The sequence below is a fragment of the Rhinoderma darwinii genome, chromosome 1 (assembly GCF_050947455.1).
Source record: "Rhinoderma darwinii isolate aRhiDar2 chromosome 1, aRhiDar2.hap1, whole genome shotgun sequence".
Taxonomy (NCBI): Eukaryota; Metazoa; Chordata; class Amphibia; order Anura; family Rhinodermatidae; genus Rhinoderma; species Rhinoderma darwinii.
In genome coordinates this window covers 662,170,220-662,299,908 of record NC_134687.1, presented here as the reverse complement: position 1 = coordinate 662,299,908, position 129,689 = coordinate 662,170,220, and the positions used below count along the sequence as shown (strand labels likewise).

Here is a 129,689-nt window from a genome sequence, read left to right as displayed (position 1 = left end):
ATCAGGATATATGTAATATGTGAGGAGTACATCAGGGTATATGTAATATGTGAGGAGTACATCAGGATATATGTAATATGTGAGGAGTACATCAGGATATATGTAATATGTGAGGAGTACATCAGGGTATATGTAATCTGTGAGGGGCACATCAGGGTATATATGATATGTGAGGAGTACATCAGGGTATATGTAATATGTGAGGAGTACATCAGGGTATATGTAATATGTGAGGAGTACATCAGGGTATATGTAATATGTGAGGAATACATCAGGATATATGTAATATGTGAGGAGTACATCAGGGTATATGTAATATGTGAGGAGTACATCAGGGTATATGTAATATGTGAGGAGTACATCAGGGTATATGTAATCTGTGCAGAGTACATCAGGATATATGTAATATGTGAGGAGTACATCAGGGTATATGTAACATATGAGGAGTACATCAGGGTATATGTAATATGTGAGGAGTACATCAGGGTATATGTAATATGTGAGGAGTACATCAGGGTATATGTAATATGTGTGGAGTACATCAGGATATATGTAATATGTGAGGAGTACATCAGGATATATGTAATATGTGAGGAGTACATCAGGGTATATGTAATGTGTGAGGAGTACATCAGGGTATATGTAATATGTGAGGAGTACATCAGGGTATATGTAATATGTGCGGAGTACATCAGGGTATATGTAATATGTGAGGAGTACATCAGGGTATATGTAATATGTGAGGAGTACATCAGGATATATGTAATATGTGAGGAGTACATCAGGGTATATGTAATATGTGAGGAGTACATCAGGGTATATGTAATATGTGAGGAGTACATCAGGATATATGTAATATGTGAGGAGTACATCAGGGTATATGTAATATGTGAGGAGTACATCAGGGTATATGTAATATGTGAGGAGTACATCAGGGTATATGTAATATGTGCGGAGTACATCAGTGTATATGTAATCTGTGAGGAGTACATCAGGATATATGTAATATGTGAGGAGTACATCAGGGTATATGTAATCTGTGAGGGGCACATCAGGGTATATATGATATGTGAGGAGTACATCAGGGTATATGTAATGTGTGAGGAGTACATCAGGGTATATGTAATATATGAGGAGTACATCAGGGTATATGTAATATGTGAGGAGTACATCAGGGTATATGTAATATGTGAGGAGTACATCAGGATATATGTAATATGTGAGGAGTACATCAGGATATATGTAATATGTGAGGAGTACATCAGGGTATATGTAATATGTGAGGAATACATCAGGGTATATGTAATATGTGAGGACATCAGGGTATATGTAATCTGTGAGGAGTACATCAGGGTATATGTAATATGTGAGGAGTACATCAGGGTATATGTAATATATGAGGAGTACATCAGGATATATGTAATATGTGAGGAGTACATCAGGGTATATGTAATATGTGAGGAGTACATCAGGATATATGTAATATGTGAGGAGTACATCAGGGTATATGTAATATGTGAGGAGTACATCAGGATATATGTAATATGTGTGGAGTACATCAGGATATATGTAATATGTGAGGAGTACATCAGGGTATATGTAATATGTGAGGAGTACATCAGGGTATATGTAATATGTGAGGAGTACATCAGGATATATGTAATATGTGAGGAGTACATCAGGGTATATGTAATATGTGAGGAGTACATCAGGGTATATGTAATATGTGAGGAGTACATCAGGGTATGTGTAATATGTGAGGAGTACATCAGGATATATGTAATATGTGAGGAGTACATCAGGGTATATATATAAGCTGTGCGGAGTACATCAGGATATATGTAATATGTGAGGAGTACATCAGGGTATATGTAATATGTGAGCAGTACATCAGGGTATATGTAATATGTGAGGAGTACATCAGGGTATATGTAATATGTGAGGAGTACATCAGGGTATATGTAATATGTGAGCAGTACATCAGGGTATATGTAATATGTGAGGAGTACATCAGGGTATATGTAATATGTGAGGAGTACATCAGTGTATATGTAATATGTGAGCAGTACATCAGGGTATATGTAATATGTGAGGAGTACATCAGGGTATATGTAACATGTGAGGAGTACATCAGGATATATGTAATATGTGAGGAGTACATCAGGGTATATGTAATATGTGAGCAGTACATCAGGGTATATGTAATATGTGAGGAGTACATCAGGATATATGTAATATGTGAGGAGTACATCAGGGTTTATGTAATATGTGAGGAGTACATCAGGATATATGTAATATGTGAGGAGTACATCAGGGTATATGTAATATGTGAGCAGTACATCAGGGTATATGTAATATGTGAGGAGTACATCTGGGTATATGTAATATGTGAGGAGTACATCAGGATATATGTAATATGTGAGGAGTACATCAGGGTATATGTAATATGTGAGGAGTACATCAGGATATATGTAATATGTGAGGAGTACATCAGGGTATATGTAATATGTGAGCAGTACATCAGGGTATATGTAATATGTGAGGAGTACATCAGGGTATATGTAACATGTGAGGAGTACATCAGGATATATGTAATATGTGAGGAGTACATCTGGGTATATGTAGTATGTGAGGAGTACATCAGGGTATATGTAATCTGTGAGGAGTACATCAGGGTATATGTAATATGTGAGGAGTACATCAGGATATATGTAATATGTGAGGAGTACATCTGGGTATATGTAATATGTGAGGAGTACATCAGGATATATGTAATATGTGAGGAGTACATCAGGGTATATGTAATATGTGAGGAGTACATCAGGATATATGTAATATGTGAGGAGTACATCAGGGTATATGTAATATGTGAGCAGTACATCAGGGTATATGTAATATGTGAGGAGTACATCAGGGTATATGTAACATGTGAGGAGTACATCAGGATATATGTAATATGTGAGGAGTACATCAGGGTATATGTAATATGTGAGGAGTATATCAGGGTATATGTAATATATGAGGAGTACATCAGGATAAATGTAATATGTGAGGAGTACATCAGGGTATATGTAATATGTGAGGAGTACATCAGGATATATGTAATATGTGAGGAGTACATCAGGGTATGTGTAATATGTGAGGAGTACATCAGGATATATGTAATATGTGAGGAGTACATCAGGGTATATGTAATATGTGAGGAGTATATCAGGGTATATGTAATATGTGAGGAGTACATCAGGGTATATGTAATATGTGAGGAGTACATCAGGATACGTGTAATATGTGAGGAGTACATCAGGATATATGTAATATGTGAGGAGTACATCAGGGTATGTGTAATATGTGAGGAGTACATCAGGATATATGTAATATGTGAGGAGTACATCAGGGTATATGTAATATATGAGGAGTACATCAGGATATATGTAATATGTGAGGAGTACATCAGGATATATGTAATATGTGAGGAGTACATCAGGATATATGTAATATGTGAGGAGTACATCAGGATATATGTAATATGTGAGGAGTACATCAGGATATATGTAATATGTGAGGAGTACATCAGGGTATATGTAATATGTGAGGAGTACATCAGGCTATATGTAATATGTGAGGAGTACATCAGGCTATATGTAATATGTGAGGAGTACATCAGGATATATGTAATCTGTGAGGAGTACATCAGGATATATGTAATATGTGAGGAGTACATCAGGATATATGTAATATGTGAGGAGTACATCAGGATATATGTAATATGTGAGGAGTACATCAGGGTATATGTAATATATGAGGAGTACATCAGGATATATGTAATATGTGAGGAGTACATCAGGATATATGTAATATGTGAGGAGTACATCAGGATATATGTAATATGTGAGGAGTACATCAGGGTATATGTAATATGTGAGGAGTACATCAGGATATATGTAATATGTGAGGAGTACATCAGGATATATGTAATATGTGAGGAGTACATCAGGGTATATGTAATATGTGAGGAGTACATCAGGATATATGTAATATGTGAGGAGTACATCAGGGTATATGTAATATGTGAGTTGTACATCAGGTTATATGTAATATGTGAGGAGTACATTAGGGTATATGTAATCTGTGAGGAGTACATCAGGGTATATGTAATATGTGAGGAGTACATCAGGATATATGTAATATGTGAGTTGTACATCAGGTTATATGTAATATGTGAGGAGTACATCAGGGTATATGTAATATGTGAGGAGTACATCAGGATATATGTAATATGTGAGGAGTACATCAGGGTATATGTAATATGTGAGGAGTACATCAGGGTATATGTAATATGTGAGGAGTACATCAGGATATATGTAATATGTGAGGAGTACATCAGGATATATGTAATATGTGAGGAATACATCAGGGTATATGTAATATGTGAGGAGCACATCAGGGTATATGTAATATGTGAGGAGTACATCAGGGTATATGTAATATGTGAGGAATACATCAGGGTATATGTAATATGTGAGGAGTACATCAGGGTATATGTAATATGTGAGGAGTACATCAGGATATATGTAATATGTGAGGAGTACATCAGGGTATATGTAATATGTGAGGAGTACATCAGGGTATATATGTAATATGTGAGGAGTACATCAGGATATATGTAATATGTGAGGAGTACATCAGGGTATATGTAATATGTGAGGAGTACATCAGGGTATATGTAATATGTGAGGAGTACATCAGGGTATATGTAATATGTGAGGAGTACATCAGGGTATATGTAATATGTGAGGAGTACATCAGGGTATATGCAATATGTGAGGAGTACATCAGGGTATATGTAATATGTGAGGAGTACATCAGGGTATATGTAATATGTGAGGAGTACATCAGGATATATGTAATATGTGAGGAGTACATCAGGGTATATGTAATATGTGAGGAGTACATCAGGGTATATGTAATATCTGAGGAGTACATCAGGGTATATGTAATATATGAGGAGTACATCAGGGTATATGTAATATGTGAGGAGTACATCAGGGTATATGTAATATGTGAGGAGTACATCAGGGTATATGTAATATATGAGGAGTACATCAGGGTATATGTAATATATGAGGAGTACATCAGGGTATATGTAATATGTGAGGAGTACATCAGGGTATATGTAATATGTGAGGAGTACATCAGGGTATATGTAATATGTGAGGAGTACATCAGGGTATATGTAATATGTGAGGAGTACATCAGGGTATATGTAATATGTGAGGAGTACATCAGGATATATGTAATATGTGAGGAGTACATCAGGAGATATGTAATATGTGAGGAGTACATCAGTGTATATGTAATATGTGAGGAGTACATCAGGGTATATGTAATATATGAGGAGTACATCAGGGTATATGTAATATGTGAGGAGTACATCAGGGTATATGTAATATGTGAGGAGTACATCAGGGTATATGTAATATGTGAGGAGTACATCAGGGTATATGTAATATATGAGGAGTACATCAGGGTATATGTAATATGTGTGGAGTACATCAGGGTATATGTAATATGTGAGGAGTACATCAGGGTATATGTAATATGTGAGGAGTACATCAGGGTATATGTAATATGTGTGGAGTACATCAGGGTATATGTAATATGTGAGGAGTACATCAGGGTATATGTAATATGTGAGGAGTACATCAGGGTATAGGTAATCTGTGAGGAGTACATCAGGGTACATGTAATCTGTGAGGAGTACATCAGGGTATATGTAATATGTGAGGAGTACATCAGGATATATGTTAGCTGTGAGGAGTACATCAGGGTATATGTAATGTGTGAGGAGTACATCAGGGTATATGTAATATGTGAGGAGTACATCAGGGTATATGTAATATGTGAGGAGTACATCAGGGTATATGTAATATGTGAGGAGTACATCAGGGTATATGTAATATGTGAGGAGTACATCAGGATATATGTAATATGTGTGAGGAGTACATCAGGGTATATGTAATATGTGAGGAGTACATCAGGGTATATGTAATATGTGAGGAGTACATCAGGGTATATGTAATATGTGAGGAGTACATCAGGGTATATGTAATATGTGAGGAGTACATCAGGGTATATGTAATATGTGAGGAGTACATCAGGGTATATGTAATATGTGAGGAGTACATCAGGATATATGTAATATGTGAGGAGTACATCAGGGTATATGTAATATGTGAGGAGTACATCAGGGTATATGTAATATGTGAGGAGTACATCAGGATATATGTAATATGTGTGAGGAGTACATCAGGGTATATGTAATCTGTGAGGAGTACATCAGGATATATGTAATATGTGAGGAGTACATCAGGGTATATGTAATATGTGAGGAGTACATCAGGATATATGTAATATGTGAGGAGTACATCAGGATATATGTAATATGTGAGGAGTACATCAGGGTATATATAAGGTGTGTGGAGTACATCAGGATATATGTAATATGTGAGGAGTACATCAGGGTATATGTAATATGTGAGGAGTACATCAGGATATATGTAATATGTGAGGAGTACATCAGGATATATGTAATATGTGAGGAGTACATCAGGGTATATATAAGGTGTGTGGAGTACATCAGGATATATGTAATATGTGAGGAGTACATCAGGGTATATGTAATATGTGAGGAGTATATCAGGATATATGTAATATGTGAGGAGTACATCAGGGTATATGTAATATGTGAGGAGTACATCAGGGCATATGTAATCTGTGAGGAGTACATCAGGGGTATATGTAATCTGTGAGGAGTACATCAGGGTATATGTAATATGTGAGGAGTACATCAGGGTATATGTAATCTGTGAGCAGTACATCAGGGTATATGTAATATGTGCGGAGTACATCAGGGTATATGTAATATGTGAGGAGTACATCAGGATATATGTAATATGTGAGGAGTACATCAGGATATATGTAATCTGTGAGGAGTACATCAGGATATATGTAATATGTGAGGAGTACATCAGGGTATATGTAATATGTGAGGAGTACATCAGGGTAGATGTAATACGTGAGGAGTACATCAGGGTATATGTAATATGTGCGGAGTACATCAGGGTATATGTAATATGTGAGGAGTACATCAGAGTATATGTAATATGTGAGGAGTACATCAGGGTATATGTAATATATGAGGAGTACATCAGGGTATATGTAATATATGAGGAGTACATCAGGGTATATACAAAAAAAAAAAAAAATTAGATTTCCCATTTTTTCTCTAAAGCAACAAAAAAACAAAATGATAAACTAAACTGGAATCTCGGCGATCAGAGAAGACGGAGGGGGAACCGGAAACAGAAGCTGTCCTGGTGGTGAAGGGGTTAACCTGCGGAGCGGATTATAAACACGCAGGATATCACATTTATACCGCGGATTCGCTGCGCATTTGTGGCGGCCAATCACAGGCCGGAGAGGTCACATGTCATTATAGGGGTCTCCTGGACACAGCCGGAAGAGCAGGGTGTGTTGCTATGGTAACGCTGGGGGAGGGGAGGATCGGCCTTGTTGTATTTCTGTAGTAGATATTCGGGAGGATTATACGTCCACCATTTGGGGTGAATATTCGGGATGATTTCCTTGCGTGTTGTGGGTCGTATTCGCTACGTGTGAACATTCCCTTAAACCGCACGGTGAACGACATGAACAAGAAACGTATAAAAGTCAGTGAATAAGTTGTATGTCCCGAATATTATGTCATTACAAAATACGACTGGTCCAACAAAACATCCGAAATAGCAACTTACCCCAAAGAGGCCGGCACTGGAGGGGTTACATCCCGGCTAGGAGTCCAGTGGGCGGGGTCACTCAATGATTGACAGCTCTCTGTATACACACTCATACAGGGGTGGCTGATAACAGAGAGAACACCAGACCAGCGCTGCTCTCTACCTCATACACGGCAATAGCTGAAGGACCTGTGGTGACGTCACCACCACGTGACAACGCAGGAGGGGCGGGGCTTATCAGAGTAGAGAGAGGCGAAGGATACGGAACCTGGGACGATGATCACGTGACTGCGGCATTAAAGGTAGGAGATTTGAAGTGGGAATAATGAGCGATGGACTGAGGATCTGTGAAGACGGATCACATGACATCAGGGGCGGATCTCTGTGAGGGAGCGGGGCTCCTGTGCTGTGCAAAGTTGATGATCACGTGACCTGAAGGGCGGAGTTCTATGCCCTCCCTCTCCGGTCACATGGTGGTGACGTCATCACAGGTCCTGTTGCCGTGTATGGGGTGGAGCAGCGCCGGGCGGGTGTACATGATTCCGGTCACCGCTGTTGTTTACTGTTCTCTTTGTTATCAGTCGGGAGATTTCCCATGATGCAGTAGTAAGGTAAGGTTACATGAGGTCATTTGTCCGGTTTTGGTGCGTTTTTGTCCAGCACAGTGCTGGTGATTATTATTATCGCTGTAAATATGAAATACAGGAGGTTTAACCCCTTGGTGACATCAGATCTATAGTATTATGTTGGACGTGCGCCGTCACACTAGAAGGAGCGGAGCCGGCACCGTACACGACTTCTGACCGCCGCCTGCAACCGCCAAGACCGGAGACAGCGCAATCCCGGCCGTGTAACCCCTCAGATGCCGTGATTAATAGCGACTGCGGCTTCTGATCAGTTAGAATAGCGGCTTCCTCTGTCCTCCGAAGAAAGTGCGCGATGCCGACCGGTCACCAGAGTAATACATTGTAAGAGGGTTTTATGTTTTGTTTTTTTTTTACAATAAATGATGTAAATATTAATAATCAGTAACGGAATCGCCGCATCCGTTATTATCCAAATTATTAACTATCAAGTTCTAACCGGCAGAAATAATTCACATGTGAACGTCGCTGTTTATGGTCCCCGCGATTCTCCAACATAGGGAATAAAAAGTCCCCAAAATGTCACCCACAAAATCTACATCTCACCCCACAAACCCCCCCCACACCGCGCAATCACCGGAAATATAACCCCCCCCACCCCACACCGCGCAATCACCGGAAATATAACCCCCCCCACACCGCGCAATCACCGGAAATATAAAACCCCCCACACCGCGCAATCACCGGAAATATAAAACCCCTCACACCGCGCAATCACCGGAAATATAAAACCCCCCACACCGCGCAATCACCGGAAATATAAAACCCGTCACACCGCGCAATCACCGGAAATATAAACCCCCCCACACCGCGCAATCACCGGAAATATAAAACCCCTCACACAGCGCAATCACCGGAACTATAAACCCCCCACACCGCGCAATCACCGGAAATATAAACCCCTCACACAGCGCAATCACCGGAACTATAAACCCCCCACACCGCGCAATCACCGGAAATATAAACCCCCCCCCCCCCACACCGCGCAATCACCGGAAATATAAAACCCCCCACACACCGCGCAATCACCGGAAATATAAACCCCCTCACACCGCGCAATCACCGGAAATATAAACCCCCCCACACCGCGCAATCACCGGAAATATAAAACCCCTCACACCGCGCAATCACCGGAAATATAAAACCCCTCACACCGCGCAATCACCGGAAATATAAACCCCCCACACCGCGCAATCACCGGAAATATAAACCCCTCACACCGCGCAATCACCGGAAATATAAACCCCTCACACCGCGCAATCACCGGAAATATAAACCCCCTCACACCGCGCAATCACCGGAAATATAAACCCCTCACACCGCGCAATCACCGGAAATATAAACCCCTCACACCGCGCAATCACCGGAAATATAAACCCCCCACACCGCGCAATCACCGGAAATATAAACCCCTCACACCGCGCAATCACCGGAAATATAAACCCCTCACACCGCGCAATCACCGGAAATATAAACCCCTCACACCGCGCAATCACCGGAAATATAAAACCCCCCACACACCGCGCAATCACCGGAAATATAACCCCCCCCACACCGCGCAATCACCGGAAATATAAAACCCCTCACACCGCGCAATCACCGGAAATATAACACCGCGCAATCACCGGAAATATAAACCCCTCACACCGCGCAATCACCGGAAATATAAAACCCCCCCACACCGCGCAATCACCGGAAATATAAAACCCCTCACACCGCGCAATCACCGGAAATATAAACCCCCCACACCGCGCAATCACCGGAAATATAAAACCCCCCACACACCGCGCAATCACCGGAAATATAAACCCCCTCACACCGCGCAATCACCGGAAATATAAACCCCCCCCCCCACACCGCGCAATCACCGGAAATATAAACCCCCCCCCCCACACCGCGCTATCACCGGAAATATAAAACCCCCCACACACCGCGCAATCACCGGAAATATAACCCCCCCCACACCGCGCAATCACCGGAAATATAAAACCCCCCACACCGCGCAATCACCGGAAATATAAAACCCCTCACACCGCGCAATCACCGGAAATATAAAACCCCCCCACACCGCGCAATCACCGGAAATATAAAACCCCCTCACACCGCGCAATCACCGGAAATATAAAACCCCCACACCGCGCAATCACCGGAAATATAAAACCCCTCACACCGCGCAATCACATGAAATATAAAACCCCTCACACCGCGCAATCACCGGAAATATAAAACCCCTTACACCGCGCAATCACTGGAAATATAAACCCCCCCCAACACCGCGCAATCACCGGAAATATAAAACCCCCACACCGCGCAATCACCGGAAATATAAACCCCCCCACACCGCGCAATCACCGGAAATATAAAACCCCTCACACAGCGCAATCACCGGAACTATAAACCCCCCACACCGCGCAATCACCGGAAATATAAAACCCCTCACACAGCGCAATCACCGGAACTATAAACCCCCCACACCGCGCAATCACCGGAAATATAAACCCCCCCCCCCCCACACCGCGCAATCACCGGAAATATAAAACCCCCCACACACCGCGCAATCACCGGAAATATAAACCCCCTCACACCGCGCAATCACCGGAAATATAAACCCCCCCACACCGCGCAATCACCGGAAATATAAAACCCCTCACACCGCGCAATCACCGGAAATATAAAACCCCTCACACCGCGCAATCACCGGAAATATAAAACCCCCCACACACCGCGCAATCACCGGAAATATAACCCCCCCCACACCGCGCAATCACCGGAAATATAAAACCCCTCACACCGCGCAATCACCGGAAATATAACACCGCGCAATCACCGGAAATATAAACCCCTCACACCGCGCAATCACCGGAAATATAAAACCCCCCCACACCGCGCAATCACCGGAAATATAAAACCCCTCACACCGCGCAATCACCGGAAATATAAACCCCCCACACCGCGCAATCACCGGAAATATAAAACCCCCCACACACCGCGCAATCACCGGAAATATAAACCCCCTCACACCGCGCAATCACCGGAAATATAAACCCCCCCCCCACACCGCGCAATCACCGGAAATATAAACCCCCCCCCCACACCGCGCTATCACCGGAAATATAAAACCCCCCACACACCGCGCAATCACCGGAAATATAACCCCCCCCACACCGCGCAATCACCGGAAATATAAAACCCCCCACACCGCGCAATCACCGGAAATATAAAACCCCTCACACCGCGCAATCACCGGAAATATAAAACCCCCCCACACCGCGCAATCACCGGAAATATAAAACCCCCTCACACCGCGCAATCACCGGAAATATAAAACCCCCACACCGCGCAATCACCGGAAATATAAAACCCCTCACACCGCGCAATCACATGAAATATAAAACCCCTCACACCGCGCAATCACCGGAAATATAAAACCCCTTACACCGCGCAATCACTGGAAATATAAACCCCCCCCAACACCGCGCAATCACCGGAAATATAAAACCCCCACACCGCGCAATCACCGGAAATATAACCCCCCCCCACACCGCGCAATCACCGGAAATATAAACCCCTTACACCGCGCAATCACCGGAAATATAAACCCCTCCCCAACACCGCGCAATCACCGGAAATATAAAACCCCTCACACCGCGCAATCACCGGAAATATAAACCCCCCACACCGCGCAATTACCGGAAATATAAAACCCCTCACACCGCGCAATCACCGGAAATATAAAACCCCCACACCGCGCAATCACAGGAAATATAAAACCCCCCCCCCCCCAACACAGCGCAATCACCGGAAATATAAAACCCCTCACACCACGCAATCACCGGAAATATAAAACCCCCTCACACCGCGCAATCACCGGAAATATAAAACCCCTCACACCGCACAATCACCGGAAATATAAACCCCTCACACCGCGCAATCACCGGAAATATAAACCCCCCACACCGCGCAATCACCGGAAATATAAACCCCTCACACCGCGCAATCACCGGAAATATAAACCCCTCACACCGCGCAATCACCGGAAATATAAACCCCTCACACCGCGCAATCACCGGAAATATAAACCCCTCACACCGCACAATCACCGGAAATATAAACCCCTCACACCGCGCAATCACCGGAAATATAAACCCCCTCACACACCGCGCAATCACCGGAAATATAAAACCCCCACACCGCGCAATCACCGGAAATATAAACCCCCCACACCGCGCAATCACCGGAAATATAAAACCCCTCACACCGCGCAATCACAGGAAATATAAAACCTCTCACACCGCGCAATCACCGGAAATATAAAACCCCCACACCGCGCAATCACCGGAAATATAAAACCCCTCACACCGCGCAATCACCGGAAATATAAACCCCTCACACCGCGCAATCACAGGAAATATAAAACCTCTCACACCGCGCAATCACCGGAAATATAAAACCCCCACACCGCGCAATCACCGGAAATATAAAACCCCTCACACCGCGCAATCACCGGAAATATAAACCCCTCACACCGCGCAATCACCGGAAATATAAAACCCCCTCACACCGCGCAATCACCGGAAATATAAACCCCTCCCCAACACCGCGCAATCACCGGAAATATAAACCCCCCACACCGCGCAATCACCGGAAATATAAACCCCCCACACCGCGCAATCACCGGAAATATAACCCCCTCACACCGCGCAATTACCGGAAATATAAAACCCCTCACACCGCGCAATCACCAGAAATATAAACCCCTCACACCGCGCAATCACCGGAAATATAAAACCCCCACACCGCGCAATCACAGGAAATATAAAACCCCCTCACACCGCGCAATCACCGGAAATATAAACCCCTCACACCGCGCAATCACCGGAAATATAAACCCCCTCACACACCGCGCAATCACCGGAAATATAAAACCCCCACACCGCGCAATCACCGGAAATATAAACCCCCCACACCGCGCAATCACCAGAAATATAAAACCCCTCACACCGCGCAATCACAGGAAATATAAAACCTCTCACACCGCGCAATCACCGGAAATATAAAACCCCCCACACCGCGCAATCACCGGAAATATAAAACCCCCACACCACGCAATCACCGGAAATATAAAACCCCCACACCGCGCAATCACCGGAAATATAAAACCCCTCACACCGCGCAATCACCGGAAATATAAAACCCCTCACACCGCGCAATCACCGGAAATATAAACCCCTCACACCGCGCAATCACCGGAAATATAAACCCCTCACACCGCGCAATCACCGGAAATATAAAACCCCTCACACCGCGCAATCACCGGAAATATAAAACCGCTCACACCGCGCAATCACCGGAAATATAACCCCCCCACACCGCGCAATCACCGGAAATATAAAACCGCTCACACCACGCAATCACCGGAAATATAACCCCCCCACGCCGCGCAATCACCGGAAATATAAAACCCCTCACACCGCGCAATCACCGGAAATATAAAACCCCTCACACCGCGCAATCACCGGAAATATAAACCCCCCACACCGCGCAATCACCGGAAATATAAACCCCTCACACCGGGCAATCCCCGGAAATATAAACCCCTCACACCGCGCAATCACCGGAAATATAAACCCCTCACACCGCGCAATCACCGGAAATATAAACCCCCTCACACCGCGCAATCCCCGGAAATATAAACCCCCCACACCGCGCAATCACCGGAAATATAAACCCCTCACACCGCGCAATCCCCGGAAATATAAACCCCTCACACCGCGCAATCCCCGGAAATATAAACCCCTCACACCGCGCAATCACCGGAAATATAAACCCCTCACACCGCGCAATCACCGGAAATATAAAACCCCCTCACACCGCGCAATCACCGGAAATATAAACCCCCTCACACCGCGCAATCACCGGAAATATAAACCACCCACACCGCGCAATCACCGGAAATATAAACCCCCCACACCGCGCAATCACCGGAAATATAAAACCCCTCACACCGCGCAATCACCGGAAATATAAACCCCCCCACACCGCGCAATCACCGGAAATATAAACCCCCTCACACCGCGCAATCACCGGAAATATAAACCCCTCACACCGCGCAATCACCGGAAATATAAAACCCCTCACACCGCGCAATCACCGGAAATATAAACCCCTCACACCGCGCAATCACCGGAAATATAAACCCCTCACACCGCGCAATCCCCGGAAATATAAACCCCTCACACCGCGCAATCCCCGGAAATATAAACCCCTCACACCGCGCCATCACCGGAAATATAAACCCCCCCACACCGCGCAATCACCGGAAATATAAACCCCCCCACACCGCGCAATCACCGGAAATATAAAACCCCTCACACCGCACAATCACCGGAAATATAAACCCCTCACACCGCGCAATCACCGGAAATATAAAACCCCTCACACCGCGCAATCACCGGAAATATAAACCCCCCCACACCGCGCAATCACCGGAAATATAAAACCCCTCACACCACGCAATCACCGGAAATATAAACCCCTCACACCGCGCAATCACCGGAAATATAAAACCCCTCACACCGCGCAATCACAGGAAATATAAACCCCTCACACCGCGCAATCACCGGAAATATAACCCCCCCACACCGCGCAATCACCGGAAATATAAACCCCCCCACACCGTGCAATCACCGGAAATATCAAACCCCTCACACCGTGCAATCACAGGAAATATAAACCCCCCCACACCGCGCAATCACCGGAAATATAAACCCCCCCACACCGCGCAATCACCGGAAATATAAACCCCCCCACACCGCGCAATCACCGGAAATATAAACCCCCCCCACACCGCGCAATCACCGGAAATATAAAACCCCTCACACCGCGCAATCACCGGAAATATAAACCCCTCCCCAACACCGCGCAATCACCGGAAATATAAACCCCTCCCCAACACCGCGCAATCACCGGAAATATAAACCCCTCACACCGCGCAATCACCGGAAATATAAACCCCTCACACCGCGCAATCACCGGAAATATAAAACCTTTCACAGCGCGCAATCACCGGAAATATAAACCCCCCCACACCGCGCAATCACCGGAAATATAAAACCCCTCACACCGCGCAATCACCGGAAATATAAACCCCTCACACCGCGCAATCACCGGAAATATAAAACCCCTCACACCGCGCAATCACCGGAAATATAAACCCCCTCACACCGCACAATCACCGGAAATATAAACCCCTCACACCGTGCAATCACCGGAAATATAAACCCCTCACACCGTGCAATCACCGGAAATATAAACCACCCCCCACACCGCGCAATCACCGGAAGTATAAACCCCCCACACCGCGCAATCACCGGAAATATAAACCCCTCACACCGCGCAATCACCGGAAATATAAACCCCTCACACCGCGCAATCACCGGAAATATAAACCCCCTCACACCGCGCAATCACCGGAAATATAAACCCCCCACACCGCGCAATCACCGGAAATATAAAACCCCTCACACCGCGCAATCACCGGAAATATAAACCCCCTCACACCGCGCAATCACCGGAAATATAAACCCCCCCCCCCCCACACCGCGCAATCACCGGAAATATAAAACCCCCCACACCGCGCAATCACCGGAAATATAAACCCCCCACACCACGCAATCACCGGAGATATAAAACCCCTCACACCGCGCAATCACCGGAAATATAAACCCCTCACACTGCGCAATCACCGGAAATATAAACCCCTCACACCGCGCAATCACCGGAAATATAAACCCCCCACACCGCGCAATCACCGGAAATATAAACCCCTCACACCGCGCAATCACCGGAAATATAAACCCCCTCACACCACGCAATCACCGGAAATATAAACCCTCCCCCACACCGCGCAATCACCGTAAATATAAACCCCCCACACCGGAAATATAAACCCCTCACACCGCGCAATCACCGGAAATATAAAACCCCCCCTCACACCGCGCAATCACCGGAGATATAAACCCCCCCCCACACCGCGCAATTACCGGAAATATAAAGCCCCTCACACCGCGCGGTCACCGGAAATATAAACCCCCTCACACCGCGCAATCACCGGAAATATAAAACCCCACACACCGCGCAATCACCGGAAATATAAACCCCTCACACCGCGCAATCACCGGAAATATAAAACCCCTCACATCGCGCAATCACCGGAAATATAAAACCCCTCACACCGCGCAATCACCGGAAATATAAAACCGCCCTCACACCGCGCAATCACCGGAAATATAAACCCCCCCACACCGCGCAATTACCGGAAATATAAACCCCCCCCCCCACACCGCGCAATCACCGGAAATATAAAACCCTCACACCGAGCAATCACCGGAAATATAAACCCCCCCCCACACCGCGCAATCACCGGAAATATAAACCCCCCCCCACACCGCGCAATCACCGGAAATATAAAATCCCTCACACCGCGCAATCACCGGAAATATAAACCCCCCACACCGCGCAATCACCGGAAATATAAACCCCTCACACCGCGCAATCACCGGACATATAAAACCCCTCACACCGCGCAATCACCGGAAACATAAAACCCCTCACACCACGCAATCACCGGAAATATAAACCCCCCCCCCCCCCACACCGCACAATCACCGGAAATATAAACCCCCCCACACCGCGCAATCACCGGAAATATAAACCCCTCACACCGCGCAATCACCGGAAATATTTAACCCTCACACCGCGCCATCACCGGAAATATAAAACCCCTCACACCGCGCAATCAACGGAAATATAAAACCCCTCACACCGGGCAATCACCGGAAATATAAAACCCCTCACACCGCGCCATCACCAGAAATATAAACCCCTCACACCGCACAATCACCGAAAATATAAACCCCTCACACCGCGCAATCACCGGAAATATAAACCCCTCACACCGCACAATCACCGGAAATATAAACCCCTCACACCGCGCAATCACAGGAAATATAAACCCCTCACACCGCGCAATCACCGGAAATATAAACCCCTCACACCGCGCAATCACCGGAAATATAAAACCCCTCACACCGCGCAATCACCGGAAATATAAACCCCCCCCCCTCACACTGCGCAATCACCGGAAATATAAAACCCCCCACACTGCGCAATCACCGGAAATATAAACCCCCCCCCCACACCGCACAATCACGCAAATATAAAACCCCCCACACCGCGCAATCACTGAAATATAAAACCCCCCACACCGCCCAATCACCGGAAATATAAAACCCCTCACACCGCGCAATCACCGGAAATATAAGCCCCCCACACCGCGCAATCACCGGAAATATAAAACCCCTCACACCGCGCAATCACCGGAAATATAAAACCCCTCACACCGCGCAATCACTGTAAATATAAACCCCCCCCCCCTCACACCGCACAATCACCGGGAATATAAAACCCCTCACACCGCGCAATCACCGGAAATATAAACCCCTCACACCGCGCAATCACCGGAAATATAAACCCCTCACACCGCGCAATCACCGGAAATATAAACCCCTCACACCGCGCAATCACCGGAAATATAAAACCCCTCATACCGCGCAATCACCGGAAATATAAAACCCCCCACACCGCGCAATCACCGGAAATATAAACCCCTCACACCGCGCAATCACCGGAAATATTTAACCCTCACACCGCTCCATCACCGGAAATATAAAACCCCTCACACCGCGCAATCACCGGAAATATAAAACCCCTCACACCGCGCAATCAACGGAAATATAAAACCCCTCACACCGGGCAATCACCGGAAATATAAAACCCCTCACACCGCGCCATCACCAGAAATATAAACCCCTCACACCGCGCAATCACCGGAAATATAAACCCCTCACACCGCGCAATCACCGGAAATATAAAACCCCCCACACCGCGCAATTACCAGAAATATAAACCCCTCACACCGCGCAATCACCGGAAATATAAAACCCCTCACACCGCGCAATCACCGGAAATATAAACCCCTCACACCGCGCAATCACCGGAAATATAAACCCCTCACACCGCGCAATCACCGGAAATATAAAACCCCTCACACCGCGCAATCACCGGAAATATAAACCCCCCCCCCCTCACACTGCGCAATCACCGGAAATATAAAACCCCCCACACTGCGCAATCACCGGAAATATAAACCCCCCCCCACACCGCACAATCACGCAAATATAAAACCCCCCACACCGCGCAATCACTGAAATATAAAACCCCCCACACCGCCCAATCACCGGAAATATAAAACCCTCACACCGCGCAATCACCGGAAATATAAGCCCCCCCACACCGCGCAATCACCGGGAATATAAAACCCCTCACACCGCGCAATCACCGGAAATATAAACCCCTCACACCGCGCAATCACCGGAAATATAAACCCCTCACACCGCGCAATCACCGGAAATATAAAACCCCCCACACCGCGCAATCACCGGAAATATAAACCCCTCACACTGCGCAATCACCGGAAATATAAACCCCTCACACTGCGCAATCACCTGAAATATAAAACCCTCACACCGCGCAATTACCGGAAATATAAAACCCCTCACACCGTGCAATCACCGGAAATATAAACCCCCCCCACATCGCGCAATCACCGGAAATATAAACCCCCCACACCGCGCAATCACCGGAAATATAAAATGTCTCACAATACGGCGACGCAGAACTGTTTTATTGTTTGAACAACTCAGTTTTTTCCTTGTAGAAGATAAATATATACATTTGGTGTCGTCTTAATCGTATTGACCCGGAGAATAAAGTAAACGAGTTATTTTTACCGCATGGTGAACGCCCACAATTGTTTTTTCTCTTTCCCAGTACATTATAGGGGACATCGGACAAGTGATGATCTCCACCGGATAGGTCATCAGTATATGATCTGTGGGGGTCTGACACCCGGACCCCGCACCGATCATCCGCTCCGGCTGCCTCCGGGCACCAGACGTCCATGCTGAAAGCAGATGCTCCGGTCATGGATATGTGGGAGATTAGGGCAGAGATGAATGGAGGGGACAGGTTATGGACTGGACATTACGTCTGGGTAGGTATCGGGAGATTAGGGCACAGATGTATGGAGGGGAAAGGGTGTTGACAGCGTTGCATGTCATTTTTAATATTTTTAACTTAATTTGTAGGTAATGGGTGGCCAGTGACCGCAGAGGTGGAATGAGGGGAGAGGTAGATTTACCCCTGCAGCAGAGGTGAGAATGGGTAGGAGGGTGCAATAGTGTTAGATGGAAAGCCACAGAGGGGGATGGGGGAGTCGTCTAGACGGTTGTAGATGATGAAGGTATATGTACTACCATTTATGTCTGCTCAAGGGTGAGGAAAGACTGACTTCTAGAGGGTTTATGAGGTGGAGGCAGCAAGAAGTGCGAAGCGCTTGGCTGCGCCATTTTAAATTAAGGTTTATCCAAATGCAGCGGACCTGTGAGACGGAGAAAAGTGTGGAGCCATTACCTGTGATTGATAGTTCTGGTAAGGGGGGTGAGTGAAATGGGGTAAATATGATTCAGTTTGCTCCATGTTGATCTTTAGGTAGCGGGAGGTGAAGGAGGAGATAACTGTTATACACTCTAGATAGCAGTTAGGGAACATCAAGACCAGAGCGGTAAATTTGACCAAAAGTTTAGATGGAGGAGACTAAGGGTCATAGGACACTTACAGACAGAGGGTGGGACGATGAGGTGGTGTGCTAGTGTTAGATATTAATGTATATTTGGTAAGGTATGAGGACATCCAGGAGAGGGCCAAGTCTATGATGTCTAGGGACTAGAGAATTTGTATCAGGAGGGTGTAGTCTACTGTGTCGTAGGTGGTGGACAGGTCTAGAAGGAGGAGCACAGAGTAATGTAGAAGGCGTAGGACAGGTCTAGAAGGAGGAGCACAGAGTAATGTAGAAGCAGAGGACAGGTCTAGAAAGAGGGGCACAGAGTAATGTAGAAGGAGGAGGACAGGTCTAGAAGGAGGAGCACCGAGTAGTGTAGAAGGAGGAGGACAGGTCTAGAAGGAGGAGCACAGAGTAATGTAGAAGGTGGAGGACAGCTCTAGAAGGAGGAGCACAGAGTAATGCAGAAGCAGAGGACGGGTCTAGAAGTAGGAGCACATAGTAATGTAGAAGCAGAGGACAGGTCTAGAAGGAGGAGCACAGAGTAATGTAGAAGGTGGAGGACCGGTCTAGAAGGAGGAGCACAGAGTAATGTAGAAGCACAGGACAGGTCTAGATGGAGGAGCACAGAGTAATGTAGAAGCACAGGACAGGTCTAGATGGAGGAGCACAGAGTAATGTAGAAGCAGAGGACAGGTCTAGAAGGAGGAGCACAGAGTAATGTAGAAGCAAAGGACAGGTCTAGAAGGAGGAGCACAGAGTAATGTATAAGGCGGAGGACAGGTCTAGAAGGAGGAGCACAGAGTAATGTAGAAGGTGGAGGACCGGTCTAGAAGGAGGAGCACAGAGTAATGTAGAAGGTGGAGGACAGGTCGAGTAGGAGCAGCACAGAGTAATGTAGAAGCAGAGGACAGGTCTAGAAGAAGATGCACAGAGTAATGTAGATGGTGGCGGACCGGTCTAGAAGGAGGAGCACAGAGTAATGTAGAAGGCAGAGGACCGGTCTAGAAGGAGGAGCATAGAGTAATGTAGAAGCAGAGGACAGGTCTAGTAGGAGAACAGAGTAATGTAGAAACATAGGACAGGTCTAGAAGGAGGAGCACAGAGTAATGTAGAAGCAGATGACCGGTCTAGAAGGAGGAGCATAGAGTAATGTAGAAGCACAGGACAGGTCTAGAAGGAGGAGCACAGAGTAATGTAGAAGCAGATGACCGGTCTAGAAGGAGGAGCACAGAGTAATGTAGAAGCCGAGGACAGGTCTAGAAGGAGGAGCACAGAGTAATGTAGAAGCACAGGACAGGTCTAGAAGGAGGAGCACAGAGTAATGTAGAAGCAGAGGACAGGTCTAGAAGGAAGAGCACAGAGTAATGTAGAAGCAGAGGACAGGTCTATAAGGAGGAGCACAGAGTAATGTAGAAGCAGAGGGCATGTCTAGAAGGAGGAGCACAGAATAATGTAGAAGCAGAGGACAGGTCTAGAAGGAAGAGCACAGAGTAATGTAGAAGCAGAGGACAGGTCTAGAAGGAGGAGCACAGAGTAATGTAGAAGCAGAGGACAGGTCTAGAAGGAGGAGCACAGAGTAAGGCCTCATGCACACGACCGTAAAAACTCCCGTTATTACGGGTCGTAATCACGACCCGTAATAACGGGCTCGTAGACTTCTATTGGCGACGGGTGCCTTCCCGTTTTCTCACGGGAAGGTGCCCGTGCCGTTGAAAAAGATAGAACATGTCCTATTTCAGGCCGTAATAACGGCACGGACAGTCCATAGAAGTCTATGGAGCTCTCGTAATAACGGGTGGCTACATGTGTGCACCCGTCATTACGGCAGCGTTGCTAAGCGACGTCAGTAAATAGTCACTGTCCAGGGAGCTGAAAGAGTTAACTGATCGGCAGTAACTCTTTCAGCACCCTGGACAGTGACTACCGATCAGTATAAACCTGTAAAAAATAAAAATAAAAGACGTTCATACTTACCGACAACTTCCTGCTTCCTCCAGTCCGGTCTCCCGCCCGTTGCCTTGGTGACGCGTCCCTCTCGACATCCGGCCCGACGTCCTGGATGACGTTTCAGGCCATGTGACCGCTGCAGCCAATCACAGGCTGCAGCGGTCACATGAACTGCCGCGTCATCCAGGGATGTCGGGCTGGATGTGAAGAGAGGGACGCGTCACCAAGACAACGGCCGGGTAAGTATGAATTTATTTAACTTTTATTACAGAAAAGGCTGTCCCTTCTCTCTATCCTGCACTGATAGAGAGAAGGGGCTGCCGATTAGTGCAGTGCTATTTTGCCGCCAAAAACGTGCTCGTAAATACGGGTGGAATACGTGTGACACCGGACCCATATTTACGAGCACGGGATCGTAAATACTGGTGCAAAACGGGTGGAATACGTGTGACACCGGACCCGTATTTACGCCAGTATTTACGGGTGGGAAAAAATACGGTCGTGTGCATGAGGCCTAATGTAGAAGCAGAGGACAGGTCTAGAAGGAGGAGCACAGAGTAATGTAGAAGCAGAGGACAGGTCTAGAAGGAGCAGCACAGAGTAATGTAGAAGCAGAGGACAGGTCTAGAAGGAGGAGCACAGAGTAATGTAGAAGTAGAGAACAGGTCTAGAAGGAGGAGCACAGAGTAATGTAGAAGCAGAGGACAGGTCTAGGAGGAGGAGCACAGAGTAATGTAGAAGCAGAGGACAGGTCTAGATGGAGGAGCACAGAGTAATGTAGAAGCAGAGGACAGGTCTAGAAGGAGGAGCACAGAGTAATGTAGAAGCAGAGGACAGGTCTAGAAGGAGGAGCACAGAGTAATGTAGAAGCACAGGACAGGTCTAGATGGAGGAGCACAGAGTAATGTAGAAGCAGAGGACAGGTCTAGAAGGAGGAGCGCAGAGGACAGGTCTAGAAGGAGGAGCACAGAGTAATGTAGAAGCAGAGGACAGGTCTAGAAGGAGGAGCACAGAGTAATGTAGAAGCACAGGACAGGTCTAGAAGGAGGAGCACAGAGTAATGTAGAAGCAGAGGACAGGTCTAGAAGGAAGAGCACAGAGTAATGTAGAAGCAGAGGACAGGTCTATAAGGAGGAGCACAGAGTAATGTAGAAGCAGAGGGCATGTCTAGAAGGAGGAGCACAGAATAATGTAGAAGCAGAGGACAGGTCTAGGAGGAGGAGCACAGAGTAATGTAGAAGCAGAGGACAGGTCTAGAAGGAGGAGCACAGAGTAATGTAGAAGCACAGGACAGGTCTAGAAGGAGGAGCACAGAATAATGTAGAAGCAGAGGACAGGTCTAGAAGGAGGAGCACAGAGTAATGTAGAAGCAGAGGACAGGTCTAGAAGGAGGAGCACAGAGTAATGTAGAAGCAGAGGACAGGTCTAGAAGGAGCAGCACAGAGTAATGTAGAAGCAGAGGACAGGTCTAGAAGGAGGATCACAGAGTAATGTAGAAGTAGAGAACAGGTCTAGAAGGAGGAGCACAGAGTAATGTAGAAGCAGAGGACAGGTCTAGGAGGAGGAGCACAGAGTAATGTAGAAGCAGAGGACAGGTCTAGAAGGAGGAGCACAGAGTAATGTAGAAGCACAGGACAGGTCTAGATGGAGGAGCACAGAGTAATGTAGAAGCAGAGGACAGGTCTAGAAGGAGGAGCGCAGAGGACAGGTCTAGAAGGAGGAGCACAGAGTAATGTAGAAGCAGAGGACAGGTCTAGAAGGAGGAGCACAGAGTAATGTAGAAGCACAGGACAGGTCTAGAAGGAGGAGCACAGAGTAATGTAGAAGCAGAGGGCATGTCTAGAAGGAGGAGCACAGAATAATGTAGAAGCAGAGGACAGGTCTAGGAGGAGGAGCACAGAGTAATGTAGAAGCAGAGGACAGGTCTAGAAGGAGGAGCACAGAGTAATGTAGAAGCACAGGACAGGTCTAGAAGGAGGAGCACAGAATAATGTAGAAGCAGAGGACAGGTCTAGAAGGAGGAGCACAGAGTAATGTAGAAGCAGAGGACAGGTCTAGAAGGAGGAGCACAGAGTAATGTAGAAGCAGAGGACAGGTCTAGAAGGAGCAGCACAGAGTAATGTAGAAGCAGAGGACAGGTCTAGAAGGAGGATCACAGAGTAATGTAGAAGTAGAGAACAGGTCTAGAAGGAGGAGCACAGAGTAATGTAGAAGCAGAGGACAGGTCTAGGAGGAGGAGCACAGAGTAATGTAGAAGCAGAGGACAGGTCTAGAAGGAGGAGCACAGAGTAATGTAGAAGCACAGGACAGGTCTAGATGGAGGAGCACAGAGTAATGTAGAAGCAGAGGACAGGTCTAGAAGGAGGAGCACAGAGTAATGTAGAAGCAGAGGACAGGTCTAGAAGGAGGATCACAGAGTAATGTAGAAGGTGGAGGACCGGTCTAGTAGGAGGAGCGCAGAGGACAGGTCTAGAAGGAGGAGCACAGAGTAATGTAGAAGCAGAGGACAGGTCTAGAAGGAGGAGGACAGAGTAATGTATAAGGCGGAGGACAAGTCACACTTTACAGAAGTCTGTGTGTAAGATGTGACTGCTAATTGATAAAGATAATGCAGAGATCCTGCACACACAGCACAATACATGCTGCTTCCTCACACTTCACTGCGGGGACCTTCCATACGTACACACTGGACGGCCGCGACCTTCCATACGTACACACTGGACGGCCGCGACCTTCCATTCGTACACACTGGGCGGCCGGTTTCCATGAACCTTGGTTAGTTTCTGTCATTCGGATGTGAACAGAGTTACTATCCGGTAAAACAATCTACAAGGAAGAGGGGAATACTGTAATGAATAAGAATTTTAGATGTCTCTGAAGATCCACGATCTCTGCGGTAACTTCTAATAACTGTAATAACCTATATTAGGGGTCTATTAATTCATAAAGGGCATCTGTCACATTGATCACCAGTCTGATCTGTTGGCAGCATATTATATAGCAGGAGGAGCTGAGCAGATTGTATCTCTCCATTCACTTCTATAGGAGTCACAGGAACCACCTAACAAGTCCTCCCAGAGGTGGAGCCGTATCTATCAGACATTTCTGGCATATCCTGGGGAGACATGTCCGTGTTGGGAATACCCCTTTATTCCATGTGGTGACGGCTCTGAGAAGATGTTTCTCCCAATGATGAATAAGTCAGGTTCTGTATGTCACACATGATGTTGTCCCCTGTATGATCTCCATCTTCTCCTTTTCTTCATAAAGACATCTGCAGTACTAGATCCTCCAGTTCCTCCAGTTTTCTCATCTTCTCCTCCACAACGCTCCTTCTCCTGAGTGACCCACCAAGGATGGACAAGGACAGGAATGAGATGAGCAGAAGAATATTAGACTTCACCTTGGAGATCATCTACCTGTTGAGCGGAGAGGTAAACTTTTCTACATTATAGAACAAGTCACACATAGGGAAGGGACAATACATAATAGGATGAATCCAGTGTCCTGTATAACAGCGTCCAGACCTTCCAAGTGACGTCAAGAAGCCACCAGCAGAAAAGCTGAAGATCAGCCACCAATATGGTCAGTTATGTGTCATGTCACCAATGCAGCAATAGTAATGTTGTAGAGCAATGAGAATGACCAGGAACCAGGAGGATCAGGATGACCTCTATATAGAAACATAGAAGATGACGGCAGGAGGAGAGCACATGGTCCATCTAGACCCCCAATATTATTTCCTTTTTAGTTTTGGCCTCGTTCTATTTTCTCAATGTCTTTTTGTAGGTGAGGTCTCCAGTATTACAGATGTGGGGTCACTAGAGCTCTATACAGCGGGGTCACAATCTCCCTCTTTCTACTGAGGGGGGAATACTGTGTTCAGTTCTCTAAGTGTCTCTCTCCATACACAGGAGTACACAATAGTGAAGAAGACATCGGGTGACTGTACGACTCCCATCATCCATGAGTCAGGAGGATGGAGCAGTAGTCAGAGCCCCATCACAGAGCCTCCCCCTCACTCCCGGATACATGAGAAAAAGATCTTAGAACTGATCTACAAGATGACTGAGCTGCTGACTGGAGAGGTGACACTGCTGGGAATGCTGGGAAATTCTACAGTAACAGCACTGGAGGTGTCTGGGTGATGACTGTATCATTTTGTGTGTCAGGTTCCTATAAGGTGTCAGGATGTCACTATCTATTTCTCCATGGAGGAGTGGGAGTATCTAGAAGGACACAAGGATCGGTACGAGGAGGTCATGATGGAGGACTACCGGCCGCGCACATCACAAGGTAAGAAGAGACAGATATATATTGGCCATTACTGGGGGCACAGGCTGGACTGGCGGCCATGTTGAAGTCTTAATACCATCATGTGCAGTACATATACGCGTGTGTACAATGACGTGTAATGTAGGAGCTCCACAATTTCTGCTCTTTTCACCTCACGTTAGATCCTTATGTTTCCTGTATATGTCCAATAAATCCAGAGCGCTCCGTTCTCCAGAGAGATTTTGTCTTTGCTACAAATGAAGTCCAGAGCACCACACTGTACGAGCGCAGTAAAGCGAGGGGCACCGTCCTCGGCTTCATGTGTGTAATGTTCATGCTCTCATTCCCCCCGGACTCCTCTCAGTAACTTGTAATTTCTTTTACTTTTGCTGAAACGGAGGGTTTTGACGTGGGCAGGTTTGGAACACTAAACTCCATCTACATAACGACATGCTCAATGTTATGGCTCCAAACTTACTGACAGGTTCCCTTCTAAATGCTGCCAGGACTCCTAGAGAAAGCCTGTGAGTCCTGCATCCCCCGCCCACTCAGAATGATTGACAGGTTTTCCTTTGTGGTCCTGCTACTAAAATCTGAGGATGTGACAGACGTTTCTTGGGGGCCGATGCCGGAGCTCCAAACACACGTTCCTTGCTTTACCTCCTGTCCGTGCAGAACATGTAAGGAGCGATGCTGGAAGGGTTAATATCAGCCCCCAACAGACATTGAGATCAGCTGCTGGAAATCTGTGATGTGGGGGCCATTACTTTACACATCTGGGCACATTTGTGGGGAGGAACAACACAATCATATTCTGTGACATGCCGCTTATCTGTAGTTTGGAGGATGGGCAGTGGTACCAGGTGTATGTTCCTGCCGGTCATCACTCTCCACCAGTGTGCTAAGCTGGTCATACACATTAGATGTATGTCGCCCGGACCTTCTGACTTTCTAATGTATATGGCGACCTCCCAACTCTCCCCGGAGGTCCGATGTCCGGAGAGAGAAGGATCGGGCTGTGGAATTTCAACATGCCGGATCCTTTTGTTAGTAGATCAGTCACTATCAGAGGAGTTTGGCAGCGACTTTCCCCTATTGAAGACACATACACACCCGACCGAGCGTTCATGTACATGGAGGAGGGGAGGAACGATGGTTCACCTGACATCTAGAGTGTATGACCGGCTTTAGACTAGTAGATCACAAACGAAGAACTTCTGCAGGACGCCGATAATGGCTGCAAATCATTTAAGAAAAAATAGTGTCCTCAAGACTCATATAAAGGGATTAGTAAAGGGTAGAGACTAAAAACTAACTTTAATAATCACCATTTAAGAAGGTTTATATAGACTCATAAAACAGACAGAAAACAAGAGAAGTTACTGATCGTTACAACCTTCCCATACATTCTGTGTTATATAGTTACTAAGGAGGAAAAACTCACAAGTCCATCATGTCCATCCTATAATCCGACCGTGTCGATCCAGAGGAAGATAAAACCCCCCATGAGGTGGATGACAATTGTCTCATTAGGGGAAAACTCCTCCCCCGACTCCAAACCTGGAAATCACAATAAATCCCTGGATCACCGTCCCATCTCCAGAATCTAGAACCCATAACTTGTAATATTAAAGAGAACCTCCGGTTATACTGACATTATATAGGAAACTATTATACAGCCGGAGTGTGCCGATAATCGTCTTTCTACATGACTTGTATTATCATCGGCACACTCCGGCAGTATAATAGTTTTCTGTATAATGTCAGTATAACCGTGTAAACACTGCAGAACTTCTGACCGGGTTTTCTGTGTGGAGATTCCGCAGCATTTTCACAGGAGATGTTGACACATTATATTTTGAGAATCTGCACCGCCCTTCTTTTCTGCGTGTTTTTTCCGCAGCGTGTGGATGAGATTTGTTGAAATCTCATCCTCATTGCTGCAGCTGTAACACGCTGCAGATTTTCCCGCAATTAAATACTTTGTAGAAAATCTGCAGCTTATCCGCCCCGTGTGCACATATTTTGAGAAATTATAGATAGATTTGAGAAATTATCCTCTCTCTTAAATAGGCCGTGGGTTCCACTCCCGGAGGAGTCTCTGACATCACTCTCCCTGTCAATATATGGACAGAGACGTGAGGGGCTCCCTCTAGGAGCACAATTCTCAGCCAAAAATGACAGCAACGCTCTGGCAAGGGATTCCGCTCCTAGAGGGAGCTTTAGTGGCGCAATCTACAGGGGGCGGTGGCGCTGTTTACAGGGGTGTGTGGCACTTTCTACAGGGGGGTTAAGGTGCTATCTGCAGGGGTTTGGCATCTAAGTTTGATGAAACTTGCACTTGTTGAGAGAGTCGGCGGACATGAAAGTGCAGCGCTGCACACATTAAATTCTGTCCCATTCTGCCTACGTTTATATATGTGACAACTGCCGGGGCATCAGGTTAATAATAATGTATTGACAATATTGCCTACAGACGTGTACACAGCCTTAAAGAGGCAAATAAGCAGGTGACACCCTGGCACTTTTTTTGGTTGTAGGGAACTCTTGATATAGAGGCGCCCTGTGTCCCGCCACTTTCATGTCTATCCACAGAACACAGATACAGTTAAATACTATGGCGGAGCAGGGAGCCGTCAGCGCCCCGCTATTCACTCTGGTATGTTACAGTCTACTTTAGGCCTGCGGCTTACAAAGTGCAGGAACATCGACACAGGTAGTGAGGACCTCAACATTGTAATCTCGGCTCTGAACAGTAAACATAGAAGTGTAGAGAGAAGTGTGTGATATATAGACAGATATACAGTAGTCATGTATTCCGTCACTGTGTGTTTCCTACAGATGGATCCAGTAGGAGAAATCCACCAGAGAGAAGTCCCAGTCCTCTGTATTCCCAGGACTGTCCAGAGGAAAATCACAATGTCCCAGAGAATCATCAGGTAGATGAAGCTGAGCCCTATACCAGATCTATATAGGGGGGTGGGGAGCTTTATGGTCCTGCGGTCATAGATGTGGTCATAGATTTTGGTGGTTTCTTATGTTGATCTGTTAGATTCTTCGCCCTCTCTGCTGTATTGTACTGAATTTTTACATATGTGACATCAGGGGGAAGATCTGACTAATAATAAAGCGGAGGATGAAGCAGAAGAAGAGCGGGTGAAGGGCGATCAACCGTGTAACCGTGAAGTGGAGGAGGAAATTCCAGGAGGTGTTACCAGAGGTCAGTAATAATGAATTTAGAAAGTGAATTGGGAGGTTTGTTAAGGTGGGGTTCCTCCTTAGTTCTACATTCCAGTAAGGGTATGTGCACACGACCACTTTTCAGGTGTTATGGAGGCGTTTTACGCCTCGAAATACGCCTGAAAAGACGGCTCCAATACGTCTGCAAACATCTGCCCATTGCTTGCAATGGGTCTTAGGATGTCCTGTGCAGAGGAGCTGTCATTTTACACGTCGCTGTCAAAAGACGGCGCATAAAATAACGGCCGTCTCAAAGAAGTGCAGGACACTTCATGGGACGTAATTGGAGCCGATTTTCATTGACTCCAATGAAGAACCGCTCCAAATTACGTCCGAAAAAGATGCGGCAAAAAATGCAGGTACGAGCAATTACGTCTGAAATTCAGGAGCTGTTTTCTCCTGAAAAAAGCTCCTTAATTTCAGACGTAGTTGCCGTTGTCGTGTGCACATACCCTTACACGTCAGACAATGTGTTATACATAGTGCAGGACCTGAGGGATCTGTGACTGCACATAGAAGTTCTCTACAAGGTGATCTATGGATCCGGGATCTGAGAGAACTCCGTTTAACCTCTTAAACACCACATCAATGCTGATAGGGGCTCGTGGGGTCACAGCACATTTTTTGTGTTGTCCATGTTACATAAAAGTCTACAGTGAAATATTATCCAACAAAATGCAAAGTCGTCCCATGGTATGTCTCCCTCTCCTTGTATGTGTAATACAACTGTCCCCCCTCCCCCTCCACTTGTCTCTATGGGTATAGTAACTAAGATCCCTTTCATAGTCTATGCAGAGGGTCCCCCATTATGATGCCCATACAATGTATGACACACATGCCAGGAGCTCTGTAGATTGTATGAACAGCTGACTATGAAGAAGATGATAGTTACGATACCCATACAGACAAAGCGGGAGGATGTGGGAGGGGGAGAAGATTTACAAGCCAGGAGCTCTGTAGAAAGCATACGTGTATCAGAAATAATCTACAGATTTCACCTCTGAGAAAGAAGCTGTTATAACATAGACCGAAAGAGAGGGAAGTCCAGATTGGAGAGGCTGCAGTACAGGAAACACAGGCTCTGGATGCTGAGAAGCCTGTGTACGGGAGCGCGTCTGAGGTGTACTGGGAAGATTGGGAGCGCGCCTGAGGTGTACTGGGAAGATTGGGAGCGCGCCTGAGGTGTGCTGGGAATATTGGGAGCGCGCCTGAGGTGTGCTGGGAAGATTGGGAGCGCGCCTGAGGTGTGCTGGGAAGGTTGGGAGCGCGCCTGAGGTGTGCTGGGAAGATTGGGAGCGCGCCTGAGGTGTACTGGGAAGGTTGGGAGCGTGCTTCAGGTGTGATGGGATGATTGGGATTGCGCATGAGGTGTGCTGGCAGGATTGGGAGCGCGCCTGAGGTGTGCTGGCAAGATTGGGAGCGCGCCTGAGGTGTGCTGGGAAGATTGGTAGCGCGCCTGCGGTGTGATGGGATGATTGGGAGCGCGCCTGAGGTGTACTGGGAAGATTGGGAGCGTGCCTGAGGTGTGATGGGAAGATTGGGAGCGCGCCTGAGGTGTACTGGGAAGGTTGGGAGCGTGCCTGAGGTGTGCTGGCAAGATTGGGAGCGTGCCTGAGGTGTGCTGGGAAGATTAGGAGCGCGCCTGAGGTGTACTGGGAAGGTTGGGAGTGTGCCTGAGTTGTACTGGCAAGATTGGGAGTGCGCCTGAGGTGTTCTGGCAAGATTGGGAGCGCGCCTGAGGTGTGCTGGCAAGATTGGGAGCGCGCCTGAGGTGTACTGGCAAGATTGGGAGTGCGCCTGAGGTGTGCTGGGAAGATTGGGAGCGCGCCTGAGGTGTGCTGGCAAGATTGGGAGCGCGCCTGAGGTGTACTGGCAAGATTGGGAGCGCGCCTGAGGTGTGCTGGCAAGATTGGGAGCGCTAGTTAAACCAAAAAAGAATACCTATATATTTAAAGGTCATATATCAATGAGTATAGTTACACATATGGGACCCCCTGCATAGAAACACCAAAAAGTTATCTCTACATGCTGCAATAAGACCAAATCAAACGTATCGTAGAAAGATACAAAAATACTTTATTGAAGACAAACAACACAGTTGATCAAGACACTTTAAAAATGAACACCCATAAAAACAATGTACAATCAGTACAAAGAAATAGACAGTGTTGAATATAAGGCAGGGCAAACAATGGTGGTACTATGCATACTATATCATGAAATATGAAGTATGTACCATGGGTATAAATATACTTGTACCAATATTACACAGCCTATTACCTGAAGTATGACCACAAAACATATATGGTAACAATCCTAGGGAAACCATTAAAACCTCATACCAGAACCCACCATGAGCCATTCCACCGCCACAACACTGTCAGAACACTCGAACACGCGATTCGCACCTGGCTTCGTCAGGGGGTGCTGGAAGAGTGTGACCAGAGGATTTAAATAGGAGGTACACAGCTGGAAGTGTACCTCACTTGTCCATAGGATGTTCAGCTGGCGCATGCACGAGGAGAGGCGGCACCTCAATCACGCAGTGCACGGCGTCCGGAAGTGAGTAGTGCGCAGCTGCACAGAGCTCATGTCCATGTTCCGCCGTGGACTACATCATGAACGGCCCCCCACCCCGCGCATGCGCACAACAGCCACGGACCACCGCATCCATCTTGGACAAGGGCAAGGCCGTCGCAGTTGCCCATATCCAATGATAGAAAGCGGTATATATACAGGAGCATCATTTAAAATTAGAGGAATACATTTACAGGACAGCAAAAGTATTGTGGATGAGAACCTACTCAGGCATTGAGAATATATATATATATAATAACTCTTTTTTTCTAAGATGGGAGCGCGCTTGAGGTGTGATGGGAAGATTGGGAGCGCGCCTGAGGTGTGATGGGAAGATTGGGAGCGTGCCTGAGTTGTGCTGGCAAGATTGGGAGCGCAGGACACAGCCCCTGCTATTCAGTGGATTTAAAAGAGCAGGACAGCAGAAAAATAATTTTTGAACGCCCTTTTTATTTTTCTAGGACGTTACAAGGCTTATAAGTTAAGCAGCAATTTCTCACATTTTCAAGAAAATTTCAAAAGCCTGTTTTTTTTTTAGGGACCGGTTCAGTGCTGAAGTGGCTTTAAGGGGCCTATATATTAGAAACCCCCATAAAACATTCCATTTAAAATCTGCACCCCGAAAAGTATTCAAAACAGCAGTTTCTTAACCATTTAGGTGTTTCACAGGAATGAAAGCAAAGTGAAGGTGACATTTCCCAAAAAAAATTGTAATTAAATTCTAATGCTTTTTTTTTCCGGATTTTGCAGCTTTCTTTTTATTACATAATATTTTAGGCACCATCTCAGGTTTAAAGAGGTCTTGTGGTGTCAAAACATAGGAAAAACCCCAAAAATACCCCATTTTGGAAGCTACAGCCCACAAGAAATGAATCTAGGGGTGTAGTGAGCATTTTGACCATACGGGTGTTTCATAGATTTTATTACAAATGGGCAGTGAAAATGAAAAATATATTTTTTTCCAATAAGATGTAGTTTTAGCTCAATTTGTTTTAATTTCCACAAGGAAAAAAAAGGAGAAAAAGAACCTCCCACATTTGTAAAGCAACACCCCATATGACAACACCCCATATGTGCTCATAAACTGCTGTTTGGACACACGGCAGGGCTCAGTAGGGAAGGAGTGCCATTTGGATTTTGGAATGTAGATTTTGCTGAATTGGTTTCTGGTCACTATGTCACATTTGCAGAGCCCCTGTAGTACCAGTACAGTGGAAACCCCCCAAAGGTAACTATTTGGGATACTACACCCCTTGAGGAATTCAATGGATATAGTCAGAATTTTGACCCCAAAGGTTATTTTTGCTAAATTAATTCGTATTAACTCCTTTAGGACACAGCCTGTTTTTGCCTTGTGGACACAGATGATTTTTTCAAATCTGACGTGTCACTTTATGTGGTTAAAAATCCGGAATGCTTTTGCCTATCCAAGAGATTCTGAGATTGTTTTCTCGTGACATATTGTACTTTATGTTAGTGATAAAATTTTGTCGCTAAATTCAATATTTATTTGTGAAAAACTTCACATTTTAGCAAAAATTTTCATTTTTCTAAATTTAAATGTATTTGTTTGTAAAACCGATAGTAATACCACACAAAATCGTTACTAGTTAACATATGCCATATGTCTACTTTATGTTTGCATCGTTTCTTTTCACGTCCTTTTATTTTTCTAGGACGTTACAAGGTTTAGAACTATAGCAGCAATTTCTCATGTTTTAAAGAATATTTCAATAGGCCATTTATTTCAGGGACCAGTTCAGTTCTGAAGTGGCTTTGAGGGCCTTCTATTTTAGAAAGTCCCCATAAATCACCCCATTTTGAAAACTGCACCCCTCAAGGTATTCAAAACCACATTCAGGAATTAAGGCAAAGTAGAGGTGAAATTTACAAATTTAATTTTTTGGGCCAAAATTCATTTGTGATAAAAAATAAATCTGTAACACAGAAGGTTTTACCAGAGAAATGCAACTCAATATTTATTGCCCATATTCTGCACTGGCCTCAGAAGCAAAGGAGCACCTAGTGGATTTTGGGGCCTCCTTTTTTTAGGAATATATTTTAGGCACCATGTCAGGTTTGAAGAGGTCTTGTGGTACCTAAACAGTCGAAACCCACCAAAAGTGACCCCATTTTGGAAACTACACCCCTCAAAGGCATTTTTCTAGGGGTATAGTTAGCATTTTGACCCCACAGTTTTTTTTGCAGAATTTAGTGGAATTAGGCTGAGAAGATCAAAATCACACTTTTACTTGTGGAAACATAATTTTTTCATTTTTACAAGGAATAAAGGAGAAAAGTACCCCAACATTTGTAAAGCAATTTCTCCCGATTACGGCAATACCCCATATGTGGTCATAAACTGATGTTTGGACCCACAGCAGGGCTCAGGAGGGAAGGAGCTCCTTTTTGACTTTGGAGCGCAGATTTTGCTGGATTGGTTTTCAGTGCCAAGTCGGGTTTGCAACGCCCCGGAGTGACCAAAACAGTGGAAACCCCACAAAAGTGACCCTATTTTGGAAACTACACCCCTCAATGAGTTTTTCTAGGGATATAGTGAGCATTTTGACCCCACAGGATCTTTTTTAGAGCTAATGTGACCAAAAAACATTACAAAAAGCTTTACGTTCTTTATTTCTTACAGCCTTTACCGTGCTCAATAATTTACGTTTTACTTTATTCTGCAGGTTGGTACGATTACGCCGATACCATATGTGTATAGTTTCTTACGTTTTTCAACGTTTGCACAATAAAATTAAGTTTCTATAAAATAATTGCGACTTTTTGATCACTTTTTATTCTATATCTTGGGAGGGGTGGTGACCAAAAAATGGCGATGCTGACAGAGTTTTCAGTTTATATTGTTTGCGGCGTTCACCGTGCGTAAAAAATAACATTATAGTTTCATAGTTTGGGTCGTTATGAACACGGTGATACCAAATATGTGTACTTTTTTTTTTTTAACGGTTTTATTTGTTTCCTATAATAAATGACTGATTACAGGAAAACAAAAACTTTTATTTTTACACTTTTATAAAACCTTTTGTATTTAACTTTTTTTTTACTTTTTACACTTTCTTTTTTTTACCTGCAGTTCCGATCGCTGCTAGAATACAGTACACTACCTAGTAGTGTGTATTCCAACTGTCAGTGTGACGTCGCAGTCACTCTGACAGTAAGTCTATGAGGACCAGCCTGAGGCTGGTCCTCATAGGCTTCCATACATGGCAGACCCAGAGGCTGTTGCCTGGCCTCCGGATGCCATCACAAGCATCAGCAGCCCCCACAATTGCATGGGGGCTGCTGATGTGCTACAAACCCCCTAAATGTGGTGATGGCAATCGAGCACCACATTTAATGGGTTAATTGCCGAAATCAGCGACGATGAGCCGCTGATCGGCAACACTGGAGTGTCAGCTGTCGGGGACAGCTGATCTCTCCGTTCCCGATGCACACCTTGTCGCCGACAGTGTTAATCGGGAACGACACAGTGACTTCCTGTCACTGACACGAAGCCTATCCGTTGGTCCTGATGAGCTTCCGTCCATGGCAGAGACGGAATCCATTGTTTGGCTTCCGTTTGCCATGCTAACTATCGGCAAACCCCGCGATTTCGGTCTGCCGATATGCTAGAAACCCCTAAAATTCGGCGATTGCATCCGATCGCCGAATTTAAGGGGTTATTAACCGAAATCAGCGGCAAAGGACCGCTGGCCGGCAAGAGTAGTGCGTCAGCTGTCAGCGACAGCTGACCTCCCGGTTCCTGGTGCACACTGTCGCCGACAATGTGCACCGGAAACAACACAGTAACTATGCATCCTCGTGCGGGAACCTCCCGCAACGACGTACAGTTACTTACTCTTGCGGGTGGGGGTTAAGAAATTGTTAGGGATCTGCCAGCTACTACGTCTAGGTATACTCCTGGGATTAATCAATCCACACCTGAGGCCAGACCTGTTCGACTGACACCATCTCCCACCAACCAGGGTGGCAGGCTCAGGAGTTGGAGAGCCTATCGTGGCCTGGTCAGTCGGAGTTAGCTCTGCCCCCTGTCCTTTATTACCTGCCCTGTTCTCTTCCTCAGTGCTTGTAATTCTTCTGGATTCCTGGCCTCACTGCTGCTTGCTCCAGCCTGCTCCTGCCGTGCTTCTGCCTTGCTGCAGTTCCGCTTAGCCTGCTTTGCTTTGCCCCTGGCTTGCTTCCTTCTCCGTGCCCACTTTGGTATACGCTCTTCATCCTGGTCCTGCATTTTCTTTCACCGCTGCGTTTCCTTGCGGCGTTCCGTGGCTACTGCCCCTTCCCTTGCGTGTTCCCTGTTTGTTCTCCCGTGCACTTAGACAGCGTAGGGACCGCCGCCCAGTTGTACCCCGTCGCCTAGGGCGGGTCGTTGCAAGTAGGCAGGGACAGGGCGGTGGGTAGATTAGGGCTCACTTCCATCACCTCCTTCCTGCCATTACAGAAATAGTTTTAGATCAACATTTGCAGCGTGGATTTTGCTTGGTAGTGCCCTTTTTGTGACTTTCTCTCTTTTGTAATTTGGGAAGTTTTGCTTGGAAAGTGAAGCCCTGGTATGATACGGGTGCCCACGCTACTGGCAGATGTGCTATAACCCTCCCCTTCCTGGTTCCTAAATACTAGGTCCTTGATAACTACTTCTAGAAACTGAAGGAATGTTCCCCTTCGACCTGCACATAGGGTCTTTTTTTCTGGGACGATCTATAGTTTTTACTGGCATCATTATCTGGGAGGCTAGGGACCCAAAAAATGTTTCCTTATTTATTTTTCTTTTTATGGTGTTTCCCGTGCAGTATAAATTACGTTAACGTTATTTGGCGGGTCAGTACGTTTACGGCGTTATAAAATTTATATAGTTTTTTTATATTGTACTACAGGAAGGAATATTCCTCCACGTCAAGCTGTTTTTTACTCTACGCGTTTCTAGAGCCATAACTTTTTTTATTTTTCGGTTGTTGATGTGTGAGGGCTTGTTTTTTGCGGGACAAGATGCAGATTTTATTGGTTCCATTTTGGGTCAAATGCAACTTTTTGATCACTTTTTTTATTTCACTTTTTGGAAGAGGAAATTTAACGAAAACAAGCACTTTGTCACGTTGGGTGCGCGGACCCACTGGGCCGTACCGCCTTGACGATATGGCAGCTGGCCAACAGGATACAAGTCAAAGTCTATAGTTCGGATAGGTATATCTGTGGTCAATTCTGACAGTAGCGAAGATAGGCTCGGATGGGACCTTAGCATCAGGCAGACACTAGGCGTAGTATGGCAAAATAGGCATAGTACTCAGCACAACACGACTCCAACTCTAGACGGCACTTGGACCAGGATAGCACAGGATATAGGATACAGGAAGCAGGAACTGGAACACTGGGAACTGGAAAACACTTAAGGGACCATTTCCAGAGACGAACATAGATAAACGACAGCAACTCTCAGGCAACGCAGGGAGGGGCAGTGCCTTTTATAGTCCAGGATCATGGGTGAATTTGGTAACAGATTGAGGTGCGCGCGCTGGCCCTTTAAGACCGAGCGCGCAGGCGCACCCTCCAGGACACAGCAGAGTGAAACGGAAGTGAGCGCTGGCGTCTCCTGAGGAGGAGATGCGGGCCAGCGCTCACTGATCCATGGCTGCGGCCGTCAAGATGTGAGTACAGTATCCCCCCTCTTACGCCCCCTCCTCTTGGGACCAGAGCGGGACAGAATCTTCTTCAGGAGGGTAGGGGAATTGAGGTTCTCCTCTGGCTCCCAGGACCTCTCTTCTGGACCAAACCCCCTCCAATCCACCGAATAAAAAGTTCTTTCTCCTACTTTCCAGGATCTCCTTAACCCTGACCGTATCTGATGAACCGCTGGGAGCAACTGCAGGACTAGGAATCTTGGTGTAGCGGTTCAGGACCACAGGCTTCAGGAGGGAGACATGGAAGGAGTTGGGGATCTTGAGGACAGGAGGCAGCCGAAGCTTGTAGGAGACAAGCAAGATCTCGAAGGGTCCGAGGAACCTTGGAGCAAACTCATATGATGACACCCTCAGCTGGATATTTCTGGAGGACAGCCAGACCTTGGTACCTGGAAGAAACCTGGGAGGTTGTCCTCTCCTTGTGTCTGCCTTACATTTCATGCGGTCGACCGCCAGCAGAATGGAGGATCGGGTCTGCAGCCAGATCTGCAGGAAGTCCCTAAAAGCAGAATCCGCTGCAGGCACCTCAGACATAACGGACACTGGGAAAGGAATTTGTGGGTGTTGGCCGTAGATTATGAAGAACGGTGTAGTTATTGTGGACTCGCTTGTATGGTTATTGTACGAAAACGCGACCCAAGGAAAAAGCTGCACCCACTCATCATGCTGTCTGGAGATGAAGTGTCATAGGTAGTTCTTCATGATCTGATTGATCCTCTCGACTTGACCATTGGACTGATGATAGTAGGATGAGGAAAAGTCCAAATTTACAATGAGGTGTTTACAGAGGGCTCTCTAGAACCTTGAGGTGAACTGAACCCCCCAATTAGACACGATATGCCACTGTAAGCCGTGCAGGCGGAAGATGTGTTGGATGAAGAGGTTGGCCAGTCGAGAAACAGAAGGTAGACCGGTCAGCGGAACTAAGTGAGCCTTCATCGAAAATTGGTCCACCACCACCCAGACCACACTGCATCCCGCAGAGGCAGGTCCGTAACAAAGTACATTGCTATATGCTGCCAGGGAGCATCGGGCATAGGCAGCGGCTGGAGCAGGCCAGCAGGTTTGGAGTGAGCAACCTTGTTCGCTGCGCACACCGAGCAGGATGAAACAAAGTCCATGATGTCTTTGGGCAGCGTGGGCCCCCAGAAATGACGGGCAATCAGGTCTCGGGTTTTACGGGTACCCACGTGACCTGCCAGTCTGGAGCTGTGTCCCCAGCGGAGGATTCTCCCTCTGTCTGCCAGGCGCACAAAAGTCCTCCCCGGAGGGATGTTTCTAACTTGCAGGGGGTTGACAGAGACAATGCAAGACGGATCAATAATATTTTGTGGAGACTCCATGGTGTCCTCTGTCTCGAACGACCTGGACAAGGCATCGGCCCTCACATTCTTGTCGGCCAGATGGTAGTGGAAACTGGAACCAGGCAAAGAATAGCGACCACCTGGCCTGATGAGAGTTCAGCCATTGGGCTGTCTGGAGATAGGTGAGATTCTTGTGGTCCGTGAATATCAAGATGGGATGAACTGCGCCCTCTGTTAAATGCCTCCACTCCTCCAGGGCCAATTTGATGGCCAATAACTCCCGATACCCAATCGAGTAGTTGCGTTCTACGGAATAGAAGAGTTTAGAGTAATAACCACATACCATTGCTTGCCCTTGGAACCTCTCTGGAACAGGAGTTCACCACCACCAGCAGAGGAGGCGTCCACCTCCAACGAAAACTGTCGAGATACATCAGGATGATGGAGGGTGGAGGCTCACGTAAAGGCACTCTTCAGGCTATTAAATGCGGATTCCCCTTCTGGAGTCCACACATTTGTCGTTCATGCCTTTCTTGGTGGGGGTAGAGATGGGAGATGTCAGTGAGGAGAGGTTCGGGATGAACTGCCAGAAAACGCTGTATGGACCTTAAGGGCGTGTCCATTCCAGTACGGCCTTTACTTTTTACGGATTCATCTTGAGACCTTGGTCCGAGATTGTGTAGCCCAGGAAGTGTAGAGAACTCCTCTCAAATATGCACTTCTCCAGCTTGGCATACAGACGATTTTCCCTCAATCGCAGCAGAACTTGACGGACATGTCTCTGATGAGTCAATGGGTCTGGGGAAAAAATTAAGAGATCATCAAAATAGACTACAACACAAACATAGGGGAGATACCGGAAGATGTCATTGACAAATTCTTGGAAGGCCGCGGGAGCATTACACAGGCCAAAAGGCATCACCAGATATTCATAGTGCCCGTCTCGGGTGTTAAATGCTGTCTTTCATTCGTCACTCCGGTGAATTCGGATTAGGTTGTAGGCCCCATGCAGATCTAGTTTGGAGATTTTTTTATCTCCTCCTATGCGGTCAAAAAGCTCTGAAATCAATGTCAACGGATATCTATTCTTGACCGTGATCTGGTTTAGACCCCAGTAGTTAATGCAAGGTCGCAGAGAGCCGTCGTTTTTCCTGACGAAGTAGAATACGGCTCCTGCCGGGGCTTAGGACTTCCGTATGAAATCCTTCTCCAGATCCTCCTTAATATAAGTGGACATGGACTGAGTCTCTGGCAAAGAGAGAGGATATATATACTACCAAGGGGAAGGGATGCATCAGGAACCCGCTCGATAGGACTGTTATACGCCCGGGGTGTGGGCAGTGACTCCGCCTCCTTCTTCCTGCAGACATCCGAGAACATAGCATAATGAGAGGGCAATCCTGTCAAAGATTGAGGAGGAGGAGGCGGGGCCAGATGGAGCAGTCAAGGCACTTGGGACCCCACTGGAGAACCTCTCCGGAATTCCAGTTCAGAACTGGGGCGTGTAGTCGGAGCCAGGGCAGGCCCAGCAGTACAGGTTTGACGGCCTTGGGTAGAACAAGAAATGAGATGAGTTCGGAACGCAGAGCCCCTACCTGAAGCCTCAGTCGTTTGGTCACAGCAGCAATCAGGTCTGGCAGAGGTAGCCCATTCACCGAGGCGACGATCAATGGCCTCTCCAGAGAGGTCGTAGGCAACTGGAGGAGATCCACTAGATCCTTGAAGATAAAACTGGCTGCGGACCCAGAGTCAAGATAGGCAGAGACCAAGTGGTTCTTCTCGCCGGACAGAATCGTCACGGGGATAGACAGTTTAGAATAAAAGTGTCTGTCCAGCCCAGTATCGCGTAGGATTGTCTCCCCAATCAATCCTAGGCGTTGGGTTTTTTTTTACTTCTGAGGACACAGGCGCACAACATGGCATCCGAAGCCGCAATAAAGACAAAGTCCCGAGGTGCATCTGCGCTTTTTCTCCTGAACGGATAATTTAAGCCAGTCTACCTGCATAGGCTCCTCAGGTGGGCCACCTGGTGAGGGTAAGAGGAACTGCTGGAAGGTAGGAGCCAGCCTAGGGAGTCTTCTCACCCGACGAATCTCCTGGCATCGTTCCCGGAGCCTCATATCAACTCGGATGGCAAGCAAAATGAGGGCGTCCAGGGTGGATGGCAGATCACGAACAGCCAGTTCGTCCTTGATCTCTGACAACAATCCCTGCCAGAATGTAGCCACCAGGGCCTTGTCGTTCCAGGACAGCTCTCCTGCCAGGGTATGGAATTGAATGGCGTACTCTCCCACTGAGGTGTCTCCCTGGCGCAAGTTCAGCAAGGAGGCCGCTGCCGACGAAACTCGTCCAGGCTCCTCAAACACAGTACAAAATGTCCGGAGGAACCCCTGGAAGTCACGGGTCTCTGGTCCCTGTCCTTCCCAGATCGGGTTCGCCCACGCTAGGGCCTTGCCAGTAAGCAGAGAAACAATGAAGGCAATCTTGGCGCCATCAGTCGAAAATGCTCTGGCATGAAGAGAGAAGTGGATCTGGCACTGAGTGAGGAATCCCCTGAAGGTACTTGCGTCTCCGTTGTAACGAGGCTGTAGTGGTAGAGCGAATCGGGGATCAACCCTGGTGCTGACAGAATGTGTAGCAGGAGGATCAGTTGGAACAGGAGCTGAGGAGGCTGCATCTTGTTCAGCAAGCCGCTGTGCAATGGAATTCATTGTGGGAGGAGTTGGTCCTGTCGTGGACGCAGGTCTCCCAAATCGGCCTGCTTCGCTTAAGACATCGACATAGTCTTAGGCTGACCAGCGGACTCCATGGCCTAAGCGTATTGTCACGCGGGCCTTGACGGTATGGCAGCTGGCCAACAGGATACAAGTCAAAGTCTATAGTTCGAATAGGTGTACCTGTGGTAAGTTCTGACAGTAGCAAAGATAGGCTCGGTGGGACCTTGGCAGCAGGCCGACACTAGGCGTAGTATGGCAAGACAGGCGTAGTACTCAGCACAACACGACTCCAACTCTAGACGGCACTTGGACCAGGATAGCACGGGATACAGGAAGCAGGAACGGGAACACTGAGAACTGTTTAGCACTTAAGGGACCATTTGCAGAGACGAACATAGGTAAATAACAACAATGCTCAGGCAATGCAGGAAAAGGGGTAGGGCCCTTCTTACAGTCCAGGATCATGGGCTAATTTGGTAACAGATTCAGGTGCGCGCGCTGGCCCTTTAAGAGCACCCCACGGGACACAGCAGAGTGAAATGGAAGTGAGCGTTGGTGTCTCCTGTGGAGGAGATACGGGCCATTGCTCACTGATCCATGGCTGCGGCCGTCAGGAGGTGAGTAATCCTGATGGTCCGCGGCCATGAGTGTTACACAATTATGTAATTCTTTTTAGAAAATGTAAAGTATTATTTTTTCAGCATTCACCGTACGCCATAAATTACATAAGAAACAAGAGAAAACGGAGTCGTAAGCCAAAAGTACACAAAAAATATATATAATTTTATTATTACATCAAACACACAAAGTATTAAAAACACAACGAGGTATTAAAACTGAAGAGTAAGCCAGCGGATCAATCAAAAAACACCTCCACATAGGTATGCTGAAGATACTATCTAAAGAGTGGTTCTGTTTGGCTGAAAGTAAATAGGGGAAGGGAAAACGCACCGCTGTCCCATACAGACAATGCTGAATAACTGCAACAGCATGTGCGTGGTCCCATCACCAAAAGACACATATAAGATAGTCACAATAAGATAGCGTCTAACTCAGCTTAATGCATGGTCTTGGATACCGGACAGGGAATAAACGTAACCCAAAGTAACCCGATATAACAAAAGGACCAAGGTCCGCAAAACAGACACCAGTACATAAGGAATTGCAGCTTACCCATGGAGGGCTTAGAAGTAAGAGGATCCGCCTAGTGTCCTCTGAACACTAGGCGGATCCTCTTCTAAGCCCTCCATGGGTAAGCTGCCATTCCTTATGTACTGGTGTCTGTTTTGCGGACCTTGGTCCTTTTGTTATATCGGGTTACTTTGGGTTACGTTTATTCCCTGTCCGGTATCCAAGACCATGCATTAAGCTGAGTTAGACGCTATCTTATTGTGACTATCTTATATGTGTCTTTTGGTGATGGGACCACGCACATGCTGTTGCAGTTATTCAGCATTGTCTGTATGGGACAGCGGTGCGTTTTCCCTTCCCCTATTTACTTTCAGCCAAACAGAACCACTCTTTAGATAGTATCTTCAGCATACCTATGTGGAGGTGTTTTTTGATTGATCCGCTGGCTTACTCTTCAGTTTTAATACCTCGTTGTGTTTTTAATACTTTGTGTGTTTGATGTAATAATAAAATTATATATATTTTTTGTGTACTTTTGGCTTACGACTCCGTTTTCTCTTGTTTCTTATGTAATTTTGGAGTTTCGCTAGTTTCTAGTGATATTTTTGGAGGTGTCTCAACACCACTGCGTGGGTGACATCTAGCCTAACTAATATACCTGTGAGACATTTCTTGTTAATTGCCATAAATTACATGTTAACTTTATTCTGCGGGGTCGATACGATTACGGCGATACCAAATCTATAACATTTTAGTTTTTTTAGTATTACAGCTTTTGCACAATAAAATCACTTTAAAGAAAAAAAAAAACAACATAAAACCATTTGCCATAGTCTAAGATCTATAACAAAAAAAATATTTTTGCGTCGACAAAGCTGTCAGGACGTTTTTTTTTTTGTTTTTATTTTTTGCAGGATGGAATGTGATTATATTGTTTCTATTTTGGGGTAAATATGAGTTTTTCATCACTCTTTATTCCATTTTTTAGGAGGAGATGTGACTTACAAACAGCGATTCTGGTGTTATTTTTTTATATATTTTTTCTTGTGCGTTCACCGTGTGGGATAAATTACATAATAGTTTTATAGTTTGTGTCCTTACGGATGCTACGATACCAATTTATGTATTGTTCGTTTTTGTTTTTTTTACAATTATAAAAGGCTTATTATGGGAAAAAAATTTGGGTTTTTAACTTTGATACTTTTTTATTATACAACATTTTTATTAACTGTTTCACTAAGGGACTTGAAGGCCTGCAACACTGATCACTATACTAATAAATTACACTACCTACATAGTGCAATGTATTAGAGCTGTTAGTGTGACACTGTCAGCAAGTCAATTAGGACCTGCCAGAGGCAGGTCCTAACAGGCTTCCGGACTTAGCAAACAAGGAGGCCATTGTTAGGCCTCCAGTTGCCATACCAACCATTGGCACCCACATGATCGGCTCGCAGGGGTGCCAGTCGGCTAAAAAACTCTTACATTCCGTTATTGCTATTGACCTTGGCATCTAAGGGGTTAATCGGGCCGGTTAATCACCTGCTCTCAGAGGGCACTGCACTAGGTCCACCTATTCAGTGCTAGATAGAAACCTCTTTCCTCTTAGAACAGTCTCAATTCTGAGGCCTGCTTCTGACGGCTGTGTTCGGACTGTATGTTGGCTTTATTTCCCTGACCAAATACAGTTCAGGGAGCCAGACTCCTAGCAGCAAAATGATGCATGATACTATGAGTCACTGTCTCTCCACGGGACTACCGTACTAAAGACAAAATTGCAGCACGGCACAGTGACTCCTAATATTATATAATAACTATGATGGTAGAAGTCCGGCTCCCTGAACTGTGTTTGGTCCGGGAAATCCATCCGACATACGGTACGAACACGGCCGTGTAAAGCAGGCTTTTAGTGGAATGGATTCAACAATGTACTGGAAACCTTTATTACAGATTGTGATTGATAACCCCACTCTGTCTATTCAGCGTCCACGGCCGCGGACCGCCATTCCTAGTCACCCCACGGGGGCCACGGCTATGGATCTGTGAGTGCTGGCTGGCATCTCCTTCCTAAAAGAAGTCCAACACTCTCTTCCTCTCTGTTCGGCTGTGTCCGGTAGGGTGCGCGCGCACATAAATTTTATTATTGATCAACCCTAAACGTTCTGGACTATAAAACAGGCCCTCCCCTTTCACTCCCTGCCTGACCATTGTTTGTAATTCCCATGTTAGTCTTTGCACGTGGTCCCTCATTGTTATCCTGTTCCCAAGTTTTTCCGTGCCCTACTGCCTGTTTCTGTATCCTGTACTGTGTTGGTTCCTGAGCCCTATCGAGTGTTGGAGTCGTGTTCTGTCATCAGTCACATCTGCTGTCATCTGCCACACCTGATATCCTCCGTCACATGTGGCATCCACTGCCGTCTAAAGTTCCATCTGTGCTTAGGTACTGTGACTGCGACTATGCAGGTACCCTTGTGCTGGACTTTGTATTTATTGGGTACTCTATTATTTGGCCAGCTGACTCCCCGCTACGGCGGTGTGGCCTAGTGGGTCCACCTGCCCACAGATTGTGACAGTACGCTCAGGCCATTGACCCCACTGGTCAACCAAAGACGTTGACGACGTCACAAGCCATGCAGGCAGACATCGGAATCGGAACAAGAGCAACTTTTCCTGTTGGTGAATGCCATTGCACATCTGCCGGATGCGCAAGCTGGAGTCATCACCGCACTGTCCCCCGTAGACGTCTAATGGGGGACTATAGGTTTAGAAAGTATAGTTTGTAATTGGAATGAGAATTGGCTCAAGGACCGTATCCAGAGAGTTGTGGTCAATGATTCCTGTTGTGAATGGTCCTCGGTTATGAGTGGTGTACCCCAGGGTTCCGTGCTGGGACCATTATTATTCAACTTATTTATTAATGAGATAGAGGATGGGTTTAATAGCACCATTTCTATTTTTGCAGATGACACCAAGCTATGTAATATAGTTCAGTCTATGGAAGATGTTTGTGAATTGCAGGCAGATTTAAACAAACGAAGTGTTTGGGCGTCCACTTGGCAAATGAGGTTTAATGTAGATAAATGTAAAGTTATGCACCTGCATGCATCATATGTCTTAGGAGGAGCTACACTGGGGGAGTCACTTGTTGAGAAGGATCTGGGTGTACTTGTAAATCGTAAACTAAATAACAGCATGCAATGTCAATCAGCTGCTTCAAGGGCCAGCAAGATATTGTCGTGCATTAAAAGAGGCATGGACTTATGGGACAGGGATGTAATATTACCACTTTACAAAGCATTAGTGAGGCCTTATCTAGAATATGCAGTTCAGTTCTGGGCTCCAGTTCATAGAAAGGATGCCCTGGAGTTCGAAAAATACAAAGAAGAGCAACGAAGCTAATAAGGGGCATGGCGAATCTAAGTTATGAGGAAAGATTAAAAGAACTAAACCTATTTAGCCTTGAAAAAAGACGACTAATGGGGGACATGATTAATTTATATAAATATATGAATGGCACATACAAAAAATATGGTAAAATTCTATTCAATGTAAAACCCCCTAAAAAAACAAGGGGGCACTCCCTCCATCTGGAGAAAAAAAGGTTCAACCTGCAGAGACAACAAGCCTTCATGGACTTAAAAAAGGCTTCGATAATATCCTAGAACAAAAAAATATAAGCTCTTATGGGTAGAAATTTGTTACTTCCCTTTTCCCATCCCTTGGTTGAACTTGATGGACATGTCTTTTTTCAACCGTACGAACTATGTAACTATTCCTGCTGTTCCTCCTGTTACACCTTCTGTCAGTACCAGTGCCGACCCCGATGCTCCCTGCCGCTACCTCCTCGCTATGATGGAGACACGAGGTCCTGCAGGGGATTTCTGAACCAGTGCCAGATCCACTTCAGACTACATACAAAGGCCTTCCCCTCTAATGACGCAGGGATCGCCTTCATAATCTCTCTCCATACTGGCAAGGCCCTGACAAGGGCGGACCCTCTTTGGGAATATCCGGGACCAGAGACTCGTGACTTGCAGTGTTTTTTACAGACTCAGTTCTATATTTGAAGAATCTGGGAGAGTTCCTTCTGCTGCTGACCCTACACCAGGGAGACATCTCTGTGGGCAAGTATGCCATTCAGTTCCGTACGCCGGTGGCAGAACTAACCTGGAACAACGAGGCCTTGGTGGCTACATTCTGGCAGAAACTGTCTTCTGGGATTAAAGACGAGCTTGCCGCTCGCAATCTGCCACCTACCCTGGACAATCTCATTCTACTAGCCACCCGGGTTGACATGAGGATCCGGGAGCGTTCCCAAGAGGTTCGCCGGGAGAGAGGATTTCCTGGGCTAGCTCCTAGTTTCAAGCAATCCCTGCTGTCCTCATCAGTTGTTCCACCAGAGGAGCCTATGCAGGTGGACCGGGTCAAATTTTCTACTCTGGAGAAACCATGCAGACACACTTTAGACCTTTTGTCTCTATTGCGGCCTCAGAGGCCGTGTTGTGCATTTGTGTCCCCAGAAGCCAAAGAAACTCCAGTGCCTAGGAATGGTTGGAGAGACAACTCTAGGCGGAATGGCACTAAATAATAAATTCTCTTCCAAACTAACCATTCCTGTGACAATAGTGTACGGCGAGAAGACACTCCGGGTTTCCGCCTATCTGGACTCCGGATCCGCGGCAAACTTTATCCAGCAAGACCTAGTGGATCATCTCCAGTTGCCCACTGTTCCACTGGAGCCGTCTTTGGCTGTTGCCTCGGTGAATGGTCTTTGTCTGCCTGATCCAATCGTGTCTGAAACCAAGCCGCTGAAGCTCCAAGTTGGAGTCCTTCATACTGAACTGATTGAACTTCCTTTTCTTGCCGTCAATCCGCTTCTACTGGGCCTGCCTTGGCTCCGGCTGCATGCTCCTGTCCTGGATTGGAGTTCAGGAGAAGTTCTTTATGGGTCCCAAATGTCTCCAGCGTTGCCTTTTTCACATCCACCCCGTCCAGCCTCCTCGGCCTCAGTCATTAGCGGGATTACCTACTTATTTTTCTCGATTTGCAGATGTCTTTAGCAAAAAGGAGGCTGAGAAGCTTCCCCCCACACCGGTCTTACGACTGTCTAATTGAACTGTTTCCAAATGCTTCTCCACGTGTATGGGTATATCATCTCTCCTTGCCAGAGACTCAATCCATGTCAGCCTACATCAAGGAGAATCTGGAGAAGGGTTCCATATGAATGTCGTCCTCTCCGGCCGGGGCCGGGTTCATTTTAGTTAAGAGGAAAGGCGGATCTCTTTGACCCTGCATTGACTACAGTGGTCTCAACCAGATAACGGTCAAGAACAAATACCCATTGGCACTAATATCCAAACTGTTTGACCGTATACAAGGAGCCAGGATTTTTTCGTAACTAAACTTGCGTGGGGCTTACTATTTGATCCGAATCAGTCCAGGTGACGTGTGGAAAGCGGAATTAAGCACTCGAGACGGGCACTACGTATACCTGGTGATGCCGTTCGGTTTATGTAAGGCGGGCTTCCAGGAATTAGGATATCTTGATTTCTTCCGAGATCTCTATGTCTGTGTTGTGGTCTCTCTCGATGATATTTTGATTTTCTCTCCAGATCCCACGACTCATCGAAGGCATGTTCGTCAACTTCTACTGTGATTAAGGGAGAACCGTCTGTATGGCAAGCTGGAGAAGAGTGTCTTTGTAAATAATTCTCTGCCCTTCCTGGGCTACATCATTTCGGATCAAGGTCTCAAGATGGACCCTGAGAAGGTAAAGTCCGTCCTGGAATGGCCACGTCCTCATTGCCTGTGATCCATATAGCATTTTTCGGGATTTGCCAACTTCTACCGGCAGTTTATCCCAAACTTCTCATCACTGACGGCTCCAGTCTCTCTACCCTTACCAAGAAGGGTGTGGACTCGAGAGGCAGAATCTGCATTTAATAGCCTCAGGAGTGCTTTTACCTCCGCCTCAATTATCCATCATCCTGACGTCTCTTGACAGTTTTTGCTGGAGGTGGACGCTTACTCTGTTGGTGCAGTTCTGTTCCAGAGAAGCTTCAATTTAAAGGCAGTGGTGTGTGGCTATTATTCAATAATTTTTTCCTCCACTGAGCGCAATCACTCTATTGGGGTTCGGGCGTTATTGGCCATCAAATTGGCTCTGGAAGAGTGGAGACATCTGCTAGAGGGCGCAGCTCATCCCATCTTGATATCCACTGACCACAAGAACCTCCCTTATCTCCAATCGGCTTAATGGCTAAATCCCCGTCAAGCCAGTTTGTGCTTCCCTAATGTCCTGCTGACAAAAATGTGAGGGTCCATTCCCTATCCAGGTAGTTTGAAACAAAGGACATTATGGAGTTCCTGCAATGTATCATAGACCCATCCTGCATTATTACAACTAATCCTCTTCAAATTAGAGACATCCCGCCGGGGAGGACTTTTGTGGGGCTGGCAGAAAGGAGGATAATCCTTCGCTGGGGACACTGCTCCAAACTGGCTGGACACGCGGGTGTTCATAAGACTCTAGACCTGACAACTCGTCATTTCTGGTGGCCCACACTGCCCAAGGATGTTGTGGACAATCTGTCTTCCTCCACTGTGTGTGCTTCTAACAAGGTTTCTCACTCCAAGCCTGCCGGTCTGCTCCAACCTCTGCCTGTGCCCAACGCCCCCTCGCAGCATATTGCAATGGACTTTATCACTGACCTTCCTCCATCAGTGTGATGCAATGTGGTGGTGGATCGGTTCTCCAAGATGGCTCATTTTGTTCCGCTGACTGGCCTATCTACTGCTCTTTGACTAGCTAATCTCTCTTCATTCAGCACATCTTCCGCCTGCATGGCTTGCCTCTCACATATGGTCTGATCGAGGGGTTCAGTTCACCTCGAAATTCTGAAGAGCTCTCTGTAAACTCCTGGATGTGACATTGTACTTTTCCTCAGCCTACCATCCCCAGTCCAATTGTCAAGTCGAGAGGATTAACCAGATCATGGAGAATTATCTCTGCCACTTCATCTCCATGCAGCATGATGACTGGGTACAGTGTGAGTTCTCATGCAACACTCGCACAAGTGAGTCCACCAGTTCCACACCGTTCTACATTGTGTACGGTGAACATTTTAGAATCCCTCTTCCTGTCTTGGCTACATCTCAGGTACCTGCTGCGGACTCTGCATTTGGGGACTTTCTGCAAATCTGGCAACAGACCCGGTCCTCTATTCTGCTAGCAGTTGATCGCATGAAGCGAAAAACGGATATTAAAAGGAGAGAGCCGCCTCTGTATCTTCCAGGTACCAAAGTCTGGTTGTCCTCACAGAATATCCGTCTGAAGATGCCTTCGTACAAGTTTTCTTCCAGGTTCCTCGGACCCTTTGAAATACTACAACAGATAAACCCTGTCTCCTGTAAGCTTCGGCAGCCTCCTACCCACGGAATCCCCAAAACTTTTCATGTGTCCCTCCTGAAACAGGTTGTCTTGAGCCACTACAGTAAGACTCCCAGTCCCGCAGTTGCTCCCAGCGGTTCATCTGTGGTGTTTTTTTAGGTGAGGGAGATCCTGGACTGCAAGAGGGTAAGAGGAAGGACTTTCTATTTGGTAGACTGGAGAAGGTTTGGTTCTGAGGAGAGGTCCTTGGAGCCAGAGGAGAGCCCTAATGCCCCTACCCTCATTAAGAAATTTCTCTCTCGCTCTGGTCCCAAGAAAAGAGGGAGTAAGAGGTGGCATACTGTAGTGTACACGGCCGCGAACCGCCGTTCCTACTCACCCCTCAGCGGCTGCGGCCATGGATCTTCCTAGGAGACGCCAGCACTCACTTCCGCTCTGTTCGGCTGTGTCCCGTAGGGTGCACGCGCACGCTCATGCCCGGCTTTAAAGAGCAAGTGCGCGCACATGAATTTTATTATTAATCAGCCCTAATCTCTCTGTACTATAAAAGGTGCCCTCCGCACTATAAAAGGTGCCCTCCCCTTTCACTCCCTGCCTGAGCATTGTTTTGTAATTCCCATGTTAGTCTTTGCAAATGGTCCCTCTGTGTTATCCTGTTCCCATGACCTACTGCCTGTTACTGTGCTGTGTTGGTTCCTGAGCCCTAAGTCGTGTTGGAGTCGTGTTCTGTCATCGGTCAAGTCTGCTGTCGTACACCACGTATGGCCTAGCCTGATATCCTCCGCCTTGTGTGACATTCTCTGCCGTCTAAAGTTCCATCTGTGCCTAGCTACTGCGACTGTCCAGATTATTCAGGTACCCTTGTGCTGAAGTTTGTATATTTTGGGTACTCTGTTATTTGACCAGCTGCCTCCACGCTACGGCGGTGCGGCATAGTGGGTACACGTACCCACAGATCATGACATTTGCTACATACTTAATGTGTTCTAGAAAATGGACATCTGGTGACTGCAGCCATTATTATCTAATTTTCATGTCCATGAATCTCTAAAATGATCCTGTTAAATGAAGACTGTGTGTAAGGTTAGATTTTCAGCAAATATATTAAACCCCCCCCCCCCCCCCCCCCCTGGTCTCAGGACAAAATTATAAGTGTGATGGGATACATGGTGTAATATTGCCTGGTGCTGTTCAGTTGTGCCCCTCTGCCGGGGATACACTGTTTTAGGGTCCCCTCTGTGTTCTCTCAAAGAAGTCATAGCGCTTCTCAGACTGTCGAACATACTCTATCTGTTCAAGTATTGGACAGAACTGCTCACGTGAGCTGCTCTGGCCAATTCGAGAACAGTGGGAGTGTCTCATAGTCAAAGAAGTGCTGAAGTCATTATGGAACAGCACAGAGGAAACCCTAAAACGGAAAATCCACGTGAGAGGGGCACAACTGAAGGGCACCAGGTAATGTTACACCATATACACTATCATATTAAATACATTGTCCTGGAACTGGAGGGTTGCTTTAAGCTGTAGTATTAAAGTGATTTCTAATTGGTATTGAAGGATCAAATGTGTTGGTAGGAGAAAGGCTTGATTGCCAGGTAAGGTGGCGCTCACATTTATTTGTTTTATTAAGTCAAGGTTTATGTAATAAAAGCGCTGACTAGGAATAGACCAGAAACCTGTACTTTATCATCGATATATACATTATTTTTCCAAAATGTTTTTATTGCTATTTGCACAATAAATATCTTTTTTACAGTTGAACAAAAACAACAAAGCGATAACACCACTGTATCTAGGAGCGATGTTATATTAGAATTTGTTGCTGATCTTGCGTACAAACTTCAAGTATTTAGAGGCGTCTACTAAGTTATTAAATAGGAATGAACATCGCCACTATCAGTACAATAAATCATATAGTAAAGAAAACAATAAAATAACACCAAGTCAAGTATCAAATAGTGCTTTAAATAAGTATAAGTAGGAGTTCCTAAGAGGAACTCAAAGCCAGCCATGCTTCCCACGTTCCACCAGATATAGCCACCCAATGAGGACTAAGTACCCTATTCCCTTGCGACATGTATAGGTAAAAAAATGTGCCAAAGTGTTTTAGAGTGAATCGTGCGATTCCGCCTATCGGTGAGCATGTCCAGTACTCACATTTCATAATATTGTTGTTATGATATCGGCGGAGACCCCATCAATACCCTTTCCTGGTACCATACAGTGTTCTGGAAATTATTTTGTATAGCTTCCCTGATCCGGTGCGGAAGTACAGAGATACAACCCCATGTGCCAAAAAAGGAGTCTGAGCGCTGTCTTGCATATCGAAGTCTCCGTCCAATCCATTTTAAACAAAAAAGGAAATTTATCCAAAAACAATTGGAATGGCGGTGCTTGTTTTTGTAACCATGTTTGTAAAATAGATTTTACACCTGCTGCTGCTATTGTTAGGGATCTGCCAGCTACTACGTCTAGGTATACTCCTGGGATTAATCAATCCACACCTGAGGCCAGACCTGTTCGACTGACACCATCTCCCACCAACCAGGGTGGCAGGCTCAGGAGTGGGAGAGCCTATCGTGGCCTGGTCAGTCGGAGTTAGCTCCGCCCCCTGTCCTTTTATTACCTGCCCTGTTCTCTTCCTCAGTGCTTGTAATTCTTCTGGATTCCTGGCCTCACTGCTGCTTGCTCCAGCCTGCTCCTGCCGTGCTTCTGCCTTGCTGCAGTTCCGCTTACCCTGCTTTGCTTTGTCCCTGGCTTGCTTCCTTCTCCGCGCCCACTTTGGTATACTCTTCATCCTGGTCCTGCATTCTCATTCACCGTGGCGTTTCTTCGCGGCGTTCCGTGGCTACTGCCCCTTCCCTTGCGTGTTCCCTGTTTGTTCTCCCGTGCACTTAGACAGCGTAGGGACCGCCGCCCAGTTGTACCCCGTCGCCTAGGGCGGGTCGTTGCAAGTAGGTAGGGACAGAGCGGTGGGTAGATTAGGGCTCACTTCCATCACCTCCTTCCTGCCATTACAGCTATCATGTGCAATAATTTACCTGCTCCCAGTGTATAGTTATAACTTCCTTTGTCCAAGCATCCAAAAATAGGCCACAAGGCATCATTAGGAACGAAGTTAGTCCGGTGTGTTAAAGTAAAAGTTTTTAGTCTATCCCCAAATGATTTCATTACAGGGCATGGCCACAAGCAGTGGTACAGATTTGCATCAGTCCCACTACATTTAAAACAGGACTATTGTATATGCCCATCAAATAACCCATTGTGGGAGTGAGATACGCTCTGTGACATATCTTCATTCTCATTTCCAAATACCTAGCAGACGGTAAATATTTATGAGCTTGTTCTTTTGCCAACAGAACATTTCCATAAGTAAGAGTTGAATAATCCAGTACCCACTTGGAAAGAGAAACTGCCGCCTCTGCATAATTTATTAGTATGTGTAGAGCTTGATAGTTTCGTGATATCGCCCCCTTAACAGTTGTGAGTTTATTGAATTTCGCATGAATAGTGGGGTTCCAATCTCTATCGGTTAGTTTATGTAATAAAGTGTTAATATAATTTTTCGCCTGAAAATACATGAATTGTGGGAATAAGATATCTGGATATTTCCGCAGAAGCTCTATTCTTGTATACATCCTCTTTTCGGCAACATGAAGTAAGAAATATATGTTTTTGATACCCGCCCTTTACCAGTGTCGAAATATTGCATGAGACCCATCATCCTGGAAGTTGGGATTCTTGACTAAGGTTAGATAAGGTGAGATCAAAGGGGAAACTTCCAATATGCATCTGATTTTGTTCCACCCTTTCCATGTAGAAAGCAAGAGAGGATTATCTTTCACTCCTTCCGGCAGCATTTGATGCTGTAAATGAAGCATGGTGGGTAGTGCACAATATGGGAGGAGGTCTTGTTCTAACTTGGAGTCTGAAAAATGTGATTTGTTATTTATCCAATCCCTTATCACCCGAAGTAAGGATGCCAGATTATATATTCTGATATTAGTGAAAGCTATCCCTCTGTTGAGTTTAGGTTGTTGTAACAGTTTGTACGCTATCCTTGCCCCCCCCCCCCCAATAAAATTACGGTATAAGAAATGTAGACTTTTTTTTGTCCCCCTGGCGTGGGATAAATTGGGAACGTATGAAATAGATATAAAAGTCTGGGTAATTCGGTCATTTTTAAGAAGTATGCTCTTTCCAGTTATGAAAGGGCCAGAGATCCCCATATCTTCAGAGTCCCCTCCAAAGTTTGTATGTATGGACGGAGATTTCAGCGAGAAAGCTTGCCACCTAAACGGATATGCAGATGACCATAAAGGTCGTGACAGTCCCCTAAGCAAAAGTGCCTCAGTTTTATCAATGTTGAGAGTGTAGCCCGAAAGGCTTCAAATGGTGGACAGGATCCTCAATATATGAGGTATGGCTTGTTTGGGATTGGAGATCAGGAGTATGTCATCCGCAAACGCTGCTAATTTGAGTTCTACCTCGTCTTTTTTTTATGCCCTGAAATGCTGGGGAGATCTGTAAATGATGTAATAAAGGATCTATCGACAAATTAAAAAGTAGGGGAGAAAGTGGGCATCCTAGTCATGCCCCTCTAAACATATCTACATGAGGTGTGTTATGTCCGTTAACCGTGATTTGTAGTCCTAGTGTCAGTTTGTAGGAGCGCTATGTAGTTCATAAAAGTAGCACCGAATTTGCGCTGTGTTAGGGCCTCAGTCAAGAAAGGCCATTCCACCTTATCAAACGCTTTCTCCGAGTCTAGACTCATGAGCATAGTTACCTGGCTATGTTGATTTTGAGCTATCACTGTGGCCGCTACTGCCGCATGAATATTCTTTATGCACTGGCTTCCCTAACTGAAGCTTGTCTGTGTTGGACTAAGTATTTGTGGTACAATGAGCTGTAATCTTTTGGCTAGAATTTTAGATAAGAATTTATAATCGCTGTTCGGCAGTGATATGGGTCTATAAGACTGTGGGTCAATCGGATCTTTGTTTAGTTTTGGCAAGAGAATAATTCTGGAGTCCGTAAAGTAGTCTGACAGAACTGTCTGTGTATAAGCGGAATTATATAGGTTAGTTAAAGTTGGAATTATTTCTGGAGACAGCATTTTATAAAATTCAGCCGAGAATCCATCCGACCCTGGTGTTTTACCATTTACAGATGCTTTAATTACATCACAAACTTCCTCCTTTTGTATAATAGAATCGAACATATTTTGCTGTTCCTCTGGGTGGGCACCTGTAAAGTGTGAAGGAAAGATCAAATTTTTAAAGGGTCCGCTGGGGCAGCTCGATATAAATCTTGAAAGTAGTCCTGGAAGATTTTCCCTATTTTGTCCGGTTTACAGGTTAAGCTCTCTGTTTGAGGATTACGCAGTGTCTGGATGGGTTTGTATGGTTTAATTCACTTTGCCATAGTGGCTAGTAAAGATCCTGCCTTATTTCCCCATCTATAGAATCTATTCTGTGTGTGTTTGACCTGCCATTGTGGGTTCACTTGTCCAAAAGTTTCTAGAAGATGTTTAGCTGTTATATTTGTTGAGCTTGAGGGGTCGGGTCCTGAGCATATATTGATTGGGCTGACCGCAAAGATGTATGTAGTTTGTTGAATTGTTCCCGTTGTATTTTTTCCTATGTGCTATGTAGCCAATTATGTGACCTCGGATTACGACTTTTGCCGTTGCCCAGAGCAAAGGTGCATCTTCTAGGTGTTCCATATTATCATCCAGGTAGTTAGTCCATTGTATCTTTAAATAGTATTTAAAGTCCTCTGAATTTACCAGGTACGATGCGAACCTTCAGAACATAGTTCTCTGTTAAGGTATAGCTATCCGAAAAGACATATGTATAGGTGCATGATCCGAAATTGGTATTGGGTTAATTCGGGATACGAGATGGTGTGTAAAGAGTGTAGTGGATATAAAAAAATAATCAATATGAAAATTTGTTGTGTACCGCAGAATGGCATCTGTATTTCCGTGAGTTTAAGTTTGTGATCCTCCAAGGATCGCAGGAACCCAGTTGTTCCTTAAAGTCCACAGATCAATCCACACACTGCTCATGTGGTGACACGTTTCGTCACCACGTAACTTCCTCAGAGCTCTGGGAAAGTCAAGTGGTGACGTAACGCGTCAGCGTACGCACCTCTTTCTGTGACGTCAAATGCCGAGCATTGTGTGGATTGATCTGTGGACTCACCTGTGGAACCGCTTGCTGCATACACGTTTTAAACGTATAACCTTCATGCCGATGAGAGCCTGATGACTCAAGAGCTTGACGACCACAGAGACGTGGTTAATATACATACGTTTCGTCCTAGTTTACTTGCCTATTAACCCATATGATATATGGTTCATCAAGGAACTCTCTTCATTTGAACAATAACTGTTTCTTTTCAAAAACCACTATTGCCTTTTGGGCTCCTGCGTATTTCTGGCCTGGATGCCGGCCACAACATGATCTCTGGAAAAGCACCAAAGCTTGCAATCTGACAGATCCACAGCACATATGGAATTTAATGACAACATCTCAACCTCCACTTCAGAAGCCATAACTATTGGCGATAAGTATATTATTTGACATGGGCTGTTGAACAAATCTTGTTGGCTAAAATCTGCATGCTATGTTGATGCAATTTATTGCAATTTTTCATTGTAATTTCCTACAGCGAGTTCTATAGGTTACACATATTGTTTACATCCCTTTCATTGTATCCTTACAGTGGGATCCATAGGTTATATATGTGGATGCACTCATGTAGTGCATCAAGACGTTACACCCATTTTTGTATCCACACCTGACACATTGAATATGTTCCACACATTAATTACAATCGCTAAACGCATGATCTGCACATTGCCCATTACTAAACGGGTCTATTAAACGCATGATCTGCACACTGCCCATTACTGAACGGGTCTATTACTAGCTTACCATACTGCAACACTTGATCTTGATGTTATAATCCTTGATTATTATTGATAATTCATGTGTACTAGTGACCCGGCCGGGCCTGTGGTGTCTATTTTTGTTTGTCTATTGTATGTATTTTGTGTTTGATTGTTTAAATTGATACAGGGTCGCACTTATCGCTACCCTCTGTTTCTTAACTTACTGATAATACATTTTTGATATTTTTATACATCGCTGAGCCGAGTGCCAGTTTACCAGTGGTTTCCCCTCAATTTCCCTTTCTCCTTGCCCCTTTCCCAGTTCCCTTTGTCCCTTTCCCCTTTTCGCATTATAATAGTTTACACTTACTGGTTGGCACCGTACGATTTGTACTGAGCTCTAGCATTTAATATGATCCAATCTCATATATAGTTTAGTACATAGTACATCTGCAATTCAACAAGTTTTTAAAGGAATGTGCTAAAGTGGGGACTGTCTCTCCCCTAATTATGATTTGATATTCTCAGCCATCTTCCATGTGAAGGTGTCGCCTGGCATCCAAAGGATTGTCAAAGGTTAGTGATCTTGTTCCATCTTTTATTCTCCGCTTGGCCGGGTATAGTAGTTGAAATTTCGTGTTCTCTGCTAGCACTTTACAGATGGGTACAAAAGTCTTCCTCTTTTGCGATACTGCGGCTGAAAAATCTTGGAAACTTAAGATTCGGTTACCCTGAATCCGCAACTCCCTTTGCTGTCTATATGCCCTCAGAATTCTCTTTTACCCATAAATTTAGATATTTTTGCAATAACCTAACGTGGTCTGCTATTTCCGTTTCCCCTGTTGGCATCCAGAGGGCCAATTCCAAACGCTCTTTCAATTGTTAGAGGGTCACTCAGTGTCTCCAATTTCAGAGCCGCTGGCAGTTCCTTAGTCAGTCGAAAAGATGTTCCCCTCCTACACCCTCTGGGATGCCAACAAAGCGCAGATTGTTTCGACGATGTTGGTTTTCCATGTCTTCCACCTGGTCTCGGAGTGCCACCTCCAATGTTTGGCTGTGTTGTAGAGTGGTTTCAAGGTGGGCAATAGTTTGTTCCATCCCTTGCACCCGAGTTTCCAATTCCACTATTCTATGCGCATTGTTAGTAATTTGAGATAGCGCAAAATTTATTGAGGTATGGAGCACTTCGAGACGTTTGTCAAACAATGGGATCAATAGTTGTGATACTTTGTCAGCCACCAAGACTGCTTGAAGATCATCCCTATTAAAAAGTCCCAGAGGACTAGAACTAGGAGAGCGGTTTGGAGGAGTGATGTCATCTCCTGAAAAAAGATCAGCCGTATTGGATACCTCATCAGGTGAAACTTTACTTTTAGTATTGGATGTTTTGGAAGTGGCCTTGTATTTGGCCTGCAGCTTTTGTATATGCATTTTTCTGTCCCTGATCTTTAGTCAGCTCGCAGCTGTCTGCCAGACGATTTTGTAGTAAGATTTCTGTCCATAGCAAGGTCCCAGCGGACCGTTTCAAATGCAAGGGAGAGGCAGAGTTATAAATGCAAAATAGGTTACATAAAGAGCACAGTCCCCATGTACATATTTCTATTGCCTCATTTGAAGAATAGGCGCCCTCTAGTTGCGGTCATCTAGTTAGAAGATGTAACAGAGGAGGGCAGTTTTCCCAATATCTGTGTCGTAAAAGTGAATGCGATGATCCAGTCGGTAGTGATTACCAGAGATAGTAGAGTATCCTGTGCATATAAAAGAATTCTCAGTATAAACCGTCAATGGATGTCAGTCCGCACATAAGAGTATAGTGCACTTCAGCGTCAAGAGATTCAAAGTTACAGGGATGTAGAGAAATCTACAAATCAGCCACTACATGGCGTCAGACACTGTGCAGTTTCTGCAGTAAGTTGTATTTCATATCTAAAAGTTTCCAGTTCACACGCAGGGAACAGTAGTTTTTAAGGAACGTTATTCTCCTCAAGTCACATAGATAAGCAAACCACATTGATATGTTGTCATGCAGTGAGGCAAGTAGGGTAGCAGTGCAGAGAACTTCTCTGTATCCAGGCGGTGATGTAGTGTCCGATACCAGTGAGGTGTCCCGGTCGGTCTTGCGGGAATGTGTGAGAAGTCGTCAGCGGTCAAGCACTGCAAATCATCCCACTACACTGAAGGGAGCCGTGCTGGAAGGGACCCTCATCTCTTTCCGCCCTTTCTCCGGTGGTCGTTTGTGTCACCTCTCTTGTAGCGTGTCAGGGAATTAGGCCCTAGATCCCGCGGCCTGGCGGGTAATGGCACCGCCGCCTCTAAGAGCGATCTCACACTCACCTGTTGGGCCGAATTCGGCAATAGATAATGAGCTCCCGCAGCAGAGTAAGGCTGTCTCCGGGGTGTAGTCGTGTCTCAGGTCTCAAAAGCCTATGATGCTTGGTCCAGAGACTAGGAGCTGCAGCGTGGAGCAGGAGCCAAGTTGAAACGCGGCCATCCTGGATGTCCCGCCATCGGAAGTCCATCTATATATTTTATTTTGTAATCAGTTTTTTCTTTAAGCCAAAGCCAGGAGTAGAATCAAAACCAATTACGTATACTTCTCCTTCCTGCTTGATCCACTTCTGGCTTTAATTTAAGAAATAAAAATAAAAAAACTCCGTCAAAACTGCATTTGTGTTTGTCTGAAATGAATGTTATAAATTTTGTCTGCTTTGTGGGTTAAAAAAAGCTAATTATATTCATCCTAATCCTAACAGAAAACTCCAGTAAGAAGACTGAGGGAAACTTCATGCTATCCATAAATCATAAAGTAGAAGATAAAGATATGCAGCAGTCTTCAGGAGAAAACCTCATTACCCTTAATGTAAATCCAGGACTTCACAGTACAGATCTATCATATATTTCCCCTAATCATGAGGAACCTTCTCCTGACCAATCACAGATTGCTACCACAAGTACAGCTCAGAAAGGCGGTAAAAGGTTTCAATGTGGTCAACAATGCACAAAAATCTCAGGTCTTTTAACACAGAGAATTCTCACAGGGGAGAAGCCGTATTCATGTTCAGAATGTGGCACATGTTTTAAGTATAAATCAGGTCTTGTTAGACATTGGAGAATTCACACAGGAGAGAAGCCGTATTCATGTTCAGAATGTGAGAAATGTTTTACACGAAAATTTGATCTTACTGTACATGAGAGAAGTCACACAGGGGAGAGGCCGTATTCATGTTCAGAATGTGGGGAATGTTTTACACATAAATCACATCTTGCTGTACATCAGAGAAGTCACACCGGGAAGAAACCGTAGTCATGTTCAGAATGTAGGAAATCCTTTAAATCGAAATCACATCTTGCTGTACATGAGAGAAGTCACACAGGAGAGAAACCGTATTCATGTTCAGAATGTAGGAAATCCTTTAAAGCTAAATCACATCTTGCTATACATGAGAGAAGTCACACAGGAGAGAAGCCGTATTCATGTTCAGAATGTGGGAGAGGTTTTACACAAAAATCACATCTTGCTGTACATGAGAGTAGGCACACAGGAGAGAAGCTATATTCATGTTCAGAATGTGGGAAATGTTTTACACGTAAATCAAATCTTGCTGTACATGAGAGAATTCACACAGGAGAGAAGCTGTATTCGTGTCCAGAATGTGGGAAATGTTTTACAGATAAAGTAAGACTTGTTGTACATGAGAGAATTCACACAGGAGAGAAGCCATATTCATGTTCAGAATGTGGGAAATGTTTTACACAAAGATCAGGTCTTGCTATGCATATGCGAATTCACACAGGGGAGAAGCCATATTCATGTCCAGAATGTGGGAAATATTTTACATATAAATCATGTCTTGTTGTACATGAGAGAAGTCACACAGGAGAGAAGCCATATTCATGTCCAGAATGTGGGAAATATTTTGAATATAAATCACGTCTTGTTGTACATGAGAGAAGTCACACAGGAGAGAAGCCGTATTCATGTTCAGAATGTGGGAAATGTTTTACAGATAAATCACGTCTTGTTATACATGAGAGAAGTCACACAGGAGAGAAGCCGTATTCATGTTCAGAATGTGGGAAATGTTTTACATATAGATCACATCTTGTTAGACATGAGAGAAGTCACACAGGAGAGAAGCCATATTCATGTTCAGAATGTGGGAAATGTTTTACAGATAAATCACGTCTTGTTATACATGAGAGAAGTCACACAGGAGAGAAGCCGTATTCATGTTCAGAATGTGGGAAATGTTTTACAGATAAAGCAAGTCTTGTTACACATTTGAGAATTCACACAGGAGAGAAGCCATATTCATGTTCAGAATGTGGGAAATGTTTTATTACTAAATGCAAACTTAAGGATCATCAGAGAAGTCACACAGGGGAGAAGCTGTTTTGATGCTCTATATGTGGAATATATTTTACAAGGAAATACGTTTTTTAAACTTAGAGAATTTACATGAAGCCATATTCTTGTTTGGAATGTGAGAAATAAGATTCTAGGGATTGCTCATCCAGGGGACAGTGATACACCATGGACCAGGATAAAGGGATAATTCACCTTATCAAAGTCCTACAGTCCACACAACTTTACTCACTAAGTATTTCATGCAGTAGGTAAGCAAGCTAGTACGTCTAAAATTTAGAGATAGGGAAGATACTCCGCTAAGATACCAGAAAACTCGCCACTTGGGCAGATGGTTGTTGAGGATTGGTTGGGCTATTCTCATGCTCAGGAGTTGGCACCACATCCTGGTTCTTTATTGTGTCTACATTTTATTAAAGTAATGGAGGATTGCCTGTACTATAGTGGCACCCTGACTGGTGTAGTTAGTGCTCAAAAACTAAACTGTAATGTAACAGATAGTAGCCTGGGGTATCAGCATGGACAATAAAGCTCCAACGCATTTCAGGGACTGAACGGACCTATTCGTCAGGGGTAGGATTGCCCTAGCTGATCTGCTTCTCATTATTTCACTAGAAAAGAAAAAGAAGAATTAAGTCTAAGGAAACCAAAATCATCTGTTACTGCGTTCTTATAATTAAGTGTACGTGAAAGTGATTAACTGATGTTTAACCCGTTAGTGACCGCCAATACGCCTTTTTCACGGCGGCCACTAAAGGGCTTTATTCTCATGCATAAGCCTTTTTACGGCGCTGCATCAGAATAAATTAAACAGAGCAGGGAGCTGTCAAATCTCCCTGCTCTCACCTGCCAGGCGTAGCTGAGGGCTGGGGGCGTCCCTATTTTAACAGGTGAGATCAATATAAGTATCGATCTCGCCCGTTCGCCCATCTTGAGAGTAATTTTTGGAGAGAAGGAGGGAGCTCCCTCTCATCCCACTGACACCTGGCGATAAGATCGCCGAGGTCCTGTGTCTCCGATGGCAGCCGGGGGCCTAATAAAGGCCCCCAGGTCTGCCTGTAGCGAATGCCTGCTAGGTCATGCCGGAGGCATGTCCTAGCAGATGCCTGACCGTTTTAAACGGCCAGGCAGTAATACACTGCAATACAAAAGTATTGAAGTGTATTACAATAGCGATCGGAGGATCGCATATTAAAGTCCCCTAGTGGGACTAGTAAAAAAAAGTTTAATAAAGTCAATTAAAAAAAAAAATGAAAAACCCGCTTTTTCCCCTTACAAACTGCTTTACTATTAAAAAAGTTACACACATTTGATATCACCGCGTCCATAACGACCCCGTCCATAAAGCTATTACATTACTTAACCCGCACGGTGAACACCGTAAAAAATTAATAAAAAATTACGGAAAAATTGCTGTTTTCTGTGAATCCTGATATTAAAAAAATTTGATAAAAAGTCGCATCTACTCCAAAATGTTACCAATAAAAACTACAAGTCTTTCCGCAAAAAAAAAAAAGACCTCATACATCTGCATCAGCGGAACAATAAAAAATGTTATAGCTCTTTAAATATGGAAGAAAAGCGTTTTTGCTGTATAAAAATAGTAAAACATACAAAAAAACTATACAAATTTGATATCGTTGCAATCGTAACAACCCGCTGAATAAAGTTATTGTGTTATTTATACCACACGGTAAAACGGCATAGATTTAGGACGCGAAAAAGAGTGGTGAAATGTCTGATTTTATTTCTATTCCCCCCCCCCCCAAGAAAAGTTAATCAAGAAATAATATGTACCTCAAAATGGTGCTATTAAAAAATAAAATTTGTCCAGCAAAAAACAAGACCTTATACTGCTATGTCCACGCAAAAAAAAATAATTATTGCTCTTGGAATGCGACGATGGAAAAACGTAAAAAATAGCTTGGTCATTAAGGTCTAAAATAGGCTGGTCATTAAAGGGGTTAAATAAGTACATTCTGTGTGGACTTCATCTTGGATATTTGGAATCCATTTTGTCTTAAAGGCTCCGTTTTGTGTTTGAAGAGTCATTATATTGAGTGATCTTGACCTATGTTACCGCCATATATGTCCTGCCTTACGATTATGCACTGTCCTCTTTTTGTTTTATTTTAGGTACATTTTGGTTTTATGGCTGCTATTTAAATGGTATTTACAACTGTTTTGTGTCTTAATAAAGAATGTAGTATTTTATTTTCCGTATTGGGTGGATATTCTTTATTATAGCATTATGTGATATCAGGGGACATTACAGGGAGGAGGTAGAAGAGGAGAGGACTAAAAGTCCCAGCATGTCCAGGCTGTTATGATATATCAGAGGACATTACAGGGAGGAGGTAGAAGAGGAGAGGACTAAAAGTCCCAGCATGTCCAGGCTGTTATGATATATCAGAGGACATTACAGGGAGGAGGTAGAAGAGGAGAGGACTAAAAGTCCCAGCATGTCCAGGCTGTTATGATATATCAGAGGACATTACAGGGAGGAGGTAGAAGAAGAGAGGACTAAAAGTCCCAGCATGTCCAGGCTGTTATGATATATCAGAGGACACAACAGGGAGGAGGTATAAGAGGAGAGGACTACAACTTTCAGCATGCCCAGGCTTTTATTATGATATATCAGAGGACACCGCAGGGAGGAGAGGACTACAACTCCCAGTCATAGGCAAAAATTAAGACATTAAAGCGTAACTAAACGTTCGATCAACTTTGTATTTTCTAGCAGCATGTGTAGTATAAATATATTTTGTAATATACTTTAATAATTCATTTGGATCCCTTTTGTGTTATAAATGGCCACTCTGACACTTTTCTACCACATTTTATTTCTTGTATTTCTCCCGTTGCTAGAAGAAATCTGTACACCGTTTGAATGTATCAGTGTACAGAGTCTGCTGCCTATGAGTACGGGTGGGTGGTGGCCCCATCCTCACGTCAGATGTTCACGCCCCCATCGTGACGTCAGGAAGGTCTCTCTGCCTCTATACACTACACAGTTCTCTAGCATTAGAGCGCATGGAAGACACTGTGCGCACTGGTCTCTGTGCCTGGATGATTCTCCCCCTTCCCTCCAGCAAAGAGTCTCTGGACACTGTAATCTGAGCTGCTAATTAGCATCAGATAAGACTAGGACTGCTCCGTACCGCCCCCCCCCCCCCAATCACCCTGCCGTTTTATCTTCCCTTCCCTTGCCAGGGAAAGTGAAAAGAAAACCTCTGATTGCTTTCTTCTGGAGTGTGCAGAGATATTTCCATCTCTATATATAATGTGTTGTGCTTTGTATAGCTCAGTGCACGCTCACAGTATTGTAATGATCACCTCGGAGTTCACTGCCCATGAAAGATACAGACAAATCATAACATCACACACAGTAAGACACGCCCCTAGCAACTGCCAGAATCAGGAAGTGTGAGAAAATAGATGTGGATGGTTTCACAAGAAAAAAAGCTGCAAAAAAGGTACTTTGAAGTGAAAAAAATTGCTAGGAGTAATGTATTCACATAGAGGGACATAATAGCAGTTTAAATATGTTTTTAGCTACGCTTAAAACTTTTTACTAATGTATCAATATGGAGAATACTGACGTGTCTAGTAGGAGAACTGAAGCTATACTGATTCTATTGTGTCAGCTAACAGACAGAAAGTTACAGGAAGTTCATCTGTTCAACTAACCATTGTGTATATGATAAATTAGCCTTACCACATTTTGTTATGTAGACTATTGTTTGATAATTAATTTAACTTGGCCACATTGTGTAATGTAAACATTTGCTATTGTATGCTAATTCTTTCGGTTTCCTGGTGCACATGTCACACATACGTCATATTGGCTATATAAACTGCTGTAATTAATGATGATGTCCGTTCTGAATAAGACTTCAGAGCTCTGTACACACAATAAACCTTCTTAACCTAAAGAAAGTGAATGATGTGATTTCATATGGAGATTGAGAAGAGTCTATACTGCCATAACATTTGGTGTTCCCGCATGGTCCTTCAGGACGTCCAGATGGGAACAAGGAGTGGTGCTGACCGAGACAGTGGATTCATTCTTGGGCCCAAGCCGGTGAGCACTTATTGCCTGTGACTCCGCTCTGTCAACCGGTATACACTGGTTCCGTCATTGAGTCTTCTGAAGGTAGATCAGCGCCTCTGGTAGACAATGCGCATGCGCATAATGACGTATTGTGCGATGACTCATACACACAGGTGCTAGGATTACGCAATGTTTAGTTCTACGTAGTAAGAGAGTGCACAACGCTATCAGCCGATCCAGCGAGGGTAAGATGTTTTTAACTTTATTTTATACACCTGTTTTCTAACATTCTCACATGTTATTATACACATGTAGCCCATCTGATTGATTGGCCTTATTACAGTGAATGCACTATTTACACTATGTATATGGAGTGTTTCTAACTTATTTTTTTATTTATGTATTAGCACATCTATGGGGGATTCCATTGATATAAAATTTTTTTGTATACTTGCTGTATCACTATTACACAATTTTACTATATGTATGTAATTGGCTTTATGACCTTGTATTACATATATATGCGTTCTGTGTGTCACATTATTATGCTTGAGAAAGGCTCGTGTTGAGCTGAAACGTTGCACTGTGGAATAAAAGGATCTTCACTTTGAAAATTTGGTAGTGCTGTCTCCATTTCTTTTTATTTAATGATTTGATGTCACACTTCGTGTGTGAAGTGGCGGGTAACCACTTCTGTCCGTGAATCTGGACAGCACTCTTGTGACTACTATTGCGCACATGGTCAGGAGTGAGTTATCGAGTTAACAATTGATCAAAGAAAAATAGAAGTATATGTATGACTTGTTTTGTATACATAAGTTCTGTGTCTTTTCTGTTGGGGTTAGAAGCGTTTCCACTATACTTCTGTGTTGTATTGTCTTGTGATGTGGATGTATGGACGGTTCTCTCGCTATCAATATAGTGAATGAATGAATGAAGGACCTTTGGAAGGTGTGTGAATGTATGAGGCAAGTGAAGGGTAAGGCTGGATTCACACGAGGTCATTACGTCCGTAATTGACGGACGTATTTCGGCTGCAAGTCCCGGACCGAACACAGTGCAGGGAGTCGGGCTCCTAGCATCATAGTTATGTACGATGCTAGGAGTTCCTGCCTCGCTGCCGGACAACTGTCCCGTACTGTAATCATGTTTTCAGTACGGGACAGCTGTCTGGCAGAGAGGCAGGGGCTCTTAGCATCGTACATAAGTATGATGCTAGGAGCCCGGCTCCCTGCACAGTGTTCGGTCCGGAACTTGCGGCCGAAATACGTCCGTCAATTACGGACGTAATGACCTTGTGTGAATCTAGCCTTACTCCTGAACTGTCTGCGTACTATGAGGGACGGTAAAAGTCTCTGAATCCCGTGAAAGGTCCGCTGTCTAATGCTCCGTGTTACACTCCGTAGCAGGAGTTAGTAGAGAGTGAAGCAGGGAATGTTCATGTACGGAGTAATAGTATTATCCTATGTATCTATAAGAATGTTACTCTATTGTATATGCCTGCGCTTGAGTTACTAATATTTGCATTCTATAGAAGCAAAATGTGTCGTGTAGTAGTAAGGTTTAGTCCGGTGATATTGCCTGTCTATTAACCCCTTCCCTCTTTGGCCACTTTTGACCTTCCTGACAGAGCCTCATTTTTCAAATCTGACATGTTTCACTTTATGTGGTAATAACTCCGGAATGCTTTTACCTATCCAAGTGATTCTGAGATTGTTTTCTCGTGACACATTGGACTTTATGTTACTGGCAAAATTTGCCCGATACATTCAGTATTTAATTGTGAAAATCACCAAAATTTAGCGAAAAATTGCAAAAATTTGCATTTTTCTCAATTTAAATGTATCTGCTTGTAAGACAGGCAGTTATACCACACAAAAATGTTGCTAACTAACATCCCCCATATGTCTACTTTAGATTGGCATCGTTTTTTGAACATCATTTTATTTTTCTAGGACGTTACAAGGCTTAGAACTTTAGCAGCAATTTCTCACATTTTCAAGAAAATTTCAAAATGCTATTTTTACAGGGGCCAGTTCAGTTGTGAAGTGGCTTTGAGGTCCTTAGATATTAGAAACCCCCAATAAGTCACCCCATTTTAAAAACTGCACCCCTCAAAGTATTCAAAACAGCATTTAGAAAGTTTCTTAACCCTTTAGACATTGCGCAGGAATTAAGGCAAAGTAGAGGTGAAATTTACAAAGTTCATTATTTTTTTCCATAAATTCATTTTGAATACATTTTTTTTGTACCACAGAATGTTTTACCCAAGAAATGCAACTCAATATTTATTGCCCAGATTCTGCAGTTTTAGGAAATATCCTACATGTGGCTCTAGTGTGCTACTGGACTGAAGCACCGGCCTCAGAAGCAAAGGAGCACCTGGTGGATTTTGGGTCTCCTTTTTATTAGAATATATTTTAGGCACCATGTCAGCTTTGAACAGGTCTTGTGGAACTAAAACAGTGGAAACCGCCCAAAAGTGACCCCATTTGGGAAACTACACCCCTCGAGGAATTTATCTAGGGGTGTAGCAAGCATTTTGACCCGCCAGTTCTTTTGCAAAAATTTTTGGAACTAGGCCATGAAAATGAAAATCTACATTTTTTCAAATAAAATGTAGGTTTAGCTAATTTTTTTTCATTTCCAAAAGACCTAAAGTAGAAAAAGCACCACAACATTTGTAGAGCAATTTCTCCCGAGTAAAACAATACCCCACATGTGGTAATAAACGGTTATTTGGACACACAGCAGGGCTTAGAATGGAAAGAGCGCCATTTGGCTCTTGGAGCTCAAATTTAGCAGGAATGGTTTGCGGACGCCATGTCGCATTTGCAAAGCCCCCCTAGGGGACAAAACAGTGGAAACCCCCAACAAGTGACCCCATTTTGGAAACTATACCCCTCGAGGAATTTATCTAGGGGTGTAGCAAGCATTTTGACCGGCCAGTTTTTTTGCAAAAATTTTTGGAACTAGGCCATGAAAATGAAAATCTACATTTTTTCAAATAAAATGTAGGTTTAGCTAATTTTTTTTCATTTCCACAAGGACGAAAGGAGAAAAAGCACCATAAAATTTGTAAAGAAATTTCTCCCAAGTAAAACAATACCCCACATGTAGTAATAAACAGCTGTTTGGAGACACGGCGAGGCTGAGAAGGGAAAGAGCGCCATTTGGCTTTTGGAACTCAAATTTAGCAGGAATGGTTTGCGGAGGTCACGTCGCATTTGCAAAGCTCCTGAGGGGACAAAACAGTGGAAACCCCCAACAAGTGACCTCATTTTGGAAACTACACCCCATGAGGAAATTATCTAGGAGTACAGTGAGCAGTTTGACCCCACAGGTGTTTTACAGAACAAATTGGAAGTAGGTCGTAAAAATGAAAATCTACATTTTTTCAAATAAAATGTAGGTTTATTTTATTTTTTTTTCCATTTCCACAAGGACTGAAGGAGAAAAAGCACCATAAAATTAGTAAAGCAACTTCTCCCGAGTAAAACAATACCCCACATGTGGTCATAAACGGCTGTTTAAACACACGGTAGGGCTCAGAATGGAACTAGCACCATTTGGATTATGGATAGTGTCTGTGCGCCATGTCACATTTGCTGAGCCCCTGTAGTACTAGTACAGTGGAAACACCCCAAAATTGACTCCATTTGGGAAACTGCACTCCCTGAGGAATCATCTATGGGTATAGTGAAAATATTGATCCCAAAGGTTTTTTACTGAATTAATTAGAATTAAGCTATGAAAATGAAAAAAAAAATTTTCTCCCAACAAGATGTCGTTTTAGATCAACATTTTTCATTTTTACAAGGAATAGAGAAGAAAAAGCACCCCAACATTTGTAAAGTAATTTCTCCCGAGTACGGTAACACCCCATATGTGGTTATAATAAGCTGTTTACGTATATGGGAGAATTCAGAAGAAAAGGAGCGGTATTTATCTTTTGGAGCGTAGATTTTTCTGGAATGGTTTGCGGACGCCATGTTGCATTTGCAAAACCCCTGATGTACCAAACAAAAGTGACATCAGGGTATATGTAATATGTGAGGAGTACATCAGGATATATGTAATATGTGCGGAGTACATCAGGGTATATGTAATATGTGAGGAGTACATCAGGGTATATGTAATATGTGCGGAGTACATCAGGGTATATGTAATATGTGAGGAGTACATCAGGGTATATGTAATATGTGAGGAGTACATCATGGTATATGTAATATGTGAGGAGTACATCATGGTATATGTAATATGTGAGGAGTACATCAGGGTATATGTAATATGTGAGGAGTTCATCAGGATATATGTAATATGTGAGGAGTACATCAGGATATATGTAATATGTGAGGAGTACATCAGGGTATATGTAATATGTGAGGAGTACATCAGGATATATGTAATATGTGAGGAGTACATCAGGATATGTGTAATATGTGCGGAGTACATCAGGTTATATGTAATATGTGAGGAGTACATCAGGATATATGTAATATGTGAGGAGTACATCAGGGTATATGTAATATGTGAGGAGTACATCAGGGTATATGTAATATGTGAGGAGTACATCAGGGTATATGTAATATGTGAGGAGTACATCAGGATATGTGTAATATGTGCGGAGTACATCAGGATATATGTTAGCTGTGAGGAGTACATCAGGGTATATGTAATATGTGAGGAGTACATCAGGGTATATGTAATATGTGTGCAGTACATCAGGGTATATGTAATATGTGCGGAGTATGTAATATGTGAGGAGTACATCAGGGTATATGTAATATGTGAGGAGTACATCAGGATATATGCAATATGTGAGGAGTACATCAGGATACATGTAATATGTGAGGAGTACATCAGGGTATATGTAATATGTGAGGAGTTCATCAGGATACATGTAATATGTGAGGAGTACATCAGGATACATGTAATATGTGAGGAGTACATCAGGGTATATGTAATATGTGAGGAGTACATCAGGATATATGTAATGTGTGAGGAGTACATCAGGGTATATGTAATATGTGAGGAGTACATCAGGATATATGTAATGTGTGAGGAGTACATCAGGATATATGTAATATGTGAGGAGTACATCAGGGTATATGTAATGTGTGAGGAGTACATCAGGGTATATGTAATATGTGAGGAGTACATCAGGATATATGTAATATGTGAGGAGTACATCAGGATATATGTAATATGTGAGGAGTACATCAGGGTATATGTAACATGTGAGGAGTACATCAGGATATATGTAACATGTGAGGAGTACATCAGGATATATGTAACATGTGAGGAGTACATCAGGGTATATGTAACATGTGAGGAGTACATCAGGATATATGTAATATGTGAGGAGTACATCAGGATATATGTAATATGTGAGGAGTACATCAGGGTATATGTAATATGTGAGGAGTACATCAGGGAACATGTAATATGTGAGGAGTACATCAGGATATATGTAACATGTGAGGAGTACATCAGGATATATGTAATATGTGAGGAGTACATCAGGGTATATGTAATATGTAATATGTGAGGAGTACATCAGGATATATGTAATATGTGAGGAGTACATCAGGATATATGTAATATGTGAGGAGTACATCAGGGTATATGTAATATGTGAGGAGTACATCAGGGTATATGTAATATGTGAGGAGTACATCAGGGTTTATGTAATATGTGAGGAGTACATCAGGGTTTATGTAATATGTGAGGAGTACATCAGGGTATATGTAATATGTGAGGAGTACATCAGGGTATATGTAATATGTGAGGAGTACATCAGGGTAAATGTAATCTCTGAGAAGTACATCAGGATATATGTAATACGTGAGGAGTACATCAGGGTATATGTAATCTGTGAGGAGTATATCAGGATATATGTAATATGTGAGGAGTACATCAGGGTATATGTAATATGTGAGGAGTACATCAGGGTATATGTAATATGTGAGGAGTACATCAGGGTAAATGTAATCTCTGAGAAGTACATCAGGATATATGTAATACGTGAGGAGTACATCAGGGTATATGTAATCTGTGAGGAGTACATCAGGGCATATGTAATATGTGAGGAGTACATCAGGGTATATGTAATATGTGAGGAGTACATCAGGGTATATGTAATATGTGAGGAGTACATCAGGTTATATGTAATATGTGAGGAGTACTGTGAAGGATGGGGTGGACAGAAGTTAATGTTTATAATAATTTTCTTTCTTTAATAAAATATAGACTATAGAGTTGTGTACATAATTGTGATGAAGCAATAGTAGGATTAGATAAGTATACGTGGCAAGATGGCCCCTGAACAGGGACTACGCACTAACAAAATAACAAGTCACTTCCTGGTATGAACGAACTATGAACTATGAAGACATATCTAAAGGACCAGATAAGGGTGAACCTATCCAAGGATGACACAAAGTAACAAGAGGCTTACAGTGATACGTGCTTTTATAAAAGTGTGATAACATGTACCCACCCCCAGGAGAAAGGGGATATAGAACAAATGTGTGTAATAAATAAGTCAGTGACGCCTGATGCTGAGTGAGGAGCTTTGTACCAGACTCTGTGTGGTGTGATTCCTTTCGTACGAACTCAGCGTATTATCCCTGCCGGTTGAGACTGATTAGTACCCGAACATTTTGGCGCTCGACGTGGGGCCACACTCGAGGGATAAGCCGTGTCCGTGATCGACGACCCCCAGACGCCTCAACATCGAATCACCAGCCACGCTCCCAGGAAGTCTGATCAGCTTCAAATAAAACACGGTAAGGTTAAGTTCATGTTTATGAATATTGGCTCTTATCCGTGTGGGAGAGTGAGCAGGTGATAAGATACCGAGGTATTTGGAGTCGATCCCGGCCACACTCTCAGCGACAGAGAGTTAACCCGCTGTGTGGTTCCAAGAATCATAGTATAGATAGTCGCGTCTCGCCGGCATAGGTGACAAGTATAAGTGTAATAATTTAAATAGTCGCAGGGTATAGGTTGATACCATTAAGACGACATGTGTAAGTGTAATAATTTAATTCGTCGCAGGGTATAGGTTGATACCATTAAGACGACAGAGACAAATAGTCGCAGGGTATAGGTTGATACCATTAAGACGACAGAGACAGACAGTCAGTTATAATTGTGTTTAAAAAAAAAAAAAAATTATTTGTGTTTAAAAAAAAATAAAAAAAAATTAATTGTGTTTTGTGTTCAGAAACATCGAGAATAAGGTTTCATTCTCAGGACGGTGTTAAATATAGAACAGTATGTTTAATGTGTTTAAAAAAAAAAAAAAAAAAAAGAGACAGGCAAGAAGAATGTAGAAAATAGTAAGAAAGTTATGCACATATGTGGCATATTTATAGATGGAAGAATGGGCTGCAGCTCTTAGGGAAAACAAGGGAAGATTAAGTGACGAAGGAAAGTTAGATGAAGCATTAGCTTGGCAAAGAACAGCCATAGCCATAACTAAAGACAAGTTTACTGAGCAAGAAATACGAGACAGAAAGGGTAAAATCATCAAATATGTGTATTACAAAGAACGTGTCCAGCCACCGCCCTATAATGGCGACGGTGGAATTCTAACTTCGTGGGAGTGTCCCAGTTGTGGTTAACAGAACCCGCCCCAAGCTGAATATTGTGTATCATGTCACTTTCCACGCCCCGATCCTCCCATATATGCCACGCCTTCGGCACCACTCCCCGCCCCAGGAGGCCATTTTGGTACACCTAAACCTGTTGTTCCGTTATATCCGGTACTCACACAAGAAGGTGGATTTTATAAGCCCCCTCCGTAGGATGTGGCCACGCCCGGCCCAACCAAATCAGTATGAAATAATCACCTTGTTAATTTTGTCATTTGTAGTGTTTTTTCTATTTACAGAAGTTCCAGTCTAGTTCACTGATGAAACAACACGTCATCATAATATAGAGATGGTGGCCGTCAGATTGTACTGTTAAACATTAACGTAGATAATTCCTGTACAATGGTGTGATAAATGATTGCAGATACGTATGTTGTTTTGCCGGCATTGAAAGTGTTAAGATGGTGAGAGAAGAAGTTGTGAGAAGCTGCGAGTTTGTGACCTCCCTCCCCCCTAAAGTGTGCTGTGTTTGGGAGGAGGAGGAGGGGGGCTGACTGGGTGCAGTCTGCAGGGCTGATGAGACAAAGGGATTTCAATATGCACTGCTGAGAGATATATATATCAGTAATGTCTACAAACCTAAATACATTTCTTCTCTTTTGCGCAAGCGCTGTTGGTTATAAAAGTTACGATATTTATGTGTTATGATGTGATCAGATTTCATGTGTTTTGATGTTAATTCAGATGTATTAAACTACAGATACTGTGAGACACGGGGTTTTGAAAATGTATGTGCCCCCACCGTTCCCTATTTTTATATACTGTTTATTGGTTTGCAGTAATTAATGTTATCAGAGATAATATTTTCTGTTTTATTGAATAACTAACTACAATTGTTTTGTTTTTGATTTCACACATGAGTTATGTCATTGTAAAGATAACATGTTTGTCAGGAAAAGTCATTTTTGTTTCAGGCTGTTGTACATTACAGGGGGTTAAATTAGTGTTATGTTGAGATGTAGTTTTGAACTCTGCTACATCACTCTCGCAGAGTCCACAAAGGGGGGAAGGGTGAAGGAACTGATCAGGTACAATTTTGGTTTATGTGTAAGAGACCATCCCCCTCCAGCAAAGTTACACAGGAGGCGAGGTGACATCACTCACACGAGTCTTTATGGATTTAGATGAGGGAGAAGGCAAAACAAAACTTGTCTGGACATTGTTAATTTGATGTAAAGTTTTTAGGAATGTTTTATTTTTATTTGTTTTTGTATTAATCAAGTATTTGCAGAACCTGATAAAAGTGAGATTCTCAAAGTATTCTGGATTATCAGCTGAATGAGGAGGAGTTGTGTTTGGTAGCGGCTTGTGACACCAATCCATGGAGTACCTCTACGCAAGCATATACTTTGTACTGTACTGAACAAAATGGACATGACACTGCAGTTCTCACACAAAGTCATGGACCACAGCAGCGCCCGGTAGCATATTATTCAGCTAGACTAGACCCTGTGGCCCGAGGTTCCCCATCATGTGTGAGAGCTATCATTGCTGTAAATTCAATGTTAAACAAGGCCTCAGATTTGGTCCTGGCATTTCCACCACATGATATATATATTACTGCTATTCTAACTCAAGTACAACCTAAGCATTTGTCCACTGCAAGACATTTGAGATTAACCTGTGCTCTTCTTCTTCCTGAGCAGGTTACTTTACACCGCTGTACTACATTGAACCCAGCTACCTTACTGCCTTTGGAGCAAGGGGGAGAAGACGTAGGTAAAGTATGGTCACAATTTTTGCCTGAAACTGATGAACATGATTGTATGGCCCTTATGGCCCAGGAAACAGTGGGGTTCGCACATGTAAAAGATACCCCACTCCAAAACCCAGACCTAATACTCTTTGTGGATGGTTCAAAGTATTGTGAAGAAGGATCTTTTCTTACAGGATATGCAGTAACCACCGAAGATGTAGTCCTAGAAGCGGCCTCCTTACCAGCGTCCCGCTCAGCACAAGAAGCGGAGCTTAAGGCCCTGGCAGCAGCATGCCAACATGCAGAAGGAAAGACAGCAAATATATACACTGACTCTCAATTAGCAGTAGTAAACATTAAAAGCTCACACTAAGGTGAGTTCACCAGAGACAAAAGGAAATGCTTTGGCAGACCAAGCCGCAAAAGCAAGCAGCACAGAAGCTACCCGTGTTAGCAGCCGTATGTCAGATAAAAGATCCAGAGGAAACAAGACCAGCTGTAAGCCCGGAACTACGGCAAAAACTTCAAGGACAAGCAACAAAAGAAGAAAAAGACAAGTGGACGGCCCAAGGAGCAACGCTACGAAAAGATGGCCTCTGGCAATGCCAGAATAAACTGTGCCTGCCTAAGACAATGTTCCCAATGATGGCCCAAATAACACATGGAGAGACACACCAGTCAAAAACGGCAATGATGGACTTGGTAAACAAGGTGTGGTATGCTCCAGGGTTTAGTGTGATGGCCAGCAGTTTTACACAAGGATGCATGATCTGTGCAACACATAATATTGGAAGAACTGTAAAAGTACCACAGAAGCACACACCCAGACCTATATATCCGTTCCAGAGACTGCAGATAGACTATATTCAACTACCCAAAGTTGGTACCTAGGAGTATGTGCTTGTTTGTATTGATCTCTTTTCAGGATGGCCAGAAGCTTTTCCAGTAACCAAAGCTACAGCCGTAGCCACAGCAAAGAAACTGATCAACGAGGTGGTGTGCAGATATGGAGTTCGAGAGATGATCAAGAGCGACAGAGGAACTTATTTTACGGGTGAAATCATGAACCATGTGTTGTCAGCTCTAGGCATAAGTCAAGCCCTACATACACCATACAATCCACAGAGCAGTGGGAAGGTTGAGAGACTAAATGGGACTCTCAAATTGAAAATCCAAAAAGCAATGGTAGAAAACGGGAAACCATGGACCGAGTGTCTACCATTAGCCTTGTTCTCAGTAAGATACACGCCCACAAAAAGAACAGGTCTCAGCCCATATGAGATCTTATTTGGGTCGGCTCCCAGATTAGGATGTTATTTTCCATAGGTGCTCCAAATGCAGTATGGTAGACTAACAGATTATGTATAAACGCTGAACAAACAATTGACCAAGGTGCATGCACAAGTCTTTGCTTCCATTCCAGGTCCTGATTCAGTTGAAGGGACGTATAAGCTAGAACCAGGAGATTGGGTCATTGTCAAAAGACACGTGAGGAAGAGCCTTGAGCCACGGTTTGATGGTCCTTTTCAAGTTTTGCTCGTTACAAGCACCTCAGTGAAGCTCGAAGGAAAGGCAAGCTGGATTCACGCCAGTCATTGTAAAAAGGTTCTTCAGCCAGAAGAATGAAGATCTTTGCGGTTGTTGCGGCGGTTGTTGCGTGTGCTCTTATACAAAAAGGCAGAACTGCTACTCCTGTACACGTAATCAGTACAGAATCACTGGAACAGTTCAGGACAGGGTGGGCGAATGCCACAGTGATAGAAAGCAGGGTAACTACACCTGTAAGGCCAATGCCCCGTGTTATACTACAAATGTGACTACAACCGAAGGGACTTGGAAAAAAGGGCCACATGGAGGGACTGTGTACCTTCACATAGACAAAACAGCCAACATTAGCATACAAGAAGAGACGCCGGGGCTGTGGTTTTGTTGTTATGAACCAGATTTACAGTATCGACAGAAATATACAACCAGTAAAAATAGAAACGAAATGATAAATAAGACTTATGAAAGATGCAACAAGGAGAGGCTCAACTCTACGATTGTAATAAAAGAAACTGATGGGATGATATTATGTATGAATAATAGCCAAATAAGAAATAGAAGATATTTTGTATTCTTGATAACAATTTTAAGAGATAGTTTTAAGCCACATATAACAGTACAAAGTCTGGAAAGAATCCCACACACTTGTAAGAGCGCTGTAACCCAACAGCAGAAAAAGAATGTACACTTCAATATTTCCTTCCCTGAATCCCCCAGCTGTCATAGACAAAAAAGAGAATGGTATGACCCGCTATTAGGAGGGGTAGGAACGGGATTAGGAGTATTGAATGGTATACAGTTAGAAACAGTTCGGCGGATAGAAGGGAACTGGAAGGGAGAATGCACCCTGGCGAAAGCGATCATGCCTTTTCATATACTCTCTGAGACCCAAGAGACCACCTCTCAAAATAGTCACATATTTACAAGGGAAAAAAGAGATCTGAAAGGAAGTTTTGACCCCCATGTGTATATAGATGCTATAGGAGTCCCAAGGGGGGTCCCAGATGAATTCAAGGCCCGGGATCAGGTAGCAGCTGGATTTGAATCATTAATCCCTATGATCACAGTTAACAAAAATGTAGATTGGATAAATTATATCTATTACAACCAGCAACGGTTTGTTAACTATACTAGGGACGCTTTACAAGGTCTAGCTGACCAGTTAGGACCCACATCTACTATGACTTTCCAGAACCGTATGGCCCTTGATATGATACTAGCAGAAAAAGGAGGCGTTTGTGCCATGATAGGTACTACCTGTTGTACTTTTATTCCAGATAACACAGGACCAAACGGCAAAGTAACCATGGCAATCAAACAGATTGTTTCTTTATCCGAGGAATTAAAACGAAATTCAGGTTTCACAGACCCATGGGATCAGTATTTCTCATGGTTAACCGGATGGCAGAAAATTCTGGCCCAAATTGGGATTGTAATCTTAATCTTTCTAGTGCTTTTCGCAGTTATTGCTTGTTGTGTATTACCATGTATAAAGAAATTAATGACTAAAACTATAACTGAAGTAACTCCCACTTTTATGTTTTCTTCAGAAATTGAAGGACTTTTACCAACTCCATCCATGAAAACAACCACCCTTTATCGAGAATATTGTTCTGAAGTTGAATAGATAGTGTAGGGTGTGCACCGACTCTTTAAGTCCAGCTACAAAGGGGGGTCTCCTAATAGGGGAGGCTCGTCTCAAACTGGTGAAAAAATCCTTTTACTCCCCTTTCCCAGAGCACGGACACACTTAGGTTAAGAAATGAAGAAAATAATGATAAAAGGGGGGACTGTGAAGGATGGGGTGGACAGAAGTTAATGTTTATAATAATTTTCTTTCTTTAATAAAATATAGACTATAGAGTTGTGTACATAATTGTGATGAAGCAATAGTAGGATTAGATAAGTATACGTGGCAAGATGGCCCCTGAACAGGGACTACGCACTAACAAAATAACAAGTCACTTCCTGGTATGAACGAACTATGAACTATGAAGACATATCTAAAGGACCAGATAAGGGTGAACCTATCCAAGGATGACACAAAGTAACAAGAGGCTTACAGTGATACGTGCTTTTATAAAAGTGTGATAACATGTACCCACCCCCAGGAGAAAGGGGATATAGAACAAATGTGTGTAATAAATAAGTCAGTGACGCCTGATGCTGAGTGAGGAGCTTTGTACCAGACTCTGTGTGGTGTGATTCCTTTCGTACGAACTCAGCGTATTATCCCTGCCGGTTGAGACTGATTAGTACCCGAACAGTACATCAGGGTATATGTAATCTGTGAGGAGCACATCAGGATATATGTAATATGTGAGGAGTACATCAGGGTATATGTAATATGTGCGGAGTACATCAGGATATATGTAATATGTGAGGAGTACATCAGGATATATGTAATCTGTGAGGAGTACATCAGGGTATATGTAATATGTGAGGAGTACATCAGGATATATGTAATATGTGAGGAGTACATCATGGTATATGTAATATGTGAGGAGTACATCATGGTATATGTAATATGTGAGGAGTACATCAGGGTATATGTAATATGTGAGGAGTTCATCAGGATATATGTAATACGTGCGGAGTACATCAGGATATATGTAATATATGAGGAGTACATCAGGGTATATGTAATATGTGAGGAGTACATCAGGATATATGTAATATGTGAGGAGTACATCAGGATATGTGTAATATGTGCGGAGTACATCAGGTTATATGTAATATGTGCGGAGTACATCAGGATATATGTAATATGTGAGGAGTACATCAGGATATATGTAATATGTGAGGAGTACATCAGGGTATATGTAATATGTGAGGAGTACATCAGGGTATATGTAATATGTGAGGAGTACATCAGGATATGTGTAATATGTGCGGAGTACATCAGGATATATGTTAGCTGTGAGGAGTACATCAGGGTATATGTAATATGTGAGGAGTACATCAGGGTATATGTAATATGTGTGCAGTACATCAGGGTATATGTAATATGTGCGGAGTACATCAGGGTATATGTAATATGTGCGGAGTATGTAATATGTGAGGAGTACATCAGGGTATATGTAATATGTGAGGAGTACATCAGGATATATGCAATATGTGAGGAGTACATCAGGATACATGTAATATGTGAGGAGTACATCAGGGTATATGTAATATGTGAGGAGTTCATCAGGATACATGTAATATGTGAGGAGTACATCAGGGTACATGTAATATGTGAGGAGTACATCAGGGTATATGTAATATGTGAGGAGTACATCAGGATATATGTAATGTGTGAGGAGTACATCAGGGTATATGTAATATGTGAGGAGTACATCAGGATATATGTAATGTGTGAGGAGTACATCAGGATATATGTAATATGTGAGGAGTACATCAGGATACATGTAATATGTGAGGAGTACATCAGGGTATATGTAATATGTGAGGAGTACATCAGGATATATGTAATGTGTGAGGAGTACATCAGGGTATATGTAATATGTGAGGAGTACATCAGGATATATGTAATGTGTGAGGAGTACATCAGGATATATGTAATATGTGAGGAGTACATCAGGGTATATGTAATGTGTGAGGAGTACATCAGGGTATATGTAATATGTGAGGAGTACATCAGGATATATGTAATATGTGAGGAGTACATCAGGATATATGTAATATGTGAAGAGTACATCAGGGTATATGTAACATGTGAGGAGTACATCAGGATATATGTAACATGTGAGGAGTACATCAGGATATATGTAACATGTGAGGAGTACATCAGGATATATGTAATATGTGAGGAGTACATCAGGGTATATGTAATATGTAATATGTGAGGAGTACATCAGGATATATGTAATATGTGAGGAGTACATCAGGATATATGTAATATGTGAGGAGTACATCAGGGTATATGTAATATGTGAGGAGTACATCAGGGTATATGTAATATGTGAGGAGTACATCAGGGTTTATGTAATATGTGAGGAGTACATCAGGGTTTATGTAATCTGTGAGGAGTACATCAGGATATATGTAATATGTGAGGAGTACATCAGGGTATATGTAATCTGTGAGGAGTACATCAGGGTATATGTGAGGAGTACATCAGGATATATGTAATATGTGAGGAGTACATCAGGGTATATGTAATCTGTGAGGAGTACATCAGGGTATATGTAATCTGTGAGGAGTACATCAGGGTATATGTAATATGTGAGGAGTACATCAGGGTATATGTAATATGTGAGGAGTACATCAGGGTATATGTAATATGTGAGAAGTACATCAGGGTATATGTAATATGTGCGGAGTACATCAGGGTATATGTAATATGTGAGGAGTACATCAGGGTATATGTAATATGTGAGGAGTACATCAGGGTATATGTAATATGTGAGGAGTACATCAGGGTATATGTAATATGTGAGGAGTACATCAGGGTTTATGTAATATGTGAGGAGTACATCAGGGTATATGTAATCTGTGAGGTGTACATCAGGGTATATGTAATATGTGAGGAGTACATCAGGGTATATGTAATATGTGAGGAGTACATCAGGATATATGTAATCTGTGAGGAGTACATCAGGGTATATGTAATATGTGAGGAGTACATCAGGATATATGTAATATGTGAGGAGTACATCATGGTATATGTAATATGTGAGGAGTACATCATGGTATATGTAATATGTGAGGAGTACATCAGGGTATATGTAATATGTGAGGAGTTCATCAGGATATATGTAATACGTGCGGAGTACATCAGGATATATGTAATATATGAGGAGTACATCAGGGTATATGTAATATGTGAGGAGTACATCAGGATATATGTAATATGTGAGGAGTACATCAGGATATGTGTAATATGTGCGGAGTACATCAGGTTATATGTAATATGTGCGGAGTACATCAGGATATATGTAATATGTGAGGAGTACATCAGGATATATGTAATATGTGAGGAGTACATCAGGGTATATGTAATATGTGAGGAGTACATCAGGGTATATGTAATATGTGAGGAGTACATCAGGATATGTGTAATATGTGCGGAGTACATCAGGATATATGTTAGCTGTGAGGAGTACATCAGGGTATATGTAATATGTGAGGAGTACATCAGGGTATATGTAATATGTGTGCAGTACATCAGGGTATATGTAATATGTGCGGAGTACATCAGGGTATATGTAATATGTGCGGAGTATGTAATATGTGCGGAGTACATCAGGGTATATGTAATATGTGCGGAGTATGTAATATGTGAGGAGTACATCAGGGTATATGTAATCTGTGAGGTGTACATCAGGGTATATGTAATATGTGAGGAGTACATCAGGGTATATGTAATATGTGAGGAGTACATCAGGATATATGTAATCTGTGAGGAGTACATCAGGGTATATGTAATATGTGAGGAGTACATCAGGATATATGTAATATGTGAGGAGTACATCATGGTATATGTAATATGTGAGGAGTACATCATGGTATATGTAATATGTGAGGAGTACATCAGGGTATATGTAATATGTGAGGAGTTCATCAGGATATATGTAATACGTGCGGAGTACATCAGGATATATGTAATATATGAGGAGTACATCAGGGTATATGTAATATGTGAGGAGTACATCAGGATATATGTAATATGTGAGGAGTACATCAGGATATGTGTAATATGTGCGGAGTACATCAGGTTATATGTAATATGTGCGGAGTACATCAGGATATATGTAATATGTGAGGAGTACATCAGGATATATGTAATATGTGAGGAGTACATCAGGGTATATGTAATATGTGAGGAGTACATCAGGGTATATGTAATATGTGAGGAGTACATCAGGATATGTGTAATATGTGCGGAGTACATCAGGATATATGTTAGCTGTGAGGAGTACATCAGGGTATATGTAATATGTGAGGAGTACATCAGGGTATATGTAATATGTGTGCAGTACATCAGGGTATATGTAATATGTGCGGAGTACATCAGGGTATATGTAATATGTGCGGAGTATGTAATATGTGAGGAGTACATCAGGGTATATGTAATATGTGAGGAGTACATCAGGATATATGCAATATGTGAGGAGTACATCAGGATACATGTAATATGTGAGGAGTACATCAGGGTATATGTAATATGTGAGGAGTTCATCAGGATACATGTAATATGTGAGGAGTACATCAGGGTACATGTAATATGTGAGGAGTACATCAGGGTATATGTAATATGTGAGGAGTACATCAGGATATATGTAATGTGTGAGGAGTACATCAGGGTATATGTAATATGTGAGGAGTACATCAGGATATATGTAATGTGTGAGGAGTACATCAGGATATATGTAATATGTGAGGAGTACATCAGGATACATGTAATATGTGAGGAGTACATCAGGGTATATGTAATATGTGAGGAGTACATCAGGATATATGTAATGTGTGAGGAGTACATCAGGGTATATGTAATATGTGAGGAGTACATCAGGATATATGTAATGTGTGAGGAGTACATCAGGATATATGTAATATGTGAGGAGTACATCAGGGTATATGTAATGTGTGAGGAGTACATCAGGGTATATGTAATATGTGAGGAGTACATCAGGATATATGTAATATGTGAGGAGTACATCAGGATATATGTAATATGTGAAGAGTACATCAGGGTATATGTAACATGTGAGGAGTACATCAGGATATATGTAACATGTGAGGAGTACATCAGGATATATGTAACATGTGAGGAGTACATCAGGATATATGTAATATGTGAGGAGTACATCAGGGTATATGTAATATGTAATATGTGAGGAGTACATCAGGATATATGTAATATGTGAGGAGTACATCAGGATATATGTAATATGTGAGGAGTACATCAGGGTATATGTAATATGTGAGGAGTACATCAGGGTATATGTAATATGTGAGGAGTACATCAGGGTTTATGTAATATGTGAGGAGTACATCAGGGTTTATGTAATCTGTGAGGAGTACATCAGGATATATGTAATATGTGAGGAGTACATCAGGGTATATGTAATCTGTGAGGAGTACATCAGGGTATATGTGAGGAGTACATCAGGATATATGTAATATGTGAGGAGTACATCATGGTATATGTAATCTGTGAGGAGTACTTCAGGGTATATGTAATCTGTGAGGAGTACATCAGGGTATATGTAATATGTGAGGAGTACATCAGGGTATATGTAATATGTGAGGAGTACATCAGGGTATATGTAATATGTGCGGAGTACATCAGGGTATATGTAATATGTGAGGAGTACATCAGGGTATATGTAATATGTGAGGAGTACATCAGGGTATATGTAATATGTGAGGAGTACATCAGGGTATATGTAATATGTGAGGAGTACATCAGGGTTTATGTAATATGTGAGGAGTACATCAGGGTATATGTAATCTGTGAGGTGTACATCAGGGTATATGTAATATGTGAGGAGTACATCAGGGTATATGTAATATGTGAGGAGTACATCAGGATATATGTAATATGTGAGGAGTACATCAGGGTATATGTAATATGTGAGGAGCACATCAGGATATATGTAATATGTGAGGAGCACATCAGGGTATATGTAATCTGTGAGGAGTACATCAGGGTATATGTAATATGTGAGGAGTACATCAGGGTATATGTAATATGTGAGGAGTACATCAGGATATATGTAATCTGTGAGGAGTACATCAGGATATATGTAATATGTGAGGAGTACATCAGGGTATATGTAATATGTGAGGGGTACATCAGGGTATATGTAATGTGTGAGGAGTACATCAGGGTATATGTAATGTGTGAGGAGTACATCAGGGTATATGTAATGTGTGAAGAGTACATCAGGGTATATGTAATCTGTGCGGAGTACATCAGGGTATATGTAATCTGTGCGGAGTACATCAGGGTATATGTAATATGTGAGGAGTACATCAGGGTATATGTAATATGTGAGGAGTACATCAGGATATATGTAATATGTGAGGAGTACATCAGGGTATATGTAATCTGTGAGGAGTACATCAGGGTATATGTTAGCTATGAGGAGTACATCAGGGTATATGTAATATGTGAGGAGTACATCAGGGTATATGTAATATGTGAGGAGTACATCAGGGTATATGTAATATGTGAGGAGTACATCAGGGTATATGTAATATGTGAGGAGTACATCAGGGTATATGTAATCTGTGAGGAGTACATCAGGGTATATGTAAGCTGTGAGGAGTACATCAGGATATATGTAATATGTGAGGAGTACATCAGGGTATATGTAATATGTGAGGAGTACATCAGGGTATATGTAATATGTGAGGAGTACATCAGGGTATATGTAATATGTGAGGAGTACATCAGGGTATATGTAATCTGTGAGGAGTACATCAGGGTATATGTAAGCTGTGAGGAGTACATCAGGATATATGTAATATGTGAGGAGTACATCAGGGTATATGTAATATGTGAGGAGTACATCAGGGTATATGTAATCTGTGAGGAGTACATCAGGGTATATGTAAGCTGTGAGGAGTACATTAGGATATATGTAATATGTGAGGAGTACATCAGGGTATATGTAATATGTGAGGAGTACATCAGGGTATATGTAATATGTGAGGAGTACATCAGGGTATATGTAATATGTGAGGAGTACATCAGGGTATATGTAATATGTGAGGAGTACATCAGGGTATATGTAATCTGTGAGGAGTACATCAGTGTATATGTAATCTGTGAGGAGTACATCAGGATCTATGTAATATGTGAGGAGTACATCAGGGTATATGTAATATGTGAGGAGTACATCAGGGTATATGTAATCTGTGAGGAGTACATCAGGGTATATGTAATATGTGAGGAGTACATCAGGATATATGTAATCTGTGAGGAGTACATCAGGGTATATATAAGCTGTGAGGAGTACATCAGGGTATAATAAGAGGGTATAATAATGGGGTATATAATACAATTCTCCATAGATGTGGGTTACGCTATGATGAATCCGTTATGCACAGGCCGGTGTCGCACTGATAAATGGTGTCCTTCCTTATCCCCCTTTTGGTCCACACTCCGCACCTTTGTTGTTTGGGGTATTTTGCTGGGAAAGTGTTGTCCTGGTATAATACGGGCCCCCTCGCTTCCAGCAGATGTTTGGGCCCTTCTCTTCCTGGTTCCCAAATATTAGAGCCCTGATAATCTCCTCCTGATATAGAAGGAAAGTTCCCCTCGGACCGGCTCATCTGCATATTTTTTCATCCTCGACTAATGGGAGCCTTTTTATTAAAGGCATGGTGTTGCCCGAAAAACATGTTTTTTTTTTTTTAATTAAACATTTAGTGTGTGGGTGATTAAACATTGTTCACATTTTTTTTATTTTTTTCACGAGTCAGGAAATATTATAAATTATTTCTAATTTATAATACTACCCATTTTTGGTCACTAGATGGAGCTATTTCCCAAAATTGCAGCATTGCAACATTGGGTTAAAAGCTCTCGCTCTAGTGAGCTCTCAGCATCCCCCCCTCCTTTATCCTGGCTAGTGCCGGGATAAACGAGGGGTTTGAACGGTGTAACCTCCTACACTGTGTGTCGCCATTTTTTGAGCTAACACACAGCGTAGTAGGTTTACATACAGTAGTAAACGTACACAAACACGAACATACATAGAAATCATTTACCTGCTCCTGCCGCCGCCGCTCCCTCCGGCCCGTCCGCTCCGTTTGCTGCCGCTGTTCCATGTGCACAAGTCCGGAAGCCGCGACCGGAAGTAGTAATATTACTGTCTGGCCGCGACTTCCGGTCCACAGGAAAATGGCGCCGGACGGCGCCAATTTCGAATAGGACTGTGTGGGAGCGGCGCATGCGCAGTTCCCACACAGACGCCGTACACGCGAGTCAATGGGACGGGAGCCGTTCACAGTCCCTATGGGACTGTGGCTGCCGTATTCCATGTCTGTGTGTGTCGTTAATCGACACACACAGAAATGGAACAAAAAATGGCAGCCCCCATAGGGAAGAAAAAGTGTAAAAATAAGAAACAGTAAAACACAAACACACAAATGAATATAAACGTTTTTATTAAAGCACTAACATCTTTAACATATAAAAAAATTATTTGCGACGACACTATTCCTTTAACACCATTTTGGGCACTTGCAACTTTTTAGACACTTTTTATTCTATTTGCTTTCCCGGTTCTGTATAAATCTCGTTACCTTTATCCTGCCGTTTATTTTATTGTTTGGTGATTGAGCAGAGTAAAGGGTTATTTTTGTGGGCGAGCTGTAGTTTTTATTGGTACGACTTTTTGATCACTTTTCATTACATTATTTTTTAGCGCTAAAGTGACCAAAAAATAGCGATTCTGCCGGTTTCATTGTTTTGTTTTTACAGTGTTCACCGTGCGATTTAAATAACGTTATATTGTAATTCTGCGCCTGCGCGTTCGGCATGATGTTGGTGGTGGACTTCCGTCTAATGGCGCGCCGGGAGTCGCATGACCATACGTCACGGATGACATGGGCGACGGTGATTGGCCGTTTTCGAGGCTTTGCCTCAGCCCCAGGGGAGGAGTATTAATTCTATAAACACTGAGTCCTGAGTGAAGCGCGCCGCTGACACCCATGCGAGCACGCTTCCGTGTGTGTAACAGAATATCTCTTACAGTTCTACATCACTGGCGCTTCAGCCAGGCTGATAAAAGTACAGACCCCTGATGAAATAATACATAGAAACGCGTAGGTCAGGTGAGAGAGGGATTATAGCGCAGGTGACAGTGGCAGCACTGGGGTACTGAGGAGCGGTAACTGAGGGCTCTGGTGTGTTGCAGGGTCCCATCCACTGATACACCAATGTTTAACCGCTGATCCCACATTTTCAAGCACTCAATTAGAGGAGGGGTCACAAACGAACCAGTAATTGCAGTATACATAGAATACGTTTTTTAACAAGCACGGGGGGGCTCTTGTCACGGTGGTGATTGTACCCCTGTTTTTAGAGAGTTATCTAATAAAAATGATACATTTTACTCATTAATCACTTCAGTGAACTCTTATATTGTAATTCAGACTTTTAATGATGCGGTGATAGTAATTAGGTTTATTTTTTTACAATACTTTAAAAGGAAAAGTGGGAAAAGTTTGTTTTGTATTTTCTGTACACCACTAAATAATGTTTTTAACTATTTGTAACACTTTTTATTAGTCCCTGCACGGGATTTGGACCAGCGATCGTCAGACATACTAATGTATTGAATTATTGTCATTTTTACAGGCTCCTGGTGCCCCCCAAAATCTGACACTAAGCCTAGTGCATGACCGGATTCATAGAACACCTTGTAGAGAACTTCTATGTGCAGTCACAGCTCCCTCAGCTCCGGCACTATGTATAACACATTGTCTGACGTTTTACTGTAATGTAGAACTAAGGAGGAACCCCACCTTACCAAACCTCCCAATTCACTTTCTAATATCATTATTACTGACCTCTGGTAACACCTCCTGGAATTTCCTCCTCCACTTCACTCTTACACGGTTGATCGCCCCTCACCCGCTCTTCTTCATCCTCCGCTTTAATATTAGTCAGATCTTCCCCCTGATTTCACATATGTAACAATTCAGTACAATACAGCGGAGAGTGCGAAGAATCTAACAGATCAACATAAGAAACCACCAAAATCTATGACCCCATCTATGACCGCAGGACCATAAAGCTCCACACCCCCCTATATAAATGTGGTATAGGGCTCAGCTTCATCTACCTGATGATTCTCTGCGACATTGTGATTTTCCTCTGGACAGTCCTGGGAATACAGAGGACTGGGACATCTCTCTGGTGGATTTCTCCTACTGGATCCATCTGTAGAAAACACACAGTGACGGAATAGATTATTTACATGGGATGATGAGATGATGGGAGTGGTATCTAGGTGACCCTCAATACGGGTTTGTCTTTACAACTAATGAACATCCCCCCCCCTCCTTACACTGATCAGCCATTACATCCGTCTCCTCTTCTGCTTCATCTTTAACCTCAACCTTAATATCCATCAGATTTTCACTCTAAACAAACAAGAAAAGAAAAAACATAGTATGAACTTCGGGTTAATTACTTTATGGTCATATTTTGATGAGACTTCGGCACCATCTACCCAGTGGCAGATTATCATTAGGGTTTGTTCAGCAGCCTGGGGCCCAAGGCTTCCAGGGGGCCCATGGCCGCCCGAACCGCACATGACCCCTCATACCTGGTCGCATCGCTGGCACCGGAGGGGGACCGGTTCTAGCAACAGCCACCAAGGGGCATAGCTAGGGGGGCAGGCGGAGCATGTGCCCCAGGCGCAATTAGGTGGTAAGAGGGGGGAAGCTCCGCAGAGCACATGATCCGATAAGTCACGTCAGGCAGAGCGGAGAGCAGAGCAGAGCCCACGGCTTCAGTGTGTGGTAATATCTACCGGGAGCAGCGTGTGTGGTAATATCTACAGGGAGCAGCGTGTGGTAATATATACAGGGAGCAGTGTGTGTGGTAATATCTACAGGGAGCAGCGTGTGTGGTAATATCTACAGTGAGCAGTGTGTGGTAATATATACAGGGGGCAGTGTGTGTGGTAATATATACAGGGAGCAGCGTGTGTGGTAATATCTACAGGGGGCAGTGTGTGTGGTAATATCTACAGGGAGCAGTGTGTGTGGTAATATCTACAGGGAGCAGTGTGTGTGGTAATATCTACCGGGAGCAGCGTGTGTGGTAATATCTACAGGGAGCAGCGTGTGGTAATATATACAGGGAGCAGTGTGTGTGGTAATATCTACAGGGAGCAGCGTGTGTGGTAATATCTACAGTGAGCAGTGTGTGGTAATATATACAGGGGGCAGTGTGTGTGGTAATATATACAGGGAGCAGCGTGTGTGGTAATATCTACAGGGGGCAGTGTGTGTGGTAATATCTACAGGGAGCAGTGTGTGTGGTAATATCTACAGGGAGCAGTGTGTGTGGTAATATCTACCGGGAGCAGCGTGTGTGGTAATATCTACAGGGAGCAGCTTGTGGTAATATATACAGGGAGCAGTGTGTGTGGTAATATCTACAGAGAGCAGCGTGTGTGGTAATATCTACAGTGAGCAGTGTGTGGTAATATATACAGGGGGCAGTGTGTGTGGTAATATATACAGGGAGCAGCGTGTGTGGTAATATCTACAGGGGGCAGTGTGTGTGGTAATATCTACAGGGAACAGTGTGTGTGGTAATATATACAGGGAGCAGTGTGTGTGGTAATATCTACAGGGAGCAGTGTGTGTGGTAATATCTACAGGGAGCAGTGTGTGGTAATATCTACAGGGAGCAGTGTGTGTGGTAATATCTACAGGGAGCAGTGTGTGGTAATATATACAGGGGGCAGTGTGTGTGGTAATATCTACAGGGAGCAGCGTGTGTGGTAATATATACAGGGAGCAGTGTGTGTGGTAATATCTACAGGGAGCAGCGTGTGTGGTAATATATACAGGGAGCAGTGTGTGTGGTAATATATACAGGGAGCAGTGTGTGTGGTAATATATACAGGGAGCAGTGTGTGTGGTAATATATACAGGGAGCAGTGTGTGTGGTAATATATACAGGGAGCAGTGTGTGTGGTAATATATACAGGGAGCAGTGTGTGTGTGGTAATATCTACAGTGAGCAATGTGTGTGTGGTAATATATACAGGGGGCAGTGTGTGTGGTAATATATACAGGGTGCAGTGTGTGTGGTAATATATACAGGGAGCAGTGTGTGTGGTAATATATACAGGGAGCAGTGTGTGTGGTAATATATACAGGGAGCAGTGTGTGTGGTAATATATACAGGGAGCAGTGTGTGTGGTAATATATACAGGGAGCAGCGTGTGTGGTAATATCTACAGGGAGCAGCGTGTGTGGTAATATCTACAGGGGGCAGTGCGTGGTAATATCTACAGTGAGCAGTGTGTGTGTGGTAATATCTACAGGGAGCAGTGTGTGGTAATATCTACAGGGAGCAGTGTGTGTGGTAATATCTACAGGGAGCAGCGTGTGTGGTAATATCTACAGGGAGCAGCGTGTGTGGTAATATATACAGGGAGCAGCGTGTGTGGTAATATATACAGGGAGCAGCGTGTGTGGTAATATCTACAGGGGGCAGCGTGTGTGGGATTATCTACAGGGAGCAGTGTGTATGGTAATATCTACAGGGAGTAGTGTGTGTGGTAATATCTACAGGGGGCTGTGTGTGGCGTTATCTACAGGGAGCAGTGTGTGTGGTAATATCTACAGGGAGCAGTGTGTGGCACTATCTACAGGGAGCAGTGTGTGGCACTATGTACAGGGGGCTGTGTGTGGCACTATGTACAGGGGGCTGTGTGTGGAACTATGTACAGGGGGCACTGTGTATGTGGTGCTTTACCTTACAGTGTTTGGTGCTATTATATTTAGGGGTGCAGTATATGGTGCTATTATATTTAGGGGTGCAGTATATGGTGCTATTATATTTAGGTGCGCAGTGTATGGTGCCATTATATTTAGGGGCACAGTGTGTGGTATTATATTCAGGGGCACAGTGTGTGGTGCCATTATATTTAGAGGCACAGTGTTTGGTGCCATCATATTTAGGGGAATAATGTGTGGTACCATGATAATTTTATCTTCGTTTATAGGTGTGGAAACGTTGGAAAAGTGAGAAGCTGAAGACATCTGAGTGGAAAATTCTTCAGAAATGGGTCATGGCCTGGATACGATGGAGAAGAAAAGAGGAAAAAAAAACTACTAGAGTTTGAGAAGACGTCACCTGTGAGTCACTAGATTTACAGAGAATCTGTCACCTCTGCTGACATGTTTATTATAGGAAATCCATGTATTTCGCATAATGTCTTTGTGCAGTCCAGGACTGATAGACAAATGTGTGTTACCATTCGCCTTGTCAGGAGGATGTGTCCCTGCAGAGTGTGATACTGTCAGCGATGGTTGGAGATTGTCAGCATGTAGGGACACAACCCTGTGACAAGGGGAATTGTAACACCCAATTGTCAATGATTGCACAAAAAGGTAGTGTTAACAATAGTTACGGTGCAGCAGTGGAGAAGGGGGCCCAAGTTTGGGTAACAGCCCAGGGCCTATGGTCTACTTAATCCGCCACTGCATCTACCTGATGATTCTCTGGCACATTGTGATTTTCCCCTGGACAGTCCTGGGAATACAGAGGACTGGGACATCTCTCTGGTGGATTTCTTCTACTGGATCCATCTGTAGGAAACACACAGTGACTGATATATAGACAGATATACAGTAGTCATGTATTCAGACACTTCATTAGGCCCACGGCGGCCATAGAACACCCTGCGATCTTACACAGGGTGCCGGTGGGGTGAGAGAGGGAGCTCCCTCCCTCTCTCCAAAACCACTCAGATGCGGCGCTCGCTATGGATACCAAAGAAACGCAACCCAATATTTATTCCTCCGATTCCGCATTTTATAGAAATATCGCACATGTGGCGCATGTGTCCTATTTAGTGAAACACGGGCCCCAGAAATGAAGGAGCACCTTGTGGATTCTGGGGTCTCCTTTTCATTAGGGTGTTTTCTAGGCACCACTATAGGTTTGAGGAGGCCTTAAAGGGGTTTTCCAGACCCTACAAATTGATGATAGGCCACCAATAGCTGAATGGTCGGGGTCCGACTCCTGGTACCCCCAATGTTCAGCTGTTTTGAAGGAGGTGCAGTGCTTGTGTGTTTTTTTTTGGGGGGGGGGGGTGGGGGAATAGAAAAAAAACCCAGAAATTCCGCCATCGTTCTATGCATTATAAACTTACGCCTTTATGCCGTTTTTTTATGTGTTACGACTTTTGCAGAATAAAATCCCTTTTGAACGAAATCATTTGTTTTTGCATCGTCGCTTTCCAAGAGCCAGAACTTTTTTATTTTTCCATCAATGTAGTGATATGAGGGCTTGTTATTTGCCGGACGAGACGTAGTTTTTATTGGTACTTTTTTGGGGTACATGGGTCTTCTTGATTAACTTTTATTATTACTTTTTTGGGAGCCAATGGAAAAAAAACAACAATTCCGCCATTATTTTACGGCATTCACCCTGCGGTTTAAATTACATGTTAACTTTATTGTGAGGATCATTACGGTCGCGGCGATACCATATTTGTGTACGTTTATTTATTTTTTACACTTTTACTAAATAAAAACACTTTTTAATGGAAAAAATGTTTCCAATATAGTCATTTTTATTAATAATATTTATTTCACAGTAATTAGTTAGTTTTTTCTCCCACTAGGGGACTTCACTGTGCGATCTTCTGATCGCAGATATAGTGCTTTGGTATACTTAGTATACCGGAGTATTTCTGCTTCTGGCACGGCCTAATAGGCATACAGCCAGGGCAGGCCTGGGGGCTTTGTTAGGACCCCGGCTTCCATGGTACCTCATCGTGGGCCTGCGATCACGTTTGCGGGCCGCCCATGGGTGACAGAGGGAGCTCCCTCCCTTCGTAAACTACAATTGATGATGCGATCACCATTGACTGCAGCATTTATGGGGTACCCGCTCCAGCCTGCACGGGACGACCGTGCAGAACTTAGACTGGGCTGCCATGAAAAGGCATTTTGGTGGTCACAAAGGGGTTAAACTTGAAATCGTTTTTCTTTTTTTCGTCTTAGGCCTCATTCACACTACAGGGTTTCCCGGCCGGGTGCCGGCCGTTCATAAATCGGCCGGCACCCGGCTGCATTAGGAATAATAGACCCCTAATGGGGCTATTCACACGACCGATTTTTTGACGGCCGGGAAAACCGGCCGTCAAAAAATAGGACATGCTCTATTTTCGGCCGGGTACCCGGCCGCCCGGCTCCCATAGAAGTCTATGGGGCCGGGTAATACACGGCCATCACCGGAATGTGTCCCGAGTGATGGCTGGGTTTTCCGTGGCTTGCGCTCTATCCCCTCCTCCTCAGAGCGCATGTGAGGAGGAGTTTATGCCATTCGGACGAATGGCTACGCTGTACACTGTGTGGCAGGGCCGGGGTGTACAGCAGGTGGAGGCAGCTGCTGCGGCTGCTACTGCTGTAGCGACGCCACTATAGCAGAGCAGGGAGGTATCTCCCCGCTCTATGTGCTAGCTCCATTTTAGCTCCCTGAAGGAGCGGAATCCCCGTGTGTTCGGGGATTCCGCTCCTGGACAGAGCGCTTGATGTCTCTGTCCATATCTGGGCAGTGACATCAGGGGAAACTCCAGAAGCGGAATCGCCGAACACATGGGGATTCCCCTTCAGGAGTGGCCGCTGATGTCACTGTCCAGACCTGCACGGATGCAAAACTAATGCAAACCGGCCGGGAAAAATGGCCGATTTTACCGGCCGATACTCGGACTCGGGCGGGACCCGGTCGTGTGAATCCCGCCTTACTAGGGGACTTGAAGATCCAACGTTGTGGTCACTGGTATAATACTTATGTGTTGCAGGGTATTAGACCCGTCAGCTTTACACTGACAGACTGACTATTAGACTCTCCCTCTGGTAGGACCTGACAGGCTTCCGTAGATGGCAGACCTGGAGGACATTGTTAGACCTCCAGTTGCCATAGCAAAGCCGAACAGAAACTAAACTTCTGAGCGCTTCTGCCGCTTCGTTTTAGCGATCGGTGGGGGTCTCAGTAGACGTCAGAAGTCTGGTGAACGTTTAGTTACACTTTAAGCATTTTTTTAGTCTAACGTGTACCTTATGTTCTGGGGTCAAACATCTTCTATAAAGTTATGAAGGATGATTTATTTGCTTATATTCTCTGTATGAAATTACATTGTGAATTATCAAGCAGGAGGCCGATTACTAAGATGTGTAATATGTGAAAGTGATGATAATGTGTAAATGATTTAGTTTCATGCAGCAGCCATCTTGTCTGGAGTTCACATCTTGTCTGGAGTTCCCATCTTGTCTGGAGTTCCCATCTTGTCTGGAGTTCCCATCTTGTCTGGAGTTCCCATCTTGTCTGGAGTTCCCATCTTGGTTCTTTTGTAGTGAATAGGAAAGTCATTGTTCCTTTAATACAAGTAATGTTGATTTCGTATGTTTTATCTTTGACCTTGGTTCCCATGCGTAGTTGGTAGAGAATGGACAGGGAGTAAGAAGGGAGGGTGGCAAGTATTCGTGAGGGAAGGTCTCCCCCATCTCCACGAGAACATTCTGTCCAAAAGAGATAAGGCACCTGCAAACCTGATGTGTGAAGTATTATAATGATGTATTTTATTGTATGCTTTTTACTGAATAACAAATATTGTTACATTGTCTCTGATTGGTTTACCTCAAGCCGACACCCCTTCTGAATTTCAGTTTAACAGTTTGAGTTTGGTAATAAATCCTTCAGAGGAGCATTTTGAACATATAAGCGTGTCTGTGTGTTTTCTTCTCCTCTCTCGATATATATCGGTGAAATATCCTAATTAGGATTCTGACTAATGGAGTCTGGCCTTGAGAGTCTGTTGGGACTCGTATAAATTTCAGTCTAATATATTTTGAGCGATGGATTTCCATGACAAAGTGTTTGTTTGGAGCTGCCAGCGACAGCTCTATAGAATGCCGGACAGCAAGCACTGGACATAAGAGAATAGGGGGGGGGGTGACCCCATTATGTAATACAGCAGTGTGTAGTGAGCATGCTCCCACCTCGCCCGCTGTACTGAGAGGAGGGGGAGGCAGCCGCTCACTCCCTGGACCACACGTCTATCACACACCGCAGTATGGAGATGTGTATTACCAAGCTGCGGATGTGTATACCCCACATGATGACACAGAAGAGGGTCCCGGACAATAAGAGTCTCATCATGTGGGGAATACACCCCCCCGGCACGGCAATACCTCTGTATACTGCAGTGTAAAGATGTGCACTCCATGCAGTTATGGGGGAACTGGGGACAATAATAACGGAGGCTGTCAGGACATGCTGGGAGTTGTAGTTCTGCACAGCAGGAGCGACACAGGTTGGAAAACATTGCCCCAGGACATAAAGGCGACGGTGTAAGTGCAGAATGAAGTGTCTACCAGGAGAACGTCTCATCCATGTGCAGAAGAGAAGACCCCAGTATTAGATCTCACACTGAAGCTGCAGAACATCTTTCCACATGATTGTCCTGTCCGCTGTTCACACATGGTAGAACTTTACACTCCTCATGTAGGAGATTATAAGAGCGGCGCAGATCAGTCACTGGTTATATAAGACCATGTTCACACACACAAGTCACTGTCCATCTCAGCTGAATGTACCTGCTGCAGAAACTACAACATTCAGATATATGGAAACTTCTACAACAAATCTGGGACCATCCCCTAGTGCAGCACTGCAGCAAAGCGAGGAACGTGCGATCAGAGATCAGGAATCACATGTCTGTATATACTGCACATTACGAAACTAACACTGCAACAACAAACTAATAATATATCAATTATATATCTATATCTCACCCTGTGATGTGCGCGGCCGGTAGTTCTCCATCATGACCTCCTCGTACAGATCCTTGTGACCTTCTAGATACTCCCACTCCTCCATGGAGAAATAGACAGTGACATCCTGACACCTTATAGGAACCTGACACACACAATGATACAGTCATCACCCAGACACCTCCAGTGCTGTTACTGTAGAATTTCCCAGCATTCCCACCTCTCCAGTCAGCAGCTCAGTCATCTTGTAGATCAGTTCTAAGATCTTCTTCTCATGTATCCGGGAGTGAGGGGGAGGCTCTGTGATGGGGATCTGACTACTGCTCCATCCTCCTGACTCATGGATGATGGGAGTCGTACAGTCACCCGATGTCTTCTTCACTATTGTGGACTCCTGTGTATGGAGAGACACACTTAGAGAACTGAACACAGTAGTCCCCCCTCAGTAGAGAGAGGGAGATTGTGACCCCGCTGTGTAGAGCTCTAGTGACCCCACATCTGTAATACTGGAGACCTCACCTACAATAAGACATTGAGAAAATAGAACGAGGCCAAAACTAAACAGGAAATAATATTGGGGGGACTAGATGGACCATGTGCTCTCCTCCTGCCGTCATCTTTTATGTTTCTATATAGATGTCATCCTGATCCTCCTGGTTCCTGGTCATTCTCATTGCTCTACAACATTACTATTGCTGCATTGGTGACATGACACATAACTGACCATATTGGCGGCTGATCTTCAGCTTTTCTGCTGGTGGCTTCTTGACGTCACTTGGACGGTCTGGACGCTGTTATACAGGACACTGGATTCTTCCTATTATGTATTGTCCCTTGCCTATGTGTGACTTGTTCTATAATGTAGAAAAGTTTACCTCTCCGCTCAACAGGTAGATGATCTCCAAGGTGAAGTCTAATATTCTTCTGCTCATCTCATTCCTGTCCTTGTCCATCCTTGGTGGGTCACTCAGGAGAAGGAGCGTTGTGGAGGAGAAGATGAGAAAACTGGAGGATCTAGTACTGAGGACGTCTTTATGAAGAAAGGAGAAGATGGAGATCATACAGGGGACAACATCATGTGTGACATACAGAACCTCACTTATTCATCATTGAGAGAAACATCTTCTCAGAGCCGTCACCACATGGAATAAAGGGGTATTCCCAACACGGACATTTCTCCCCAGGATATGCCAGAAATGTCTGATAGATGTGGCTCCACCTCTGGGTGGCTTTGTTAGGTGGTTTCTGTAACTCCTATACAAGTGAATGGAGAGAGTCGTGCACATGTGTGGTCACCTCTCCATTCATTCTCCCCCTGGATGTAGTCATCACCTCACCGGGCGGGTCGGGGGACCCCCGTTCTCCACATAGAGGTGGGACCCCCATATAGCAGACATTTATGGCCTATCTCTCAGGTGAGAAGAGTAAAATGAAGACATTTCCCCTCCAGACAATGAAGACCTGACTCCTGACAACCTGACACATGGCGGATACTGGGGAGACATTGCTGACATCTCACAAGACGTGGTGCACACTATGCAGTCAGTGTTTGATATGAACTGTGAGGTTCTGCAGCAGCTGAGGTGTATTTATATATAGGGAACATGCAGTGTGATCTCTTATCATCATGTTATAGCGCAGGTGGAGCGGAGCAGAGTGATACATTGTTTAATGGGATAAGATTCAGTATAAACTTGTATTTTACTCATTTAACCCCTTCCTGCACAGGACATTTACCGCTCAGGAGTTGTTCACATGACATAGGGAAGACCGGACACCTGCTGCAAAGGCCGGAGACCGGAGAGGACTGCGATTACAGCCATTTAACCCCTTTGATGCTGCGGTCAATAGTGACTGAGGTACCTAAGTGTTTGGGAGGGGGCTCCTCTGTGAGATCATCCGAACCTCGAGATTGTGTAGTAATGATGAGATGTCAATTTCAATTGTGAACAGAAACGAAAAAAACTTCACCTTACAAAATGTTTTATTATGGATTTTTTGGAACTATAAATAATTTTGATCGCCCCAAAAATAATGTCCGGACTTATAAATGATGATATTTTACGACTTCTTTCAGCGTGAAGTATAAGGAGCTCAGAAACATTATTGTAAAGTGTCTTCCCATTTGCGGTCAGGACTGGATGACATTATTCGGGATGGTGTACGAGTTATTCCAGAGAGACCCCAACACGAGGACAACGTCTCCCCCGAGTTTATGTGAGAGTGAAATACGGAGTCAGACTTGTCTCACCACTGAAGGTTATTTCCACCGTGGTCATAAAAAGCCGATCCTGGAATTATAACAGAGCTACAAATAGTTCTTCATCTTGTACAGATAACGGGGTGTCACTAGTAAGACAGATATAGATTATACACATCACGTCATTTATCTCATCCGCTCTCTACAATGTCAGGGTCAATATGTCAGTTGTACAACATTAATGGTGCGAATACAGAAACCTCTTCTAGATACTAACAAGAAAGACGCCAGTAATCCATCAGTCATGTCCAAAGGCGGCCATCCCCATGACAACACTGAATGTCATGGTGCGGGGAGAAGTACGGAGCGGGTTTACAGGCTGAGCCCGCTCCACACGCTGCAGGTGTATTACATCCGACACCTCGCACTGACGGCCAGGATCAGAGAGAACGCCGATCCCGGACATTTAACTACTTAGATGCTGCGGTCAATAGCGAGTGCAGAATCTAAGCTTTTAGAAGAGGGGGGGGGGTCCTCTCTGACAGCTCATCGGCCCCTCACAATGTAATCAGCCTGGGGGTTAATGAAGGGCCGCCATCTTTCTGCTCCTATTAACCCCTTAATCACGATATACTGCGATACATTAGTGTTAGGGCTCGTTTACACTGCTTCTCACGCGTGTCGCACGGACCTATGCCAGTCTATGGGGCCGTGCAGACAGTCCGTGACTTTTGCGCAGTGTGTGTCCGCTGCGAAAAACTCACGACATGTCCGATATTTGTGCGTTTTTCGCACATCGCGCACCCATAGAAGCCCTTCCGTGGGACGCGCGTGATTCGCACAGCAGTAAAAGAATGAACGTAAACAGAAGAGCACGGCCTGCTACAAACATCCAAACGGAGTGTCATAATGATGGCGGCTCAGCCGCGCCTCATATGGTGAAGATACCCGGAGCTGAACCGCACCCGCTGGTGTAGACCCGCCTTACAGTGCATTGTCCCAGCGATCTGATCAGCACCGGTTCACGTCCTCCAGGAATACAATCTGTTACAAGTCACACTTTTTAGTTTTGTACAAAAAAAATAAAAAATTAGATTTTTTTTTTTTTAAATAAAACCATTTTCCATTTTTTTCTCCAAAGCAACAAAAAAACAAAACGATAAACTAAACTGGAATCTCGGCGTCCGTAAAAGTCAGAATTACAATAGAACGTTATTTACCCGCACGGCCAACACAATAAAGACAAACAATCACTACAATCGCTGTTTATTGGTCTAAATAAAAATGTAAAAATCTACAACTCGTCCCGCAAAATCTAATCCTCACTCCGCGCCATCCACGGAATAATAAAAATGTTATAGATCAGAGAAGACGGAGGGGGAACCGGAAACAGAAGCTGGCCTGGTGGTGAAGGGGTTAACCGGCGCTGCGGATTCTAAACACGCAGGATATCCGATTTATACCGCGGATTCGCTGCGTGTGAACATTCCCTTAAACCGCACGGTGAACGACATGAACAAGAAACGTATAAAAGTCAGTGAATAAGTTGTATGTCCCGAATATTATGTCATTACAAAATACGACTCGTCCCACAAAACATCCCAAATAACAACTTACCCCAAAGAGGCCGGCACTGGAGGGGTTACATCCCGGCTAGGAGTCCAGTGGGCGGGGTCACTCAATGATTGACAGCTCTCTGTATACACACTCATACAGGGGTGACTGATAACAGAGAGAACACCCGACCAGCGCTGCTCTCTACCTCATACACGGCAATAGCTGAAGGACCTGTGATGACGTGACCACCACGTGACCAAGCAGGAGGGGCGGGGCTTATCAGTGGAGAGACGTGGTGGATGAATGAGCTGTGATGACGTCGTCACTCCACATGACAGACAGAAGGGGTGGAGCTTATCAGTGGAGAGATTGAGGACGTATGAATCACCTGTGATTATATCAGGATCACGTGACTGCGGCATCAGGGGCGGAGCTTAGAAGTGGAAAGATTGAGGCTGTATGAAGGACCTGCAAAGAGAATCACGTGGCATGAGAGGCGGAGAAATGTCCCGGTCACATGGTGGTGACGCAATCACAGGTCCTTCAGCTGTTTTCGTGTATTTCCCATCATGCAGTAGTAAGGTAAGGTTACATGAGGTGGTTTCTGTCCGGTTTTGGTGCGTTTTTGTCTGGCACAGTGCTGGTGATTATTATTTATTATTATCGCTGTAAATATGAAATACAGGAGGGTTTAACCCGTTGGTGTCATCAGATCTATAGTATTCTGTTGGACGTGCGCCGTCACACTAGAAGGAGCGGAGCCGGCACCGTACACGACTTCTGATCGCCGCCTGCAACCGCCGAGATCGGAGACAGCGCAATCCCGGCCGTGTAACCCATCAGATGCCGTGACTAATAGCGACGGCGGCTTCTGATCAGTTCGGCCTCATGCACGGCCGTGGCCATTATTTTCTAAGAGTCTGGACCGCAGAACACGGCCGCAATAACACATGCCCGTTCTTTCCTTGGTCCCGGCTCCTGGGCCACGCAGGAACCACGGAAACCACGGTCGTGTGCATGAGGCCTAAGAGATAGCGGCTTCCTCTGTCCTCCGAAGAAAGTGCGCGATGCCGACCGGTCACCAGAGTAAGACATTGTAAGAGGGTTTTATCTGTTCTTTTGTTTTTTTTTACAATAAATGATGTAAATGTTAAAAATAAGTAACGGAATCGCCGCATCCGTTATTATCCAAATTATTAACTATCAAGTTCTAACCGGCAGAAATAATTCACATGTGAACGTCGCTGTTTATGGTCCCCGCGATTCTCCAACATAGGGAATAAAAAGTCCCCAAAATGTCACCCACAAAATCTACATCTCACCCCACAAACCCACACCCACACCGCGCAGTCACCGGAAATATAACCCCCCCCCCCCACCGCGCAATCACCGGAAATATAAACCCCTCACACCGCGCAATCACCGGAAATATAAAACCCCCCACACCGCGCAATCACCGGAAATATAAACCCTCTCACACCGCGCAATCACCGGAAATATAAAACCCCTCACACCGCGCAATCACCGGAAATATAAACCCCCCACACCGCGCAATCACCGGAAATATAAACCCCCCCCCACACCGCGCAATCACCGGAAATATAAACCCCTCACACCGCGCAATCACCGGAAATATAAACCCCCCCCCACACCGCGCAATCACCGGAAATATAAAACCCCTCACACCGCGCAATCACCGGAAATATAAACCCCCTCATACCGCGCAATCATCGGAAATATAAAACCCCTCACACCGCGCAATCACCGGAAATATAACCCCCCCCCCACACACCGCGCAATCACCGGAAATATAAACCCCCCACACCGCGCAATCACCGGAACTATAAAACCCCTCACACCGCGCAATCACCAGAAATATAACCCCCTCACACCGCGCAATCACCGGAAATATAAACCCCTCACACCGCGCAATCACCAGAAATATAACCCCCTCACACCGCGCAATCACCGGAAATATAAACCCCTCACACCGCGCAATCACCGGAAATATAAAACCCCCCACACCGCGCAATCACCGGAAATATAAACCCCTCACACCACGCAATCACCGGAAATATAAACCCCTCACACCGCGCAATCACCGGAAATATAAACCCCTCACACCGCGCAATCACCGGAAATATAAACCCCCCTCACACCGCGCAATCACCGGAAATATAAAACCCCCCACACCGCGCAATCACTGGAAATATAAAACTACCCACACCGCGCAATCACCGGAAATATAAACCCCTCACACCGCGCAATCACCGGAAATATAACCCCCCTCACACCGCGCAATCACCGGAAATATAAAACCCCCCACACCGCGCAATCTCCGGAAATATAAGACCCCTCACACCGCGCAATCACCGGAAATATAAACCCCCCACACCGCGCAATCACCGGAAATATAAACCCCTCACACCGCGCAATCACCAGAAATATAACCCCCCTCACACCGCGCAATCACCAGAAATATAAACCCCCCACACCGCGCAATCACCGGAAATATAACCCCCCTCACACCGCGCAATCACCGGAAATATAAAACCACCCACACCGCGCAATCACCGGAAATATAAAACCCCTCACACTGCGCAATCACCGGAAATATAAAACCCCCCACATCGGGCAATCACTGGAAATATAAAACCCCCCACATCGGGCAATCACCGGAAATATAAACCCCTCACACCGCGCAATCACCGGAAATATAAACCCCCCACACCACGCAATCACCGGAAATATAAAACCCCCCACACCACGCAATCACCGGAAATATAAAACACCTCACACCGCGCAATCACTGGAAATATAAACCCCCCACACCGCGCAATCACTGGAAATATAAACCCCTCACACCGCGCAATCACCGGAAATATAAAACCCCTCACACCGCGCAATCACCGGAAATATAAAACCCCTCACACCGCGCAATCACCGGAAATATAAAACCTCTCACACCGCGCAATCACCAGAAATATTAAACCCCTCACACCGCGCAATCACTGGAAATATAAAACCCCTCACGCCGCGCAATCACCGGAAATATAAAACCCCCCACACCGCGCAATCACAGGAAATATAAACCCCCCCCCCACACCGCGCAATCGCCGGAAATATAAACCCCTCACACCGCGCAATCACCGGAAATATAAAACCCCTCACATTGCGCAATCACCGGAAATATAAACCCCCTCACACCGCGCAATCACCGGAAATATAAAACCCTCTCACACCGCGCAATCACCGGAAATATAAACCCCCCACACCGCGCAATCACTGGAAATATAAAACCCCTCACGCCGCGCAATCACCGGAAATATAAAACCCCCCACACCGCGCAATCACCGGAAATATAAACCCCCCCCCACACCGCGCAATCGCCGGAAATATAAACCCCTCACACCGCGCAATCACCGGAAATATAAAACCCCTCACATTGCGCAATCACCGGAAATATAAACCCCCCACACCGCGCAATCACTGGAAATATAAAACCCCTCACGCCGCGCAATCACCGGAAATATAAAACCCCCCACACCGCGCAATCACAGGAAATATAAACCCCCCCCCCACACCGCGCAATCGCCGGAAATATAAACCCCTCACACCGCGCAATCACCGGAAATATAAAACCCCTCACATTGCGCAATCACCGGAAATATAAACCCCCTCACACCGCGCAATCACCGGAAATATAAAACCCTCTCACACCGCGCAATCACCGGAAATATAAACCCCTCACACCGCGCAATCACCGGAAATATAAACCCCCTCACACCGCGCAATCACCGGAAATATAAACCCCCTCACACCGCGCAATCACCGGAAATATAAACCCCTCACACCGCGCAATCACCGGAAATATAAACCCCTCACACCGCGCAATCACCGGAAATATAACCCCCCCCACACCGCGCAATCACCGGAAATATAAACCCCCCACACCGCGCAATCACTGGAAATATAAAACCCCTCACGCCGCGAAATCACCGGAAATATAAACCCCCCCCCCACACCGCGCAATCGACGGAAATATAAACCCCTCACACCGCGCAATCACCGGAAATATAAAACCCCTCACATTGCGCAATCACCGGAAATATAAAACCTCCCACACCGCGCAATCACCGGAAATATAAACCCCTCACACCGCGCAATCACCGGAAATATAAACCCCCTCACACCGCGCAATCACCGGAAATATAAACCCCCTCACACCGCGCAATCACCGGAAATATAAACACCCCCACACCGCGCAATCGCCGGAAATATAAACCCCTCACACCTCGCAATCACCGGAAATATAAACCCCCCACACCACGCAATCACTGGAAATATAAAACCCCTCACACCGCGCAATCAGCGGAAATATAAACCCCCCCCCCCCACACCGCACAATCACCGGAAATATAAACCCCCTCACACCGCGCAATCGCCGGAAATATAAACCCCTCACACCGCGCAATCGCCGGAAATATAAACCCCCCCCCCACACCGCGCAATCACCGGAAATATAAAACCCCCCACACCGCTCAATCACCGGAAATATAACCCCCCCCCCACACCGCGCAATCACCGGAAATATAAACCCCTCACACCGCGCAATCACCGGAAATATAAACCCCTAACACCGCGCAATCACCGGAAATATAAACCCCCCACACCGCGCAATCACTGGAAATATAAAACCCCTCACGCCGCGCAATCACCGGAAATATAAAACCCCCCACACCGCGCAATCACCGGAAATATAAACCCCTCCCCCCACACCGCGCAATCGCCGGAAATATAAACCCCTCACACCGCGCAATCACCGGAAATATAAAACCCCTCACATTGCGCAATCACCGGAAATATAAACCCCCCACACCGCGCAATCACTGGAAATATAAAACCCCTCACGCCGCGCAATCACCGGAAATATAAAACCCCCCACACCGCGCAATCACCGGAAATATAAACCCCCCCCACACCGCGCATTCGCCGGAAATATAAACCCCTCACACCGCGCAATCACCGGAAATATAAAACCCCTCACACCGCGCAATCACCGGAAATATAAAACCCCCTCACACCGCGCAATCACCGGAAATATAAACCCCTCACACCGCGCAATCACCGGAAATATAAACCCCCTCACACCGCGCAATCACCGGAAATATAAACCCCCTCACACCGCGCAATCACCGGAAATATAAACCCCCCCCCACACCGCGCAATCGCCGGAAATATAAACCCCTCACACCTCGCAATCACCGGAAATATAAACCCCCCACACCACACAATCACTGGAAATATAACCCCCCCCACACCGCGCAATCACCGGAAATATAAACCCCCCCCCACACCGCGCAATCGCCGGAAATATAAACCCCCCACACCGCGCAATCACCGGAAATATAAAACCCCCCACACCGCGCAATCACCGGAAATATAAACCCCCCACACCGCGCAATCACTGGAAATATAAAACCCCTCACGCTGCGCAATCACCGGAAATCTAAAACCCACCACACCGCGCAATCACCGGAAATATAAACCCCCCCCCCACACCGCGCAATCGGCGGAAATATAAAACCCTCACACCGCGCAATCACCGGAAATATAAAACCCCTCACATTGCGCAATCACCGGAAATATAAACCCCCCACACCGCGCAATCACTGGAAATATAAAACCCCTCACGCCGCGCAATCACCGGAAATATAAAACCCCCCACACTGCGCAATCACCGGAAATATAAACCCCCCCCCACACCGCGCAATCACCGGAAATATAACCCCCCCCCCCACACCGCGCAATCACCGGAAATATAAACCCCCCACACCGCGCAATCACTGGAAATATAAAACCCCTCACGCCGCGCAATCACCGGAAATATAAAACCCCCCACACCGCGCAATCACCGGAAATATAAACCCCCCCCCACACCGCGCAATCGCCGGAAATATAAACCCCTCACACCGCGCAATCACCGGAAATATAAAACCCCTCACACCGCGCAATCACCGGAAAAATAAACCCCCTCACACCGCGCAATCACCGGAAATATAAACCCCCTCACACCGCGCAATCACCGGAAATATAACCCCCCCCCCCCCACACCGCGCAATCGCCGGAAATATAAACCCCTCACACCTCGCAATCACCGGAAATATAAACCCCCCACACCACGCAATCACTGGAAATATAAAACCCCTCACACCGCGCAATCACCGGAAATATAAACCCCCCCCCCACACCGCACAATCACCGGAAATATAAACCCCTCACACCACGCAATCACTGGAAATATAAACCCCTCACACCACGCAATCACCGGAAATATAAACCCTCTACACCGCGCAATCACCGGAAATATAAACCCCCCACACCGCGCAATCACCGGAAATATAAACCCCCCACACCGCGCAATCACCGGAAATATAAAACCCCTCACACCGCGCAATCACCGGAAATATAAAACCCCTCACACCGCGCAATCACCGGAGATATAAAACCCCTCACACCGCGCAATCACCGGAGATATAAAACCCCTCACACCGCGCAATCACCGGAAATATAAAACCCCTCACACCGCGCAATCACCGGAAATATAAAACCCCCCACACCGAGCAATCACCGGAAATATAAACCCCCCCCACACCGCGCAATCACCGGAAATATAAACCCCCTCACACCGCGCAATCACCGGAAATATAAACCCCTCACACCGCGCAATCGCCGGAAATATAAACCCACCCCTACACCGCGCAATCACCGGAAATATAAAACCCCCCACACCGCTCAATCACCGGAAATATAACCCCCCACACACCGCGCAATCACCGGAAATATAAACCCCCTCACACCGCGCAATCACCGGAAATATAAACCCCTCACACCGCGCAATCACCGGAAATATAAACCCCTCACACCGCGCAATCACCGGAAAAATAAACCCCCTCACACCGCGCAATCACCGGAAATATAAACCCCCTCACACCGCGCAATCACCGGAAATATAAACCCCCCCCCCACACCGCGCAATCGCCGGAAATATAAACCCCTCACACCTCGCAATCACCGGAAATATAAACCCCCCACACCACGCAATCACTGGAAATATAAAACCCCTCACACCGCGCAATCACCGGAAATATAAACCCCCCCCCCCCCACACCGCACAATCACCGGAAATATAAACCCCTCACACCACGCAATCACTGGAAATATAAACCCCTCACACCACGCAATCACCGGAAATATAAACCCTCCACACCGCGCAATCACCGGAAATATAAACCCCCCACACCGCGCAATCACCGGAAATATAAACCCCCCACACCGCGCAATCACCGGAAATATAAAACCCCTCACACCGCGCAATCACCGGAAATATAAAACCCCTCACACCGCGCAATCACCGGAGATATAAAACCCCTCACACTGCGCAATCACCGGAGATATAAAACCCCTCACACCGCGCAATCACCGGAAATATAAAACCCCTCACACCGCGCAATCACCGGAAATATAAAACCCCCCACACCGAGCAATCACCGGAAATATAAACCCCCCCCACACCGCGCAATCACCGGAAATATAAACCCCCTCACACCGCGCAATCACCGGAAATATAAACCCCTCACACCGCGCAATCGCCGGAAATATAAACCCACCCCCACACCGCGCAATCACCGGAAATATAAAACCCCCCACACCGCGCAATCACCGGAAATATAACCCCCCACACACCGCGCAATCACCGGAAATATAAACCCCCTCACACCGCGCAATCACCGGAAATATAAACCCCTCACACCGCACAATCACCGGAAATATAAACCCCTCACACCGCGCAATCACCGGAAATATAACCCCCCCCCCCACACCGCGCAATCACCGGAAATATAAACCCCCCACACCGCTCAATCACTGGAAATATAAAACCCCTCACGCCGCGCAATCACCGGAAATATAAACCCCTCACACCGCGCAATCACCGGAAATATAAACCCCTCACACCGCGCAATCACCGGAAAAATAAACCCCCTCACACCGCGCAATCACCGGAAATATAAACCCCCTCACACCGCGCAATCACCGGAAATATAACCCCCCCCCCCACACCGCGCAATCGCCGGAAATATAAACCCCTCACACCTCGCAATCACCGGAAATATAAACCCCCCACACAACGCAATCACTGGAAATATAAAACCCCTCACACCGCGCAATCACCGGAAATATAAACCCCCCCCCCCACACCGCACAATCACCGGAAATATAAACCCCTCACACCACGCAATCACTGGAAATATAAACCCCTCACACCACGCAATCACCGGAAATATAAACCCTCCACACCGCGCAATCACCGGAAATATAAACCCCCCACACCGCGCAATCACCGGAAATATAAACCCCCCACACCGCGCAATCACCGGAAATATAAAACCCCTCACACCGCGCAATCACCGGAAATATAAAACCCCTCACACCGCGCAATCACCGGAGATATAAAACCCCTCACACCGCGCAATCACCGGAGATATAAAACCCCTCACACCGCGCAATCACCGGAAATATAAAACCCCTCACACCGCGCAATCACCGGAAATATAAAAACCCCCACACCGAGCAATCACCGGAAATATAAACCCCCCCCACACCGCGCAATCACCGGAAATATAAACCCCTTCACACCGCGCAATCACCGGAAATATAAACCCCTCACACCGCACAATCGCCGTAAATATAAACCCACCCCCACACCGCGCAATCACCGGAAATATAAAACCCCCCACACCGCTCAATCACCGGAAATATAACCCCCCACACACCGCGCAATCACCGGAAATATAAACCCCCTCACACCGCGCAATCACCGGAAATATAAACCCCTCACACCGCGCAATCACCGGAAATATAAACCCCTCACACCGCGCAATCACCGGAAATATAACCCCCCCCCACACCGCGCAATCACCGGAAATATAAACCCCCCACACCGCGCAATCACTGGAAATATAAAACCCCTCACGCCGCGCAATCACCGGAAATATAAAACCCCCCACACCGCGCAATCACCGGAAATATAAACCCCCCCCCCGCGCAATCGACGGAAATATAAACCCCTCACACCACGCAATCACCGGAAATATAAAACCCCTCACATTGCGCAATCACCGGAAATATAAAACCTCCCACACCGCGCAATTACCGGAAATATAAACCCCTCACACCGCGCAATCACCGGAAATATAAACCCCCTCACACCGCGCAATCACCAGAAATATAAACCCCCTCACACCGCGCAATCACCGGAAATATAAACCCCCTCACACCGCCCAATCACGGAAATATAAACCCCCTCACACCGCGCAATCACCGGAAATATAAACACCCCCACACCGCGCAATCACCGGAAATATAAACCCCCCACACCACGCAATCACTGGAAATATAAAACCCCTCACACCGCGCAATCACCGGAAATATAAACCCCCCCCCACACCGCACAATCACCGGAAATATAAACCCCCTCACACCGCGCAATCGCCGGAAATATAAACCCCTCACACCGCGCAATCGCCGGAAATATAAACCCCCCCCCACACCGCGCAATCACCGGAAATATAAAACCCCCCACACCGCTCAATCACCGGAAATATAACCCCCCCCCACACCGCGCAATCACCGGAAATATAAACCCCTCACACCGCGCAATCACCGGAAATATAAACCCCTAACACCGCGCAATCACCGGAAATATAACCCCCCCCACACCGCGCAATCTCCGGAAATATAAACCCCTCACACCGTGCAATCACCGGAAATATAAAACCCCTCACATTGCGCAATCACCGGAAATATAAAACCTCCCACACCGCGCAATCACCGGAAATATAAACCCCTCACACCGCGCAATCACCGGAAATATAAACCCCCTCACACCGCGCAATCACCGGAAATATAAACCCCCCCCCACACCGCGCAATCACCGGAAATATAAACCCCCTCACACCGCGCAATCACCGGAAATATAAACCCCTCACACCGCGCAATCGCCGGAAATATAAACCCCCCCCCCACACCGCGCAATCACCGGAAATATAAAACCCCCCACACCGCTCAATCACCGGAAATATAACCCCCCCCCACACCGCGCAATCACCGGAAATATAAACCCCTCACACCGCGCAATCACCGGAAATATAAACCCCTCACACCGCGCAATCACCGGAAATATAAACCCTTCACACCGCGCAATCACCGGAAATATAAAACCCCTCACACCGCGCAATCACCGGAAATATAAAACCCCCCACACCGCGCAATCACCGGAAATATAACCCCCCCACACCGCGCAATCACCGGAAATATAAACCCCCCACACCGCGCAGTCACTGGAAATATAAAACCCCTCACGCCGCGCAATCACCGGAAATATAAAACCCCCCACACCGCGCAATCACCGTAAATATAAACCCCCTCACACCGCGCAATCACCGGAAATATAAACCCCTCACACCGCGCAATCACCGGAAATATAAACCCCTCACACCACGCAATCACCGGAAATATAAACCCCTCACACCGCGCAATCACCGGAAATATAAACCCCTCACACACCGCGCAATCACCGGAAATATAAACCCCTCACACCGCGCAATCACCGGAAATATAAACCCCTCACACCGCGCAATCACCGGAAATATAAACCCCCCCACACCGCGCAATCACCGGAAAAATAAACCCCTCACACCGCGCAATCACCGGAAATATAAAACCCTCACACCGCGCAATCACCGGAAATATAAACCCCTCACACACCGCGCAATCACCGGAAATATAAAACCCTTCACACCGCGCAATCACCGGAAATATAAAACCCCTCACACCGCGCAATCACCGGAAATATAAAACCCCTCACACCGCGCAATCACCGGAAATATAAAACCCCTCACACCGCGCAATCACCGGAAATATAAAACCCCTCACACCGCGCAATCACCGGAAATATAAACCCCTCACACCGCGCAATCACCGGAAATATAAACCCTCTCACACCGCGCAATCACCGGAAATATAAAACCCCCCACACCGCGCAATCACAGGAAATATAAACCCCCCACACTGCGCAATCACAGGAAATATAAACCCCTCACACCGCGCAATCACCGGAAATATAAACCCCCTCACACCACGCAATCACCGGAAATATAAACCCCCTCACACCGCGCAATCACCGGAAATATAAAACCCCTCCACACTGCGCAATCACCAGAAATATAAAACCCCTCACACCGCGCAATCACCAGAAATATAAAACCCCTCACACCGTGCAATCACCGGAAATATAAAACCCCTCACACCGCGCAATCACCGGAAATATAAAACCCCTCACACCGCGCAATCACAGCAGAGTTGAGAATGGGTAGGAGGGTGCAATAGTGTTAGATGGAAAGCCACAGAGGAGGATATTGGAGTAGTCTAGACGGTAGATGATGAGGGAATATGTACTACCATTTATGTCTGCTCAAGGGTGAGGAAAGACTGACTTCTAGAGGGTTTATGAGGTGGAGGCATCAAGAAGTGGGAAGCGCTTGGCTGCGCCATTTTAAATTAAGGTTTATCCAAATGCAGCGGAAGTGTGAGACGGAGAAAAGTGTGGAGCCATTACCTGTGATTGATAGTTCTGGTAAGGGGGGTGAGTGAAATGGGGTAAATATGATTCAGTTTACTCCATGTTAATCTTTAGGTAGTGGGAGGTGATGGAGGAGATAAATGTTATACACTCTAGATAGCAGGTAGGGAACATCAAGACCAGAGCGGTAATTTTGACCAAAAGTTTAGATGAAGACTAAGGGTCATAGGACACTAACAGACAGAGGGTGGGATGACGAGGTGGTGTGCTAGTGTGAGATATTAATGTTTATTTGGTAAGGTATGAGGAGTTCCAGGAGAGGGCCAAGTCTATGATGTCAAGGGACTAGAGAATTTGTATCAGGAGGGTGTGGTCTACTGTGTCGTAGGTAGTGGACAGGTCTAGAAGGAGGAGCGCAGAGTAATGTAAAAGCAGAGGACAGGTCTAGAAGGAGGAGCACAGACTAATATAGAAGCAGAGGACAGGTCTAGAAAGAGGAGCACAAAGTAATGTAGAAGGCGTAGGACAGGTCTATAAAGAAGAGCACAGAGTAATGTAGAAGCAGAGGACAGGTCTAGAAGGAGGAGGACAGAGTAATGTAGAAGCAGAGGACAGGTCTAGAAGGAGCAGCACAGAATAAGATAGAAGCAGAGGACAGGTCTAGAAGGAGGAGCACAGAGTAATGTAGAAGCAGAGGACAGGTCTAGAAGGAGGATCACAGAGTAATGTAGAAGCAGAGGACAGGTCTAGAAGGAGGAGCACAGACTAATATAGAAGCAGAGGACAAGTCTAGAAAGAGGAGCACAAAGTAATGTAGAAGGCGTAGGACAGGTCTAGAAGGAGGAGCGCAGAGTAATGTAGAAGCAGAGGACAGGTCTAGAAGGAGGAGCACAGAGTAATGTAGAAGGCGTAGGACAGGTCTAGAAGGAGGAGCACAGAGTAATGTAGAAGCAGAGGACAGGTCTAGAAGGAGGAGCACAGAGTAATGTAGAAGCAGAGGACAGGTCTAGTAGGAGCACAGAGTAATGTAGAAGCAGAGGACAGGTCTAGAAGGAGCAGCACAGAATAAGATAGAAGCAGAGGACAGGTCTAGAAGGAGGAGAACAGAGTAATGTAGAAGGTGGAGGACCGGTCTAGAAGGCGGAGGACAGAGTAATGTAGAAGCAGAGGACAGGTCTAGAAGGAGTAGCACAGAGTAATGTAGAAGCAGAGGACAGGTCTAGAAGTAGGAGCACAGAGTAATGTAGAAGGTGGAGGACCGGTCTAGAAGGCGGAGGACAGAGTAATGTAGAAGCAGAGGACAGGTCTAGAAGGAGTAGCACAGAGTAATGTAGAAGCAGAGGACAGGTCTAGAAGGAGGAGCACAGAGTAATGTAGAAGGTGGAGGACCGGTCTAGAAGGAGGAGCACAGAGTAATGTAGAAGCAGAGGACAGGTCTAGAAGGAGGAGCACAGAGTAATGTAGAAGCAGAGGACAGGTCTAGAAGGAGGAGCACAGGGTAATGTAGAAGCAGAGGACAGGTCTGGAAGGAGAACAGAGTAATGTAGAAGCAGAGGGCAGGTCTAGAAGGAGGAACACAGAGTAATGTAGAAGGCGGAGGACAGGTCTAGAAGGAGGAGCACAGAGTAATGTAGAAGCAGAGAACAGGTCTAGAAGGAGTAGCACAGAGTAATGTAGAAGCAGAGGACAGGTCTAGAAGGAGGAGAACAGAGTAATGTAGAAGGTGGAGGACCGGTCTAGAAGGCGGAGGACAGAGTAATGTAGAAGCAGAGGACAGGTCTAGAAGGAGTAGCACAGAGTAATGTAGAAGCAGAGGACAGGTCTAAAAGGAGGAGCACAGAGTAATGTAGAAGGTGAAGGACCGGTCTAGAAGGAGGAGCACAGAGTAATGTAGAAGAGAGGACAGGTCCAGAAGTAGCAGGACAGAATAATGTAGAAGCAGAGGACACGTCTAGAAGGAGGAACACAGAGTAATGTAGAAGCAGAGGACAGGTCTAGAAGGAGGAGCACAGAGTAATGTAGAAGCAGAGGACAGGTCTAGAAGGAGGAGCACAGAGTAATGTAGAAGCAGAGGACAGGTCTAGAAGGAGGAGCACAGACTAATGTAGAAGCAGGGGACAGGTCTAGAAGGAGGAGCACAGAGTAATGTAGAAGGCGTAGGACAGGTCTAGAAAGAGGAGCACAGAGTAATGTAGAAGCAGAGGACAGGTCTAGAAGGAGGAGCACAGAGTAATGTAGAAGCAGAGGACAGGTCTAGAAGGAGGAACACAGAGTAATGTATAAGGCGGAGGACAGGTAACACTTTACAGAAGTCTGTGTGTAAGATGTCACTGCTAAGTGATAAGATAATGCAGAGATCCTGCACACACAGAACAATACATGCTGCTTCCTCACACTTCACTGCGGGGACCTTCCGTACGTACACACTGGACAGCTGGGACCTTCCGTACATAAACACTGGACGGCCGCGACCTTCCATTCGTACACACTGGGCGGCCGGTTTCCATGAACCGTGATTAGTTTCTGTCATTCAGATGTGAACAGAGTTACTATCCGATAAAACAATCTAGGAATTGGGGAATACTGTAATAAATAAGAATTTTAGATGTCTCTGAAGATCCCGGATGCCTGGGGTAACTTCTAATATCTGTAAAAACTTATATTAGGGGTCTATTAATTCATAAAGGACATCTGTCACATTGACCACCAGTCTGATCTGTTGGCAGCATATTATATAGCAGGAGGAGCTGAGCAGATTGTGTCTCTCCATTCACTTCTATAGGAGTTACAGGAACCACCTAACAAGTCACCCAGAGGTGGAGCCGCATCTATCAGACATTTCTGGCATATCCTGGGGAGAAATGTCAGTGTTGGGAATACCCCTTTATTCCATGTGGTGACGGCTCTGAGAAGATGTTTCTCTCGATGAATAAGTGAGGTTCTGTATGTCACACATGATGTTGTCCCCTGTATGATTTCCATCTTCTCCTTTCTTCATAAAGACGTCTGCAGTACTAGATCCTCCAGTTCCTCCAGTTTTCTCATCTTCTCCTCCACAACGTTCCTTCTCCTGAGTGACCCACCAAGGATGGACAAGGACAGGAATGAGATGAGCAGAAGAATATTAGACTTCACCTTGGAGATCATCTACCTGTTGAGCGGAGAGGTAAACTTTTCTACATTATAGAACAAGTCACACATAGGGAAGGGACAATACATAATAGGAAGTAATAGGAAGAATCCAGTGTCCTGTATAACAGCGTCCAGACCTTCCAAGTGACGTCAAGAAGCCACCAGCAGAAAAGCTGAAGATCAGCCACCAATATGGTCAGTTATGTGTCATGTCACCAATGCAGCAATAGTAATGTAGAGCAATGAGAATGACCAGGAACCAGGAGGATCAGGATGACAAGGAACCAGGAGGATCAGGATGACAACTATATAGAAACATAGAAGATGACGGCAGGAGGAGAGCACATGGTCCATCTAGTCCCCCAATATTATTTCCTTTTTAGTTTTGGCCTCGTTCTATTTTCTCAATGTCTTTTTGTAGGTGAGGTCTCCAGTATTACAGATGTGGGGTCACTAGAGCTCTATACAGCGGGGTCACAATCTCTCTCTCTCTACTGAGGGGGGAATACTGTGCTCAGTTCTCTAAGTGTCTCTCTCCGTACACAGGAGTACACAATAGTGAAGAAGACATTGGGTGACTGTACGACTCCCATCATCCATGAGTCAGGAGGATGGAGCAGTAGTCAGAGCCCCATCACAGAGCCTCCCCCTCACTCCCGGATACATGAGAAGAAGATCTTAGAACTGATCTACAAGATGACTGAGCTGCTGACTGGAGAGGTGACACTGCTGGGAATGCTGGGAATTTCTACAGTAACAGCACTGGAGGTGTCTGGGTGATGACTGTATCATTGTGTGTGTCAGGTTCCTATAAGGTGTCAGGATGTCACTGTCTATTTCTCCATGGAGGAGTGGGAGTATCTAGAAGGACACCAGGATCTGTACGAGGAGGTCATGATGGAGAACTACCGGCCGCGCACATCACAAGGTGAGAAGAGACAGATATATATTGGCATTACTGTGGGCACAGGCTGGACTGGCGGCCATGTTGAAGTCTTAATATCGTCATGTTCAGTACATATATACGTATACAATGACGTGTAATGTAGAAGCTCTACAATTTCTGCTCTTTTCACCTCACGTTAGATCCTTATGCTTCCTGTATATGTCCAATAAATCCAGAGCGCTCCGTTCACCAGACAGATTTTGTCTTTGCCACAAATGAAGCCCAGAGCTGTACGAGCGCAGTAAAGCAAGGTGCACCGTCCTCGGCTTCATGTGTGTAATGTTCATGCTCTCATTCTCGCTGGACTCCTCTCAGTAACTTGTAACTTCTTTTACTTTTGCTGAAACGGAGGGTTTTGACGTGGGCAGGTTTGGAACACTAAACTCCATCTACATAACGACATGCTCAATGTTATGACTCCAAACTTACTGACAGGTTCCCTTCTAAATGCTGCCAGGACTCCTAGAGAAAGCCTGTGAGTCCTGCATCCCCCGCCCACACAGAATGATTCACAGCTTTTCCTTTGTGGGCCTGATCATAAAATCTGAGGGTGTGACAGACGTTTCTTGGGGGCCGATGCCGGAGCTCCAAACACACGTTCCTTGCTTTACCTCCTGTCCGGCACATTTGTGGGGAGGAGCAACACAATCATATTCTGTGACATGCCGCTCATCTGTAGTGTGGAGGATGGGCAGTCGTACCAGGTGTATGTTACTGCCAGTCATCACTCTCCACCAGGGTGCTAAGCTGGTCATACACATTAGATGTATGTCGCCCGGACCTGCTGACTTTCTAATGTATATGGCGACCTCCCAACTCTCCCCGGACATCAGATGTTCGGAGAGAGAAGGATCGGGCTGTGGAATTTCAACATGCCGGATCCTTTTGTTAGTAGATAAGTCACTATCAGAGGAGTTTGGCAGCGACTTTCCCCTATTGAAGACACATACACACCAGACCGAGCGTTCATGTACATGGAGGAGGGGGGGAACGATGGTTCACCTGACATCTAGAGTGCATGACCGGCTTTAGACTAGTAGTTCACAAACAAAGAACTTCTGCAGGACGCCGATAATGGCTGCAAATCATTTAAGAAAAAATAGTGTCCTCAAGACTCCTATAAAGGGATTAGTAAAGGGTAGAGACTAAAAACTAACTTTAATCATCAATATTTAAGAAGGTTTATATAGACTAATAAAAGACAGAAAACAAGAGAAGTTACTGATCGTTACAACCTTCCCATACATTCTGTGTTATATAGTTACTAAGGAGGAAAAAACTCACAAGTCCATCAAGTCCGACCTATAATCCGACCGTGTCGATCCAGAGGAAGATAAAACCCCCATGAAGAGGATGACAATTGTCTCATTAGGGGAAAACTCCTCCCCCGACCCCAAATCTGGAAATCACAATAAATCCCTGGATCACCGTCCCATCTCCAGAATCTAGAACCATAACTTGTAATATTAAAGAGAACCTCCGGTTATACTGACATTATATAGGAAACTATTATACTGCCGGAGTGTGCCGATAATTGTCTTTCTACATGACTTGTATTATCATCGGCACACTCCGGCAGTATAATAGTTTTCTATATAATGTCAGTATAACAGTGTAAACACTGCGGAACTTCTGACCGGGTTTTCTGTGTGGAGATTCCTCAGCATTTTCACAGGAGATGTTGACATGTTGTAAATTGAGAATCTGCACCGCACTTCTTTTCTGCGTGTTTTTTCCGCAGCGTGTGGATGAGATTTGTTGAAATCTCATCCTCATTGCTGCAGCTGTAACACGCTGCAGATTTTCCCGCAATTAAATACTCTGTAGAAAATCTGCAGCTTATCTGCCCCGTGTGCACATACCCTTAAAGTGGCACGTCCGATTTGAGAAATGATCCTCTCTCTTAAATAGGCCGTGGATTCCACTCCCGGAGGAGTCCCTGACATCACTCTCCCTGTCCATATATGGACAGAGACGTGAGGGGCTCCCTCTAGGAGCACAATTCTCTTGCAAGGGATTCCGCTCCTAGAGGGAGCTTTAGTGGCGCAATCTACAGGGGGCGGTGGCGCTGTTTACAGGGGTGTGTGGCACTTTCTACAGGGGGGTTAAGGTGCTATCTGCAGGGGTTTGGCATCTAAGTTTGATGAAACTAAGGGGGAGATGTTCTTGCACTTGTGGAGAGAGCCGGCAGACATGAAAGTGCAGCGCTGCACACATTAAATTCTGTCCCATTCTGCCTACGTTTATATATGTGACAACTGCCCGGGCATCAGCAGTTGGGACATATATAGCCATATGGCTGTTGTGAAGGGGTTAATAATAATGTATAGACAATATTGCCTACAGAGGTGTACACAGGCTTTAAGAGGCAAATAAGCAGGTGACGCCCAGACACTTTTTTTGGTTGTAGGGAACTCTCGATATAGAGGCGCCCTGTGTCCCGCCACTTTCATGTGTATCCACGACCACAGAACACAGATACAGTTAAATACTATGGTGGAGCAGGGAGCCGTCAGCGCCCCGCCATTCACTCTGGTGGGTCACAGTCAACTTTAGGCCTGCGGCTTACAAGATGCAGGATCATCGACACAGGTAGTGAGGACCTCAACATTGTGATTTCGGCTCTGATCGGTAAACAGAAGTGTAGAGAGAAGTGTCTGATATATAGACAGATATACATAGTCATGTATTCAGTCACTGTGTGTTTCCTACAGATGGATCCAGTAGGAGAAATCTACCAGAGAGATGTCCCAGTCCTCTGTATTCCCAGGACTGTCCAGAGGAAAATCACAATGTCCCAGAGAATCATCAGGTAGATGAAGCTGAGCCCTATATCAGATCTATATAGGGGGGTGTGGAGATTTTTGGTCCTGCGGTCATAGATGGGGTCATAGATTTTGGTGGTTTCTTATGTTGATCTGTTAGATTCTTCGCACTCTCCGTTGTATTGTACTGAATTGTTACATATGTGATATCAGGAGGAAGATCTCACTAATAATAAAGCGCAGGATGAAGAAGAAGAAGAGCAGGTGAGGGGTGATCAACCGTGTAAGAGTGAAGTGGAGGAGGAAATTCCAGGAGGTGTTACCAGAGGTCAGTAATAATGAATTTAGAAAGTGAATTGGAAGGTTTGTTAAGGTGGGGTTCCTCCTTAGTTCTACATTCCAGTAAGGGTATGTGCACACGACCACTTTTCAGGTATTATTGAGGCATTTTACGCCTCGAAATACGCCTGAAAAGACGGCTCCAATACGTCTGCAAACATCTGCCCATTGCTTGCAATGGGTCTTAGGATGTCCTGTGCAGAGGAGTTGTCACTTTACGCGTCGCTGTCAAAAGACGGCGCATACAATTACGGCCGCGTCAAAGAAGTGCAGGACACTTCATGGGACGTAATTGGAGCCATTTTTCATTGACTCCAATGAAGAACCGCTCCAAATTACGTCCGGAAAAGATGCGGTAAAAAATGCAGGTACGAGCAATTACGTCTGAAATTCAGGAGCTGTTTTCTCCTGAAAAAAGCTCCTTAATTTCAGACGTAATTGCCGTTGTCGTGTGCACATACCCTTACACGTCAGACAATGTGTTATACATAGTGCAGGAGCTGAGGGAGCTGTGACTGCACATAGAAGTTCTCTACAAGGTGATCTATGGATCCGGGATCTGCGAGAACTCAGTTTAACCTCTTAAACACCACATCAATGCTGATAGGGGCTCGTGGGGTCACAGCACATTTTTTGTGTTGTCCATGTTACATAAAAGTCTACAGTGAAATATAATCCAAAATGTAAAGTCGTCCCATGGTATGTCTCCCTCTCCTTGTATGTGTAATACAACTGTCCCCTCCCCCTCCACTTGTCTCTATGGGTATAGTAACTAAGATCCCTTTCATAGTCTATGCAGAGGGTCCCCGTTATGATGCCCATACAATGTATGACACACATGCCAGGAGCTCTGTAGATTGTATGAACAGCTGACTATGAAGAAGATGATAGTTACGATACCCATACCGACAAAGCGAGAGGATGGGGGAGGGGGAGAAGATTTACAAGCCAGGAGCTCTGTAGAAGGCAAAAGTGTATCAGAAATAATCTACAGATTTCACCTCTGAGAAAGAAGCTGTTATAGCATAGACCGAAAGAGAGGGAAGTCCAGATTGGAGAGGCTGCAGTACAGGAAACACAGGCTCTGGATGCTGAGGAGCCTGTGTACGGGAGCGCGCCTGAGGTGTGCTGGGAAGATTGGGAGCGCGCCTGAGTTGTGCTGGGAAGATTGGGAGCGCGCCTGAGGTGTGCTGGGAAGATTGGGAGCGCGCCTGAGGTGTGCTGGGAAGATTGGGAGCGCGCCTGAGGTGTGCTGGGAAGATTGGGAGCGCGCCTGAGGTGTGCTGGGAAGATTGGGAGCGCGCCTGAGGTGTGATGGGATGATTGGGAGCACGCCTGAGGTGTGATGGGATGATTGGGAGCGTGCCTGAGGTGTGATGGGAAGATTGGGAGAGCGCCTGAGGTGTGCTGGTAAGATTGGGAGCGCAGGACACAGCCCCTACTATCCAGTGGATTTAAAAGTGCAGAGCAGCAGAAAAATAATTTTTGAACGTCCTTTTATTTTCCTAGGACGTTACAAGGCTTCTAAGTTTAGCAGCAATTTCTCACATTTCCAAGAAAATTTCAAAAGCCTGTTTTTTTTTTAGGGACCGGTTCAGTGCTGAAGTGGCTTTAAGGGGCCTATATATTAGAAACCCCCATAAAACATTCCATTTAAAATCTGCACCCCGAAAAGTATTCAAAACAGCAGTTTCTTAACCATTTAGGCGTTTCACAGGAATGAAAGCAAAGTGAAGGTGACATTTCAAAAAAAAAATTGTAATTAAATTCGAATGCTTTTTTTTTAGGATTTTGCAGCTTTCTTTTTATTACATAATATTTTAGGCACCATGTCAGGTTTAAAGAGGTCTTGTGGTGTCAAAACATAGGAAAAACCCCAAAAATACACCATTTTGGAAGCTACAGCCCACAAGAAAGGAATCTAGGGGTGTAGTGAGCATTTTGACCCTTCGGGTGTTTCATAGATTTTATTAGAAATGGGCAGTGAAGATGAAAAATATATTTTTCCAGTACATCCCTCATGACAGCACTACAGGAGGTTGCCCTATTGACCTCTGTAGGGACAGGAAGACAGAGAGGTTAAAAGGCCCCTTCCACCGCCCACTTGCCAGTGTTCTTCCTGTCCCCACAGGGTCAGGTGCAGAGAGACGTCGCTCCTGTGTTACTGCAGGAAAGAAAACTCGGGCAGGGGGCAAGATCGGGGGGTCCGTGCACTCCCCCTTCTCTTCCCCCTAAAGCCCAGGCTAACACCCCTCGAACGAGGGGTCCCTTAGCTCCCACCCTGAGACACCTACCGGAGGAATCCTAGGCAGGGTTCGGGTAGTGTGTGGGGGCTGGGGTTTCCCAAGCAGGCTTCGGCCTGGCCGCGGACCAGGCGGGGACCGGCAGCTCCATAAACGTGGCTGCACTCCAAAGGAAAACATGCTGGAGACTAATAGCCGACCGGAAATGACGTTGGGCTACTTCCGGTCCGTGGCCATCTTGGAAGGCGGGAAATTCAAAACGCCCGCATTTAAAGGGACATGCACAGGTATGTAGTTAGAGCTGATAACTCTAACTTGGATTATTTTTGTGGATTGCATATTGCATTGCCTGTTACCTGTCGCGGTATGGAACTTCCTCGTCCTGATGGAACTCCAGATATGTCCCAGGGTCACGTGAGTCTCACCCTTGGGGAAGGGTTATGACCCCTTATGTATGTACACCATACTTTACCTACCTTCTGTTTTCTCTAGGAAAAAGATTCCTCTCAGAGACAAACTGATAAAAAGAAGGTTAAAAAATGTGCGACTTGTGCAAAAAAATTGCCAGAGTCCCATAGGAAACAATTGTGTCAGGATTGTATTGCAAAAATACTAAAGGGGGAACAACCAACGTTCATGTCTGAACTTAGGGCTATGATTCGTGAAGAAGTGGGTCAGTCAGTAGCCTCCCTCGCCCCTCCGCAAGATTGAAGTGGATCAAAAATATTGTCCTCCTTCTCAGGGGTCTGACTCTGAGGAGGAGTGTTATTACCTATCGGAGGGTGAGTTAGAAGAAGGAGAGGAACTCTTGCCTTCAACTTCTTTCACTCAAGAGAAAAAATTCTTCTTCTCTTCCGAGATGTCGGATACCTTAATTCAAGCAATACGGGAAACCATGGATATTCCCGAAGAAGACCAACCACATACCATCCAGGATGAGATGTTTGGAGGTCTAACGGAAAAGAAAAGAAAACAAGGGTTTTTCCGGTAAACGAAAATCTCAAAAGAATGGTGACAACTGAATGGGAAGATTCAGAAAAAAGGCTCTTCATTTCTAGAGATTTTAAAAACAGACTTCTCTTTGATCCAGAGGACACTAAGCCTTGGGATGAGATCCCAAAAGTAGATGTCCCAGTAGCCAGGGTTGCTTTAAAAAACGCAATCCCATTTGAAGATTCCTCGCAGTTGAGGGACGCCATGGACCGAAAGGCAGACGGACTACTGAAAAGAGCGTGGGAATCTTCCTCTGCCTTGATCTCAACTAATATCGCGGCCACATCAGTAGCAAGAGCAATGTTTATATGGCTAAACCAGCTAGAGACCCATTTGATGATGAAGACATCACGACAAGATCTATTAGAATCTCTACCTTTACTAAAAAATGGCAACCGGATTCTTGGTAGACGCTTCAGCGGAATCTATTAGATTTGCTGCCAGGAATGGGGCTCTCTCAAATGCTGCTAGAAGAGCATTATGGCTCAAAATGTGGTCAGGAGATACGAAGTCCAAGAACAAATTGTGTTCTATCCCGTTTACAGGGTCTCTGATGTTCGGTCCTCTCCTCGATAACATGCTGGAAAGTGCAACAGATAGGAAAAAGGGGTTTCCTGAAGAGAAACCAAAAAAACCCCCTCAGTTTGGAAGATTTCGCCAACAGAGGGATCCTACCTTACAGAACTACAGCGGGAAAGGGAAGTCAGGTCGCTGGAGTTACCCCAAAGGAAAAAGGGGTCGAGGATATCTCCTTAACGCAAATAATTCATTCCAGCCCTCAAAGCAATGACGCCAAGAGCATAGGAGGAAGACTCCTACAATTTTATCCCAAATGGTCGAGAATAACCCAGAACCCCTGGGTTCTAAAGATCATAGAAGAAGGGTACAAAATAGAATTTTCCTCCATTCCTCCGGAGAAATTTCTAATAACCCAGTACCAAGCAAAAGACCTTCATCAGATCCTTATCCAGGACGTCCAGAAACTACTCAAATTGAGAGCCATTTCTCCAGTTCCCCACAACGAAATATGCAAAGGCCACTATTCAAAAATATTCTTAGTCAAAAAACCAAACTGTTCCTACAGGCCAATTATCAACCTGAAGGTCCTAAACAAATGGGTGAAATATCGAAAATTCAAGATGGAGTCTATCAGATCAACGATTCCTCTAATAAGAGAAGAGGCATCAATGTGTACGATCGATTTAAAGGATGCGTATTATCATGTTCCTATCCACCCCGCGTACCAGAGATTCCTCAGATTCGCAATTCAGGACGGTCCTTCCATTCTCCACTTACAGTTTGTCTGCCTCCCCTTCGGCATTTCCTCCGCCCCCAGAATTTTTACAAAAGTTATTGCAGAGATCATGGCATTAATAAGAAGTCAAGGTATAGTAATTATCCCATATCTAGACGACTTCTTGTTGACGGTAGATACTCCGGCTATCTTAGTCAGTCATCGGTCACAGGTTCTTTCCCTACTACAGGAATTGGGATGGATAATCAACTTTCAGAAGTCGAGTCTTCCTCCCCAGAAACAGAAGGTCTTCTTAGGAGTACTGCTGGACTCCTCCCTTCAACATTCCTTCCTCCAAAGAGAGAAACAAATACTCCTACTGGCAGAAGTAAGGACATTTTTGGGGAAAGACGCCTGTTCCATAAGGGAATGTATGCGGATGTTGGGAATGATGACGTCTTGCATCCAATCTATTCCATGGAGCCAATTTCACTCCAGACCCTTACAGAATCTGATCTTGTCCCAGTGGGATCGAAAACAAAACTCCCTGAATTCAAAAATTCAAATTTCCGAGACTGTGAAATCATCCCTCCTGTGGTGGCTCTGCACAAACAACATAGACAAGGGAGTCCCCTGGAGAACTTCTCCTTATGTAGTGATTACCACAGATGCCAGCAAACACGGCTGGGGGTCGGTAATCCAAGACCAACACTTTCAGGGCACATGGCCTGTTCAAATGAAGATGATGTCCTCAAACTTCAAAGAACTAAGAGCCGTATGGGAGACACTTAGAAGAGCTTCACCCATCATAAAAGGGAAGCATATAAGAATTTTATCGGACAACACGACAGCAGTGTCCTTTCTTCGCCATCAAGGGGGAACAAGACACACTCTTCTTCAGGCCCTCTCTACACAAATTTTCAGTTGGGCAGAAGAAAATGTCCTATCAGTCTCTGCAGTCCACCTAAAAGGCTCAGAGAACCTATCGGCAGATTTCCTGAGTAGGGAAAAAAGTAGACCCTGGAGAATGGTCCCTAAACAGGGAAGTCTTTCTGTCCCTAACCCGAAATTGGGGTTATCCACAAATAGACCTGTTTGCCACGAGGAAAAACTCAAGTAGAGACATTCTTCTCCCTAAATCTCAGAGACAACCCATTGGGAGTAGATGCATTGTCCCAACCCTGGGGCATGGAACTGGCCTATGCCTTTCCTCCGTTTCCTCGAATACCAATGGTATTAAGAAAAATCCAGGAAGATTTGACAAAGATCATCATTATTCTTCCCTATTGGCCAAAAAGAAGTTGGTTTCCAATCGTAAAATACCTAGCGTTGGAAGACCCTATCATGCTCCCAGTCAAGGAGAATCTTCTCTCCCAGGGTCCCTTATTCTTTCAGGGAATAGAAACTCTGAAATTGTCAGCCTGGATCCTGAAAGGCAGATCTTGAGGAACCACGGTCTGTCAGATGAGGTAATTTCAACTATCTTATCAAGTCATAAAGAAGTTACCTCTAAAATCTATCAAAACATTTGGAAGAAATTCTGTTCCTGGCATGGAAACCCAGGACCAGACCCCTTTTCTCCCAACATTGCGAAAATCCTAGATTTTTTACAATCGGGATTCAAGAAAGGGCTTAGCCCTAGTACCTTAAAAGTACAGATTTCAGCCTTAGGTAATTTTTTTTAACACTCCTCTGGCTGAACATCAGTGGATCAGAAGATTCACCCAAGCGGTCTCTAAACTGAAACCTTCCCTAAAGAAATCAGTTCCTACCTGGGATTTGAATGTGGTGTTTACCAACTCTTTGTGAGCCCCCCCTTTGAGCCGCTCGACACAATTAGTATGCATTTTTTAACTCGAAAAACTGCATTCTTAGTCGCTATTACTTCAGCAAGAAGGATTGGAGAAATACAATCTCTGTCAGTCATAGAACCGTACCTAAAAGTACAAGAGGATAAGATCATCCTAAAGCTGGATCCTTCCTTTATTCCAAAGGTATCTACTGCTTTCCATAGAGAACAAGAAATAATTCTACCTTCCTTTTATCCAGATCCAAAAAACCAACAAGAAGAAAAATTCCATTTCCTGGATGTCAGGCGAACAATTCTTCAGTATCTGGATAGAACCTCCTCCTGGAGACTAGATAAAAATCTATTTCTCCTGTTTGGGGGAAAGAATAGAGGAAAGAAAGCCTCAAAAGGCTCTCTAGCGAGATGGGTAAAAACCACCATACAAGAAGCCTACAAGTCCCAAGGACTATGTGCCCCAAAAGGCATCAGAGCCCATTCAACGAGGGCAGTTTCGGCATCCTGGGCAGAAAGAAGAGAAGCCTCTATGGACCAAATCTGCAGAGCTGCCACTTGGTCAAGCCATCATACGTTTTGCAAACATTATAGGCTCGATGTTCTGTCCGATACGGATTTAAGTTTTGGACGGAAAGTCCTTCAATCCGTAGTCCCGCCCTGAGCATTATAATCTGGTGTTGCTCCTGTAGTGCTGTCATGAGGGATGTACTGGAAAATAGCAATTAGACCTACCGGTAATTGTATTTCCAGGAATCCATCATGACAGCACCATTACATCCCTCCCTTATTGAATTCTGATTTGTGCATTTAACATGTCAGTTATTATCCCTAGAAATAAAATAGGGTTGCATCCATCCTGGTGTAGTAATTGAAAAACACTGGCAAGTGGGTGGTGGGAGGGGCCTTTTAACCTCTCTGTCTTCCTGTCCCTACAGAGGTCAATAGGGCAACCTCCTGTAGTGCTGTCATGATGGATTCCTGGAAATACAATTACCGGTAGGTCTAATTGCTATTTTTTCTAATAAGATGTAGTTTTAGCTCAATTTGTTTTAATTTCCACAAGGAAAAAAAAAGAAGAAAAAGAACCTCCACTTTTGTAAAGCAACACCCCATATGACAACACCCCAAATGTGCTCATAAACTGCTGTTTGGACACACGGCAGGGCTCAGTAGGGAAGGAGTGCCATTTGGATTTTGGAATGTAGATTTTGCTGAATTGGTTTCTGGACGCCATGTCACATTTGCAGAGCCCCTGTAGTACCAGTTCAGTGGAAATCCCCCGAAGGTAACTCTATTTGGGATACTACACCCCTTGAGGAATTCAATGGATATAGTCAGAATTTTGACCCCAAAGGTTATTTTTGCTGAATTAATTAGTATTAACCCCTTTAGGACACAGCCTATTTTTGCCTTGTGGACACAGATGATTTTTTCAAATCTGACGTGTCACTTTATGTGGTAATAAATCCGGAATGCTTTTGCCTATCCAAGAGATTCTGAGATTGTTTTCTCGTGACATATTGTACTTTATGTTAGTGATAAAATTTTGACGATAAATTCAATATTTATTTGTGAAAAACGTCACATTTTAGCTAAAATTTTCATTTTTCTAAATTTAAATGTATTTGTTTGTAAAACCGATAGTAATACCACACAAAATAGTTACTAGTTCACATTTCCCATATGTGTACTTTATGTTTGCATTGTTTTTTTTCACGTCCTTTTATTTTTCTAGGACGTTACAAGGTTTAGAACTATAGCAGCAATTTCTCATATTTTCAAGAATATTTCAATAGGCCATTTTTTTTCAGGAACCAGTTCAGTTCTGAAGTGGCTTTGAGGGCCTTCTATTTTAGAAAGTCCCCATAAATCACCCCATTTTGAAAACTGCACGCCTCAAGGTATTCAGAACCACATTCAGAAAGTATTTTAACCCTTAAGGCGTTTCACAGGAATTAAGGCAAAGTAGAGGTGAAATTTACAAATTTCATTTTTTTGTCCAAAATTCATTTGTAATAAAAAAAAATCTGTAACACAGAAGGTTTTACCGGAGAAATGCAACTCAATATTTATTGCCCAGATTCTGCACTGGCCTCAGAAGCAAAGGAGCACCTAGTGGATTTTGGGGCCTCCTTTTTTTTAGGAACATATTTTAAGCACCATGTCAGGTTTGAAGAGGTCTTGTGGTACCTAAACAGTCGAAACCCCCCAAAAGTGACCTCATTTTGGAAACTACACCCCTCAAGGCATTGTAGGGGTATAGTTAGCATTTTGACCCCACAGTTTTTTTTGCAGAATTTAGTGGAATTAGGCTGTGAAGATAAAAATCACATTTTTTTTCTTGTGGAAACATAATTTTTTCATTTTTACAAGGAATAAAGGAGAAAACGCACCCCAACATTTGTATAGCAATTTCTCCCGATTACGGCAATACCCCACATGTGGTCATAAACTGATGTTTGGACCCACAGCAGGGCTCAGGAGGGAAGGAGCGCCTTTTTGATTTTGGAGCGCAGATTTTGCTGGATTGGTTTTCAGTGCCATGTCGGGTTTGCAACGCCCCGGAGGGACCAAAACTGTGGAAACCCCACAAAAGTGACCCTATTTTGGAAACTACACCCCTCAAGGAGTTTTTCTAGGGGTATAGTGAGCATTTTGACCCCACAGGATCTTTTTTAGAGCTAAAGTAACCAAAAAACAGCGATTTTGTCGCTTTACATTCTTTATTTCTTACAGCCTTCACCGTGCTCAATAAATTACGTTTTACTTTATTCTGCAGGTTGGTACGATTACGCCGATACCATATGTGTATAGTTTCTTAAGTTTTGCAGCGTTTGTGCAATAAAATTAAGTTTCTATAAAATAATTGCGACTTTTTGATCACTTTTTATTCTATATCTTGAGAGGGGTGGTGACCAAAAAATAGTGATGCTGACAGAGTTTTCCGTTTATTTTGTTTGCGGCGTTCACCGTGCGTAAAAAATAACATTATAGTTTCATAGTTTGGGTCGTTTATGAACACGGTGATACCAAATATGTGTACTTTTTTTTTTAACTGTTTCATTTGTTTCCTATAATATATGACTGATTACAGGAAAACAAAAACTTTTATTTTTACACTTTTATAAAACCTTTTGTAATTAACTTTTTTTTTACTTTTTACACTTTCTTTTTTTACCTGCAGTTCTGATCGCTGCTAGAATACAGTACACTACCTAGTTTTGGGTATTCCAACTGTCAGTGTGACGTCGCAGTCACTCTGACAGTAAGTTTACGAGGACCAGCCTGAGGCTGGTCCTCATAGGCTTCCATACATGGCAGACCCAGAGGCTGTTGCCTGGCCTCCGGATGCCATCACAAGCATCAGCAGCCCCCACAATTGCATGGGGGCTGCAGATGTGCTACAAACGTGGTGATGGCAATCGAGCACCACATTTAATGGGTTAATTGCCGAAATCAGCGACGATGAGCCGCTGATCGGCAACACTGGAGTGTCCGCTGTCGGGGACAGCTGATCTCCCAGTTCCCGATGCACACCTTGTCGCCGACAGTGTTCATTGGGAACGACACAGTAACTTCCTGTCACTCTGACACGAAGCCTATCCGTTGGTCCTGATGAGCTTCCGTCCATGGCAGAGACGGAAGCCATTGTTTGGCTTCCGTTTGCCATGCTAACTATCGGCAAACCCCGCGATTTCGGTCTGCCGATATGCTAGAAACCCCTAAAATTTGGCGATTGCAACCGATCGCCGAATTTAAGGGGTTATTAACCGAAATCAGCGGCAAAGGACCGCTGGTCGGCAAGAGCAGTGTGTCAGCTGTCAGCGACAGCTGACCTCCCGGTTCCTGGTGCACACTGTCGCCGACAATGTGCACCGGAAACCACTCCGTAACTATGCGTCCTCGTGAGGGAAGTAACCTCCCGCAACGACGTACAGTTACTTACTCTTGCGGGTGGGGGTTAAGAAATAGTTTTAGATCAACATTTGGAGCGTGGATTTTGCTTGGTAGTGCCCCTTTTGTGACTTTCTCTCTTTTGTAATTTGGGAAATTTTGCTTGGAAAGTGAAGCCCTGGTATGATACGGGCGCCCACGCTACTGGCAGATGTGCTATGGCCCTCCCCTTCCTGGTTCCTAAATACTAGGTCCTTGATAACTACTTCTAGAAACTGAAGGAATGTTCCCCTTTGACCTGCACATAGGGATGTTTTTTCAGCACCGCCTTACTAGTGCCATAACTTTTTTGTTATTTCTAGCCACATAACTGGATCAGGGTCTTTTTTCCTGGGACGATCTATAATTTTTACTGGCATCATTATCTGGGAGGCTAGGGACCCAAAAAATGTTTCCTTATTTATTTTTCTTTTTATGGTGTTTCCCGTGCAGTATAAATTACGTTAACTTTATTTGGCGAGTCAGTACGTTTACGGCGTTATAAAATTTATATAGTTTTTTTATGTTGTACTACAGGAAGGAATATTCCTCCACGTCAAGCTGTTTTTTACTCTACGCATTTCTAGAGCCATAACTTTTTTTTTAATTTTCGGTTGTTGGAGCTGTGTGAGGGCTTGTTTTCTGCGGGACAAGATGCAGATTTTATTTGTTCCATTTTGGGTCAAATGCAACTTTTTGATCACTTTTTTTTATTTCATTTTTTGGAAGAGGAAATTTAACGAAAACAAGCAATTTGTCACGTTGTCACTGGGCCGTACCGCCTTGACGAT

At 44.9% G+C, this 129,689-nt stretch overlaps 1 long non-coding RNA gene and 1 pseudogene across 1 annotated transcript; one reads left to right on the top strand and one right to left on the bottom strand.

The window, feature by feature from the left end:
• Positions 1-8,281: 8,281 nt before the first annotated feature.
• Positions 8,282-63,880, top strand: LOC142664525 (uncharacterized; annotated as a pseudogene).
• On the bottom strand, positions 59,077-88,516 carry LOC142664599 (uncharacterized). The gene is made up of 3 exons (XR_012851334.1): positions 88,425-88,516; positions 88,150-88,258; positions 59,077-60,645 (listed from the first exon to the last, which is right to left on the bottom strand). It is a non-coding gene; the product is annotated as an uncharacterized LOC142664599 (long non-coding RNA).
• Between the last annotated feature and the right edge of the window lie 41,173 nt (positions 88,517-129,689).